The 144,179-nt window shown below is 39.8% G+C and overlaps 3 protein-coding genes across 11 annotated transcripts; 1 reads left to right on the top strand and 2 right to left on the bottom strand.

Annotated features, from left to right (window-relative positions):
- Positions 1–11,634: 11,634 nt before the first annotated feature.
- On the bottom strand, positions 11,635–67,431 carry LOC126936170 (glycine N-acyltransferase-like protein 1). 7 transcript variants are annotated; one of them, XM_050758635.1, is made up of 8 exons: positions 67,142–67,431; positions 30,871–30,987; positions 27,248–27,371; positions 25,938–26,057; positions 25,139–25,246; positions 13,141–13,267; positions 12,683–12,860; positions 11,635–12,427 (listed from the first exon to the last, which is right to left on the bottom strand). In XM_050758635.1, exons 4-8 carry the CDS (start codon positions 26,013–26,015, stop codon positions 12,010–12,012), a joined length of 909 nt encoding a protein of 302 aa, XP_050614592.1. In that variant the 5' UTR covers positions 26,016–26,057; positions 27,248–27,371; positions 30,871–30,987; positions 67,142–67,431; the 3' UTR covers positions 11,635–12,009. The 7 variants fall into 7 exon arrangements, with proteins under 7 accessions (XP_050614592.1, XP_050614589.1, XP_050614587.1 ...); XM_050758632.1 differs by having other exon boundaries at positions 66,900–67,431; XM_050758630.1 differs by lacking the exon at positions 30,871–30,987 and adding an exon at positions 65,889–66,018 and having other exon boundaries at positions 66,900–67,431.
- A 12,476-nt stretch (positions 67,432–79,907) lies between these two features.
- Positions 79,908–96,081, bottom strand: LOC126936169 (glycine N-acyltransferase-like protein 1). Of its 3 annotated transcripts, none has more exons than XM_050758626.1 (7): positions 95,255–96,081; positions 92,524–92,647; positions 89,121–89,240; positions 88,330–88,437; positions 81,412–81,538; positions 80,955–81,132; positions 79,908–80,698 (listed from the first exon to the last, which is right to left on the bottom strand). In XM_050758626.1, the coding sequence occupies exons 3-7, from the start codon at positions 89,196–89,198 to the stop codon at positions 80,281–80,283; spliced, it is 909 nt and encodes a 302-aa protein (XP_050614583.1). In that variant the 5' UTR covers positions 89,199–89,240; positions 92,524–92,647; positions 95,255–96,081; the 3' UTR covers positions 79,908–80,280. The 3 variants fall into 3 exon arrangements, with proteins under 3 accessions (XP_050614583.1, XP_050614584.1, XP_050614585.1); XM_050758627.1 differs by lacking the exon at positions 95,255–96,081 and adding an exon at positions 93,621–94,762; XM_050758628.1 differs by lacking the exons at positions 92,524–92,647; positions 95,255–96,081 and having other exon boundaries at positions 89,218–89,240.
- Positions 96,082–116,995: 20,914 nt separating this feature from the next.
- GLYAT (glycine-N-acyltransferase) lies at positions 116,996–141,137 on the top strand. The gene is made up of 6 exons (XM_050758637.1): positions 116,996–117,173; positions 125,674–125,769; positions 134,938–135,045; positions 137,487–137,613; positions 139,609–139,780; positions 140,202–141,137. Exons 2-6 carry the CDS (start codon positions 125,689–125,691, stop codon positions 140,602–140,604), a joined length of 891 nt encoding a protein of 296 aa, XP_050614594.1. The 5' UTR covers positions 116,996–117,173; positions 125,674–125,688; the 3' UTR covers positions 140,605–141,137.
- Positions 141,138–144,179: the final 3,042 nt, after the last annotated feature.

Here is a 144,179-nt window from a genome sequence, read left to right on the forward strand (position 1 = left end):
CCTGGTTTTCAGGAGGCTCATTACTGAGTGCGGAACTTTTCCCTTAGGATGAAGACTCCACAGTTGGGTATCCCCAAACTGATAATCAAAGAAGTGCTTTGCATGGGGCTTGAGAAAACATCTTACTATTTAATAATAGAACGTCTTACTGTCTAAGAAGCTGAACAGCATGAGATGCCTTCAGTATCGGGTGTTATTTTTGAGAAGTTGGTCAAAGAAGGGGAGAAGATGGTTGATTAAGGGGGGATGGTGACAATTATTTTGTAACTCATAGAAGGACAGATGTTTATGTAAAAGTTGATAGTTTTTGTGGAATAATCATGAGCATGTTTCTGAACTTAACGTAAAATCTAGGGAGAGCCCTAAAATCACTTCTTAAATTACATGGGTCTTGTGGTGTTTGGAAATAGCAAACTTTGGAAGTGTACTTGTAAAAAGAATGTCATACAGAAAAAGAGAAGAGGAAACCTAATGACAGCTTTCTCAAATCGCTGTTATTCTTGTATCTGAAAGCAGTACACGTGACTGGCACCAATATTCATCGGAGAGTAAATCATTGCAGAAGGAGACTTAATCTACTTTTCATTATAGAATCTGGAAGAAAAAAATCTATGAAAAGCAAGAGGTGCTAGAGAATGGTGGTGTCGAAAGTGACTGACATCACTGGAGGTAGAGAATTTGCTCTGGAAAAATGGGCTCCTGAGGGAGGAGCATCTACACATTTCATTAGCATGAAGCACCTGGTTGGCCATATGAAGAAGTCTGGATATTGTTATAAATGTGAAATAAATTATAAATGGAGGATTTGAAGCAAGGGAGTAATACACCCTGACATTTATTTTATTTTTTATTATTATACTTTAAGTTCTAGGGTACATGTGCACAATGTTCACATTTGTTACATATGTATACATGTGCCATGTTGGTGTGCTGCACCCATTAACTCATCATTTGCATTAGGTATATCTCCTAAACCTATCCCTGCCTCCTCCCCCCACCCCACGACAGGCCCCAGTGTGTGATGTTCCCCAACCCGTGTCCAAGAGTTCTCATTGTTCAGTTCCCACCTATGAGTGAAAACATGCGGTGTTTGGTTTTCCGTCCTTGCTATAGTTCGCTCAGAATGATGGTTTCCGGTTTCATCCATGTCCTACAAAGGACATGAACTCATCCTTTTCTATGGCTGCGTAGTATTCCATGGTGTATATGTGCCACATTTTCTTAATCCAGTCTATCATTGATGGACATTTGGGTTGGTTCCAAGTCTTCACTATTGTGAATAATGTCACAATAAACGTATGTGTTCATGTGTCTTTATAGCAGCATGATTTATAATCGTTTGGGTATGTACCCAGTAATGGGATGGCTGGCTCAAATGGGACTTCTAGTTCTAGAACCTTGAGGAATCGCCACACTGTCTTCCAGAATGGTTGAACTAGTTTACAGTCCCACCAACAGTGTAAAAGTGTTCCTGTTTCTCCACATCCTTTCCAGCACCTGTTGTTTCCTGACTTTTTAATGATTGCCATTCTAACAGGTGTGAGATGGTATCTCATTGTGGTTTTGATTTGCATTTCTCTGGTGGCTAGTGATGATGAGCATTTTTTCGTGTTTCTGTTGGCTGCATAAATGTCTTCTTTTGAGAAGTGTCTGTTCATATCCTTTGCCCAATTTTTGTTGGCATTGTTTGATTTTTTTCTTGTAAATTTGTTTAAGTTTTTTGTAGATTCTGGATATTAGCCCTTTGTCAGATAGGTAGATTGTGAAAATTGTCTCCCATTCTGTAGGTTGCCTGTTCACTCTGATAATAGTTTGGTTTCCTGTGCAGAAGCTCTTTAGTTTAATTAGATCCCACTTGTCAATTTTGGCTTTTGTTGCCATTGCTTTTGGTGTTTTAGTCATGAAGTCCTTGCACATGCCTATGTCCTGAATAGAATTGCCTAGGTTTTCTTCTAGGGTTTTTATGGTTTTAGGTCTAACACTTAAGTCTTTAATCCATCTTGAATTAATTTTTGTATAAGATGTAAGGAAGGGATCCAGTTTCAACATTCTACATATGGCTAGCCAGTTTTCCCAGCACCATTCATTAAATAGGGAATCCTTTCCCTATTTCTTGTTTTTGTCAGGTTTGTCAAAGGTCAGATGGTTGAAGATGTGTGGTATTATTTCTGAGGGCTCTGTTCTGTTCCATTGATCCTTGCCAGTACCATGCTGTTTTGGTTACTGCAGCCTTGTAGTATAGTCTGAAATCAGGTAGCATGATGCCTCCAGCTTTGTTCTTTTGGCTTAAGATTGTCTTGGCAATGCAGGCTCTTTTTTGCTGCCATATGAATTTTAAAGTAGCTTTTTTCCAATTCTGTGAAGAAAGTCATTGGTAGCTTGATGGCTATGGCATTGAATCTATAAATTACCTTGGGCAGTTTGGCCATTTTCTCGATATTGCTTCTTCCTATCTCTGAGCATGGAATGTTCTTCCATTTGCTGTGTCCTCTTTTATTTCATTGATCAGTGGTTCATAGTTCTCCTTGAAGAGGTCCTTCACATCCCTTGTAAGCTGCATTCCTAGGTATTTTATTCTCTTTGATGCAATTGTGAATGGGAGTTCACTCATGAGTTGGCTCTCTGTCTGTTATTGATGTATAGGAATGCTTGTAATTATTGCACATTGATTTTGTATCCTGAGACTTTGCTGAAGTTGCTTATCAGCTTAAGGAGATTTTGGGCTGAGACGATGGGGATTTCTCAGTATACAATCATGTCATCTGCAAACAGGGACTTCCCTGTTTGACTTCCTCCTTTCCTGATTGAATACCCTTTATTTCTTTCCCCTGCCTGATTGCCCTGGCCAGAATTTCTAGCACTATGTTGAATAGGAGTGGTGAGAGAGGGCATCCCTGTCTTGTGCCAGATTTTAAGGGGAATGCTTCCTGTTTTTGCATTCAGTATGATATTGGCTGTGGGTTTGTCATAAACAGCTCTTATTATTTTGAGACATGTCCCATCAATACTGAATTTATTGAGAGTTTTTAGCATGAAGGGCTGTTGAATTTTGTGGAAGGTTTTTTCTGCATCTGTTGAGATAATCATGTGGTTTTGTCTCTGGTTCTGTTTAAATGATGGATTACATTTATTGATTTGCATATGTTGAACCAGCCTTGCATCCCATGGAGGAAGCCAACTTGATCGTGGTGGATAAGCTTTTTGATGTGCTGCTGGATTTGGTTCGCCAGTATTTTACTGAAGATTTTTGCATCGATGTTCATCAGGGATATTGGTCTAAATTTCTCTTTTTTTGGTGTGTCTCTGCCAGGCTTTGGTATCAGGATGATGCTGGCCTCATAAAATGAGTTAGGGAGGATTCCCTCTTTTTGTATTGATTGGAATAGTTTCAGAAGGAATGGTGCCAGCTCCTCTTTGTACCCCTGGTAGAATTCGGCTGTGAATTCATCTTGTCTTGGATTTTTTTGTTTGGTAGGCTATTAATTATCTCCTCAATTTCAGAGCCTGCTATTGGTCTATTCAGGGATTCAAATTCTTCCTGGTTTAGTCTTGGGAGGGAGTATGTGTCCAGGAATTTATCCATTTCTTCTATATTTTCTAGTTTATTTGCTTAGAGCTGTTTATAGTATTCTCTGATGGTAGTTTGTATTTCTGTGGGGTCAGTGGTGATATCCCGTTTATCATTTTTTATTGCATTTATTTGATTCTTATCTCTTTTCTTCTTTATTAGTCTGGCTAGCGGTCTATCTATTTTGCTGATCTTTTCAAAAAACTAGCTCCTGGATTCATTGATTTTTTGAAGGATTTTTTGTGTCTCTATCTCCTTCAGTTCTGCTCTGATCTTAGTTGTTTCTTGCCTTCTGCTAGCTTTTGAATGTGTTTGCTCTTGCTTCTCTAGTTCTTAATTGTGATGTTAGGGTGTCGATTTTAGATCTTTCCTGCTTTCTCTTGTGGGTATTTAGTGCTATAAATTTTCCTCTACACAGTGCTTTAAATGTGTCCCAGAGATTCTGGTATGTTGTGTCTTTGTTCTCATTGGTTTCAAAGAACATCTTTATTTCTGCCTTCATTTCATTATGTACCCAGTAGTCATTCAGCAGCAGGTTGTTCAGTTTCCATGTAGTTGAGCAGTTTTGAGTGAGTTTCTTAATCCCGAGTTCTAGTTTGATTGCACTGTGGTCTAAGAGACAGTTTGTTATAATTTCCATTCTTTTACATTTGCTGATGAGTTCTTTACTTCGAACTTTGTGGACAATTTTGGAATAAGTGCGATTTGGTTTGCTTTGGAGTGCTTTACTTCCAACTATGTGGTCAAGGTTGAATGAGTGTGATGTGGTGCTGAGAAGAATGTATATTCTGTTGATTTGGGGTGGAGAGTTCTGTAGATGTCTATTAGGTCTGTTTGGTCCAGAGTTTAGTTCAATTCCTGGATATCCTTGTTAACTTTCTGTCTTGTTGATCTGTCTAATGTTGACAGTGGGGTGTTAACATCTCCCATTATTATTGTGTGGGAGTCCAAGTCTCTTTTTAGGTCTCTAGGGACTTGCTTTGTGAATCTGTGTGCTCCTCTATTGGGTGCATATATATTTAGGATAGTTAGCTCTTCTTGTTGAATTGATCCCTTTACCATTATGTAATGGCCTTCTTTTTCTCTTTTGATCTTTGTTGGATTAAAGTCTGTTTTATCAGAGACTAGAATTGCAACCCCTGCTTTTTTCATTTTCCATTTGCTTGGCAGATCTTCCTCCATGCCTTTGTTTTGAGCCTGTGTGTGTCTCTGCACATGAGATGGGTCTCCTAAATACTGCACTCTGATGGGCCTTGACTCTTTATTCAATTTGCCAGTCTGTGTCTTTAAATTGGGGCATTTAGCCCATTTACATTTAAGGTTAGTATTGTTATGTGTGAATTTGATCCTGTCATTATGGTGTTAGCAGGTTGTTTTGCTCGTTAGTTGATGCAGTTTCTTCCTAGCATGGACAGTCTTTACAATTTGGCACGTTTTGGCAGTGGGTGGTACTGGTTGTTCCTTTCCATGTTTACTGCTTCCTTCAGGAGCTCTTGTAAGGCAGGCCTGGTGGTGGCAAAATCTCTCAGCATTTGCTTGTCTGCAAGGGATTTTTATTTCTCCTTCACTTATGAAGCTTACTTTGGCTATATATGAAATTCTCAGTTGAAAAATCATTTCTTTCAGAATGTTGAATATTGGCCCCCACTCTCTTCTGGCTTGTAGAGTTTCTGCCAAGACATCTGCTGTTAGTCTGATGGGCTTACCTTTGTGTGTAACCCGACCTTTCTCTCTGGCTGCCCTTAACATTTTTTCCTTCATTTCAACTTTGGTAAATCTGACAATTATGTGTCTTGGAGTTGCTCTTGTTGAGGAGTATCTTTGTGGCATTCTCTGCATTTCCTGAATTTGAATGTTGGCCTGCCTTGCTAGGTTGTGGAAGTTCTCCTGGATAATATCCTGAAGAGTGTTTTCCAACTTGGTTCCATTCTCCCCGTCACTTTCAGGTACATCAATCAGAGATAGATTTGGTCTTCTCACATAGCCCCATATTTCTTGGAGGCTTTGTTCATTTCTTTGTGCTGCTTTTTTCTCTAAACTTCTCTTCTTGTTTCATTCATTCATTTGATCTTCAATAACTGATAGTCTTTCTTCCAGTTGATCAAATCAGCTACTGAAGCTTCTGCATGCGTCACATAGTTCTCGTGCCATGGTTTTCAGCTCCATCAGGTCATTTAAGGTCTTCTCTACACTGTTTATTCTAGTTATCCATTCATCTAATCTTTTTTCAAGGATTTTAGCTTCTTTGCGATGGGTTCAAACATCCTCCTTTAGCGCGGAGAAGTTTGTTATTACCGATCATCTGAAGCCTACTTCTGTCAACTCGTCATTCTCCATCTTGCTTTGTTCTGTTGCTGGCGAGGAGCTGCGTTTTTTTGAATGAGAAGAGGTCCTCTCGTTTTTAGAATTTTCAGCTTTTCTGCTCTGGTTTCTCCCCATGTTTGTGGTTTTACCTACCTTTGGTCTTTGATGATGGTGACGTAGAGATGGAATTTTGGTTGGATGTCCTATCTGTTTGTTAGTTTTCCTTCTAACAGTTAGGACCCTCAGCTGCGGGTCTGTTGGAGTTTGCTGGAGGTCCACTTCAGACCCTGTTTGCCTGGGTATCACCAGCAGAGGCTGCAGAACAGCAAAAAGTGCAGAAAAGCAACTGTTGCTGCCTGATCCTTCCTCTGGAAGCTTTGTCTCAGAGGGGAACCCAGCTGTATGAGGTGTCAGTCGGCCCCTACTGGGAGGTGTCTCCCAGTTAGGCTACTTGGGGGTCAGGGACCCACTTGAGGAGGCAGTCTGTCCATTCTCAGATCTCAACTCTGTGCTGGGAGAACCACTACTCTCTTCAAAGCTGTCACACTGGGAAGTTTAAGTCTGCAGAAGTTTCTGCTGTCTTTTCTTCAGCTATGCCTTGCCCCCAGAAGTGGAGTCTACAGAGGCAGGCAGGCCTCCTGGAGCTGCGGTGGGCTCCACCCAGTTTGAGCTTCCCTGCTGCTTTGTTTACCTCCTCAAGCCTCAGCAATGGTGGACGATCCTCCCCCAGCCTCACTGCCACCTTGCAGTTCAATCTCAGATTGCTGTGCTATGTATAATAGTAAAAAATTTGTGTTCAATTATGAGCACTAGAAACAAATACTAGTGAGTGAATAAAAAGTTTTAGTAAGGGATTATGATGGATAAGTCAGTTAATAAGAGAACTTGATGGATAAGCGAATTAATAAGAGTCCATAGTGAAGGCAATTTCCTCTCTTGAAAAACATTATCTTTGGAATATACACAGGATGTACTTTTCAAAAGAAAAAAGTGTATATAGGGGAAACAATTTTCACTCATTCTCAAGACATTCAGTACTTTTCCATAGATAATCTATTGCTATACAAGCATAATAATTCCTTTTCAATATATTTTCCCAGCAATAAAGAAGTTCAGTGTTTGTATTTGTAGTAAGAAGAGTGCTGATCTGGCCTGAAATATAAAGTTTTACTTTAGATATATGTCTCATAAATAGTTTTTAAGAAGTCAGGGAATATGCTTACAAAGGGATTACCAAGGCCCTATAACACATGAGTTTTGGGGCACAGGGAGATCAAGATTTAGAACAAAGTTAGATGTGATCTAGGGCCAAAGTTTAGCACCAGGGTGTGTGTGTGTGTGTGTGTGTGTGTGTGTATGTCTGTTTGTGTGTTGGCTGGGACAGGTGGAAGCCTTTGGAGAATGCCTGTAGGCTGCTAGGGAGGTGCTATTATCTCTAGGCCTTGGTAGGTCCTTACGAAGAGACATGGTTCTGAACGGTTGACATCCCTACAGGTTTTTAAATATTTTTGTTATCCACAGGGATGACCCTGGACATCATTACAGAAATTTAAAAATTTCACCCCTGGTCACACAGGTTATCCTTCTCATGGTGGCATGGCAAAACTTGATTTGCAAGAGTTTCTTTTGTACTGTCCCCAGTGTATCCCTTTAAAAATAGGAGGTCCTCCAGGGTGAGGAATGAAGGAGAAAATATCCCTTCTAACCTATTTTCTCGTCTTCATTCCAAGGACTCTAGAAAGGCACAGCAGGTTTGGTTTTGAAATCGGTGGAATTTTAGTGCTGTCCATTCTCCCAAGTGGATGCATTTAGTGAAGGTAAGAGGAAAGACTGTTTTCTGTATCAAGGGAAGATTCATGTGCAAACCCCAAGACTCAGATGTTAATTGAGAGGAGTTGGTGTCCATAGTTAAGTAGAACTAGCCCAGGTTCATCTGCCTACAAGGGCAACTGTGTGAGGGAAATATGAGGAAACTGGCATAACAGGTGGGGTGGAATCTTCCTGGGAGAAAGAGTAAAGAGGATTCTAGGTGGAGAGGGGATCGATGTGTTGAGCAAACACATGTCTGTCTTCTTATTTCCTATATGAAATCATGGAAAAGACTTTAAAACAAACAATAAATATGTCACAGTAGGAAACCAAAGAGCACTCCTTTGGCCAGAAATAGAAACTATTTAAACAAAAAGAAAAACAAAACAACAGCGATAAAAAACACCTTAGACTTGGAAAACGACAGAAGTTAAAAAATGGAAAGTTGCCTGGATGTGCTTTTATTGTGGCCTCTCTAATGAACCTGTCCCCACTCTATCTCCGTGTCCTTGCTTGTCCTAAGAAGCATGGTGGCAGCCGTGGCATTCAGCATGCTAAAGTGGTCGTTTTTGGCCCGTGGGCTTGAGATGGCAGTGAAGTGGCATCATTTGCCTGGGGAAATGCCAGTGGTTTGTTGTCTCACACTATGGAAATTGAAGATATGGACACAAAAGGAGTGTGTTTAAGAGTGAAAGTTTAATAGGCAAAAGAAAGAAGAGAGAGTTTCCTTGTGCATTAGAAGGGTGTCTGAGCAGGTTTCCGGGTTTGGGGTTAGTTGTGGTTGGTTTTATAGAACAGCTTCAGGAGGCAGTGTCTGATTTACATAGGACTGAGAGGATTGGTTGGAGCAGGTGTGCACTTTATGTGATGCATTAAGAGGCTGGCCATCCCACACTAAACTTTAGTATGTAGATGGGGCCTCTACCTGGCCTGTGCCATGTTGCTTGCACATGTGAAGACAAAGAAAAGGGAATAGGAGGCCGGGTGTGGTAGCTCATACCTGTAATCCTAGCACTTACAGAGAACAAGGACAGTGGATCAAGAGAGGTCAGGAGTTAAAGACCACCCTGGCCAAGATGGTGAACCCCGCCTCTACAAACAAACAAATAAACAAAAATTAGCCGTGCGTGGTGGTGGGCTCTTGTAATCTCAGTTACTCAGGAGGCTGAGGCAGAGAATTGCTTGAACTTGGGAGGCGGAGGTTGAAGTGAGCTGAGAACGTACCACTGCACTCCATCCTGGGCTACAGAGTGAGATTCCAACTAAAACAAAACAAACAAAACAAACAAACAAACAAACAAAAAAGGAAGAGGAAACCTCCATGTTGAGTATGTGTGGCTTCCAAGTATCCCTTTTCTATTTATACGTGCCAACATTTACCTTTGCTTGATTTTTCAGGCTGATTTTTGTTAGAAAAGAAATTATATGGGTGCTGCTTTTTTATTAAAAGAAAAACCATACTGAGGACTCCCTTACCCACACTGACTGCTTAATAATTTCTTTTCAGCCCCTGTATCAGCAGTGCTTGCTCCTGATAGGTGATGATCATGAGGGGGCCAGGAGCCTCTAGACCTAGAGACAAGTGGCCAGCCCTCTCCAGATGGAGTGTTTCCCTCCTCATCACCACCTGCTGGTCAGTTTGACAAACAGATGAACAGAAGTTCTCAAATACACAATAAACAGATAACCCCAACATCACCAGAAATATCAAGTTGGGATGGCATTTTGTCAAATTGTCTTTATTTTTAGTCTGCATCATCTGTTGCTTTCTGAGGGAAGTTTTTTGAGTTCTCCCACTGAGACTGTGGATTTGCATTTTTCTTTTTGTATGTCTGTCAGCTTTTGCCATACATATTTTGTAGTTGCGTTGTGTTGTGAGGCAGATTCATGACCTGTGTTGTGGGAGAATTCTGTATTTATCAGATGTTCATCTTACGTTCTATTTTGCCTAGTATTGATGGTATAACTTTACTTTTCAGTTTCACATTCATTTAGTATATCCTTTTCCTTTCTGTGAACCCTTGTGTGTTGTTTATTTGAGATATGCTTTCTTAGGTACTGACAGTGACCCCCAAATTCATATGTTGAAGACTCAACTCCCAATGCCCTTGGAGGTGGGCCTTTGAGAAGTAATTGGGTTTAGATTAACTTATGAGGGTGGAGCCCCCATGATGGAATTAAGTCTTTCTAAGAAAAGGAAGAGAGTCTGAGCTCTCCTCTGTCTCCATCATGTGAGGACACAAAGAGCTAGCAGCCATCAACAAGCTGAGAGAAGAGGACTCAGAAGGCAACTTACCTCACTAGAGCCTTGTCATATCGCTTCCCAGTTTCCAGAAGAGTGAGAAATCAATTTCTGTTGTGTAAGCCACTCTGTCTATGAAATTTTGTTATGACAGCCAGAGCTGATTAATGCATGCTTCTTGAACTTTGTTTTTAACTCAGTATGAAACTCATATATTTTTATAGGAACATTACTCCATTCTTTTTTAGTGTGTTTATTAATAATTTTGGACTTATTTGTGCCATATTTTAGAACTCCTCTTTCCTCTTTCCCACGCTTACTTGTTGTTTCAATCCAAGTGCATGATAAGGTTTAGGAATCACTATCTTAACAGGACCATGAAGGGCTAGATAAGGGAAGCTGGCTTGCATTCAGGGAAGAGGCAGAGGAGGGAAGCTGCCAACTGGGCTGTGCTAAGATGACCTGAGCCCCAGACCCTGAATGAACATCCTCTTCTGGATACAGGACATGCCAGAGGCATCATTTTGAAATAGGCAAATTTTATTTGCTTTGCGTTCTTTCGTCATCTGTATTAGCTTTTGCCTCCTGAGTGCCAAAATATAGCAGTTTTTATATTACCCAAGTTCCCGAGTTTATTTTTTTTTGTCAGAATTTTCCACCCTTAGAAATCCCAAATGACATGTTTCCTCTCTTTCTCAGACCATACTTTCATTTCAGTCAATGTAACAAATCAGTCAGCTCTTAGAAGTTTAGAAATCTGATTGGATTTATTCATACTAAGCTGTAACATATCTACCACAGCCTTCCAAGATGAATTGGAGTTTTCCAAAAGCTCCATGACCTACAGAATTCTTTAGGTGCTGGAATTACACACTTTTAAATCGCATCAAGTATAAACATTCAATTTTGTGGACATTTATTTTTTATGGAGATATGAGGATAGTTGTTGGTTAATACTGGTAGACTTTACTCCAAAAGCCAATTGTATTAAAATTTCTTTATTTTTTTAAATTCTAGACTATCAGAAAGAATAAAAATGCCATTTTTTTTCTTTTTGCTATAGCTGCAATATTCACAGTAATCCAAGTTCCAATGTCAGGGTGCGAGAGCAGAGCCAAATGAGGCCATGGTTTTTTCATGAAGTGCATTTTTTTTTTTTTTTTTTTAGATCAGGGATTCAGACATTATAATATAAGTGTTCAATTAGAAAGTTATTATGATAGTGCATGGCACGTATCCTTTCCATCATCTGGATTTTTCTGATTTTTTTATCTGGCTCACTCTTACTCACTCTTCAGTCTTCACTTTAGTGGTCACTTCTCCCCAGAATGCTCATGACCCCTTAAGATATTAGTGCTGCAAACACTAAAAGCTGAACTTATAACTGGACTCACAGGCAACACCTTGTCCTGTGCCATGCTTCACTAATGACGAGGAAATGAGAAAGAGTAGGAGAAAGGAGGCAAAACAAATATCATTTCCATAGCAGAGGCCTCAAGGCCAGCCCACTTGATTCTCTGGAGATCCTATTCTGCATAACAATGATGAAAGGTAGCCTAGGAAGCCCATTTGTCTGAGGCTTCACCTTTGATACCTTGCTAGTCACTAAACTAAGAGATGGATTCCATTCTTCAGTGTCGTCATTGCGTCATAAATCCATACATAGAAGTGGTATTTATTTCCAATAAAGTATCAATATAAATTAGGTATATTCTGTTGACAATTTTATTAAAGTTCTTTATTTATCTTCCAGATAGTAGATTCTATCAACCAAGTTTCATAAAGAGTTCTGATTCCCAGAGGTAAGAACTGAGCCTGGCTTTCTAGTTACATGTTTACTGGTAACTCGGTCCTTCCCTACAACACTTAAGCATATTTAAAGACTATACCCTCCCCTGCCTCCAGCCTGGATTGTAAGCTCCTCAAGAGCATGGCTGTGTCTTTTAACATCAAGTCTCCACGTGAGAAAGAGTTCCTGCTGTATCACAAATGTCCAATCGACATTTGTAAGTGAAGAAAGCTATTCTGTGGTGTCTGCTTTAATATTAAGAGATGGCTTGCCCAAATTGCTAAGCAGCTTCATTGTCTAAAATGGAACTAGATTCTGTGGGTAGCAGGTCCATTGGTGCCACTCACAGGAGGCCTCAAAGAAACCTGCCGCCTTCACAGAGCTGCGGGAGCGTGCATTTTCTTCCAGCACAGAGATGTAAAATGGAATATTCTTCTGAAGCAGATACTTCTTGTATCGCACCATCACCTGTGCCATTTTGCCTGTCTTTCGGTATTTTTCCACACTGTAGGCCATTCCTACTTCACAAGAAGGGTCCATGGTTATCCATGCGACTGGGGCCCCCTCTGGTCCCAGCATACAGGCTGCTGGCAGGGCTCCTATGCAGCGCTCGATGTAGCGCAGGCTCCTCTCATTCTTCCCTAGCTTCCAGTTGTCATTTACCAGCCCAGAATAAGATACATCCAGTTGGCCATACTTAAAGTTGGGAGTTTCCCTGTAGAAAACATAAAGAAAGACAAAAGCTTTGACCCCACTCCTGTAATTTCTTGGTGCCATCCCAATCTTGGGATCCCAGGCCCTCTTTTTCTTTAAAGACCCACCAGTGCAAAGTTGCATATTTTGACCTTTGACAACCTTTATTCATCCCTAGGAATGAATTCATCCTCTCTTCATTCCAAAACTGATGTATGTGAATTAGAAAAATGTACAAGGACTAGCAATTATAAATGATTAGCATATGTTTTTGTACCTTTCAAAGTCATCATCTGGGTGGCCTGTCTCAGCCCAGCTTCCAAACTTGCTTTTATTGGAGGCATTGAGCTTCAGAATATCTTCCGTAACCAAGAGGACTGCTGTCGAATGCTCTACCTTCACTGACTTTGAAAATGCAGCCGCTCTTATCCCCTCACCTAAACTTTCTTGAAGACCTGGGAAGAAAGGCAAGAAAACAATCTTGTCAGATATGGAGTTCTCTACTTACACTGCTCCCACCTGATTAATAGCTCAGTGCTTAGTCGTTCTCAGACTTGAGTTTACACCACAATCAGATGGAGTCCTTGTCACACCACAGATTGCTCTACCTCTCCCAGCTCCCAGAGTTTCTATGAATTTACAGTTCTAATGAGCTCTCAGGTGATACTAATGGTATTAGTTGAAGACACAATTTGAGAAGCACTGCTGCTTTCCCATTTCTTCCAGACTCGTTACCTTGGATTTGGAGTCTCTGTTTCCAGTTGATGATCTCACAATTTTTCAAAACTTCTTGTGATTTTTGAGGGTCTTTGGAGAATATACGATATACATTTGTGTATGAATCCATGTCATCAGTCATCTCCTGTATAGGATGGTGAAAGGTCAGATCATTCCCTTGAACTATTTCTTCACCTCTCACTGATTGCAATTATCAGAAAAATGAAAATTCAAAAGAAAATTTTGACACTGGCCCATGATGGCTGCAGTTGGGCACACGGATAATAAAACCTAGACCTATAAGCTACTGCTGACCTCTTACCTGTGTAACTGGAGTTTGTTAAATACTTAACACTGAGAGGTAATAGTTATAAACCTGTTTATTAGATACAGAACAAAGACAGGATGAAATCAGTCACCCTCCATCAGGCCTTAAGATGCCTCACCTTTCTCTCTACCCACTCAACTGCACCCTTAACTTATTTTACATATAGCATCACCAAGTACCCAGCAAATTCAGAAGATTGCAACAATTGCTTCTCTCCCTGCTTCTGTCACCTCCTGGGCCACATGTATCCATCCTTCTGTTATATATATAACCTCCTGTGAGACACATTCTGGGTTGTAGTGAGTCTTTGTTGCTAGGATTAAGTCCTTAAACTTGGATCAGAATAAATGTAACCATGATTTCTCTAAGTTCTAGTGCCTACTGTTTCACTGGACACCTAGAATCTATAGTGTCCTAGAATCTACAGTGTCCAGGGCTTGGGCAAGATATTTTAGTGAATGTAAGCATTAACGAGACATTGCCTTTCCCCAAGGCTACACGATATCAGCCTATTCGAAGAGTGACACTGGCTTTACAGCCAGAAGCCCACAAAGTAGAGTGAAGTAACTGAATTTTTGTTAGCACTCTGGGTAATTTATATGGTGTTAGACTCTTGGGTTTGAAAGAAAGAGACTTGTAATCCCTTTCTGGCAAGCCACAAACTTGATGTGAAGATGAGTATCTGTTTCTCACTGGAGATATAAACAATAAATGTGAGAGTTTTAGCGGTGAGTATATTAATATTATGTTGGAAATTGTATAGTTAAAGAGTAAAAGAGAAAATAGTGTAACTAATTTTAGAAACCTTCAAGAATTTGAGAATGCGTTTATAAATGTAAGTTCCTGAATATGGCCAAAACTAAAACCTAGCAAATTTAAAAGAGTAGATGTTTTAAAAGACCCAATTTTAAAAGAATGACCAAAAACAGCCCAGTAAATATTCAAGGCATTATAAAAAGAATATCAAAGTAAACTAGAAAAAAACAAGTGGAACAATTTATAAAAATGAAAGCTATATATAATGAAATGGAGAACAAGTCATAGTTCAAAGGATATATAAAGCCAAAAGTTTCTTTTTTAAATGGCAAAAAGAGAGATAGAAGATGAGAGAGATAAATTTCTTGTAAGGCTTATAAAGGAGATACGAGAGAGAAAAAAGCGAAAAAAAAAAAGAATAGAGTATGAGACATGAGAACAGAAACAGAGAAAAGAACAAAAGAATTATAATAGAAGATTATATGCTACTCCAGGACAACATATTTACTGATAAAAAAAAAAAATGGATGTTATCCCTCAAAGATAAACTATCAAAATAACCTTCAAAAAATATAAAAAACCTCAACAAACTAATAGGAAAATCAGAAATTATATTAAACATCTACCATTTAAAAAGTGGATAAGGATTATGGCCTGCAGCTCCATCCATGTTGCTACAAAGGACATGTTTTTTTTTCTCTTTTATCGCTGTGTAATATTCCATAGGAATATATGTGCCAGTTTTCTTTATCCAATCTACCATTGATGGGCACCTGGGTTGATTCCATGTCTTTGCTATTGTGAACAGCGCAGCAATGAACATGCAAATGCATGTGTCATTTTGGTGGAATGATTCATTTTCTTTTTGGTGTTTACCTAGTAATGGAATTGCTGGCTCAAATGGTAACTTTGTTTTAAGTTCTCTAAGAAATTTCCAGACTATTTTCCACAGTACAATAATCCTAAGAAAATTAATGCTGGAACAGAAAACCAAATATCACATTTTCTCACCTATAACTGGGAGGTAAGTATTGAGCACACATGGACACACATGTGGGAATAATAGTAGACACTGTGGACCACTAGAAGGTGGAAGGAAAGGTGCTGGGTTAGAAAACTACCTGTTGGGTACTATGCTCACTACCAGCATGATGGTATCTCTTTGTACTCCAAGACCCAATATTCGCAATATTCCCATGTAACAAATCTGCACGTGTACCCCCTATATCGGAAAGGGAAGATGAAATTAAAAAATAAAAAGTAGCCAAAATCAGATTATTTTACGTTTAAATTCTACATAAGTGAAAAACAAACACATAATTTTAATAGTAGATTTTGGTAACAGATGAAAAGATCCTAATGCCAAATCTGGTAAAGAAATAACAAAAAGAGAGCTATTGTCCATATTTCCTTATGAATACAGATGCAAAAATTCTATTTTAGAGTATTATTATTTTGTTATTGATTTTTATTTGCATTCTTGATTTCCAAATATATCACACTATTTTTTAATCCCCTGTTTGTTTACTAATAAAATATTCAGTACTATATCAAAAGAATATGAACATGAACAGTTTGTTTTAGAAAGGCCAGTATGGCTTTGACTGGAAGATCTTTCAGTGTAATAAATTAAAGGAGGAAAAATTACATGACTATATAAATTGCCAAAAAGAAAAGACAAAAATGAAAGAACATAAAATGTACCCTCCATTCTAAATATATGTTCGATGAAAGTAGGAAGAACAGGAAAATGCTCTAAACCTGTAAAGGCAGAATCAAATGTAATTCCAAATGTAAGTTGTTACAGCGATTTCATTAAAATCAGGAATGAGACAAGGAGAGAACTATTATTATTGTTAGTTGGTATTGTTTTCTTAAATTGTACATTATGCAATAAGGCAAGAATCTAAAAACCCATACAAATATTGGCAATGAAGGAGCAAATTACCTTGTTTGTAGATTATAGTATTATGCATTTAGAAAATCCAAGAGACTTTGACATAAAATAAAATCAAATAACACCCTACACAAACAAACAGGAGATTAAAGAATAGTGTGACATATTTGGAAATCAAGAATGCAAATAAAAATCAATAACAAAATAATAATGCTCTAAAATAGAAAAGGAAAAATAATTCAATAGTCTTAACAGATAGTATAAAATACTGAAGGATAATCTTAATGGAAAATCAGGTAGTTGACCACAGGAAAACACTTACATTTTACTAGATGACATAGAACAGAAGCTGAAAAAAGTGAGAAAGAGACAATATATCTAGATGAAAAGATTTATCACAAAAAATATTAATCCCTCCACAATTGCCTAAAAAACTCCTCCAATGCCAATCACAATTGCAATAGTTAGTTGGCATAGGTGGTGGGGAACTGGAAAAATCAGTTTATGTTCATATAGCTCTTAAGTTTATAAGAAATAAGAAAGTAAGAAAAAGATTAGTGAGGGGTGATTTGTTTGATTAGATATTAAAATTTACCACAAAAACAATGAAACAGCATGAGAAAAGACTAGACTCAAACACAGAAATAGATACAAAAATATATAGACATGTTATATGACAAAATAGACATTTATGTTTTAGTAATGGAATGACTTATTTAATAAATAGTACTAACATAATTTGCAAGCCATAAGGAAGACAAATATAAAAGAATGTTAATTCATGCTATTCAAAAATATATTCCAAATAGAATGAAGATCAAAATATCAAAAGTAAAAATTAACTTCCTGTAAGACAAAATAAGAAAACACTTGTATGATCTTGGAGTCGGGAAAAATCTTCCTAATTATTAATAAAATAAATCAAACCTCAGAAGTCATAGTGAAAAATATATTTGATTACATGAAAATTAAAAATTTCTTCATATCAAAATCTCCATCGATAAAATAGACAATAATTCTAAATTGGGCAACAAACTTGTAGCATACACCTTGTGTTAGTATCCCTGGTATCCAAAACACAGAATTTTAAGAGTGACACAAAACTGTGTGTAAACATGGTCAAACAATATAAACAGTTCAGAAGTAAACCCCAAATGACTGATAAATATATGAAAATATAATATGTTGAGAAGGAGGTTCCAAGATGGCCGAATAGGAACAACTCCAGTCTACAGCTCCCAGCATGAGTGATGCAGAAGATGGCTGATTTCTGCATTTCCAACTGAGGTACGGGGCTCATATCACTGGGGCTTGTCAGACAATGGGTGCAGCCCACAGAGCAGGGAGGGGCATTGCCTCACCCAGGAAGTGCAAGAGATTGGGGAATTCCCTTTCCTGGCCAGGGGAAGCCGTGACAGACAGTACCTGGAAAATTGGGACACTCCCACCCTAATACCGTGCTTTTCCAATGGTCTTAGCAAATGGCACACCAGGAGATTGTATCCCATGCCTGGCTCGAAGGGTCCCATGCCCACGAGCCTTGCTCACTGCTAGCACAGCAGTCTGAGATTGAACTGCAAGGTGGCAGCAAGGCTAGGGGAGGGGCGTCTGCCATTGCTGAGGCTTGAGGAGGTAAACAAAGCGGTCGGGAAGTTTGAACTGGGTGGAGCCCACCGCAGCTCAAGGAGGCCTGCCTGCCTCTGTAGACTCCAATTCTGGGGGCAGGGCATAGCTGAAGAAAAGACAGCAGAAACTTCTGCAGACTTAAATGTCGCTGTCTGACAGCTTTGAAGAGAGTAGTGGTTCTCGAAGCAGAGAACTGGAGATCTGAGAATGGACAGACTGCCTCCTCAAGTGGGTCCTTGACTCCCAGGTAGCCTAACTGGGAGACACCTCCCAGTAGGGGCCAACTGACACCTCATATATCTGGGTGCCCCTCTGTGATGAAGCTTCCAGAGGAAGGATCAAGCAGCAACAACATTTGCCATTCTGCAATATTTGCTGTTCTGCAGCCTCTGCTGGTGATACCCAGGCAAACAGTGTCTGGAGTGGACCTCCAACAAACTCCAACAGACCTGCAGCTGAGGGTCCTGTAAGAAGGAAAACTAACAAACAGAAAGAACATCCACACCAAAACCCCATCTGTAAGTCATCATCATCAAAGACCAAAGGCAGATAAAACCACAAAGATGGGGAGAAACCAGAGCAGAAAAGCTGAAAATTCTAAAACTCAGAGCACCTCTTCTCCTCCAGAGAATTGCAGCTCCTCACTAGTAATGGAACAAAGCTGGATGGAGAATGACTTTGACAAGTTGAGAGAAGAAGGCTTCAGACGATTGGTAATAACCAACTTCTCCGAGCTAAAGGAGGATGTTCGAACCTATCACAAAGAAGTTAAAACCTTGGAAAAAGATTAGACCAATGGCTAGCAAAGAGAAGACCTTAAATGACCTGATGGAGCTGAAAACCATGGCGCAAGAACTACATGATGCATGCACAAGCTTCAGTAGCGATTTCATCAAGTGAAAGAAAGGGTATCAGTGATTGAAGGTCAAATGAATGAAATAAAGTGAGAAGAGAAGTTGAGAGAAAAAAGGACACAAAGAAACAAACAAAGCTTCCAAGAAATATGGGACTATGTGAAAGGACAAAATCTACATCAGGTTGGTGTACCTGAAACTGACAGGGAGAAAGGAGCCAGGTTGGAAAACACTCTTCAGGATATTATCCAGGAGAACTTCCCCAACATAGCAAGGCATGCCAATATTCAAATTCAGGAAATACAGAGGATGCCACAAATATACTCCTCGACAAGAGCAACTCCAAGACACATAATTGTCAGATTTACCAAAGTTGAATTGAAGGAAAAAATGTTAAGGGCAGCCAGAGAGAAAGGTTGGGTTACCCACAAAGGGAAGCCCATCAGACTAACAGAGGATCTCTTGGCAGAAACTCTACAAGCCGGAAGAGAGTAGGGGCCAATATTCAACATTCTGAAAGAAAAATATTTTCAACCCAGAATTTCATATCCAGCCAAACTAAGTTTCATAAGTGAAGGATAAATAAAATCCTTTACAGACAAGCAAATGCTGAGAGATTTTGTCACCACCAGGCCTGCCTTACAAGAACTCCTGAAGGAAGCAGTAAACATGGAAAGGAACAACCAGTACCACCCACTGCCAAAACATGCCAAATTGTAAAGACCATCGATGCTAGGAAGAAACTGCATCAACTAACAAGCAAAACAACCTGCTAACACCATAATGACAGGATCAAATTCACACATAACAATATTAACCTTAAATGTAAATGGTTCTAAATGCCCCAATTTAAAGACACAGACTGGCAAATTGGATAGAGTCAAGTCCCATCAGAGTGCTGTATTTAGGAGACCCATCTCACGTGCAGAGACACATAAAGGCTCAAAATAAAGGCATGGAGGAAGATCTGCCAAGCAAATGGAAAACGAAAAAAGCAGGGGTTGCAATTCCAGTCTCTGATAAAACAGACTTTAATCCAACAAAGATCAAAAGAGAAAAAGAAGGCCATTACATAATGGTAAAGGGCTCAATTCAATAAGAAGAGCTAACTATCCTAAATATATATGTACCCAATAGAGGAGCACCCAGATTCACAAAACAAGTCCTCAGAAACCTACAAAGAGACTTTGTAGTCTCCAGCCTGGGCGACAGAGCGAGTCTCTGTCTCAAAAAAAAAAAAAAAAAAAAAAATTATAAAGGGGGTATCACCACCAATCCCACAGAAGTACAAACTACCATCAGAGAATACTATAAACACCTCTACACAAATAATTTAGAAAATCTAGAAGAAATGAATAAATTCCTGGACACACACACCCTCCCAAGACTAAACCAGGAAGAAGTTGAATCTCTGAATAGATGAATAACAGGCTCTGAAATTGAGGCAATAATTAGTAGCTTACCAACCAAAGAAAAGTCCAGAACCAGATGAATTAACACCCAAATTCTATCAGAGGTACAAACAGGAGCTGGTACCATTCCTTCTGAAACTATTCCAGTCAATAGAAAAAGAGGAAATCCTTCCTAACTCATTTTACGAGGCCAGCATCATCCTGATACCAAGCCTGGCAGAGGCACAACAAAAAAAGAGAATTTTAGACCAATATCCCTGATGAACATTGATGCAAACATTCTAAATAAAATACTGGCACACCAAATCCAGCAGCACATCAAAAAGCTTATCCATCACGAACAAATTGGCTTCATCCCTGGGAAACAAGGCTGGTTCAACATATGCAAATCAATAAACGTAATCCATCATCTAAACAGAACCAAAGACAAAAATCACATGATTATCTCAATAGAGGCAGAAAAGGCCTTCCACAAAATTCAACAGCCCTTCATGCTAAAAACTCTCAATAAATTCGGTATTGATGGGACATGTCTCAAAATGATAAGAGCTGTTTACGACAAACCCACAGCCAATATCATACTGAATAGGCAAAAACTGGAAGCATTCCTTTGAAAACTGGCACAAGATAGGGACACCCTCTCTCACCACTCCTGTTCAACACAGTGTTAGGAGAAAGAAATAAACGGTATTCAATTAGGAAAAGAGGAAGTCAACTTGTCCCTGTTTGCAGATGACATGATTGTATATTTAGAAACCCCATCGTCTCAGTCCCAAATCTCCTCAAGCTGATAAGCAACTTCAGCAAATCTCAGGATACAAAATCAATGTGCAAAAATCACAAGCATTCCTATATGCCAATAACAGACAAACAGAGAGTCAAATCATGAGTGAACTCCCATTCAAAATTGCTTCAAAGAGAAGAAAATACCTAGTAATCCAACTTACAAGGGATGTGAAGGACCTCTTCAAGCAGAATTATAAACCACTGCTCAATGAAGTAAAAGAGGACACAAACAAATGGAAGAACATTCCATGCTCATGGATAGGAAGAATCAATATCGTGAAAATGGCCACACTGCCCAAGGTAATTTATAGATTCAATGCCATCCCCATTAAGCTACCAATAACTTTCTTCACAGAATTGGAAAAAAAACTACTTTAAAGTTCATATGGAAACAAAAAGAGCCCGCATTGCCAAGACAATCCTAAGCCAAAAGAACAATACTGGAGGCATCACGCTACCTGACTTCAAACTATACGACAAGGCTACAATAACCAAAACAGCATGGTGCTGGTACCAAAACAGAGATATAGACCAATGGAACAGAACAGAGCCCTCAGAAATAATAACGCACATTTACAACTATCTAATCTTTGACAAACCTGACAAAAACAAGAAATGGGGAAAGGATTCCCTATTTAATAAATGGTGCTGGGAAAATTGGCTAGCCATAAGTAGAAAGCTGAAACTGGATCCCTTCCTTACACCTTATACGAAAATTAATTCAAGATGGATTAAAGACTTAAATGTTAGACCTAAAACCATAAAAACCCTAGAAGAAAACCTGGGCAATACCATTCAGGACATAGCCATGGGCAAGGACTTCATGACTAAAACACCAAAAGCAATGGCAACACAAACCAAAATTGATAAATGGGAACTAATTAAAGTAAAGAACTTCTGCACAGGAAACCAAACTACCATCAGAGTGAACAGGCAACCTACAGAATGGGAGAAAATTTTCACAATCTACCCATCTGACAAAGGGCTAATATCCAGAATCTACAAAAACTTAAACAAATTTACAAGAAAAAATCAAACAACCCCATCAAAAATCGCACAAAGGATATGAACAGACACTTCTCAAAAGAAGACATTTATGCAGCCAACAGACGTGGAAAAAATGCTCATCATCACTAATTGTCAGAGAAATGCAAATCAAAACCACAATGAGATACCATCTCACACCTGTTAGAATGGCAATCATTAAAAGGTCAGGAAATAACAAGTGCTGGAAAGGATGTGGAGAAACAGGAACACTTTTACACTGTTGGTGGGACTGTAAACTAGTTCAACCATTGTGGAAGACAGTGTGGCGATTCCTCAAGGATCTAGAACTAGAAATCCCATTTGACCCAGCCATCCCATCACTGGGTGTAGACCCAAAGGATTGCAAATCATGCTGCTATACAGACACATGCACACGTATGTTTATTGCAGCATTATTCACAATAGCAAAGACTTGGAACCAACCCAAATGTCCATCAATGATAGACTGGATTAAGAAAATGTGGCACATATACACAATGGAATACTATGCAGTCATAAAAAAGGATGAGTTCTTGTCCTTTGTAGGGACATGGATGAAGCTGGAAACCATCATTCTCAGCAAACCATGGCAGGGACAGAAAACCAAACACTTCATGTTCTCACTCATAGGTGGGAATTGAACAATGAGAACACCTGGACACAGGGTGGGGAACATCACACACCGGGGAATATCGTGGGGTGGGCAAAGTGGGGAGGGATAGCATTAGGAGATATATCTGATGTAAATGACGAGTTAAAGGGTGCACCACACCAACATGGCACACGTATACATATGTAACAAACTTGCACATTGTACACATATACCCTTGAACTTAAAGTATAATAACAAAAAGAAAATATAATATGTTGAATCTCACTAGTCAGGAAAATGGAAATTAAATCTACAATAAGTTGCCATTTTCACCCACCAGTGTGGTATATATTAAAAGAGGGATAACATTCAGTGCTGGTGAGAATGTGGGGAAACAATTCTTGTACACATTGCTAACAGAAATTAAATTGTGGAATCCTTTGGAAAGGTAATCTGGCAGTGCCTACTTATGATAAAATAAACTCTAATTTGGCGACATCCCTTTTGGAAATCAATTGTATTTTAAAAGTTTCCAGGATGTAAAGACATGAATACGAGAATATTTATGGAAGCAGTCTTTGTAGTGGCAAAGTACTGTGAACAATTTGAACCCAACAGCAGGAGAATGATTGACTAAATAGCATTGTGTTGACTCTATAGAATACCAGTTATTAAAACAAATACATTGGTGCTGTATTGCTTTATGCAAAAGGATGTCCATAAGTTACAGGGCAAATTAAAAAGTGATGACAGAAGAATTCATCAGTGAGTATCCCTTTGTGTGTTAATATGGGAGAGGAAACTGATTACCCCAAGGCGTAGGAAAGGAGGACGGGAGTGGAAGGGAGCTGAGAGGTTATTAACTTCTCAAAATCATTTGGATTTTTCCACTTTTATAATCAGCATATATTATCTTATGATTAAAAACCAATGAAGAAAAAAATAATTTTTTTCTAGATAAATTCTCCTACATTCCATCTCCTGCATGGAATAAGACTAGGTGAATGTATTTCCAAATGTATTTCCAAACAAATCACAGCATATTTCATTCTTTCAAATTTTTTTGGTCATATATGTGTGCTGTGGAACTTTTGTATCTTAATATTTTTGTTTATTGACTCACTTTGTAAAAACTAGCCTTTTTCAAAGCAATGCATGAAAGTTATGGTTTGATGCTATAGTTATGTTGCTAAAAAGCACATAATAAATACAAAGTCACTGAAGTAAAAAGAACTGTTTGACCTCCTACAGTTATTTAGCATCTCACACTTTGAAGAAACTGGACCATGGAATTTAATAAACTAAGCAGGAAGCCAGGAGATCAAAAGGACATCCCTAGGGAAGGTGTTCGGCTCAGCCTGGTTCCCACCCCGTTTACCCCTTTGTTCCACAAGCTAGGAACACTTCGTCACTTTCTGCCTCCCAATCCTGACCCAGTTTGCAAACTAGTCTTGACCTGGAGTGGCTTATTTGGGGATTCAGCATCTATATCCACATGAAGATGGGCTGGCCATGAGGCTTTTCAGTTCACTAACCAGATGTGCATGAAACACACATACACAAAGGGGAAGTATTTAGGAAAGAAATACACCTAGGTTTGTGTTACTATTTCAGCTTAATCATTTATTCCTTGTATATACTCAGCCAATAGTGGCTAATTATGGTAGATACTATTTACAATTATGTGCTACATACTAAGTCTTTGATGTACAGTGTCTCATTTAAACCTTTTGCAATCCTCTGAAGAACTTCCTCTTATTTTTCCCATGTTAACAAATGATGAAACTCAGAGAAGGGCCTATGGTTATATAGCTAATAAAAGTGACAGAGTCCACTAAACTTGAATTCAGATTGGGCAATGCTTTAACATCAGGAATCCAGCAGCTATGCGACTTTATAAATGACAGTGTCGTTTCCTTATCTCTAAATTTGAGATTTAATGCTCCCCTCATAAGATAGTTCTGATGATGACATTCACTATCAAGAGAAGTGCTTCCACATAGTTGACACACGGTAATTATGAGTCCCTTCCCTGTTTCCTGAGAAGTAACTTTTTTGTTTTTTAAGACAGGATCTCACTCTTTTGCCCAGAATGGAGTACAGTGGTGTGATCTTGGCTCACTGTGTCCTTGATCTTCTGGGGCTTAATCCATCCTCCCACCTCAGCCTCCTTAGTAGCTAGGAGAATAGGCATTCACCACCATGCTCTGCTAATTTTGTTTACTTTTTGTAGAGATGAGGTCTCACTATGTTGCACAGGCTGGTCTCAAACTCTTGGCCTCAAGTGATCCTCCTGACTGGGCCTCCCAAAGTGATGGAATTATAGGTATAATTCACCATGCCTGGCCCTGAGAGATAATTTTTACTGGTAGACTTCTGCTTTGGTTTTTGTTTCTAAGTCACTGTTCTGATATCTCAGACACCCAACCTTCCCTGTAAATTGGCCTCTTTCAGCCCCTGCAGGTGACTCCTGCCACCTCAAAGGGCCCTTAATCTGCGAGTGTCAACCTTGTCTTTTTCCTCCCCTTCCCCCTCCACCCCATTTCCCAGATGAGTCTTATGCTTTACAGGAAGGGTAGGAACACGTGGCACTCATGCAAGGTGCCAAGTACTGAAGAAGTGTTTTAAAATACTCACATTTTCTTTCACCCTATAAAAGCAGCCCTTGTGTCTGAACTGGTCAGTTCCTCAGGCCCTTTGGGCCTGCCTGCCTTTACCAGTCCTTGTCTGTGTGCCTACCTGTTTTTGAGGCCGGGTAATAACCATCTGATACTCAGGCCAGGAGTCCACCAGCACCTCCATGTTGAAGGGGTTCCCGTGATTGATGTGATACACAGAGCCGTACACCTGAAGGAGGGATGGGAAGGACTAGGAGAGGTTGAGATACCCAGAGATGGGGATCTGGATGTGAAGAGTAAGAGAAAAACAAAGGCCAAGGAACACTACTGGAAACAAAGGCCAAGGGACAGTGATGGTGAGATGAGCAGCATCTCCAGGACCATACTGATGGAAGTGAAGTCACCAGCAAGCAGGCAGAACTCACAGGTAGGTGTCCTTGTGATGCCAAAGAGCTACTGTGCACTAGCTGGGCACTTGGTAGTGTTCTTAGCACTTACATTGTATGGATTCATTCAGTGTCCACAACAACTTTAAGAGGTAGGTGCTGATATTATTCCCATTTTATTAATGAAAAGACCAAAGGTAAACGCACAGAAAGCTAAAGAAACAGACACAATGATATCCGACTAAAAAATGGCAACCTTGCAATGCATATTTGTTGAATCTGGCCCCAAACCTATGTTCGTAGCCACCATTTTCTACCGCCACTCCAAATGAGGGACAAAACCTGCAGAGTGGGCCTAGCTGCCTGTTCCCAAGGAGAAGCAGCAGCTCTTAACATGCCTCCTTTGTCCCCAACCCCATCCTGTTTCCCAGCTCCAACCCTCTGCACAAAATCAGGAAGGACCAGAATCATGAGCCTATTTTCTTATCCTCAACACCCCTACTCCCTTACCCCGACCTCCCACTGTTCCTTCACCTTCAGGGACTCAGGAATGCTCCTTGCTAAAGATTCGAATAGGGCCAGCAGCTGCTCGGAATTATCCAGTAGAATCATTTTGTGGGATGCTTCAGTCCTTGAGCCCTCCAAGAAAAAACTCTGACAAGAAGTGAAGGGAAAATGTTAAAGGACCAAATGAATTTAACATTCACTTTACACATCTCCATTCAAGTAACACTCATGATGTAGGTATTGTTAGTATCATCTTCATTTTTAATACACCAAAACTTAGAGAGACTAAATAAACTTCTCAAGTTCTTACAGGGATAAATGCCAGAGTCAGATTTTGAAACCATATACGAATGGCTCCAAAACCCATGCCTTTCTTCCATGGTGGAATGAATTAAAAGTGAATATTCAGAGCTCTGTGAGCTTCCCAAATGCCTGTAGCAGAACAGTCCACCACCGCCACCATCATAACTCTTCCTTGTATTTTGATCATCAGATGCCCGAGGAGTCTTCTTTCTTCTGGAATAGAAAATATCTAAGAACAGTTGTGACTGGAAACCTCAGAGCAGAAGTTGCCAAAGATTTTCTTTAATTCCTTAGGGCCAAATATGTCAGATTTATAACCATTTTGAAATTTGTCCCAGTTTCATTACAAAAATAAGAAAAAAAAATGGAAAAATTTTGAAACGTGTCTGTAAACTTCTGTTGAATTAACATTCAGAAATCTTACAAATATGCCAAAGAGCATAACAGGTGACATCCCATAGTGCCAAAACAGTTCTTAGACAAAAGGGACTTACTGAGAGCCCTCATTTTTAAATGTAGTTCAATGCATTTCTTTTTTTCATTTGGAATGTTCCATTCTAAGTTATCTTTAGTAAGATTTTGCCATTTCTGTAAGGCTTTGCTGCTTCCCAGGCCTAATGTATAAGCCAGAAGGAACTCGGTTTTTCAGAAATTAAGGACACCATTTTTACCCAAAATACTGGCTTTACTCTCAGATTGTTTTGATTAACTTAGCCAATGAATTTTCCTACCTAGGTGCACAAGAAAAATGAAACAAATGGGTAGAACACAAAAATCCCTGTGAATTTTCCAAAGCCAAATTTTATGACTTCTGCAACATTACTGCTTACTACCACTTATTTTCTGACCCAGTCAGCTGTTAGTGGCCTCTAAGTAGATCCAAGCCAGTTAATTCCCAGATCAAATTCATTGCTAGACCCAGTCCATTTTCTGTGGCAACTCCAAACCCAGTTTGGATCACAGATTTGCTGAAGGAAACTCAGAGAGCTTAAAACACAAATGTGTGAAACTCCAAAATGCAAGAGAGAGCTTACCTTTGATTCTCAGCAGCTCTGAGAGATCAATGGACACAAGTGTATCCTGTAGGTACCTTCCGTGTTTACTCAGTGCTCCTGGGGATACTGGAAGCTCCACTTCAGATCCTGCTTCTGACACAATCTGATAAAATAAAAACTTCAGCTGAATTAAATTTAAAGAAGTTTGAGCGATGAACAATTCGTCTATCCAGCAGCCTTCAGAATCACAGCAGATTCACAGAGGTTCCAGCTGTGCCTTGCAGTCAAAACAAATTTATAGAGAAGAAAAGTTAAAGTGACATCCAAGAACCGGAAATGAGTTACAGAAACAGTGAGATTGCTGTCGACTGGGTGTTTGCCTTATTTAAACACTGTTTGAACATCAGCAGTCTATGAGTGGTGATTTAAGGCTGCTGGGATTGGCCAACATTCAAGTATTGTTACAGATGCATGCTCTGAAATTAGGTTTTTAATTTTGTATATTAAGTTAGGTTACACTTCACCCACAAGGACTCAAATGTAGAAGTACAGAGTCCTTCTCAGACCATATTTAGTTTCTTTTAACACTTTGCAGCAAAATTCTTCTGCTGTGCAGAAGCTCTTAAGTGTAATTAGATCCCATTTGTCAATTTTGGCTTTTGTTGCCATTGCTTTTGGTGTTTTAGACATGAAGTCCTTGCCCATGCCTATGTCCTGAATGGTATCACCTAGGTTTTCTTCTAGGGTTTTTATGGTTTTAGGTCTAACATTTAAGTCTTTAATCCATCTTGATTTAATTTTTGTATCAGGTGTAAGGAAGGGATCCAGTTTCAGCTTTCTACTTACGGCTAGCCAATTTTCCCAGCACCATTTATTAAATAGGGAATCCTTTCCCCATTTCTTATTTTTGTCAGGTTTGTCAAAGATCAGATGGTTGTAGATGTGTGGTATTATTTCTGAGGGCTCTGTTCTGTTCCATTGGTCTATATCTCTGTTTTTGTACCAGTACCATGCTGTTTTGGTTACTGTAGCCTTGTAGTATAGTTTGAAGTCAGGTAGCATGATGCCTCCAGCTTTGTTCTTTTGGCTTAGGACTGTCTTGGCAATGTGGGCTGTTTTTTGTTTCCATATGAACTTTAAAGTAGTTTTTTCCAATTCTGTGAAGAAAGTCCCTGATAGCTTAATGGGGATGGCATTGAATCTATAAATTACCTTGGGCAGTATGGCCATTTTCACGATATTGATTCTTCCTATCCATGAACATGGAATGTTCTTCCATTTGTTTGTGTCCTCTTTTATTTCATTGAGCAGTGGTTTATTGTTCTCCTTGAAGAGGTCCTTTACATCCCTTGTAAGTTGGATTCCTAGGTATTTTATTCTCTTTGAAGCTGTTGTGAATGGGAGTTCATTCATGACTTGGCTCTTTGTCTGTTATTGGTGTATAAGAATGCTAGTGACTTTTGCACATTGATTTTGTATCCTGAGACTTTGCCTAAGTTGCTTATCAGCTTAATGAGATTTTGGGCTGAGACAATGGGGTTTTCTAAATATACAATCATGTCATCTGCAAACAGGGACAATTTGACTTCCTCTTTTCCTAATTGAATACCCTTTATTTCTTTATCTTGCCTGATTGTCCTGGTCAGAACTTCCAACACTATGTTGAATAGGAGTGCTGAGAGAGGGCATCCCTGTCTTATGCCAGTTTTCAAGGGGAATACTTCCAGTTTTTGCCCACCATCAGAGTGCACAGGTAACCTACAGAATGGGAGAAAATTTTTGCAATCTATTCATCTGACAAAGGGCTAATATCCAGAACCTACAAAGAACTCAAATAAATTTACAAGTAAAAAACAAACAACCCCATAAAAAGGTGGGCAAAGGACATGAACAGACACTTCTCAAAAGAAGACATTCATGCAGCCAACAGACACATGAAAAAATGCTCATCATCACTAACCATAAGAGAAATGCAAATCAAAACCACAATGAGATACCATCTCGCACCAGTTAGAATGGCAATTATTAAAAAGTCAGGAAACAACAGGTGCTGGAGAGGATGTGGAGAAATAGGAACACTTTTACACTGTTGGTGGGACTGTAAACTAGTTCAACCATTATGGAAGACAGTGTGGTGATTCCTCAAGGATCTAGAGCTAGAAATACCATTTGACCCATCCATCCCATTACTGGGGATATACCCAAAGGATAGTAAATCATGCTTCTGTAAAGACACATGCACACGTATGTTTATTGTGGCACAATTCACAATAGCAAAGACTTGGAACCAACCCAAATGTCCATCAATGACAGACTGGATTAAGAATATGTGGCACATATACACCATGGAATACTATGCAGTCATAAAAAAGGATGAGTTCAATCGCAAGAACAGAAAACCAAACACCACATGTTCTCATTCATAGGTGGGAATTGAACAATGAAAACACTTGGACACAGGAAGGGGAACATCACACACCAGGGCCTTTTGTGGGGTCAGAGGAGGGGAAAGGGATAGCATTAGGAGATATACCTAATGTAAATGATGAGTTAATGGGTGCAGCACAGCAACATGGCACATGTATACATATGTAATAAACCTGCACGTTGTGCACATGTACCCGAGAACTTAAAGTACAATAATAATTTTAAAAAAACACTTTGTAGCAAAATTCATTGAAAGGATTATCTACAAATGCTATCTCCAATCCTCCTCCTAATCTTACGTAACTGGGTTTTTGTTGCTACCATTCTACTGAAACATTTTTAAAAAGCTGTCAGTGATCTCTATGTTATTAAATCTATTGTTATTAAATTATAGCTTCTGTTCTTAATAGATCATTCTTTAATGGACTTTCTTCACTTGGTTTCCAAGATAGCACACTCTCTTCGTTTTCCTTTAACTTCACTGGTTACTTCTTCTTACTCTTTTCTGTGGACCCTTCTTTTCTCCCCAATTTCTTAATTTTGCATCACTTTAGAGTTCAATCATTGGCCCTCATTTGTATCCACACTTACTCCCTGGTAATCACATCTGGTCCCAAGGCTTTAAAATCAATCTACTTGGCAATAACTAATACATTCATATTAGTACTAAATCTCTTTTCCAAACTCAAGACATATGTATCTAATGACCTGTTTGATAAGTCTTGGGTTCCACCCAATAGCCATCTCAAACTCATTATGTCTCAGATTAAACTCCTTATCCACCCTCTCCACTCAGCCTACCTCACCTGTAGTCTTTCTCAATTAAGTTGATGGCAACTCCACCTTTTCACCTCTTCAAATAAAAACTCTTGGAGTTATTCTTAAGCATCTTTTCCCCTCGCACTTTACATCCAATACATTATGACATTCTGCTCATTCTGATTGGGAGAATATTCTTCATGGCCTCTCACATTTCTGCATGTCTTAGGAGCAGAGACATTGACAGCTTTTGCTCCTATCTTTTCAAGGATGTTTGTAAAGAGGACAGCTTGGAAGCTAGAGATATTGCTTTCTTCTGAAACAGAGGGCAGGTTTGCTGCAACACACATCTATTGCATTTGCAACATTAATCTCCCTTCCTGTATTTCCTCTGTAGGACTTACGGAGCAAGGACAACTGACACAATCACATAAATCATTCTGCCTACTGAGGGAGTCATAAAATCTTGCCTTTACCTAGGAGGATTTGTCATCTGCCAGCATTTATGAATCTGTGCCCCCGTAGAGTAAATTTTAGGTGCTTAACAGTTCTTGGTAGTCTTTTCTGGATGGTGAATTTCTTTAGTCTTCTCTCTATGGAAAACCAGAATGTTCCTTTTAAAACAAAAGCCACACTTTGTTATTCCTTGTGCATCTCCTGCTGGCACTCCCAATCTCATTTGGAGAAAGATATATAAAAGCCTTATAACAGCCCTCTAAATTCTCCATGACTTACACTCCAGTCACCCCCCTGACATCCCTCCAGTCGTGTCCCTGACCTCAATCTCTTTGGCTTCTCTGCTTCAGGTACTTTTCTGTCCTTTTTCTTCCGCTTGCATTCTGTTTTCTCATTATACCTATAGAAAACTCTATTACCTTCTTTGAGGTAAGCCACTTGCTTAATGAGGCCTCCTCTAAGCATCCTATTAATAGTTACAACTGTTCCCCTAGTTTCTCTGCAAAGGTCCTGTGCCCCATTGCCATTCTCTGCCCCTTATCTTTTTGTTTTCTTGACAGGGTCTCACTCTGTCACCCAGGCTGGAGTGCAGTGGCTGGATCATGAGTCACTGCAACCTTGACCTTTCAGGCTCAAGCAATCCTCCCACCTCAGTCTCCTGATTAGCTCAGACTACAGGCATGAATCACTGTGCCTGGCTAATTGTTTTATTTTTATGTTATAGAGATCGGGGTCATCTTTGTTTTTCATGCTGGTCTCAAACTCCTGGTTATAGTTTTATAACTTTCTGTGCCGCACTCTGATGCCTCAAAATATCTAGCAGAGACAAACATAAAACCCAGATAAAAATGTATGCTGACAATTCTGAAGACATTTCTATTTTTATTTTACAGTAATTTTAATGCTAGCTTCCTAAAAATTTACTTAAGTAATGTGAATGTAAAAAATACTTTTGACTTATTTACTTAATCTAGGAGTGCTCTTTTATGTATAAGCCAATTTGGTAGTCACAACATATAATGTAATACATGTGCATACACATAAACACATCTAGATGTATATACATACAAAGATCCAATAGCTTTTATCTTGGAACTCTAGCCATGAGATAGCAATACAATCTCACCTGTCTGCAAACATGTTCACATGGCTGAACTTTGTTAGCCTTGGAGGGTAATCCAGTGAAGGTTGTGAACCAAAATTTTAAATTAAAGGAGTTTCTGTGGCAGTTTGATTCTTAAAGGCCAAAACTCCCCATAATCCCAGGACACTGAGGTCAAACAGCACCACATGAGATCATCACATACTAACCTGGCCCGACCCTGCTTAAAATAGCAGCACAAAAGCCCACTTTCCCATTCAACAGCAAACTTCAGATTCCAAACTATACTAGAGCCAAACAGTATCACAGAAGAGTACCAGTTTATCAAATTCTAATTTCTCATGACTGTATCAGACACATGGAAACAATCACTAAAACACAATCCAACTGCTGAAGCATCAAACAAGCCTGAAAAGTCTACAAACTCAAAGAGTTGGGGTGCTTCTTCTCTCCATTGGTTGGGCTCAATCGACCCGAAATGAAAATTCCTTCAGAATTTCTCAAATGGAGAGGAGCTGATCCCACTATCTGGTTCCCACAAATGACACTCACTTGCCTGGACACACACACGATGACAAACAAGCCCCTAAAAGTGTCCATACTGAAATAGTCAGGGTACTTCCCTCTCTTTATCAGTTGGGCTTGTTCAACCTGCAAGTGGAAATTCCTTTAAAAATTTCCCAAACTCAGAGGAGTAGATCCTTCCGCCTGGGCCCACAAAGGACATTCACACATCTGGATGCAGATATCAAATTTCAAAGGCAGTTCTCCCAAGGCAATCAGGAACATGGTTGGGGCCAGCTGCAGCTGTTCCTAGAGAGAGGGCACTAATCACCAGCAAAAATTGGACAAACATATGCCTAGGAGGACTTTGAGACTCCCAGCCCATGGCAGCTGAGCCAAAGTGTTCCTGGTCGGGGAACCAAAATCTGTTACTGAAACACCAGGGGTGTGGTCTAGGTCCTGCTGCTCCCTAACAGAGAACCAATTAATATTACCAATTATTGCCAAGGAAGAAGGCTGAATTGGATGCTGTAGCAGAGGAGATGCAAGCTCAGTCTCAAATCCATCTCCCTGACCAACTAAAATTATGAATTTACATAGCAGGGAAGAAATGTAACAATGTATAGAAAAACAGGAACTCAGGAGGCCTAAGGAAGTAATCATAATTTATGAGAAGCCTGGTGTGCCATTGTCTGAATGGGCTCATCTGGTGAGTTTCAGTTCTTTCATACTTTTTGAGGGACCTAAGGCTCCTTTTACTAAGGATGAAATTCATATAAAACAAATAAAATTTCAAGCTTTAAGACCAGAGGGTCGATTTCTATGTTTATACAAAAAACTATCCATGGGACTACAGGTGAGGTTTCAATTCCAGTGCCAGTGCTAGCTGCAATCTGTCTCAAGTCTGCCTACACTTCTGGCAAACTCTGTCTCAGGACCTTGGCCAGGAGAATAGCTTCCTCTCCCATCTGTGGGCTCCTCTCCCATCTGTAGGGCTGCTGAGATTGCCAAGCTCTTAGAATACTTCAGTTCCAGAGCAGACTCCTTTGCATCAGACTTTCAGACCAGCTCTGGAGTCTCTCTAGAACTCAGCCCGTGCTTATGGTGTGTGTGCAGTGGGATAAGACTGGAACTAGACTCCTATGACTTCCTCCCAGAAACACATGCTATTTGACAGAGTAGTTACTCTGCAGGACTTTAGCAGGGGATTCTCCAAGTCCACTTCTCTGATGTAGCTAATCTGTAGATCACAACTGAAAGGTTTAGCCTTATGTGTCACTGCCTCAGGGCTCTCTGGGCCTAGCTCAGTTCTGATATCAGTCCCATTATACTGATATTAGTCATAATATTACATGTATGACTAATCATACAGTATTAGTCATAAGTGACTTCCCAAAACACTCATGGCAGCTTGGATTCTGGCACAGACATGGGCTCTCTGAATGGAAGCAATGAATTCTGGTTTCACAGGTGCTGAGGTTATGCTACTCCGCTTTGGGCTTTTCAGGCTGTGTGAGAGACCTCTGATTCTAGGTATCTCCAGCTGCCTAGTCCTGAATGTTCTTTCAACTTTTGAGACTCCACAGGTCCTTCAGGGGGTCATGGTGGAGTAGACATCTAGGGGAGTCATTTGGGCATGGAACCAATTTCACAAAGGGTTCCAACTTTGAGATTCCAGCGCTATCACCCAATCATACAGAAACTCAGACAGAATGAAGAGAACACATTCATCATCAATTACACACTGCCAAGAGTCCACCCTGAATTAATGCTTTATAATTCCTGTACTGATCTTGTGAGTAGAACAACACTATTGCATGGCATTTTTGTGGTTGTAAGCATACATTTATAAAATATACACATTTTAAAGCCATTATATTATCAATGGTTTGGTCTATCTTTATTTTTTGGTATACTTCATACTACAAAGAGTGGCAATAAGCTGGCCATCTTTGAACCCCTGGGAGGCCCTGAAACTGTTGCTCATGGCAGGGAATGGGGACTGCATGGCTGAGTGTCTGTGGGAGGCTGGTGGAGCCACTCCCTCTGCATATTCTCACAATGTGTCAAGGGTCTCTGGGATGCTTCGTTCATATTAATGTCCTTAATTAACATTTAGCAATGTGAAACTGGAATACAGCAGCCAACTTAGGAAGACATCTGATAGCTGTTGGCACCTACCCATAGAATCCAAAATCTTCCTAGGGTTTCGGAGGAGACTTCCTTATGCAAGATCTTCTGGAGGACTTTGGAGAGACCTAAAGGTCAAAGAAGCACTCTATCCCAATCTACATTATAATAAGTTCTTTCAACATTACCTTGAGGCAGTGAGTAGAGGCTTGAACATTTCTGTGTGGTAGTACATTCCTGATTTCTGTTCAACAGGGAACTCACCAAGAGACTCTCATACTCTCAAATCCTGGAGAAATTCTCTTTCACCAGAAGTCTTTCTAGGGAAAAAGTCTTCTTTACTGGCTTCTAAGATGACAGGTGGGCACTGGGACCTGGGATCTCCCTGAAATACTTGCCCTATGTCAGAATTCCTAATGAAGTTCCTCCTAATGGTAAAAAGGAGCACCCTAACTCTGAATTCAGGAGCTTTGGTGATTGAGCAGATTCTTCACATCTGGACACTCGGGGAGGGGTTTTTCATCCAGTCAGAAGACCTTGAACTGATGGTGGCTTTAGATGTGGTTGCATCTTTCTGTAGCAAAAGAACAGTGTTTTAACATACTGGTGGCTGGTAGGAAGGCATAGAAGAGCCAAGTAAACACAGGTTCTTTAGGGTCAAAAAGCCTGATAACACCAATTTAAATGGATCCCAGAAAAGAATGAGGGTTTCTGGAGTTTCAAATAAACAACAATCTGCCCTGTAGAAAACCTTGACACCAAAGTAGAATCTTGAAGTTTTTACAGAGGTAGAAATGGGATGTATAGATACTTCATGGAGAGAACAAGTCATGCCAAAATGTTCCGGGTTGGTGATGAGGTTTCCATGCCTCCAGAGATATCAGGAAGTGGTATATGGTTTTAGCTAGATCAGGGAATTGGGAAAGTGTGGGATCCACAGGACATGCTTTCTTGGCTTCGAGCATCCGAGGACATTTTAAAGCTCTAAAGCTCTCTGATGTTTTCTAGTTTTCTTAGAGTCTAACGAAGAGAAAAACAGGAACTTTGGCTATACTACAAAGCAGTAGGGGACTCTCTTTGTTGCTCCTAAATATTTTCCTTCTGACTTTTTCATCTCCTGTTCTCCATTTTTCTACCCCAAATTTAGCTGTCATTATTTGCCTAGTTCCTGCTAATGCATTCTCTAAATCCATGTCCCAAAACTGTGGTTAAGAAAGACACCTGAAGCTTTCTTCCTTCATACTTTGTGACCAAAAAGTTGATCTGAGCTCCTGCCAAACTTGCTGACAGAGAGGAAAATCAGATAGGAGGTTCATTAGAGATTGTCTAGTCTCAAGAAACTAAGTCCTGGAATGTAGACACATGATTGCATAGACGCATGATTGCGTGTGCAAAACAGACCAGAACCCAGACGTTCTAAATCCCAAGCCATTGTTCTTTGTTTTGTAAGATGCTGGTTTCCACTTTGTGATGAATCTTGCTTGTTGTACCTCCAAATATTTCATCATGAGTCTCTTCCTCTTGTGACTTTAGTTGAATTAGTTTACACAAATATTTGATCTGGAAACTGTTCTCTCCCTCTAGCCTGGTACTGGCTTGAATATCTTGAACAACAAGTCCTATTATGTTAAGGGAAAATTTGATTGATTAATCTTCAAGTATGTTTTTTTGTCTTTTTTAGCCCAACATATTATTTCTCTTATTATACTTATCATCAGAAAATCTGGAAGATTCAGCAATCATCAGAAATTTGAAATACAAGTCATACTTCATGGGAGAAATAGGCCAATAGTAGTTTTCCTCCATTGTGTTTGCCTTTCTTTTTTTGTAGAACTACTTTATAGAGGTATGTTTGACATACAAAACGTTGTATGTGTTTAATGTATAAACCTTGATTAAGACAGAGATGAATACATACTCTTGAAACCATCACCACAACTTATGCCGTAAACATATTCATCACTTCCAAAAGTTTTGTCTGCTCTATTTATTATCATTATTGTATGTATATATATGTTTGATAAGATCATTTAACATAAGATCTGCCATCTTTCTTTGCAAATTAGCAAGAGTCCTGTCTATGATGCTGCTGAGGCACTTTGAAAATCACTATTTAGAAATCTGATTGGATGCCGTACAACTAGACATCAGCAAAATGTCAGAATGGGGCTTTCTAGTACTTATCTTCACACAGGAACATCAATTGAAAAAACTATCTGTGCACAAAAATACCTTCACAAGAGCTGAGGATACCAGGTGAAATATTACAGAATATTTGTGTAGCAGAGAAATAAGAAAAGATGAATTGACGAGCAAAAGAAGAACAATTTTACATTACTTATGTCATCCCTCCCACAACACCAGGCATCAGAGCATAGAGAGAGGCAACCTTTGTGTTGAAGAAGTAAAGGGAAGTGGGCACTTAACTTTCCCTTCGACTGAAACACAGCCTGCTTCAGTGAAATACAGCATGCCACTATGGCCCCGAACTCCAGGCTGGTACCTGCAGACTGAGCCAGAGCAAATCCCACAGCCCAGGTTCCAGACTTGCATGGCAGACATGGTTTCTGGATATATCTTAATGCCAGATCTATCCCAGTGCCCTAGGTGTCAGATGGTCCCTGGGACCAGCCCAGCCCCAGTGACTCCTGGCTCCAGACTGCTCCCAGGACCAGGCTGGCCTCCACAACTCCAGGTTTCAGAGCAGCCCCTAGACCAGGATGGCCCCTGCAACTCTAGTCACCAGGACAGTGTCCATAGATCCAACCTCCAGGCTGGCCCCTGTGAATACAGGCTCTTGGACTGCCTAGTGCCAGGCTAGCCCCTGTGGTCACAGACTCCAAGTGCACCCTAGGTTTCAGACAAGCCCAGAACTAGGTTGGCTCACACAAATCCAGGATTCAAGCCCACCCCAGTTCTAGGTTGGCAGCCCTAGCCCTTAGCTACGTGTCTGGCAAGGATCTGCAGACCCAGGCTTCAGGCCTGCCTAGCACTCGGCTAGTTTCTGCCACCCTACTCTCAAGGCCAGTTCCTAAGGTCACATGCTCCAGCAGACCCAGGGTCCAGGCCCATCACAGTTGACTCCACTATTGGGCTTGTGTCCATAGGCCCAGTATCTAGGACTGCTTCTGTGGACCTAGGTTCCAGTCCAGTTCCTCCAGCTCTAGGACCCTAGGCAGCCTTCGTGGACCCAGTCTCCATGCCAGCCCTGAAGACCTAGGTTCTAGACCAGAATTCACACACCCAGCCTCCAGGCCATTCCCCAGCTTCTAGGCCAGCCCCTGTGGCTACAGGCGCCAGTTTAGCAGCTATAATCTCAGGCTCTAGACTGGCCCCACCCCATTCCAGCCCTAGGCCAGTTTCAGGATTCAGGCTGGTTTTTGTGATCCGAGATCCAATAAACTCAAAGCCCAGCTGTGCTCTAGCAAACCCAGCATACAGGCTGAGTTCAGCAGACCCTGACAATAGGCTGGCCATCATGGACCAAGGCTCTAGGACCATCTCTGAGGACTCAGGCTCTAGGTCAGCTCCCATCTACCAAGATCCTAGGCCCATTTCTTCAGATTCAGGCTCTAATCCTGCACCAGTACCAGGCCAGTCACCACAGACTCAGATTCCAGGCTCATCCCAGTAGACCCAGACACTAGGCCCATTCCATAACCTAGCCAGCCCTTGCAGACACAGGCTCCATGCCCACCTCCCAGCCAGGTCAGCCCCTGTAGACATGGGCTTTAGTCCACCCCTATTGGTACAGGCTCTATGCCCGCCCTTATAGACATAGACTTTATGTTCATCCCCACATACCCAATGAAAATATACACCCAGTGGATTCAGGATTCAGGCCCAACTCTACAGACCCAGGAACCAGGCCTACCACCTGTTGACACAGGCACCAGGCCAGCCTGCCTGAAGGCTTCAGCAACAAGTTCACCTGCAGACCACAACAGACACCCTACCAAGAATTGCTGGATGACTGGGAAAGGGTTTTTCCAGACAAAGCCAGTATGCAAAGACTAGAATAACTTCCTTGTATTTCAAATGTGCAGACACAAATGTACAGCCTAAAAATCAAGAACTATAAGAGAAAAATGATACCACCAAAGGAAAAAGAAAAGAATAACCAATAGCTGACCCTAAAAAAATAAAGGTTTATGAACTTTCTGACAATGAATTTAAAATAATTGTCTTTAAAATGCTCAGTGAGCTTCAAGACAGCACAGATAGATGACTAAAAAGAATCAGAAATAATACATGAACAAAATAGAATTCAACAAACAAAAAGAAATCATAAAAAAAGAGACATTCTGGACATAAAGGACACAATGGTTGAACTGAAAATTTCATAGAGTTCTTTGAAAGCAGATTGTATCAAGTAGAATAAAGAATCAATGAACTCAAAGACACATCATTTGAAATTACTGAATCAGAGATACAAAAGGAAAAAAATGAGAAAAAATGAAGAAATCCTATGGCAATTATAGAACATCAGTAAGAGAACCAATGTACACGTCATGTGAGTCCCAGAAAGAGAAGAGAAACAGATAGGGAAAGAAAGCTTATCTGATGAAATAATAACAGAACACTTTCCAAGTCTGGGGAAAGAGAAATATACAGGTATAGGAATGTTGAAGGTGTTTGATAAGATTCAATCCAGTCAAGAGTACAAGATATATTTTAATTAAACTGTCAAAAATCAAAGAAAAGCAAGATTCTGAAAACAAAAGGAGAAAAGAAGCAAATAACATATAAGGGAGTTCCAATAAGGCTAATAGCAGATTTATGAGCAGAAACTTATAGGCTGAGAGCGTGGAATGATATATTCAATGTTCTATAGAAAAAAGTGTCAACCAAAAATACTGTTCCCGGGAAAATCTGTTTTTTGCAAATAATGGAGAGATTAAAATCTTTGCCAGACAAACAAAAATTGAGGGAGTTTATCGTCATCAGAGTTGTCTTACAGGAAATGCTAGAGAACAAATGTTAGGACACAAAGCATGTCATAATAAATTTGAGAAGACTGATATCATATCATTTATCATTCCAGATCACAATGGCATGAAACTAGAAATTAATAACAGGAGAATTTTTAGAAAGTTCACAAATACATGAAAATTAAACAACGTGCTTCTGAACAACAGATGGATTAAAGAGGAAATTAAAATGGAAATTAAAAAATATGTTGAGACCAGCAAAAATGGAAACTCAACATACCAAAACTTGTAAGATGCTTCAAAACATTTACATTGAAAAAGAAGAAATATCTTAAACAACTTAACGTTACACTTCAGGGAACTATAAAAAGTATAAACTAAGCCCAAAGTTAATAGAATGAAGGAAAAAATAAAGATCAGGGCAGTTAAATTCAATAGAAACTATGAAAACATTGGAAAAAAAAGACCCTGAAATTTGGTCTTTTGAAAAGTTAAATAAGATTGACAAACCTTTATCCAGACTAAGGGAAAAAAGAGAAAAAAAGTTAAAAATAAAATCATAAAAAGGAGAGATAATAACTTATATAACAAAAAAAATCAGAAGAGACTATTATGACCAATTATATGCCAACAAATTGGATAATCTAGAATAAATGGGTAAATTCCTAGATACATAAACCCAACCAAGATGAAGAAATGGAAAATCTAAACAGACCAATAATGAGTAAGGAGGTTAAATTAGTAATAAAAAATATTCCATTAAAGAAAAGCCCAGGACCTTATGGCTTCACTGCTGAATTCCACCAAACATTTAAAGAAGAAGTAATGTCAATCCTTCTAACACCCTTCCAAAAGATCGAAGAAGAGGGAATACTTCCAAAATTATTTTATAAGGCAAGCATAATCCTAATACCAAAGATAGAGACACTTCAACAAATGAAAATAATAGGCAATAGCACTGATGAACTTAGGTTCATTAATAAATATCAATACTAACAAACTAATCACAACAGCATGTCAAAAAGATCATTCTCATGATACAGTGGGCTTTAATGTAGGGATGCAAAGACAGTTCAACATACAGATCTATAAATGTGAAATACCACATCAACAGAATAAATAACAAAATCTATACAACACTTTATAGATGCAGAAAAAGCATTTGATAAAGTTCACCATGATTTCATGATTATGAACTCTCAAGAAATGAGGTATAGAAGGAATGTAGCTCATACAATAAAGACCATATATGATAAACCCACAGCTAACATCACACTTAATAGTAAAACATGAAAAACATTTTTCTAAGATTAAGGACAAGACAAGGATGCTCACTCTCACTACTTCTATTCAATGCATTAATGGAAGTTCTAATCAGAGCAATTAGGCAAAAGAAAAAAATTAAAAGCATCCAAATTGGAAAGAAAGTAGCTAAATATGTCCCTGTTTGCATATAAGATGTTCTTATATATAAAAAATCCTAAACACTGCAGCAAACTAGGTTAAAACTACTAAACAAATTCAGTAATGTGGCGAGATACAAAATCAATGTACACAAATCAGTAGTGATTCTATACACTGACAATGAAAGACCTGATAAAGAAAAAAATCCTGTTTGCATAGCCACAAAAAATAAATCCTTAGGAGTAAATATAAATAAGGTACTAAAAGACTTATATAGTGAGAATTATGAAACATATATGAAAAAAGTGAAGAAATACAAATAGATAGTAAAACATTTCTTATTTATAGATTGGGAGAATTAATACTGACAAAATGACAATAATGGCCAAAGTGATTTACAGATTCAAGGCAATTCCTAACTAAATACCAATGACATTCTTCAAAGAAATATAAAACACCAAAAAATGTATATGTAATCACAAAAGATCCTTAAGAACAAAATCAATCATGAGCAACAAGAACAAAGCTGGAGATATCACACTACTTAATTTCAAAATATACTACGAAGCAATAGTAATGAAAACAGGATGGTACTGGCTTAAAAACAGAAACATGGAACAATGGAACAGAATAGAAAGTCCAGAAATAAATCCATGTATTTAAGATGATTAATTTGACAAAGTTGGCAAGCAGACATGAATGGGGAATGAACAGTCTCTTTAATAAATGTTGTTGAAAAAACTGCATATCCACATTCAGAAAATTGAAATTAGACCTTATCTCATACCACATGCAAAAATCAACCCAAAATGGTTTAAAGACTTAAGTGTAAGACCTGAGACTGCAAAACCACTAGAAAAAAACATGGGAAAAAAGCTTCCTGATATGAGGTGGGGCAATGATTTTTGGATAGAATCCCTAAAGCACAGACAACGAAGGCCAAAATAGACAAATGGGATTACATCAAACTAGTTTCTTTTTTTTTTTTTTTTTTTTTTTGAGACTGTCGCCCAGGCTGGAGTGCAGTGGCACGATTTCCGCTCACTGCAAGCTCCACCTCCCGGGTTCATGCCACTCCTGCCTCAGCCTCTCGAGTTGCTGGGGCTACAGGAGCCTGCCACCATGCCTGGCTAATTTTTTTGTATTTTTTTTTTTTTATTAGAGATGGGGTTTCACCATGTCAGCCAGGATGGACTCAATCTCCTGACCTCGTGATCTGCCCGCCTTGGCCTCCCAAAGTGCTGGGATTACAGGAGTGAGCCACCATGCCCAGCCTAGAACAGTTTCTATACAGCAAAGGAAACAATCAACAGGATGACGAGGCAACCTATGGAATGGAAGAAAATCTTTGCAAACCATACATCTGATAAGGGGTTAATGTTTAAAATAAGAAGCTTAATAGCAAGAAAACAAATAATCCAAATTAAAAATGGACAAAGACCCTGAACAGATCTTTCTTTATTTTTCTCTTTCTCTCTCTTTGAGTTGATTTTTTTTTTACTAGTTTATAATAATCTTAAAAACTGTATCAACCCATAAACCACCACAGGTAAGAGGATGAGAGAAATAGAGAATTAATGCTACAGTATGTGGACAGAGTGGGGAATCCCGGTATTCCCTAGGGTAGTGTGGAATGGAGGCAGGGAGTGTGAATAGGAGGCTGTGGCTTGGATCCTTATTGCTGCATGGGGGTTGGATAGCAGAGGAGTCAGGGACTCAAGTTCAGCTAGGAAATAGGGAACATCTCACACCAAAGGCAATGGCAGTTGGGGGCCAGGGGGATGACAGTACATTTTCTACACAGACTACAGAGGTGAGTGAGAGCTTCAGAGACTTGCATCCCTACACGGGAAGAAATTAGTTAGAGGTTGTTTGACTTAAAGCTCCCAAATTGGTATCTGGTTCAATTTCCTAAAATGGCAGCTCACCATTCATGGAGAGGTACTGAGAAGAAAAGTATAGCAAGAATATTTGGTTTGGAGCTCAAGTAAGGGATAAGGGGAGACAGTGGCGCTCTCTAAATCTGACTCAGAAAAGCAAGGATTGAAAGAGGGCCTTGGGTGAAATGGCGGCCAACGCTGTGGGAGAAGACATTGCACCAGAAGTTGTACGTATTCCTGAGGGCTCCGGGACACGGAAGTTCACATTAGGCAGGAAAACAACCGAGAACAATAAATTAAGACTTCATGTTGCTGTCACCTGGCATAATATAAATCAGGTATTTTTTCTCCTTTTTAAATATAATGCAACTCGTCAACACATTAATTTAAAATCTGGTCTTCAGTCACATTGCTTCAGATCACTAGAGAATTCCTGGCTAAAGAGCAGTGGGTGGTAAACAAAACTCAACATTGTAAGAACCATCAGCTCACATTGCCCAGAGACAAGTGGAAAGGGAAGGGCTTATCTAATCCAATAATTTTTTTTAAGCCCAATTCTGCATCTTTAACAGAAGGAGGGTGTAAAAATTTTTAACAAAGCATAATCTAAGTTTAAAGTTACAGAAAAGTGTTAAATTTCTAGGTAACTTATCGCCACTTGGTAATGAGACACATTGGGCATGGAGTGGATAAAGGGGTGCCCTAGGAATAAACACAGGGCAAGAGGGGCTGTTTCCAAAGTAGGCTCATTTCCAGTTGTTAGAATCATGCTCATTAGGTAAAGGAATCACTCAAGAAACTTAAAGCTTTGTGGAGTTTTTTTTCTCCCCTGCTTTCTTCTTTAAACTGAGGGGCTGCATTAGACGGTACTTGTGGAGTCACTCACACACAATGTTACTCAAACCCACACTACATTCACAGACGCATGGCATTAAAATTTATACTGTAGAGCAATATTCTTAGCCAGTGTAGAGAAAACAAGTGCATTTTAACTTTTTTCTTTTTGTGTGTGTTTATAATCCCAAACTCCAGTGTGATCCGTCATTCCCTACCTACCTAATTCCTTGAGTAAGGTATTTTTTTGTTTGTTTTTTTTTTTTTTTTTTTTTTTTGAGGAGGGGGAAAGAGTAGGGAATAGGGCAGCAGGTAAGTCAGGAGAGAGGCAACAGTGAGAAAGGGATCTTGGTTATGCTGAATGGTCACTGTGCTTATCTAGATTTGGAGAGGGGAATCTGGAGTCAGGATGTCAATACAGAAACAGGTTTTAGTGCAAGGAAAAAGTTTTGAAGGAAATTAAAAGTGCTAGTCCAGTGTAAACATGAATGATAAAATAGGAAAATGACCTTATTACAATTTTGGAGAAGCAGCAATAAGACATCAACAACCTGGGGTAGTGGCTCACACGTGAGCCCTGAAAAGGAGGTGAAGTTCATTCTGCAGCACTCGTCGTGTGGGTTCTGGCTCTGGGCTCCACACACTTGGGGCAGCTGAGCCCACTTGCCTCACCACAAGGGGATGGGTGAGATGGATGAGAAGGGGCATCTCCAGGTCTAGGCAGTGGGAGGAGGAGGAGGCTATTCCGGGTGCCAGAATCACCCAGCACAGCACTCTGTGGTGTGCGGACACCCCCTCCCCAGCCGGCTGCAGCTAGCTCCCCACCATCATCCTGAATAGACATTTCTCAAAAGAAGACATATAAATAACTAAGGCGTTTTTATTTTCTAATGCCCAACGTACTCATTATCTAGAAAAGGCAAATTAAAACCAAAATACCACCTCACACTTGTTAGAATTGGTATTATCAAGAAGATGAAAGGTCACAACTGTTGGAGAGAATATGAGGAAATGAGAACCCTTGTGTACTCTTGGTGGCAACATAAACTAGTGCAGCCTTATGCAAAACAGTACAGAGGTTCCTTAAAAAGCTAAAAATAGAGCTATCATATGATCCAGCAATCCCTACTGCATACATTTTTAAAGGAAATGAAATCAGTACAGGCACACCTCATTTTATTGCTCTTCACTTTATCGTACTTCACAGGTATGATAAAGCTTCTATTTACAAATCGAAGGTTTGTGCCAACCCTGCGTGAAGCAAGTCTACTGGCACCATTTTTCCAACAAATGTGCTCCCTTCCTGTCTGAGTTACATTTTGGTCATTCCCATGATATTCAGACTTTTTCTTTGTTATTGTATCTGTTAAGGTGATCTGTGATCAGTGATTTTTGGTGGTGCTATTTTAGCTGTTCTGGAGCACCATAAACTGCACCTGTGTAACACAGCAAACTTAACTGATAACTGTTATGTGTGTTCTGACTGCCTCACCGACTGACCATTTCCAGACTCTCTCCCTCTCCTCCAGCCTCCTTATTCCCTGAGACACAACATTTAAATTACATCAATTATTAACCATACAATGATCTATAAATATTCAAGTGAATGGAAGAGTCACGAGTCTTTTATTTTAAACAAACAGCTAAAAATGATTAAGCATATTGAGGAAGGCAGGTCCAAAACACAGTCCAAAAGCTAGGTCTTTTGCACCAAACAGTTAGCCAAGTTGTGAATGCAAGGAAAAATCTTTGAAGGAGATTAAAAGTGCTAATCCAGTGAACACATAAATGGTAAGAAAGCAAAATAGCCTTATTGCTGTTTTGGAGGAAGTTTTAGTGCTCTGGATAGAAAATTAAACTAGCCACAACATTCATAAACCAAAGTTTAATCCCAATCAAGACTCTAACTGTTTTAAGTTATTTGAAGGCTAAGAGAGGTGAGGAAGCAGCAGAGAAAAAGTTGGAAGCATCAGGTTTAAGGAAAGAAGCCACTTCCCCTTCCTTCCTTCCTTCCTTCCTTCCTTCCTTCCTTCCTTCCTTCCTTCCTTCCTTCCTTCCTCCCTCCCTCCCTCCCTCCCTTCTTTCTTTTCTTTCTTTCTTTCTTTCTTTCTTTCTTTCTTTCTTTCTTTCTTTCTTTCTTTCTTTCTTTCTTTCTTTCTTTCTTTCTTTCTTTCTTTCTTTCCTTCTTTCTTTCTTTTTTTCTTTCTTTCTCCTTTAGACAGAGTTTCACTCTGTTGCTCAGGCTGCAATGCAGTGGTTCAGTGATCAGGGCTCACTGCAAACTCTGCCTCCTGGGCTCAAGTGTTTCTCTTCCCTCTGCCTCCAAAGTAGCTGGGATTACAGGTGCCAACTATCATAACTAGTTGACTTTTTTTGTATTTTTAGTAGAGATGGGGTTTCACCACATTGGTCAGGCTTGTCTCAAGCTCCTGACCTCAGGTGATCCACCAACCTTAGCCTCCCAAAGCTGGGATTATAGGCATGAGCCACCGCGCCTGGCCCATTTTCATAACATAAAAGTGCAAAGGAAAGCAGCAAGTGCTGATGTAGAAACTGTAGCAGGTTATCCAGAAGATCTAGCTAAGATAATTGATGAAGGTGGTTACACCAAACAACAAATTTCCCAGGTAAATGACACAGGTTTCCATTGGAAGAAGATGCCATCAAGGACTTTCACAGCTAGAAAGGGGAAGTCAATGCCCAACTTCAAAGTTGCAAAGGAAACGTTGACTTTCTCATTAGGAGTTTATGCAGCTGGTCAGTTTAAGCTGAAGCCAATATTCTCTTACCATTGCAAAAATCCTGGGGCCCTTAAGGATTCTGCTAAATATGCTTTGCCTATGCTCTATAAATGGAAGAACAAAGACTATATTACAGCACCATCTATTTACAGCATGGTTTACTGAATATTTTAAGCCTACAATTGAGACCCATTACTCAGGAAAAAAAAATTCTTATAAAAATATTACTGCTCATTGACAATGCACCTATTCATTCAAGAGCTCTGATGGAGATGTTAAAGGATATGTATTTTTTTCATGCTTGCTAACATACATTCATTTTGAAGCTCATAGATCAAAGTAATTTCAACATTCCAAGTCTTATTTAAGAAATATATTCTGTAGGGCTACAGCTGCAATACATTGTGATTTCTCTGATGGATTAGGGCAAAGTAAATTGGAAATTTACTTTCTTGGAAGTAAATTGGAAATTTACTTTCTTGGAAGTAAATTGGAAATTTACTTTCTTGGAAGTAAATTGGAAATTTACTTTCTTGGAAGTAAATTGGAAATCTTACTTTCTTGGAAGGATTTTCCATTCCATATGCCATTAAAAACATTCACGATTCATGGGAAGAGATCAAGCTATCAACATCAACAGGAATTTGGAAGAAGGTGATTCCAATCTTTGCAGATAACTTTGAAGCATTCAAGATTTAAATGGAGGAAGTAACTGCAGATGTGGTGGAAATAACAAGAGAACTAAAATTAGAGGTAGAGCCTGAAGATCTGACTGAATTGCTGCATGCAATCTCATGATAAGACCTGAATGGATAAGAAATTATTTCTTATGGATGAGCAAAGAAAGTGGCCTCTTAAGATAGAAACTACTCCTGATGAAGATTCTGTGAACATTGCTGAAATGATACCAAAGGATTTCTAACATTACATCAACCTAGTTGATAAAGCAGTAGCAGGGGTTGAAAAGATTGATTCCGATTTTGAATGAAATTTTACGTGGGTAAAATGCTACCAAACAGCATTACATATTACAGACAAATCTTTTGTGAAAGGAAGAGTCAATCAATGCAGCAAACTTATTTGTTGTCTTATTTTAAGAACTTGCCTTAGCTACCTTAACCTTCAACAAGTCCCACCCTGGTCAGCAGCCATCAACATTGAAATAAGACCTTGCACCAGCCAAAAGATTACGACTCTTTGAAAGCTCAGATTATCCTAAGCATTATTTAACAATAAAGTATTCATAATTAAGATAGGTACTTTTTAAAGACATAATGCAATTTGACACCTAAGAGACTAGAGTATAGTGTGAACGTAACTTTTATATGCACTGGGAAACCATAAACTTTGTGTGACTTGCTTTAATGAAATATTCATTTTATTGCAGTGGTCTGGAACTGAACCCTCAATATCTCTGAGATATGCCTGTATGTTAAACAGATATCTGCACTTCTATGTACATTGTAGAATTATTCACAATAGCCAAGACATAGAATCAACCTAAGTGTCTATTAACAGATTTATAAACATTAAAAAAAATGTGGTACATATGCACCAGAGAATACTATTCAGCTTTTTTTTTTTTTTTTTTTTTTTTTGAGACGGAATCTCGCTCTGTCGCCCAGGCTGAAGTGCAGTGGCGAGATCTCAGCTCACTGCAAGCTCAGCCTCCCGGGTTTATGCCATTCTCCTGCCTCAGCCTCCCGAGTAGCTGGGACTACAGGCGCCCGTCACCTCGCCCGGCTAGGTTTTTTGTATTTTTTAGTAGAGATGGGGTTTCACCGTGTTAGCCAGGATGGTCTCGATCTCCTGACCTCGTGATCCGCCCACCTCGGCCTCCCAAAGTCCTGGGATTACAGGCTTGAGTCACTGCACCTGGCCTATTCAGCTTTTAAAAAGAAGGAAATTCGGTAATTTGGAAGCATATAGATGAACTTGTGTATCTTAAGTAAGATAAACCAGGCATAGAAAGACGAATACTACATTATGTAACTTAAATGTGAAATCTGAAAAAGTTAAATTCACTGAAGCAGAGAGTATAATGGTGGTTACCAGATATTTGAGGAGGTGGTAGGGATTGGGGAGATGGTCACAGGATACAAAATTCCAGTTAAATAGTTGGAGCAGTCCAATAAATCTATTGTACAGCATGGTGACTATATTTCAAAATGCTCTTTTCTGAAAATTGTTATAAGAATACATCTTAAGTTGTCTCACCCAAACATTAAAAGTATATAAAATAGTACATATATGAATGAGCTCTACTGTGCCATTTTACAATGTATATGTATTTTAAAATATCATGTTGTACTCAATAAATATATACAATTTTCATTTGGAAATAGTTAATGATTAAAAAGCATATTCACTAAGAATAAAAGAAGGAAATAGCTTTGTTTCACAGTCCCAACTTTGAAAACCAAAAATTAAATATTCATTTCTTTTTCTCCTGGCCATCTTTTTTTAAAAGGTGTCAGAGCCCACCCAAACATATGATACTGCCAGTTAGTACTACAATCATCCCACAGTATCCTGGAGGAATTGGTTCCGGGATCCCCAATGATACTAAAATCCACTCATACTCAAGTCCTGCAGTTGGCTCTCTGGAACCTGCAGATAGGAAAAGTCAGCCTTCTGTGTACACAGGTTTTGAATCCTGCAAATACTGTATCTTCAATCTGCATTTTGTTGCAGATGTGGAACCTACAGATATGGAGTATTGACTGTATTTATTGAAAAAAATCCAACCATAAGTGAACCAATACAGCTTACACTTGTGTTGTTCAAGAATCAATTGTGTTTTTCAGGATATTTAATAATTATATATATTCATATAATCCCAAATCCTTCAAACAATCTTGGGGTCAGTATAATTGTCTATACTTTAGAGATAAAGGAACTGTTGTTAGATGAATTCATCCAAAGTCACACAGGTGTTTAAATGGCAGTGGTAAAACTATATTTGAATAAATGACTAAATGATTCTTGATTACATGTGCAAATCAAAGGAACATCAAGTAAATGACTATCAAATGTATTGCTATCATAGAGAGATACTTTACTCATTAGCATTGTAGGTTACAAGCGGTTCTCTGGCTGCCTTAGGCAAAAAGGAATTCATTATTGAGGAAAGATCTTAGCTCTCAGCTTGGGAACAGAGAGCAACATAAGGACTATATTGTGTTCCCTCAAAACTCACAGGTTGAAGACTTAACCCCCAATGTGACTGTGTTTGGAGACAGAGCCTTTAGGGAAGTAGTTAACGATTAAAGGAGCCTCTAGATCAACAAGGAAACTGGCAGATAATATGGTCTCAAATAGCAAATGACAATTCAAAGAGAAATATTTGTCTATACATCTCACTTGAGAGCTCTTGTCAAAGGTTCTGGGGCCTTAATCCTGGGTGAGTTATTTTCATGTTGTGTAATTTTGAGCAAGCTATTTTCCCTATCTCTGTTTCTATTTCCTGCTCTATAAAATGTGGATAATAGTAATGATTATCTCATAGAGTTGTTGTGAGGACCAAATGAAACAATATACTAAGAAGTTAGAATGTACCTGGCATACTGTTAATTTCTCAATAAATGTAGGTCATTATTATTCAAAACCTATAGTCAGGCAACTTGAAGACATCATTGAATTTCTCTTAGTTACGTTCTCAGTGTCCTTTAATTGAATGCCCATAGCAGCTTTAAAAGACTTCCCTGGTAAATAACAAATTCTTCTTCCTGAAGCATGAGGGAAAAGTGGAGATGGGGTTGGGCATCTAATAGGCCCTGGTGCAGAATTTGTTATTGAGAAACATACGATCTCACGGGAAGAGAGTTAAGGGAACTGAGTTTAGAAGGAGTGAGCCTATGAAAGTTCTGTCAAAAGTAAGCACATTCATAAATAGAGTTGTTTGGTTTTACAGTAATGAAAATATTATAATACAGACTTCAAGCAAAATAGCTACCGATTTACATATTATTTCCATTCAAAGAATTAAGATTATTGATGCTTCTAGTGGATCAATCCTGATACTTAGATATCAACCTTCTCACTCTTTCTCAATGACCAAATTGTGTAAACTCTGCTTTTGCATTATCTCATATCTATGGATCTCTTCTCATATCAATAGGTTATTATGCTAGCTCAGGTGTCCATCACCTCTTGTGTGTATCCCACTAACAGACGTCCTCCTCCCGACCATGTTTTTCCAGTCCTAACTTTCCAGTGGCTTGCCATCTCCCCTGTGATGATTTAGAAACTTTTTAACATAACTTACAAACATTTTCCCACCTGTCACCCACTTATTTCTGTAGTTCTACAGAAGTGAGGAAGATACATCCAGGAACCATACAATAGTAATTGTGTCCCCCACATGTCTGGAGTTTCTGGCAGTGTCCAAATGTTATGTAATACAGTTCTCTGGAAGAAGGCCAACTCAATTGTCTATATTTTTTTTGGTTCTTTAAAATTATGTTTAATAATTTTTGTGGGTAAGGAGTAGGTGCATATATTGATGCAAAAATCCTCAACAAAATACTAGGAAATCAAATTCAAGAATACATTAGAAAGATTATTCATCATGACCAAGTGCAATGTATCCCTGTGATGCAATGATAGTTCAAAATATGAAAAACAATCCATGTGATACACCGTATCAAAAGAATGAAAGATAAAAAACATATAATGATCTCAATGGATGTGGAAAAAACATTTGATAAGATTCAACAGTCCTTCATAATAAAACCTCTGAACAAACTAGGAAAAGAAGAAACATACCTCAACAGAATAAAAGATATATATGACAGACCCACAGCTAGTATCACACTGAATGGAGAAAAGCTGAAAGCCTTTTTACCAAGATCTGGAACACAACAAGGATGCCCACTTTTACCAGTGTTTGCTAATATTTTTATGAGGATTTTTGCATCAATATTCAACAGAGGTATTGGACTGTAGTTTTCTGTGTTTTGATGTGCCATTGGTTTTGGTATCAGGATAATTCTTGCCTCATAGAATGAGTTTGGAAGTATTCCCTTCTCTTTTTTTTTTTTTTTTTTTACTTTTTCCCATTTTTCTATTGGAATTCTTTACCTTTTTTTTAATATACTTTAAGTTCCGCAATACTTGTGCAGAACGTGCAGGTTTGTTACATAGGTATAAATGAGCCATGGTAGTTTGCTGCACCCATCAACCTGTCATCTACATTAGGTATTTCTCCTAATACTATCCCTCCTCTAGCCCTTCACCCGCTGACACGCCCCAGTGTATGATGTTCCCCTCGCTGTGTTCATTTGTTCTCATGGTTCAACTCCCAATTATGAGTGAGAACATGCGGTGTTTGGTTTTCTGTTTCTGTGTTAGTTTGCTGCCTTCTTCTCTATTTTTCAGAACAGTTTCAGTAGGATTGATATTCTTCTTTAAATGTTGGTAGAATTCAGCAGTGAAGCTATCAGGTCCTGGGCTTTTCCTTACTGAGAGACTTTACTATAGCTTCGATCTCATTACTTGCTCTTGGTCGGTTCAGGTTTTGGATTTCTTCCTGGTTCAATCTTAGTAGGTTATATGTGTCTAGGAATTTGTCCATTTCTTTTAGATTTTCCAATTTATTGGTATATAGGCTGGGCATAGTGGCTCATGCCTGTAATCCTAGCACTTTGGGAGGCCAAGGCAGGTGGATATACGGACCTCAGGAGTTCGAGACCAGCCTCAGCAACACTGTGAAACCCCATCTTTACTAAAATACAAAAAGAAGAAAAAAATCAGCCAGACGTGGCGATGTGTGCCTGTAGTTCCAGCTACTCAGGAGGCTGACGCAGAAGAATTCCCATAACCCGAGAGGTGGAGGTTGCAGTGAGCCGAGATCATGTCACTTCACTCCAGCTTGGGTGACGGAGTGAGACTTTGTCTCTAAAGAAAAATAAAATTCCAATTTATTGGTACATGATTGCTCATGGTAGCCACTAATAATCCTTTGAATTTCTGCGGTATCAGTTATAATGTCTCCTTTTTTATTTCTAAATATATTTTTTGGGGTCTTGTCTCTTTTTCTTAGTCTGGCTCAAAGTTTGTCAATTTTGTTTAAAGTTTCAAAAGACCTTGCTTTTATTTCCTTAATCTGTCATACTTTTTTCCATTTCGATTTCATTTATTTCTGCTATGATGTTTATTATGCCTTTTGCTCTATAAATTTTGGGTTTGGTTTGGTCTTCCTTTTCTAATTCTTTAAGATGCACTGTTAGATAGTTTATTTGAAGTTTTTCTTCTTTCTTGATGTAGGCATTTATAACTATAAACTTTCCTCTTAGTACTATTTTGTTGTGTCTCATAGGTTTTCGTATGTTGTATTTCCATTATCATTTCTTTCAAGAAATTTTTCAATTTACTTCTTAATTCCTGCATTAACTCACTGGTCATTCAGGAGCATATTGTTTAAATTTTATGTATTTATATAGTATATAGTTTATAAAATTCCTCGTTATTAATTTCTTTTGTTTGTTGATTGATTGATTTTTTTGTGATAGAGTCCTGTTCTGTCACTCAGGCTTGAGTGCAGTGGTGTGGTCTCAGCTTACTGCAACCTCCGCCTCCCGGATTCAGGCGATGCTCATGCCTCAGTTTCCCAAGTAGCTGGGATTACAGGTGCGTGACACCATGCATGGCTGATTTTTTTGTATTTTTAGTAGAGACAGGGTCTCACAATGTTTCCAAGGCTGCTCTCTAACTCCTGACCTCAAGTGATCTGCCCAAATCAGCCTCCTAAAGTGCTGGGATTACGGGTGTCAGTGACTATGCCCGACCCTGATTAACTTCTAGTTTCAATCCATTGTGATCAGAGAAGATTCTCAATATTATTTCAATATTTTGAATACTTTGACTTGTTTTGTGACCTAACATATGATCTATCATTGAGAATGATAAATGTTCTGAGGATATGAATGGGTATTTTGAAGCTCTTGGATAAAATGTTCTGTAGATATCTATTAGATTTATTTGGTCTATAGTGCAGAATAAGTCTGATGTTTCTTTGATGATTTTATGTCTGAAAGATCTGTCCAGTGCTGAAAGTGGGGTCTTGAAATCTCCAGCTTTTATTGTATTTGGGTCTATCTCTCTCTTTAGCTCTCTTTTTATATTTCCTTTATATATCTGGGTACTCCAGTTGGGGGTGCATATACATTTAAAATTGTTATATTCTCTTTGTTGTATTCCTAGGAAACATTAGCTAATTATTTTTGCCTGTCTGTACTTTCCATGATTTTAAGTGTCCACATTGTTTGTTACTCATCTTGTCTTTTTTTTTTTTTTTAATACTTTAAGTTCTAGGGTACATGTGCATAACGTACAGGTTTGTTACATATGTATATTTGTGCCATGTTGGTGTGCTGCACCCATCAACTCGTCAGCACCCATCAACTCGTCATTTACATCAGGTATAACTCCCAATGCAATCCCTCCCCCCTTCCCCCTCCCCATGATAGGCCCCAGTGTGTGATGTTCCCCTTCCCGAGTCCAAGTGATCTCATTGTTCAGTTCCCACCTATGAGTGAGAACATGTGGTGTTTGGTTTTCTGTTCTTGTGATAGTTTGCTGAGAATGATGGTTTCCAGCTGCATCCATGTCCCTACAAAGGACACAAACTCATCCTTTTTTATGGCTGCATAGTATTCCATGGTGTATATGTGCCACATTTTCTTAATCCAGTCTGTCACTGATGGACATTTGGGTTGATTCCAAGTCTTTGCTATTGTGAATAGTGCCACAATAAACATACGTGTGCATGTGTCTTTATAGCAGCATGACTTATAATCCTTTGGGTATATACCCAGTAATGGGATGGCTGGGTCATATAGAACTTCTAGTTCTAGATCCTTGAGGAATCGCCATACTGTTTTCCATAATGGTTGAACTAGTTTACAATCCCACCAACAGTGTAAAAGTGTTCCTATTTCTCCACATCCTCTCCAGCTCCTGTTGTTTCCTGACCTTTTAATGATTGGCATTCTAACTGGTGTGAGATGGTATCTCATTGTGGTTTTGATTTTCATTTCTCTGATGGCCAGTGATGATGAGCATTTTTTCACATGTCTGTTGGCTATAAGAATGTCTTCTTTTGAGAAATGTCTGTTCATATCCTTTGCCCACTTTTTGATGGGGTTGTGTGTTTTTTCTTGTAAATTTGTTTGAGTTCTTTGTAGGTTCTGGATATTAGCTCTTTGTGAGATGAGTAGATTGCAAAAATTATCTCCCATTCTGTAGGTTGCCTGTTCACTCTGATGGCAGTTTCTCTTGCTGTGCAGAAGCTCTTTAGTTTAATTAGATCCCATTTGTCAATTTTGGCTTTCGTTGCTGTTGCTTTTGGTGTTTTAGACATGAAGTCCTTGCCCATGCCTATGTCCTGAATGGTATTACCTAGGTTTTCTTCTAGGGTTTTTATGGTTTTAGGTTTAACATTTAAGTCTCTAATCCATCTTGAACTAATTTTCGTATAAGGAGTAAGGAAAGGATCCAGTTTCAGCTTTCTACTTATGGCTAGCCAATTTTCCCAGCACCATTTATTAAATAGGGAATCCTTTCCCCATTTCTTGTTTTTCTCAGGTTTGTCAAAGATCAGATGGCTGTAGATGTGTGGTATTATTTTTGAGGACTCTGTTCTGTTCCATTGGTCTACAGTATGCTCCTTTTAAAACAAAAGCAAGATTTTGTCATTCCTTTGTGCAACTCCTGCAGTAACTCCCAATCTCACTCAGAGAAAGAGATACAAATTCCTTATAACAGCCCTCTAAGTTCTCCATGACTTACACTCCAGTCACCTCCCTGACATCCCTCCAGTCACATCCCTGACCTCACTCTCTTTGGCCTCTCTGCTTCAGGCACTTTGCTGTCCTTTTTCTTCTGCCTGCATTCTGTTTTATCATTAGACATATAGAAAACTCTATTACCTTCTTTAAGTCTTCACCTAAAAGCCACCTGCTCAATGAGGCCTCCTTTGGCCATCCTATCAAAAATTACAGCTCCTTCCCTAGTCTCTCTGCAAAGCTCCTGTGCCCCATTGTCATTATCTGCCTCTTTTTGTTTTTTTGACAGGGTCTCACTCTGTCACTCAGGCTGGAGTGCAGTGGCTGGATCAAGACTCACTGCAGCCTTGACCATTCAGGCTCAAGCAATCCTCCAAACTCGGTCCCCTGAGTAGCTGGGACTACAGGCATGAATCACTGTGCCTGGCTAATGGTTTTCTTTGAATTTTATAGATATTAGGGGGTCTTTGTTTTTCAGACTGGTCTCAAACTCCTGGTTATAGTTTTATAACCTTCTGTGCCAAACTCTGACACCTCAAAATAGCAGAGACAAATATAAAACTCAGACAAAAATGTATGTGAACAATTCTGAAGACATTTCCATTTTTATTTTACAATAATTTTAATGCTAGCTTGTTAAAGATTTACTTCAGTAACATGAACGTGAAAAATACTTTGGATTTATTTACCTAATCTATGAGTGCTCTTTTATGTATAAGCCAATTTGGTAGTTACAAGACATAATGTAATACATTTGGATACACATAAACACATCTAGACATACATACACACAATCGTCCAATAGGTTTTACCTTGGAACTCTAGTTATAGCAATACAAGCTCACCAGTCTGCAAACATGTTTACATGGCTGATCTTTCTTAGCCTTGATAGGTAAACCAGTGAAGGCTGTGAACCAGAATTTTTGGTAAAGCAGTTTCTGTGGCAGTTAATTTTTTTTTTTTTTTTTTTTTTTGAGATGGAGTCTCGCTCTGTCACCCAGGCTGGAGTGCAGTGGCCAGATCTCAGCTCACTGCAAGCTCCGCCTCCCGGGTTTACGCCATTCTCCTGCCTCAGCCTCCCGAGTAGCTGGGACTACAGGCACCCACCATCTCGCCCGGCTAGTTTTTTGTATTTTTTAGTGGAGACGGGGTTTCACCATGTTAGCCAGGATGGTCTCGATCTCCTGACCTCGTGATCCGCCCATCTCGGTCTCCCAAAGTGCTGGGATTACAGGCTTGAGCCACCGCGCCCGGCCCGGCAGTTTAATTTTTAAAGGCAAACCTCCCCAGACCCCAGAGAACACTGGGGTCAAACAGCACCACAGGAGAACATCATATACTAACCTAGACCAACAGCAGTACAAAAGCCTGGATACATGGAATTCCAACCCACTTACCATTCAACAGCAAATAGCAGATTCCAAACCGTACTGAGTCAAACAGTATTACAAAAAATTATCATTTTATCAAATTCTAATTTCCCATTACTATATCAGACACATGCAAACTGTCACTAAAACACAATCCAACTGCTGCAGGATCAAACCTGCCTTAAAAGTGTACAAACTGAAAGTGGTGGGGTGCTTCCTCTCTCCATTGATTGGGCTCAACCAACCTGCAAATGAAAATTCCTTCAGAATTTCTCAAATGGCGAGGAACTGATCCCACTGTCTGGTAACCACAAAAGACACTTGCTTCCCTGGACACACACACAATGACAAGCCTCTAAGAGTGTCTATACTGAAACAGTCACGGTACTTCCCTGTCTTCATCAATTGGGCTTGTTCAACCTGCAAGTGGAAATTCCTTTAAAAGTTTCCCAATTTGAGAGGAGTAAATCCTTCTTTCTGGGCCCACAAAGGATATTCACCTATCTGGATCCAGATATCAAATTTCAAAGACAATTCTTCCAAGGCAATCAGGAACATGTATGGGGTCAGTTGCGGCTGTCCCCAGAGAGAGGGAACTCATCTCTAGCCAAAATTGGATAAGCAGCTGCTTAGGAGGGCTTTGAGACTCCTGGTCCATGGTAGCCAAGCCAAATTGTTCTTGGTCGAGGAACTAAAATCTATTACTGAAACACGAGTGGGGTGGTCTAGGTCTGGCAGCTCACCGCACACAAAACCAATCAATATAACCAATTATTGCCAAGAAAGAAGGCTGAATTGGATGCTGTAGCAGAGGGGATGGGAGTTCTCTCTCAAATCCATCTCTCTGACCAATGAAAATTATGAGTTTACATAGCAGGAAAGAAATGTAACAATCTGCAGAAAAACAGGAACTCAGGAGACCTAAGGAAGCCATGATGATTTATGAGAAGCCTGGTGTCCCATTGTCTGGATGGGATCATCTGGGGGGTTTCAGTTCTTTGATACTATTTGAGGGACCTAGGGGTCCTTTACTAAGGATGAAATTCATACAAAACAAATGGAAGTTTCAAGCTTTAAGATCAGAAGGGTCATTTTCTATGTTTATACAAAAAAACACTATCCATGGGACTACAGGGTAGGTATCAATTCCAGTTCCAGTGCTAGCTCCAATCTGCATCAAGTCTGCCTAGGCTTCTGACAAACTCTGTCTCAGGACCTTGGCCAGAAGAATAGCTTCCTTTCCCATCAGCAGGCTTCTCTCCCATCTGTAAGGCTGCTGAGTTTGTCAGTTTCTTAGACCACTTCAGTTCCAGAGAAGACTCCTTTGCACCAGCCTTTTGGTCCAGCTCTGGAGTCTCTCTAGAGCTCAGCCCATGCTTATGGGGTGTAGTGGGATAAGGCTGGAACTGGACCCCTGTGCCTTTCTCTCAGAAACACATGCTATCTGACACAGTGGTTACTCTGCAAGACTCCAGCAAGGGATTCCCCAAGCCCACTCCTTGTCCGTCTGTGGATCAAAAGTGAAAGGTTTGGCCTTACATGTCTCTGAGTCTGGGCTCTCTGGGCCTAGCTCAGTTCTGGTATCAGTCCCATCATACTCACTATTAGTCATAAGTGACTTCCCAAAACATACATGGTAGATTGGATTCTGGTAGGAACATGGGCTGTCTGAATGGAAGCAATGAATTCTGGTTTCATGGGTGCTGAGTTTATGCTTAGCATTGGGCTTTTCAGGCTGAGAGACCTCTGATTATAGGTCTCTCCACATGACTAGGCTTGAATGTTCTTCCAACCTTTGGGACTCTGTAGGTCCTTCTTGGGGTATTGGTGGTCACCTAGGAGAGCTATTTGGGCATGGCCCCACTTTCAGAAAGAGTCCCAAATTTGAGATTCTAGTGTCATCACCCAATAGTACCGAAACTTAGGCAGAATAAAGAGAACACGTGCACCATAAATTACACACTGCCAAGAGTCCACTCTGAATTTATGCTTTACAATTCCTGTACTGATCTTGTGAGTAGAAAAATAGTATTGCATGACATTTTTGTTGTTATAAACACACATTTATAAAATATAAACATTTTAAAGTTATTATATTATCAATGTTTCGGTCTATGTTTATTTGTTGGTATACTTCATACTACAAAGCGTGGCAATAAGCTGGCCATTTCTGAACCCCGGTGGAGCCCTGAAATTTGCTCATGGCAGGGAATGGGAACTGCAAGGCTGAGTGTCTGTGTGAGCCTGGTGGAGCCCCACCCTCTGTGTACTCTCACAATGTGTCAAGGGTCTCTGCGATGCTTCTTTCATATCAATGTCTTTCATTAATCTTTAGCAGTGTAAAACAAGGATGCAGCAGCCATCTTAGGAAGATATCTGATAGCTGTTGGCACCTATCTATAAAATCTGACGACTTACTAGGAATTCTGAGGAGACTTGCCTTTGCAAGATCTTTTGGAGGATTTTGGAGAGACCTAAGACTCAAAGAAATCATTCTATCCCAATCTAAGTTACAATAAATTCTTTCAAAGTTACCTTGAAGCAGTGACTAGATCCTTGTACATCTCTTCTGTGTGGTAGTACATTCCTGATTTCTGTTCACCAGTGAACTCACCAAGAGACTCTCATACTCTCAAATCTTGGGGAAATTGTTTTTACACCAGAAATCTTTCTAGGGAAACACTTTTCTTTACTGGTTTCTGAGATGACAGGAAGACACTGGAACCTGGGGTTCCCCTGAAACACTTGCTCTATCTTAGAATTCCTAAAGAGGTTCCTTCTGATGGTTCAAAGAAGCACCCTAATGCTAAATTCAGGAGCTTTGGTGATTGAACAGATTCTTCACATCTGGACACTCAGGGAGGGGTTGTTCATCCAGTCAGAGGACCTTGAACTGACGGTGGCTTTAGATGTGGTTGCACCTCTATGTAGCAAAAGAAAGCTGTTTTAACTGACTGGTGGCTGGTGGGAAGGCATAGAAGAGTCAAGTACACACAAGTTCTTTGGGGTCAAAAAGCCTGATAGCACCAATTTAAATGGATCCCAGAAACAGATAAGGGTCTCTGGAGTTTGATATAAAAGACAATCTGCCTCTGTAGAAAAACCTGATCACGAAGTGGCATCCTGAAGCTTTTACAGAGGAAGAAAGTGGATGTTTAGGGACTTCCTGGAGAGAACAAGTCATGCCAAACTGTTCTGGGTTGGTGATGAGGTTTCCATGCCTCCAGAGGTGGTATATGGTTTTAGCTAGATCAGGGAATTGGGAAAGTGTGGGATCCACAGGACATGTTTTCTTGGTTTGGGGTATCCTAGAACATTTTAAAGCTCTCTGATGCCTTCTAGTTATCTTAAACTTTAAAGAAGAGAAAGACAGAAATTTTGGATGTACTAGGAAATGAAAGGGGACTCTCTCTGTTGCTCCTAAATATTTTCTTCCTGATTCTTTCATCTCCTGTTCCCCATTTTTCTACCCCAAATTCAGCTTACATTATTTGCTTAGTTCCTGCTAGTGCATTCTCTAAATCTATGTCCTAACACTGTGGTTAAGAAAGACACCCGAAGCCTTCTTCCTTCATCCTTTGTGATCAAAAAGTTGATCTGAGCACCTGCCTAACTTGTTGAAAGAGAGGAAAATCAGATAGGAGGTTCATTAGTGATTGTCTAGTCTCAGGAAACTAAGTCCTGGAAAGTGGACACACGATTGCATGTGCAAAACTGAGATCACAACCCAAACGTTCTGAATCCCAAGTCATTGTTCTTTGTTTTGTAAAATTCTGGTTTTCACTTTGTGATGAATTTTGCAGATTGTGCCTCCACATATCTCATCATGAGTCTCTTCCTCTTGAGACTTTAGTTGAATTAGTTTATAAAAAGTATTTGATCTGGAAACTTGTCTCTCCTTCTAGCCTGGTACTGGCTTGAATATCTTGAACAACAAGTAATATTATCTTAAGGGAAAATTTGATTAATCCATCTTCAAATATGTATTTTTATTTTTTCTAGGCCAACATATTATTTCTCTTATTATACTTATCATCAGAAAGTCTGGAAGTTCAGTAACGATCAGAAATCTGAAATACAAGTCATACTTCATGGAGAAAGACGCCAATAATATTTTTCCTCTATTGTTTTTATCTGTTTTTTTGTAGAACCGCTTTATTGAGGTATGATTGACATACAAAAAGCTGTATGTGTTTAGTATGTAAATCCTGATGAACATAGAGATGAATACATACAATATACAGATGAATACATACCCATCACTACAACCTATAACGTAAACATATTCATTACCACCAAATTTTTGTCTGCTCTATTATTATTGTGGGTATATATGTGTGTTTGATAAGATCATTTAATATCAGATCTGCCATCTTTCTTTCCAAATTAGTAGGAAAACCGTCTCTGATGCAGCTGAGGCACTTTGAAAATCATTACATAGAAATCTGATTGGATGCCGTAAAACTGGACATCAGCAAAATGTCAGAATGGGATTTTCTATCACTTATCCTCACACAGAAACATCAATTTAAACAACTATCTATGCACAAAAATACCTTCATGAGAATTTAGGAAACCAGGTAAAGGATTACAGAATCTGTGTGTAACAGAGAAATAACAAAAGATGAATTGAAGAGCATAGGAAGAACAATTTTACATTACCTGTGTCACCCCTCCCACAACACCAGGCAGCAGAGCACAGAGAGAGGCACTCTTTGTGTGGAAGAAGAAAAGGGAAGTGGGCACTGAACTTTGCCTTGGACCCCAACACAGAGCCTGATTCAGTGAAATCCAGTAATAGGTATGTTCCTGTGGCCCCAATCTCCAGGCTGGTACCTGCAGACTGTGCCAGACCAGATCCCACAGCTCAGGCTCCAGGCTTGCCTGGTGGACTTGGTTTCTGGGTATATCCTAATGCCAGGTCTACCCCAGTGCCTTAGGTGTCACACTGTCTCTGGGATTAGTCCAGGCCAAGTGACTCCAGGCTCCAGACTACTCCCAGGACCAAGCCGGCCTTCACAACTCCAGGTTTCAGCCCAGTCCAGGACCAGGCTGGCCCCAGTAACTCTAGTCACCAGGCCAATGTCCATATATTCAACATCCAGGCTGGCCCCTGTGGATACAGGCTCTAGGACTGCCTAGTGCCAGGTTAGCCCCTGTGTTCACAGACCCCAAGTCCACCCTAGGACTATACTGGCTCACAGCAATCCAGGATTCAGGCCCAACCCAGTTCCAGGATGGCAGCTATAGCCCTAGTCCTTAGCCAGGTATCTGGCAAGAATCTGCAGACTCAGGCCCCAGGCCTGCCTAGGGCTATGCTTGTTTTTGCCACCCCACTCTCCAGGCCAGTTCCTATGGTCTCATGCTCCAGTAAACCCAGGGTCCAGATCCATCACAGCTGACTCCAGTATTGGGATGGTTCCTACAGACCCAGTATCTAGGACTGCCTCTGTGGACCTAGGTTTCAGTCTAGTTCCTACATCCCTAGTGCCCAGGCCAGGCTTTGTGGCCCTAGTGCCCATGCCGGCTTCTGAAGACCTTAGTTCTAGGCCAGATCTCACACACCCAGCCTCCAGGCCATTCCACAGGTTTTGGCCAGCCCCTGTGGCTACAGGCACCAGTCTAGCACCTATGGTCTCAGGCTCTAAACTGGACCCATCCCACCCCAGCCCTAAGCCAGCTTCAGGTTGCAGGCTGATTTTTGTGACCCAGGATCCAATAAACTCAGGGCTCAGCTGTGCTCTAGCAGACCCAGAGTACAGGCCGAATTCACCTGACTATGATGCCAGGCTGGCCATCATGGACCAAGACTCTATGACCATCTCTGAAGACTCAGGCTCCGGGTCAGCCCCCATCTACCAACATCCCAGGCCCATTTTCCCAGATTCAGGCTACAATCCGGCACCAGTACCAGGACAGTCCCCATGGACTCAGTTTTCAGGCTCTTCCCAGCAGACTCAGACACTAGGCTCATTCTAAAACCTGGCCAGCTCCTGCAGACACAGGCTCAAGGCCCACCTGAGAGCCATGTTAGCCCCTGTGGAGCCAGGATTCAGTCCAGCACCTATTGGTACAGGCTCTTTGCAGCCCTTATAGACATAAACTTCGTGTTCATCCCCACATATCCAATGAAAAGATCCACTCCAGTGGATCCAGGCTTCAGGCCCAACTGTACAGACCCAGGAACCAGGGCACCTGCTGACACAGGCACAAAGCCAGCCTGCCTGAGGACTTCCACAAAAAGTTTACCTACAGACCACAATAGACACCCTACCAAAAGTTGCTGGATGACTGGGAAAGGGTTTTTGCAGAAAAAGCCAGTATGCAAGGACTAGAATAAGTTTCTTGTTTTTCAAATGTGCAGACATGAAGGCACTGCCTAAAAATCAAGATCAAGAACAATCAGGGAAAAATGATACTACCAAAGGGAAAAAAAATCTTAACCAATAGCTCACCCTAAAGAAATAAGGTTTATAAACTGTCTGTCAATGAATTTAAAATAATTGTCTTTAAAATGTCGGTGAGCTACAAGAGAACACAGATAGATGACTAAAAAGAATCAGAAAAATAATACATGAACATAACTTAGAAGGAAATTATTGTGAAGCCTGAAGTATTGTATGTAGTCTACATAAATAGAAGAGTAAGCCTAGAGGGAGTAAAATCAGGAGGCACAGCTGGGCTTAGATCATTTAGTAGGTAGGTGCAATTGAACGAGCTGAGGTTTTAGGAATAGTGAATTCCTTTTTATCTTGGTGCTCTCCCATCAGTTCATGTTTTCAAATATTTATTGCCCAAATGTATCTCCACAGCACTGAACTCTCATCTAAGCTCCAGATATTAATATTGTGTTGTGTCTTTGACATCCACTCTTGGATATGTCAGAGGCATTTCACTCTTAATGCCTTTAAAACCAGAGTCATAAAATTTAATCATGCCCCTCTTCCTGTGTTCCTGAATCTGACAATGGTGTCATTACCCATTTGACTACCCAAGCTAGTATCCTGTGGATACTCCTCAGCTTCTTTATCTCTTATATATTGTGTTTTTAAAAAACTATGAAATATATTCTACATGCAAAAGCAGTTTATGACACCCTATATTTCATATAATAAACATCCGTGTATCTCCTTCCTAACTTAAGAAATCGCACACTACAAATTATTAGAGGCATACAGAGTGTTTCTCCTTCATCTTATCTCCCTTTCTCATTCTCATGGACAACCGCTAAGTCTGAATTTGTTTTAAAATTATTAGTGTCTTACACTTATTTAGTGACATATACATATGTAGTAAAAGTATAAAGAGTACACTGTTTCATTTTGCTTGTTTTGATTTTACATAAACACATCCAGCTGAATGTGTTCTGTGATTTGTACTACTTTTTTGAGGTTCATTCTAGTAGATGAAATTCTCCATCCACTTTTACAGTTAGAGAGAATTCACTGAAGAAATCAAATGCTTATGCACATTTCAGGGTTTTTCTACTAAAAACTGGACAGTTTTGCTATGAATATATTATAATAGATACTGGCATATTATTTTAAAAAATTGTTGTACCACCTTGCATTTCCACCAGTGAGAAATGAGAGTTCTCATTATACTACGTCTTCATCAAAGCTGGGTATTATCCATATCTTAATATTTGTCAATCGTGTGGGTGACAAAGGGCATCTTATAGAGGGTTTCAATAGTAGTTTCCTAATTACTCATGGGATTGAACACTTTTTCATGCTTCAGGCTCTAAAATCATTGTTTATGCCTTTTGCTCATTTTTCTTTTTCTTTCTTTCTTTTTTTTTTTTTTTTGTGATGGAGTCTCCTATGTCACCCACAATACAGTGGCATGATGTCGGCTCACGGCAACCTTGATCTCCCAGGTTCAAGCAATTCTCCTACCTCAGCCTCCTGAGTAACTAAGACTACAGGCACACACCACCACACCTGGCTAATTTTTGTATTTTTTTTTAGTAGAGACAGGGTTTCACCATATTGGACAGGCTGGTCTGGAACTTCTGACCTCCTGATTCGCCAGCCTCTGCCACCCAAAGTGTTCTGTTCATTTTTCTACTGAACTGTTATTCTTTTTAGTATCGATTCTACAAGTATTTTAATATTGTAGACATAAATTCCTTATTCATCACATGTATTAAACATGTATTCTAAGTTTCTTCTTGATTTTTCATTCTCTGTTGTCATACAGAACAGGAGACATTAATTTTCATGTTGTCAAGTTTATTAACCTTTTTCTGTCATTAGAACATCTTTCATAGGATATATTGTTTTTTTTTCTAAAAATTGTAAAGGTTTGCTCTTACCATTCAAGTTCATAATCTGGAATAATTTTTTGTATATAGCTTGAAGTAGGTATCACTTTTTATTTTTTGCATATGGATAATGAACTGTTCCAGCGATGCTGACTGAATTGTTCATTTTTTCTCCACTGATCTGTACTGCCAGTTTTGCCACATAAGATTGTTATGGGTTGAACTGTGTCCCCTCATAATTCATGTTACAGTCCTAAACCCTAGTACCTCAAAATGTGACCTTATTTGGACATACAGTTCTTGTTGATATACTTAGTTAAAGTTAGTAGTAGTATAGGCCCCTAATCCAATATTCCTGATATCCTTAGATAAACTTAGGAGTTTATAGATTTCTGTTTTCTGTAACTAGTAACTTCAAGTATTCTGTTTTTATCAAAGCAGCACAGGAAAGGTCATGAGATGCCTGAGCAGGCCTGGACTGCAGCTATCTAGGCGCCATAGTGAAGGTTATGAGATAAGCCCTTGTAAGGCACTAGAGTAAGCCTAGATAACAGCCATCTGGGCCCCATAACAAGAGTCACATGTAATCCTGAATTATGCACCTGTCACAATATGATTGACTGCCTTTCTTCTGCCTCTGTATCCTTGCTTTCATGCCACTACACTTCACACTGCTGTAAGCTTGTTTCAAGGTAGCCCATCTTAGAACTGTGTATAAAAGTCAGGTGCTGTCTTTGTTCTGGGACCAGTGTTTGGCTGTTAATCTTGTGGGTTTGAATGCACTCAATAAAATCCTCCTGTTTTACCCTGTTGAAAGGGAACAGGAAAACAACTACCCAAAATAAGTAGATGTAACAATTTCTGAGGCATACAGGACTAGGAATAGTTTCAGTTCCCAAAATCAGACTAGAAAACTTCATAATTCATGAAGTGTCAGGGAGAGTACTCAGAAATTATAGCTTCCATAGTGGGATAAAATTAGCCCTAATTCTAGTCTCACCTAACAAATAAATGCAAGCTTTGAAAGTATAAAATTGTTTCCATGTAAAATAACATCGGACTAGAAGAAAGCTCAAGAATAAGCAGATACCTTGAAGGATTCCAGGCCAGTGTCTCAGGGAAGGGCAGCAAGGCAAAGCTAGTTGGACTTCAAGATTTAAGGAGACAAAGCTGAAAGACCAAGGTACAAGAGATCACAGGCAACAGACCTGGCTGGAGACCTGCAGAGAGACAGAACTCAGGATATATGGGGAAGGTTCCCCTAAAGTATTCAACTGTGTACTGATCAGAGTAGTGGCTGAGAAAACTTCCCAAGGCCAGGAAACAACCACCCTAAAACTATTATATTGTAACTATCCTCCAACCCTCTCCCTGTATTCCTTTTAAGGATCCCTGTTTCCTCATTTCTAAATTAAGGAGTTTGGCTCAGATCAAACTTTCATTGTTCCTGTGAATTGGTTCCTCTGAGCTTTTTAAAAAGGACTCCAGATCCCACCCTCACAGACTCTGATTCAGTATGTCGGGGTGTGGCTGTGGAATCTGCACTTTTATCTGCCTCGCCCTACAACCCCCACCTCAAATGCGCACCACGTTGTTTAAACAACTGTCTATGTCACCCCAGCATGACCTAAATTCTTTCCTAATGCCCCAGAACCTACGAAGGTAACCTGTGTTTGCAGCTCTGCTTGCTTACAGAAACAAAAACTGGATGTCAGCAACCACCGCGCTACAAGATGGGAAACGAGCTCAGCAGTGCTACCCTAACCTGAATCCTTGCTAATTACCATCCCTAAATCTCTGCCCCCCGGGGAAAAAGGCACCTTGCTAGGCACATGTAATGCTGAGGGGCAACAGAAAGTATGAGACTGCCACAGTCAACTCTTCCTGGAAAGCCCCACCTCTTTCCAGGAACCCTTGCCCTCAGTCTCCACCTACAAGCCCTAAAAGACCTTAAAAAAGCACCACCTCACTACACCCCACACATCTTGAGCAGGAACTTCCCTTCTCCATTCCTTGATCAGTGAATACAGTTTCTGTTCTGCTTAATTGAACCTGGTCTCATGCTAAGTATGTGAAGGCACCGGGCAGGGAAAGGACCCACCAGTGTCCAGCGACTCTCTTGAGATTCAGGAATACCCAGACAATCTCCAAGTATCTTTTCAGGAGTAAAACTCTTGGCCTTTGACGCTGAGGGGCGGGAAAGGAATTACCACAACGGGCGCGGGACCCAGCTCTCCATCCAAAACCTCCTTGACTTGGGGCTGAGGTCCTTCTGCATACCGGCTTTGCCAGTCATCCCCCTGAGAACTCCAGGTCCAACCCAGGACCAGAAAAAACACTCACAGAACCAGAGTCTGCCCACACAGTGCACGTGGCGGTGCCTGCAGCTCTTGTCGCTCTCAGCTGAACTTTTCTCGCCTGGAAGATCAAGTCCCTGAGCGGGAGGATCCTGGGAATTGACCTTCTCGCTGGCCAATAGACAAAGAGTCTCTGGAGGCTGTTTTCTCTCATTTGATGAAAATGACTCATCTCTCATCCACTTTGGAAGCCAATTAACATCTCTGGAGACAGTGATTGCAGGGATGCTAAGGGGTAAGAGCGCACACCTGCGCCTTGCTCAGGTGGGTCGGAAGGCCGTGTGGAGTCTGCGCACCACCCGCCCACCCTCCCTATTTGTCCGGATGGTCCATCCGGGTCCTAGCGACTCCCGGCGACCCCCCCCCCCCCGCCCCCCGCTCCCCCCCGCCCACACGCACCACTTAGTCCATGGCCAGCTCCCGCGTCCCAGGATAAACTAAGCAATCACTGCCCTGCTGCTTTCGGGTCGTCAGCGTCCCCTGTCTCCGAGTGGAGGCCAAGGAGGAACTGCGCACCGATGTGGGGGTGGGAGGCGCCTGGCGGTTTCGCGCTTTGCCCGCCTTTTGATTGCGCAGGAGTAGCGCGCTGGCGGGAGCCGCAGGGCAAATAGCCCGCCCGGGTGCTTTGGTGTGTGGCACTTGCTGCCATTCTGCCGCTGTAGGGTGAGCGGCGGTGGCGGGACGAGCATCCAGGCGGCATCCGGCGGCAGCAGCAGCAGACACAGCTCCACCCTGAGGACGCAGAAGCCCAGCCTCCAGCCCGACTGCCAGTCCCAGAGCCGGCTGCACCCCCGTCAGCGGGAGCTCTAGAGGGAGTCGGCCTGCTCGGCAAATGATCCAACTTCGCGGAGGGCCTCGCGAACACAGACAACGCCAACCTGGACAAGAAAGCGGCCAGCACTGCTTAGGCGGCTTCCCACGACGCGCTTTGCTGAGTGCGGAAGTTTACCCTTCAGATGAAGATGCCAGAGTTGGGCATCCCCAAAGTGAGGATCAAAGAAATGCTTTGCATGGGGCTTGAGAAAACATCTTACTGTTGAAGAACAGAACATCTTACTAAGAACCTGAATAGGAGATGCCTTCAGTAGTGGGTGTTTGAAAAGTTGGTCAGAGAAGGGGAGAAGATGGTTGATTAAGGGGGGGATGGTGACAATTATTTTATAACTTATAGAACGACAGATATTTATGTAAAAGTTGATAGTTTGGGTGGAATAATCATGAGCATGTTTCTGAACTTAATGTAAAATATCCAGAGACCCCTAAAATCACTGCTTAAATTACACGGGCCTTGTGGTGTTTGGAAAGAGAACACTTTGGAAGTATAATGGTAAAAATAATTTTATACAGAAAAAGAGAAGAGAAAACTTAACCACAGGTTTCTCAAATCGCTGTTATTCTTGAATCATCTGAAAGCAGTACACGTGACTGGCACCAATATATATCAGAGAATAAATCATTGCACAAGGAGACTTGATTTTCTTTTCATTGCAGAATCTGGAGGAAAAAAGCTATGAAAAGCAAGAGGTGGTACAGAATGATGTTGTCGAAATTACCTGACGTCACTGGAGATAATTTGCCCTGGAAAAAGGCGCTCCTTAGGGAGAAGCATCTGCACATTCCATTAGCATAAAGCACCTGGTTGGCCATATGAAGAAGTCCAGATTTTGGTTTAAATGTGAAATTTATTTTAAATGGAGGATTTGAAGCAAGGGATAAGTTATACCCTGACATATTTTTAAAAATCACTCTGGCAGCTGTGCGGGGGACAAACTCTGGGAGGACAAGAAGAGATGTGGAAGGGAGAAGGCAGCTAAGAGTCTGTCCCAGGATTGCAAAGATTTCAGAGCCCCGCCTCAGGTGGTAATGGTGGAGGTGTTAGAAATGGCTGGATTCCACATATATTTTGAAAGGCCAGCACATGGAATTTGCTTATGGATATTCTATAAATAAGAGGAAAAGAGGGCTCAGTGATGATTCCTAGGCTTTTGACTTGAGCAACTAGAAAGATGAAATCTCCATTAACTGTTATGGGGAAGACTGAGGAAGGAGACGCTGTGTATGCCAGGACTGGGGTGTGTGTGTGCGCGTGTATCAGTAATACTACTTTTTTTTTTTTTTTTTATTATACTTTAAGTTGTAGGGTACATGTGCATAACGTGCAGGTTTGTTACATATGTATACTTGTGCCATGTTGCTGTGCTGCATCCATCAACTCGTCATTTACATCAGGTATAACTCCCAATGCAATCCCTCCCCCCTCCCCCCTCAGTAATACTACTTTTGACATGTTGACTTGGAGATGCTAATCCACGCCAACTAAAAAATAAGGAGGGAAGTGGGCATTCAACACATGAGGGTGAATGGCCGGGGAGCCTTAAGAAGGGGCCAGAGGCTGAATCTGGTAGAGAAGAACATAAATCAAAACAAAAGACACATGGAGGGAGAAAGACGGGGAAGCTGGGGCTTATGATGGTAACAATGTTGGCCATTAACTGAGAATTTTTTTTTTTTTTTTTTTTTTTTTTTTTGAGAGACAGTCTTGCTCTATTACCCAGACTGGAGCGCAGGAGGATGATCTCTGTTCCCTGCAACCTCCACCTCCTGGGTTCAAGTGATTCTCATGCCTCAACCTCCTGAGCAGCTAGTATTACAGGTGCCTGCCACTACGCCTGGCTAATTTCTGTATTGTTAGTAGGGATGGGGCTAGGGTCGAAATCCTGACTTCAGGTGCTCTGCCCGCCTCAGCCTCCCAAAGTGCTGGGATTACAGATATGAGCCACCATGCCAGGCCTGAGAAATTGCCGAGAACAGCTCGGACGTGGAGACCCTAACCCAGCAGCGCTAGAGGAATTAAAGACACACACAGAGAAATATAGCGTGTAGGGTGGGAAATCAGGGGTCCCACAGCCTTCAGAGCTGAGAGCCTCGAACAGAGATTTACCCACATATTTAAGGACAGCAAGCCAGTGATAAGCATTGTCTCTATAGATTATAGATTAACTAAAAGTATTCCTTATGGGAAACAAAGGAATGGGCCAAAACAAAGGGATGGGCTCTGGCTAGTTATCTGCAGCAGGAACATGTCCTTAAGGCACCGATGGCTTATGCTCTTGCTTGTGGCTTAGGAATGCCTTTAAGCAGTTTTCCGCCCTGGGTGGACCCGGTGTTCCTTGCCCTCATTCCAGTAAACCCTAAACCTTCAGCATGGGTGTCATGGCCATCACGAACATGTCACAGTGCTGCAGAGATTTTGTTTATGGCCAGTTTGGGGGCCTGTCCCCAACAAGAAACGTAATTAAAGTACAGAGAAAATTAAAAGGGAGAAGAAAGTTCATGGAGAGATTTACAGCAAATGATAAATGCAAAAGTCTGCCTTGTTTCCCAGACCCCTTGTCTCTTAAGTGCCCTGTATTTTACCTCCCAGTGAACCACTCTTGTCCCTTTGTAATGGCGCTCCAAGCAGCACTGCCACAAACCCAATTCCAGAGCTTCCCTGGCCCTTGAGCCTAGGAATAGCCATGCTTCTAATTCCTCTTTATTCGCTCATCACTGGAGTAGCAACTGAACCACACGACTGGAATAAGTAACATAATGTCATTTTTGGTAGCAATCTTCCATTTCTTCCTTATATATAAAATAGACCCTCATGGAGAAAGTAACTGCCTAGAGCTATGGGTTCAGAGAGTAGAGCTCCAGCTTTGCTTTTCTCTTTGCAGCTGTGCTCTGAGAGATTTGATGCAATCCCACTGCAGTTTGACATGAGTGACAGAGTAGGGATGCTCAGGGAATCTGTTGAGCCACCAAGGAAGCCTCACTTCCAGCTAGTACTTATATGGGGCTGTGGAAGTTGTCTCACATTCCTGGGGACAGAGTGTTTGCCCTGAAAAGGAATATTCCCTTGGCACAAAGCATCTTGTTGGCTGGATGTTATTATAAATGTGACAAGAATACTTCTGGCCAAGTAACGGGTGGTTGGGACATTTTGTATTTCTCAAACCCATAAAGAAGGAAAGGTCTCTTACATGGTCAGGAGAGGTGGGAATGGATCAAGCACTAAGGTCAGGTCTGGTGAAGTTAGGGAATAAGGCCAGCATTTATGGAAAGTGATTTCTCCAGGAACCCCTAAAAGATGCTCCTGAACTCTAACAGTAGGCTGATGTCTGTATTTAGAGTTGCAAACAACATGTTCTGGGAATACAGAGGAAGGCACCATGGCCTCTAACTTGAGAGCATATCACAGAGAAAGATTTGTATTTGGACTTGATGAATGAAAGATGAGTAGGAGTTTGATAGAAGAGAAGAGAACCATCTGGATGTACAATGGCAGAAGTGGCAGGAAGGGCTAAGGAGAATTGGCTTCTGGGGATGGGTTAGAGATAAGGGACTGGGCATCAAATTGTGGAGCCTGCAATGCGGTATGTAAAAGCTTAGATGGGATGCTCTTTTTCTCTCCTCCCATGGGTTCATAGTGGGCTCATCTCACTCACTCTTGCTACCAAGCTGCCTGATTTCACAGAGAGCTGGAGTGGGGTCTCTAACCCTCCAGCAACCGCTTAGGAGCCAGCCTTGAAGCCCTGGCAGCCAATACTTTCCATATAGACCCTGTTGCCCATCCTATCTTAGGAGGACAACGCACTCATGAGGAAGGAAACATCCACCTTCAGACTCCAGAGGCTCCAAGGAGCCTCTCTCTGTCTTCAAGAAAAGAAATATTCACTGAGCTGCGGGTGCAGGTGGACATGGTTTGGGACCAATGTGTGGCTGGGTGGCTTCACTTCCATCCTCATACAGTGATACTGAGAGATGAATGGGGTAGGGCAATCAAGATTCAGTTCAACCTCTACTTCCAGTCGGACGGTGCTTGGTAGTTGACTCATTTTGATCCGTTTGATATTCGCAGCCACCCGCTGGGGTAGGTGTGATTGTTGCTCCTATTTCACAGATTAGGACTGTGAAAGTTTGCTAGAGGTCAGAGGACTAGTTGGGGGAGGGAATGGTTGTCAGTTAGGATTTTAAGCTTAGAGTCTCACGTTTTCTTAGGATGTTGCAGAGAGACGTTGGGTGAATTCCTTTTCCTCTTGGGGGGGTGGTCTTCATTCCCTACTTGTAAGCTAAAGAGTTCTGCCAGTTTGTGATTCTCTGTACTTTAACATTCAAACGTATCACTTGGATAGGTTTTTAAAAATGGGGATTCTGGGTACCCCCAATATATTTAAGTTCTCCAGGGTGGGGTTGAGATTCAGCTTCGCTGAGCTCCATCTGTAGAGATTCTGTTTTGATAGCGTTGGTTGGACTGTGGCTCGGTAATTCACATTTCTCAGAAGTGAGGCCAGTAGGCTGGTCAACCGCCCTGCCTGCCTCTCTGTGACCCCTTCCGGGCGTCCGCGCTGCTTCTGTACTTGCATCTTGTGGAAATGAGATTGGCGCAGGCAGCCCCCTTTTAGCACCGCCCCGGGCACGGGAGCCAAGCCCTTAAAAACCGTGCCCAGCCCTAGGTTTGCAGGTACTCAGGGCAGGGGAAGGCGCTTTTATGCGTTTGGTATATTCCCGAGTCCGGCCAGCAGATGGCGAGAGAAAACCAGCCTACCAGAATAGCAAGGGGCAAGGAGGCGAGGAAGAAAAGCGGCGAGTGAAGATTGACGTTCATTAAAACCAATGGTAGCTTCCGTTCTCCGACTCCCAGGCTCACCTTAATGGTTGACATCCATTAAGGCCAATGGTAGCTTCAGTTCTCAGACTCCCAAGCTTCCCATTCTCTTAGGAGGCTGCGTTTATGGCGCTAAATGGAGGGATGGGCGTAGGGACATGTGCTGGAGCATGTGCTCGCTAAGATACACCTGTTAGTCCAAGGTTGCTGCTGCTCGTAGTGGCTCAACGCTCTTTGACAATTAACTTTCCTCTCAGTTTACTAAGGCTGCCTCACCTGTCTCTAGGCAAACCTACTCCCCATCACGCTGGGTTTTTGGAGTTTTTAAAAGCGTCGCGGGGTAAAGCCAGCATTGCACTTTTCGTTTTCTTAGCAGATAAGTGTTTCTGGCGCTAACAGCGGGGAGCTGCCAGGCAGGAGTAAGGGTGAAGAGACAATAGGGTGAGAGATAACAGGTGTAAAGGCATTGGGCTTTGCACCTTTTATAGGTTTCTCTCAATTATCTTTTTATTTAATTCATTTTCTGTTTCACAGATTATGAAACCTCAACTAAGTTGCCCAAGGACAGCCCTTGAGTAATTTTAACTTCTGTCAGACGCCAAAGCCTAAGGACTTCTGTTTTACAGAGGCTGCGTGAAATCTACCCTTGCCTATCAGGAGCTCACTGCCATAGGCAAGAGTAATCTATGAGCTTTAATTTTACATACCTAAGTTTTAACGATTTGAACATCAACTATATACATATCTCTATAGATATATAGATATATATATATAGTATTGTAAATAACATTAAATAATTAAATAGCAGGCGCACTTAATTTCTTATTTTTTAGATGAAGATGAATCTAAATGATGGTTCAAGTATGTTCTTTGTTCACCCTAGTGGATCATCTTGGGTGCTTCCTCAGACCGGAACCCTAACCCCCGGTATGTGCTTGACTCTCTTCCTTCGTTCTCCAGCGCTCTGTCAAACGCCATGCTTTTAGGGAGGCCTGTTCTGACCCCTTCCTGTTTCCTCTCCCTTTTTTCTGCTCCTATCTGAAGTCTCTTTTCCTGTTTATTTGTTCTTTCTTCCTCCATCATCTTCTGTTCCTGTATCATGTGTTGTTTTTCATATACTACATCTCAGTACGTAGCAAATACGTTTACTGTTTTTTTTTTTTCAATTTTTTGTTTAGTTTCTGTCTCCCTGCTCCAGAATGTAAGCTTCAAGAGGGGCAGTGAAGAGTTCTTAACACCCCTCACTGACTGAGAAACGGTTGGGGATGGAGGGAGAGAGCTTTGCCCAGCACGTCCTGAAATCCCCTGAGGTGGGGTTGGGAGTGGAGGGATTGGGAAATGTCCATCCATTTTATGAACTTGAAGTTGGGTTAAACACTATTATCTTCTGTGACGTTTGTTGTTAATCTCAACCTGAAACCCTCATTACTAGTCATCCACTTCTTACTAACTTTGTGACCTTGAATGAAGGGTCAGGGTTCCCTTCTTTCTCTGCACCTCAGTTTCCTTATGTATTAAGAGGAAAAACTTAAATTTGGTGACCCTAAAATGTGGGGTCATAGGGCATCCGTCAGTTCCCTGAGGGTAAAAGAAAAATATTTGTGGATTTATAAAACTTCAGAAGTTATATTCTTGTGAGGGTCAAAGAAAGGTATTTGTGTATTTGAGAGTCTTCAGCAATCATATTAGTAGCATAATTACATGCAGAAAATATTGGAGAAAGAATTTTAACTAATCAAATAGGAACAGAGATCTCAGATAGGAGCAGATAAAAAGGAGACGAAACAATGGTGAGCCAAAAAAAATCGGACAAATTTTATGTAGAGAGTTAACTCTGAATGGACAATGATAGACTCTCCAGGAATGTGTAATAAAAGTTTTAAAGAAGAATTCTTTAAATAGAAGCGACACACTACAAGGAAAATTTTATGACATCTGGAACTAAAACACCCAGGGATTGGTCTCAGGGGGATGAGGGGTAGAGAAATAAAAGCATTTGTCTCATTTAGCACACTAAGTGTGTGATTGGGAGGAGGGAGCAAAACAGCGAAATGAATCTATTGGAAGATGTCATCTTATTGAGGTACAGGAGAAAATGCTGGTGCTTTGTTTTATGTAGTAGTAAAGAAATTTGTGTTCAATTATGAGCAATAGAAACAAATACTAGTGATTGAATAAAAAGTAAATAAGGGAATACAATGGATAAGTCAGTAAATAAGAGAACTTGGTGGATAAGTGAATTAATAAGAGTCCACAGTAGAGGCAATTTCCCCAGTTATAAAACATTATCTTTTGAATATACACAGGATATACTTTTCAAAAGAAAAAAAATGTATATAGGGGAAACAATTTTCACTCATTCTCTGGACACTCAGTACTTTTCCAGAGATAATTTATTGCTATACAAGCATAATAATTCCTTTTCAATATATTTTCCCAGCAACTAAGAAGTTCAGTGTTTGTAATTCTAATAAAAAGAGTGCTGATCTGGGCTGAAATGAAAAGTTTTACCTTAGATATATGTCTCATAAGTAGCTTTGATGAACTCAGGGAATATCCTTAAAAAGCGATTATCAAGACTCTACAACACATGAGTTTGAAGGCACAGGGAGATTAAGATGTAGAATACCTTAGGTGAGATCTAGGGCCAAAGAATAGCAGGAGGGTGTGTGTGTGTGTGTGTGTGTGTGTGTGTGTGTGTGTGTGTGTGTGTGTGTTTGTGTGTTGGTTGGGGCAGATGGGAGCCTTTGGAGATTGCCTGTAGGCTGCCAGTGTGGTGCTATGATCTCTAAGCCCTGGTAGGTCCTTGCGAAGAGACATGGTTCTGAAAGGTTGGCACAGGTATAGGTTTTTTAATATTTTTGTTATCCATAGGGGTGACCCTGAACACCATTACAAAAATTTAAAAATTTCACCCCTGGGCACACAGGTTACCCTTCTCGTGGTGGCATGGCAAGGCTTGATTTCCAAGAGTTTCTTTTGGACTGTCCCCAATTTTTCCCTTTAAAAATAGGAGGTCCTTCACATTGACAAAGGAAGGAGGAAATTATCCCTTCCAACCTACTTTCTCATCTTCATTCCAAGATCTCTAGAAAGGCACAGCACGTTTGGTTTTTGAAATCTGTGGAATTTTAGTGCTGTCCATTCTCCCAAGTGGATGCCTTTAGTGAAGGTAAGAGGAAAGACTGTTTGCTGCATCAAGGGAAGATTCATATGCACATCCCAAGACTCAGATGTTATTTCAGAGGAGCTGGTGTCCATAGTAAAGTAGAATCGCCCCAGGTTCATCTGCCTACAGGGGTAACCATTTGAGGCAAATATGAGAGAACTGGCAGAATAGGAGGGGTGGAATCTTCCTGGGAGAAAGTAAAAAGAATTTTAGGTGGAGAGGGGATCAAGGTGTGAACCAAACACATGTCTTTTAAGTTCCTGTAGGAAATGTTGGAAAGGACTTTAGAAGAAACGATAAATATGTCATAGCTGGAAAACCATGAGAAGTCTTTGATAGAAACTGTTAAAAACAACAAAAAGAACAACAACAAACACACAAAAATAAACACCTTTAAGTTCGAAAATGACAGAAGTTAAGAAGTGGAAAGTTGCCTGGGACATGCTTTTATTGCGGCTTCTCTGATAAACCATTCCCAACTCCATCTTCTTATCTTTGCTTGTCCTAAGCAGCATGGTAGCCGCCGTGGCACTCATCAGGCTAAAGTGGTCATTTTCGGCACTTGTGCTAGAGATGGCAGTGACGCAGAATCATTTGGGTAAATGCCAGAGGTTTTTTGTCTCACAATATGGAAATTGAAGATGTAGACACAAAAGGAGTGGGTTTAAGAGTGGAAGGTTAATAGGCAAAAGAAAGAAGAGAGAGTTCCCTATGCATTGGAAAGGTGCCTGAGCGGGTTTCTAGGTTTTGGGTGAGTTACGGTAAGTTTTATAGATGAGCTTGATGAGGCAGTGTCTGATTTACATAGGGCTCAGATTGGTTGGACCAGGTGTGCCATTTATGTGATGCATGAAGAGGCTGGCCATCCCACCCTAATCTTTTATTATGCAGATGGGGTCTCTACCTGGCCAGCGCCATGTCGCCTGAACACTTGAAGACAAAGAAAAGGGAAGAGGAGGCAAGGCACGGTAGCTCACTCCTGTAATGACAGGACTTTCGGAGGGCGATAAGGGTGGATCACGAGGTCAGGAGTTCAAGACTAGCTTGGCCAAGGTGGTGAAACTTCGTCTCCACAAAAAAAAAAATACAAAAAAAATTAACCGGGCCTGTTGGTGGGCGCCTGAAATCCCAGTTACTCAGGAGGCTGAGGCAGAGAGTTGCTTGAACCTGGGAGGCGGAGGTTGCAGTGAGCCGACATCGCGCCACGCCACTCCACTCCAGCATGGGCAACAGAGCGAGACACCGTCTTAAAAAAAAAAAAAAAAAAAAAAAAAAAAAAGGAAGAGGAAGCCTCAATGTTGAATATGCCCGGCTTCCAAGTATCCCTTTTCTATTGGCATAGGTGCTGGCAGTCAACTGTGCCTTGTGCAAGCTTTTAGCTTGCTTATCTATGCATGCAGCTTGATTTTTCAGGCTGATTATTGTTGGAAAAAAAAAGAAAATTAGATGGGGGCTGCTTTTATATTAAAAGGAAAACCTTACCGAGGACTCCCTTACCCACACTAACTGCTAAATAATTTATGTTTTTAGCTCCTGTATCAGCAATGCTTGCCCCTGACAGATGATGATCGTGGGGGACCAGGAGCCTCTAGACTTAGAGACAAGTTGCCTGCACTCACCGGATGGAGTTTTTTCCCTCCCCAGCACCCCCTGCTGGTCAGTTTGACAAACAGATGAACAGAAGTTCTCAAATACACAATAAGCAGATAAGCCCAGTATCACCAAAATATGAAGTCGTAATGGCATTTTGTCAAATTTTCTTTGTTGTCTGCATCATCTGTTGCTTTCTGAGGGAAGTATTTTGAGTTCTCCTACTGAGACTGTGGATTTGCCTATTTCTTTTTGTATGTCTGTCTGCTTTTGCTATATATATTTTGTAGTTGTGTGTGAGAAAGATTCATGACCTATCTTGTGGGAGAATTCTGTATTTAGCAGATTTTCATCTTAAGTTATATTTTGCCTAGTATTGATGTCATTACTTTGCTTTTTCAGTTTCAAATTCATTTAGTACATCTTTTTCCTTTCTTTTAACCCTTGTGTTTTTATTTCAGATGTGCTTTATTATGTACTGACAGTGAGCCCCAAATTCATATGTTGAAGTCCCAACTCCCAAAGTATTTGGAGGTAGGCCTTTCAGAAGTAATTGAGTTTAGATGATGTCATGAGGGTGGAGCCCCAATGATGAAATTAAGTCATTCTAAGGAAAGGAAGAGAGTCTGAGCCCTGCTCTACACCATGTGAGGGCACAGAGAGATAGCAGCCATCAACAAGCTGAAAGAAGAGGACTGAGAATGAAACCTACCTCACCAGAACCTTGTCATATCCCTTCCCAGTTTCCAAAAGAGTGAGAAATCAATTTCTGTTGTGTAAGCCATTCAGTCTATGAAATTCTGTTATGGCAGCCAGAGCAGATTAATGCATGCTTCTTGGACTTTATTTTTAATTCAATATGAAAAACATATGTTTTAATTAAAAAATTACCCCATTCATTTGTATTGTGTTTACTGATAATTTTGAACTTATTTGTGCCATAGTTAAGAAATCCTCCTTCTTCTTTCCCATGCTTTCTTGTTTTTTTAATCCAAGTGCATGATAAGGTTTAGGAATCACTATCTTAACAGGACCATGACGGGCTAGATAAGAGAAGCTGGCTTGCATTCAGGGAAGGGGCAGAGGAGGGAAGCTGCCAGCTGGGCTGTGCTAAGATGACCTGAGCCCCAGATCCTGCTGGATGAACATCCTCTTCTAGATACAGGACCTGCCCAAGGCACCATTTTGAAATAGGCAAATTTTATTTGCTTTGTCTTCTTTCGTCATCTGTATTAGCTTTTGCTTCTTGAGTGAAAAATATAGCTGTTTTCATATTACCCCAAGTTCCCGAGTTTATTTTTTATGTAAGAATCCCAAATGGTACATTTCCTCTCTTTCTCAGACCATGCTTTCATTTCAGTCAATGTAACAAATCAGCCTGGTCTTAGGTGTTTAGAAATCTGATTGGATTGATTCACACTAACCTGTAACATATGTACCACAGCCTTCTAAGATGAAGTTTTTTTAAAAAGCTCCATGACCTACACAATTCTTTAATTGCTGGAATTGTGCACTTTAAAATCACATCAAATATAAACATTCAATTTTGTGGAGGTTTTCTTTTTTATGGAGGGATGAGAATAGGTGTTTGTTAATACTGGCAGACTTTACTCCCAAAGCCAATTCTATTAACATATCTTTTCTGTTTTAAATCTAGACTATCAGAAAGAATGAAAATGCTTTTTTTTTTTTTTTTTTTTTTTTTTGCTATAGCTGCAGTGTTCACAGTAATCCAAGTTCCAATGGCAGTGTGGCAGAGTGGAACCAAAAGAGACCAAGTTTTGATCATGAAGTGTAATTTTTTTTTAAGATCAGGGATTCAGAATTGTAATATCAGTGTTCAATTAGGAAGTTCTTATGATAGCGCATGGCACGTGTCCTTTCCATCATCTGCATTTTCTGCTTTTTTTGTCTGGCTCACTCCTACTCACTCTGCAATCCTCACCTTAGTGGTCACTGCTCCCCGGAATGCCCCGACCCCTTATGATAGCAGTGCTGCAAACACCAAAGAATGAACTTATAACCAGACTCACAGGCAACACCTTGCCCTGTGCCACGCTTCAATCATGATGAGGATATGAGAAAGAGTAGGAGAAAGGAGACACAACAAATGTCGTTTCCCTAGCAGAGGGCCCAAGGCCAGCCCACTTGATTCTCTGGTTTCTTTTTCTGCATAACAATGATGAAAGATAGCCTGGGAAAGCTGTTCCTCTCAGGCTTCACCTTTGATACATTTCTACTCACCGAACTAAGAGACAGATTCCGTTCTTTAGTGTACCATTGCCTCATAAATCCATACATAGCAGGGCTATTCATTTCCAATAAAGTATCCATATAGATTAGGTATATTCTATTGACGATTTTATTAAAATCCTTCATATATCTTCCAGATAGTAGATTCTATTAACCAAGTTTCATAAAGAGTTCTGATTCCCAGAGGTAAGAACTGAGCCTGGCTTTCTAGTGACATGTTTACTGGTAACCCCGTCCTTCCCTACAACGCTTAAGCATAAAGACTATACCCTCCCCTGCCTCCAGCCTGGACTGTGAGCTCCTCAAGAGGACGGCTGTGTCTTTTAACATCAAGGCTCCATGTGAGAAGAGTTCCTGCCATATCATAAATGCACAATGTGCGTTTGTAAGTGAAGAAAGCTATTCTGTGGTGTCTGCTTTAATATTAAGAGATGGCTTGCCAGAGGTTACTAAGCAGCTTCATTGTCTAAAATGGAACTAGATTCTGTGGATAGCAAATCCATTGGTGCCACTCACAGGAGGCCTCAAAGAAACCTAACTGCCGCACAAATCTGCGGGAGCGTTCATTTTCTTCCCGCACAGAGAGGTAAAATGGAATATTCTTCTGATGCAGATATTTCATGTATCGCACCATCACTCGTGCCATGTTGCCTGTCCTTCGGTATTTTTCCATGCTGTAGGCCATTCCTACTTCACAAGAAGGGTCCATGGTTACCCATGAGACTGGGACTCCCTCTGGGCCGAGCATACAGGCTGCTGGCAGGTCTTGTATGCAGCGCTTGATGAAACGCAGGCTCCTCTCATTCCCCCCTCGCTTCCAGTTGTCATTTACCAGCCCAGAATAAGAGACAGCCAGCTGGGCATACTTAAAGTTGGGAGTTAAACTGTAGAAAACAAAAAGAAAGATAACAACTTTCATCCTCACCCCTGTAATTTCTGGGTGTCATCCCAATCTAGAGATGCCAGGCCCTCTTCTTGTTTAAAGACACACCATTGCAAAGTTGCATATTTTGACCTTTGACAACCTTTATTCATCCGAAGGAATGAATTCATCCTCTCTTCTTTCCAAACCTGATTTCTGTGAATTACAAAAATGTATAAGGACTAGCAATTATAAATGATTAGCATATGTTTTTGTACCTTTCAAAGTCATCATCTGGGTGGCCTGTCTCAGCACAGCTTCCAAACTTGCTTTCATTGGAGGCATTGAGCTTCAGAATATCTTCCGTAACCAAGAGGACTGCTGTCGAATGCTCTACCTTCACTGACTTTGAAAATGCAGCCGCTCTTATGCCCTCACCTAAACTTTCCTGAAGACCTGGGAAGAAAGGCAAGAAAGCAATCTTGTCAGACATGGAGTTCTCTACTTACACTGCTCTCACCTGATTAATAGCTCAGTGCTTAGTAGTTCTCAGACTTGAGTTTACACTACAATCAGATGGAGTCCTTGTCACACCACAGATTGCTCTACGTCTCCCAGCTCCCAGAGTTTCTATGAATTTACATTTCTAATGAGCTCTCAGGTGATGCTAATGCTGTTAGTTGAACACTCAATTTGAGAAGCACTGCTGGTTGCCCATTTCTTCAGACTTGTTACCTTGGATTTGGAATCTCTGTTTCCAGTTGATGATCTCACAATTTTTCAAAACTTCTTGTGATTTTTGAGGCTCTTTGGAGAACATATGATACACGTTTGTGTATGAGTCCATGTCGTCAGTCATCTCCTGTATAGGACGGTGTAAGTTCAGGTCATTTCCTTGAACTTTTTCTTCACCTCTCACTGATTGCAATTCAGAAAAATGAAAATTCAAAAGAAAATTTTAACAGTGGCCCATGATGGCTGCAGTTGGGCACACGGATAATAAAACCTAGGCCTATAAGCTACTACTGACCTCTTACCTGTGTAACCGGAAATATTTAAACACTGACAAGTATTGGTGATAAACCTCCTTATCACATACAGAACAAAGACAGGACAAAATCACTCTCCAGCAGGCCTTAAGATGCCTCACCTTTCTCCCTACCCGCTCAACTACACACTACCTTATTTTATATATGGCATCACCGAGCACCCAACAGAATAAAAAAAATGCAACAATTGCTTCTCTTACCACCTGTGCCAAATGGATACTCCTGTTATATATGCTGTGCCCCCACATAACCTCCTGTGGGACACGTTCTGGGTTGTACTGAGTCTGTGTTGTTAGAATTAAGTCCTTAAACTTGACCCTAAATAAATTTAACTGTGATTTCTCTAAGTTTTAGTGTCTACTGTTTCACTAGACACCTAGAATCTATAGTGTCCTAGAACTACAGTGTCCAGGGCTTGAGCAAGATACTTTAGTGAATATAAACATTAATGGAACATTGCCTTTTCCCAAGGCTACAGGATATCAGCCTATTCAAAGAGTGACACTGGCTTTACATCAAGAAGTCCACCAAATAGAATGAAGTAACTGAATTTTTGGTAGCTCTCTGGGTAATTTATGTGGTGTTAGACTCAAGGGTTTGAAAGAAAGAGACTTGTGGTCCCACTCTGGCTAGCCACAAACTTCATTTGAAGACGAGGATCTGTTTCTCAGGGAAAATATAAACAATAAGTGTGAGAGTTTTAGCAGTGAATGTATTAACATTATGTTGGAAATTGTATTGTTAAAGAGTGAAAGAGAAAATAGTGTAACTAATTTAAAGAAACCATCAAGAATCTGAGAGTGCTTTTATAAATGCAAGTTCCTGAATATGGCCAAAACCAACACTTCAGTGAATTTAAAAGAGTAGATGTTTTAAAAGACCTGATTTTCAAAGAATGACCAAAAACAGCTAAGTAAATATTCAAGGAATTATATAAAAGAACATCCAAGTAAATTAGAAAATAACAAACAGAAGAATTTATAAAAATGAAAGCTATAAATAATGAAATGGAGAACAAGACATAGTGCAAAGGATATATATGTCAAAAGTTCATTTTTAAATGGCAAAAAGAAAGAAGAAAGAGAGAGAGAAACTTCTGGTAAGGCATTTATTAAAAGAAATACAAAAGAAATAGAAAAAAGAAAAAAATAGACTATAAGCTATGAGAATAGAAACAGAAGAAACAGAGAAAAGAACAAAAGACTTCTAATAGAAGATTACATACTACCCCAGGGCAACATATTTACTGATAAAAGAAATGGATGTTATCCTTCAAGAATAAGCTATCAAAATTGACTTTCATAAAAATAGAAATCCTCAACAAACTAATAGAAAATATCAAAAATTAAATTAAACATCTACCTTTTAAAAAGTAGACAAGAGTTACAGCCTCCAGTGCCATCCATGTTGCTACAAAGGACATGAATTTATTCTCTTCTATTGCTGTGTAGTATTCCATAAAAATATATGTACCAAGTTTTTTTCATACAATCTACCTTTGATGAGCACCTGGGTTGATTCCATGTCTTTGCTATTGTGAACAGCGTAGCAATGAACATACAAGTGCATGTGTCATGTTGGTAGGATGATTCATTTTCTTTTGGGTATTTACCCAGTAAAGGTGTTGCTGGGTCGAATGGCAACTCTGTTTCAAGTTCTCTAAGAAATTTCCAGACTGCTTTCCACAGTGCAATAATTCTAAGCATATTATTGCTGTAACAGAAAATCAAATATCACATGCTCTCATTCATAACTGGGAGCTAAGCATTGATCATACAGGGACATAAATGTAGGAACAATAGCACTGTGGACTACTAGAAGGTGAAGGAAAAGGGGCTGAGTTAGAAAACTGCCTATTGGGTACTATGCTTAATATCAGGGTGATGGGATCTGTCAGTATTCTAAGACTCAGCATCATGCATTATTCCCATGTAACAAATCTGCACATGTATCCCCTGTATCTAAAAAGAATGTTGAAATTAAAAAATAAAATGTAGCCAAAATCAGATTATTTTACATTTAAGTTCTACATAAGTCAAAAACAAACACATGATTTTAATAGTAGACTTTGGTAACAGATGAAAAGATCCTAATGCCAAATCTGGCAAGGAAATAACAAAAAGAGAGTTATGACCATATTCTCTAAAAAATTAGGAAGAAAATATTCAATAGCATATACAAAAGAATGTGAACATGAGCAGTTGGTTTTAGAAAGGCCAGAATGGCTTTAATTGGAAGATCTTTTAGTGTAATAAATTAAAGGAGAAAAAATTACATGAGTGCATATATTGCCAAATAGAAAAGACAAAAATTAAATAACATAAAATTTACCCTCCACTCTAAATACAAGTTCTATGAAAGTAGGAACAACAGAAAAATGCTCTAAACCTGTAAATACAGAATCAAATGTAATTCCAAATGTAAGCTTTTATAGCTATTTCATTAAAATCAGGAATGAGACAAGTATAGAAATACTATTATTGTTAGTTGGAATTGTTTTCTTAGGTTGTATATTATGCAATAAGGCAAGAAACTAAAAACCCATACAAATATTGGCAAAGAAGTAGCAAATTACTTTGTTTGTAGATCAGAGTATTACACATTTAGAAAATCCAAGAGACTTCGACAAAAAAACAAAACAAATAATGCCCCACACAAACAGGGTTTTAAAGAATAGTGTGACATATTTGGAAATCAAGAATACAAAAACAAAGAAATAACAAAATAATAATGCTCAGAAATATAACAGGAAAAATAATTTGATAATCTTAACAAATAGTATAAAATACCTAAGGGTAAACTTAGTGGAAAAATCACTTAGTTTTCCACTGGAAAACACTAACATTTTACCAGATGGCATAGAACACAAACTGAAAAAAGTGACAAAAGACCATATTTCCTGATGAAAAAATTTAGTATCACGAAATTATTAATCCTTCCAAAATTGTCGAAAAATGCTCCTCCAATACCAATCACAATTGCAATAGTTATTTGGGGTAGTTGGCGGGGAACTGGAAAAATTAGTTTATGTTCATATAGCTATTAAGTTTATAAGAAATAGGAAAGCAAAAAAAGACTGGTGAAGGGTGATTTGCTTTATTAGGTATTAAAATTTATCCAAAAAACAATGAAATAGCATGAGAAAAGACTAGAAAAAATACAGAAACAGATACAAAAATATATAACATGTTATACAACAAAACAGACATTCATGTTTCAGGAGGGAATGACTTATTTAATAAATAGTACTAACATAATCAGCCAGCCAGAAGGAAGATTAATATAAAAGAATGTTAATTCATGCTATTCAAAAATATATTCCAAATAGAATGAAGTTTGCAATGTCAAAAGTAAAAATTAACTCACTGCAAGACAAAATAAGAAAGTATTTGCATGATCTTGGAGTAGGAAAAATCTTCCTAATTATTAACTTAAAAAACCCAAAACCTCAGAAGTCATGCTGAAAAAGATAATATATTTGATTACATGAAAATAAAAAATTTTTTTTTTTTTTTTTCTTTTTTTTTTCTTTGAGACGGAGTCTCGCTGTGTCTCCCAGACTGGAGTGCAGTGGCGCGATCTTGGCTCACTGCAAGCTCCACCTCCCAGGTTCACGCCATTCTCCTGCCTCAGCCTCCCGAGTAGCTGGGACTACAGGTGCCTGCCATCACGCCCAGCTAATTTTTTGTATTTTTAGTAGAGACGGGGTTTCACTGTGTTAGCCAGGATGGGCTTGATCTCCTGACCTCATGATCCACCTGCCTCGGCCTCCCAAAGTGCTGGGATTACAGGCATGAGCTACCACGCTCGGCCAAAAATAAAAAATTTCTTATAGTCAATTCTAAATTGGGCAACAAATTTGTAGCATATACCTTTTTTTAGTATCCCTAGTATCTAAAACACCTACAAAATTTTAAGAATGACACAAAACCCCCGTGTAAAAATGGTCAAAGAATATAAACAAGTAAAGAGTAAATACCAAATGACTGACCAAATGAAATAATACCAAATGAAAATATAATTTGTTCAATATCACTAGTTAGGGAAATGCAAATTAAATCTACAATAAGATGCCATTTTTCACTCACTAGTTTGGGATACATAAAAAGAGGGATGACATTCAGTGCTGGTGAGAATGTGAGGAAACAATTCTTCCACACATTGCTAATAAAAATAAAATTCTGGAATCCTTTGGGAAGGTAATCTGGCATTGCCTGCTTAGAATAAGATAAACTCTAACTTGGAGATATCCCTTTTGGAAATCAATTGTATTGAGAAAAATTTCCAGGATGTAAAGATATGTATATGAAGATGTTTATTGAAGCTTGTTTGTAGTGGCAAAGAAGTATGAACAATTTGAACCCAAAAGCATGAGAATGATTGACTAAATACCATTGCATTGACTGTATGAAATGCCACAGTTGTTAAAACGAATATGTTAGTGCTGTATTAATTCACCCAAAGTGATGTCCATATGTTAAAGACAAATTAAAAAGTGATGACAAAAGAGATCATCAGTGAATAGCCCTCTGTGTATTAATATGGGCAAGGACACTGATTACACCAAGGGGTAGGAAAGGAGAAGAGGACAGAAGGGGAGGTGAGAGGTTATTAACTTTTTAAAATCATGTGGGATTTTTCTACTTGTATAATCAGCATAGATTTTCTTTGTGATTAAAAACCGGCAATGAAAAAATTAATTTTTTTCTAGATAAATTCTCCTGCATCCCACCCTGAAAAGCTATTATTCAAAATCAGATTGACTTTCAATACTGAAAGAAACGTGGCATGCTATGGAATCAGACTAGGTGAATGTATTTCCAAGTAAATTGCAGCATATTTCATTCTTTCCTTTTTTTTTTTTTTTTTGGTCATATATGTGTGATGTGGATCTTTTATATTTTCATATTTTTGTTCATTGACTCATTTTATAAATCTATCTTTATTCAAAGCAACGCATATGTGAAGTTATGACTTGATGCTATTGGTGCATTGCTAAAATACATATAATAACTACAAAGTTACTGAAGTAAAAAGAACTATTTGGCTTCCTACAGTTATTTAGGTTATTTAGCATATCACACTTTGAAGAAACTGGACCATGGATTAAATAAACTAAACATTAATCTTTGATCCCAAATTGTCAGGAAGCCAGGAGATCAAAAGAACATCCCTAAGGAAGGTGTTAGGCTCAGCCTCCCATCCCCTTTACCCCTTTGTTCCTCAAGCTAGGGTCACTTTGTCACTTTCTGCATCCCAATCCTGACCCAGTTTGCAAACTAGTCTTGCCCTGGTGTGGCTTATTATTATTTGGGGCCCCAGGGTTTATGCCCACATGAAGCTGGGCTGGCAATAAGGCTTCAGTTCACTAACCAGATGTGTATGAAACACACATACACAAAGGGGAAGTATTTAGGAAAAAAATACACCTAGGTTTGTATTATTATTTCAGCTCAATCATTTATTCCTTGCGTGTCCTCACTAAACCTAGGTGTATTTTTACCAATAACAGCTAATTATGGTAAACACTATTTACATTTATGTGCCATGTACTAAGTGTTTGACATACAGTATCTCATTTAAACCTTGTGTAATCCTCTGAAGAAGGTCCTCTTATTTTCCCCATTTTAACAGATAATGAAACTCAGAGAAGGGCCTATGGTTATATAGCGAGTAAAAGTGGCAGAGTCCGCTGAACTTGAATTCAGATCGGGCAATGCCTTAACATCAGGAATCCAGCAGTTGCATAACTTAATATTTCTCAGTGTCGTTTCCTTATCTCTAAATTGGAGATATTAATGCTCACTTCATAAGATTGTTCTGATGATAACATTCACTAACAAAAGATGTGCATTCACATAGTTGACACACAGTAATTATGAGCCCCTTCCCTGGCTCCTAAGAAGTAACTTTTTAAAAACCAAACAAAAACAACAGGGTCTCACTCTATTACCCAGGCTTCAGTACAGTAGTGTGATCTTGGCTCACTGCAGCCTCCACCTTCTGGGGCTCAAGCCATCCTCCCACCTCAGCCTCCTGAGTAGCTAGAAGTATAAACATGCACCACATGCCCTGCTAATTTTGTTTATTTTCTGTAGAGATGAGGTCTCACTATGCTGCACAGGCTGGTCTCAAACTCCTGGGCTTAAGTGATACTCTTGCCTTGGCCTCCCAAAGTGCTGGGATTACAGGTAGAAAACACCATGCCTGGCCCTGAGAGGTAATTTTACCGGTAGACTTCTGCTTTGGTTTTTGTTTCTAAGTCACTGTTCTGATATCTCAGACACCCAACCTTCCCTGTAAATTGGCCTCTTTTCAGCCCCTGCAGGTGACCCCTGCCACCTCAAAGGGCCCTTAATCTGTGAATGTCAGCCTTCTCCTTTTCCTCACCTCCACCCTCCACCCCCTTTCCCAGAAGAGTCTTAGGCTTTACAGAAAGGGTGGGAACACGTGGCACTTATGCAAGGTGCCAAGTACTGAAGGAGTGTTTTAAAATACTCATTTTTCCTTTCACCCTATAAAAGCAGCCCTGGTGTCTGAACTGGTCAGTTCCTCAGGTCCTCTGGACCTGCCTGGATCCACCAGTCCCTGTCTGTGTGCCTACCTGTTTTTGAGGCCGGATAATAACCATCTGATATTCGGGCCAGGTGTCCACCAACACCTCCATGTTGAAGGGGTTCCCGTGATTGATGTGATACACAGAGCCGTAAACCTGAAGGAGGAATGAAAGGGACTAGGCGAGGTGGAGATCCCCAGAGATGGGGATCTGGATGTGAAGAGGAAGAGAAAAATGGAGGTTAAGAGAAGGTACTGGGACCACATCAGTGATGGTGAGATGAGCAGCATCTCCAGGACCATATTGATGGATGTGAAGATACCAGCAAGCAGGCAGAACTCACAGGCAGGTGTCCTTGTGATACCAAAGAGCTACTGTGCACTAGCTGGGCACTTGGCAATGCTCTTAGCACTTATATTGTACAGATTTATTCAGTGCCCACAGCAACTTTAAGAGGTAGGTGCTAATCGTATTCCTATTTCATTGAAGAAAAGACCAAACATAAAGTCAGAGAAAGGGAAAGAAACATCCACAAAGCCATACGACTAGAAAATGGCAGCCTTGGAATGCGTATCCATTCGGACTGGCTCCAAACCATGTTCGTAGCAACCATTCTCCACCGCCTCTCCAATGAGCGACAAAGCCTGCTGAGCGGGCCTAGCTGCCTCTTCCCGAAGAGAAGCAGCAGCTCTTGATATGCCTCTTGTGCCCCCAACCCCATCCTGTTTCCCAGCTCGAACCCTTTGCAAAAAGTCAGGAAGGACCAGAATCACAAGCTTGCTATTTTCTCATCCTCAACACCCCTACTCCCATACCCTGACCTCCCACGGTTCCCTCACCTTCAGGGACTCAGGGATGCTCCTGGCCAAGGATTTGTATAGGGCCAGTAGCTTATGGGAGTTATTCAGTAGGATCATTCTGTGGGATGCTTCAGACCTTGAGACCTTCAAGAAGAAACTCTGAAAAGATAAGAAGTGACCGGAACATGTTAAGAAACCAAATGAATTTAAAATGCACTTTATACATCTCCATTCAAGTAACATTCATGATGTACGTACTGTTAGTATCATCTTCATTCTGAATACACCAAAGCTCAGAGAGACTAAGTAAATTTCTCAAGTTCTTACAGAGATAAATGCCAAAGTCGGATTTTGAAACCATATATGAATGGCTCTGAAACCCAGGCCCTTCCTCCCTGGTGGAATGAATTAAAAGTGAATATTTAGAGTTCTGTGAGCTTCCCAAATGCATGTAGCAGACACATCACCACCATCACAACTTTTTTCCCATATTTTGGTCATCAGATGCTTGAGAATTCTTCTTTCATCCAGAATAGAAAATATCAGCCCTCTAAGAACAAGTATGACTAAAAAACTTCGAGCAGGAGTTGGCACAGATTTTCTTTAGTTTCTCAGGGCCAAATATTTCAGACCTATGGCCATTTTGGAACTTGTCCCAGTTTCATTACAAAAATTTAAAAAAGATAGAAAAATTTTGACACATATCTGTAAACTTCTGTTGAAAGGTCATTCAGAATTCTCAGAAATGTGCCAGTAATTTACCAATAACTTGGAGAAGGTTCTCATCACAACTGATACGTTCAAAGCTTAGGCTGCTTTCAAATTTTAGTTCTGTCTCCTACTTCTTTGTTAAGTTGCTTAACCAATCAGAATCTCAATGTGTTTTCTCAACACTTTGGAAATGGAAATTAGAATGCATGTTTTCCAGAGGATTGAGATTACACAATGCAATACATATAAAATGCATAGTATTATACCTGGAATAAAGTAAGAACAATATTTAACATGTTGGTTTTTTTAATTGACTTTATATTAATCAACATGTCACATAGAGATTCAGCAATTATATCAAATAATATAACAATAATTAAAAATGTAAAGAACTTATGACAAGCTTAATGAATGTAAGAGAAGAAACCCATGGATCAGATATTTGAAACAATCATTTGCAAATTAGTTAATACACATGTTTGAAATTTTTTATCCATGAAGGTTAAATAGTTAACAAATATGTGTTAAGTAATAGGCAAGGTGGAACATATTTTGTCTTGTCTGGGGTCAAAGGCCTCAAAGTTAAACTATGTTCTGTAGCTAGATGAAGCAATGTTTAAACAAAGGCATCCTTGTGCAAGATCTCAGAATTTCGGAATGTTTGAATACTCAAGGAACTTTTAGTAAATAAAACTGGATCTCTGGCATAAGCCTATCCCCTGTCTGACTCTGCTGTTCTTGTAGCTGTCAAAAAACACTGGTTTTTTTTCCATCTCCAAGCGATTTCTTTGCTCCGTTTCTCACCTGATTTAACTAAAATTGCCCATACCTATGTGTTTCACTATTGTGTTCTCCTTTGAGCTTTTGGTCAAGATTTTAAAGTTTTAACTCAAGATCTACCATGCTATATCACTCCCTGCAAAAAAAACTTGTGTTCCGTTTGCCCCAGGAACACTATAGCCTGGGCTGATACATGAGAACAATCCCCACACCTATCAGCTGCCACATCTTTGTCCAAAATACCTCTCCTATCCATTCCCTGCTCCATCCCCTTGCAATGACCTTAGTTGAGGGCCTCCTCCACCTCATACTTAATATTGCTCTTATGACCCCACCCTGGCCTCAGCTTCTAACATGTACCCAAATAAAAGTGTTCTCTACCTGTATTCCTACCATTAACATTTCTTTTCTAAATCAGAAAGCTGCTAAAAAACTGGAGAGACCCCTCCCCACCTTCTTTAAAAAATTGTTGTAAAGTATACATAACAGAGAACTTAACCATTTAACCATTTTAAAGCATAGAATGCAGCAGCATTATGTACATTCATAATGCTTATCCATTTCCAGAATGTTTTTGTCATCCTAAATGGCAACTATACCCATTAAACCACAATTACTCATTCCCTGTCTCCCTAGTCCCTGGCTCCTATATATCCTATGATATTGGTCCATCTGGGTCTGGCTTATTTCACTTAGCATAATGTTTTCAAGGTTCACCTATGTTGTATTATGTATCAGAATTCCATTCCTTAACTAAAATAATTTTTCATAATATATGGAAAATAAGTTTAATGTCCACTAAAGAGAAATTATAAATTTATGAATGGCAGTTATTAAATATGAGTAGCACACAGTCAGTGGTCACTGTGAAGACTATAAAAAAGCAATTATAATGAATAATGAGTAAAAAAATCAAACTTTTACACATGTACCCATATTATGTTTGCATGTGGACAAGGACTTGAAGGGAATAAATAAACATGAAAATTGTTTTTGGGTGGTAAAAGTATGTGTGATTTATTTCTTATTTAAGAATTTTATTTTGTACCATTGACATGTTTTCATTTTTAGGCTAAATTGAAAAAAACATGGAAGGCACTTGAACCAATAGTTAAAGATGAGAATTATGGAAACAGAATAAACGCTATATATTTTTGTCTTTTTTCCCCACAGTCCCATCAGCTATCAAGTGTCTTTTTTTTGTAGGGAGAAGGAAAAAGCTCCCCAGGTCCCATGATTCTGTACGTGCCTCATCCTGTCACCCACAGCGGTCAACAAAGAGTGCAAGGCAGATTATTCCAAAGAGAATAGCAGTTGACATCCCATAGTGCCAAAACTGTTTTTAGTCAAAAGGTACTTTCCTGAGAGCTCTCATTTTTAAATGAACTTGGCATTGTTTAAATGCATTGGCATTGCCGTTCATTTGGAATGTTCCACTCTAAGTTATCTTTAGTAACATTTTGCCATTTCTGTAAGACTTAGCTGCCTCCCAGTCCTAATGTATAAGCCAGAAGGAACTCAGCTTTCCAGAAATTAAGGATCCAATTTTTACCTAAAATATTGGCTTTACTCTTTGGTTCTCTTGATAAGCCAATGAATTTTTTCCTACCTAGGCGCACAAAAAAAAAAAAAAAAAAAAAAAAAAAAGAAAGAAAGAAAGAAAGAAAGAAACAAAGGGGTAGAACACAAATATCCCTGTGAATTTTCAAAAGCCAAATTTTATAACTCCTGCAACGTTACTGCTTAATATCAGTTCCTTTCTGACCCAGTGAGATGTAAGAGGTCTCTAACTGGATCCAAGTCCATCAATTCCAAGATCAAATCTGTTCCCAGACCCAGTCTATTTCCTGTTACGACTCCAAACCCAGTTTGGATCAGAAATTTGCTCCAAGCAACTCAAAGAGCTCAAAACACAAATGCGTGAACCTCCAAAATGCGAGAGGGAGCTTACGTATTATCCTCAGTCTCTCTGAGAGATCAGTGGACGCAATTGGATCCTGCAGGTACTTTCTGTGTTCACTTAGTGCTCCTGGGGATACTAGAGGCTCCACTTCAGATCCTGCTTCTGACACCATCTGATAAAATAAAAACTTCAGCTGAATTAAATTTAAAGGAGTTTAATTAAGCAATAAACAATCTGTGAATCTGGTAGCCTTCAGAATCACAACAGATTCACAGAGGCTCCGGGGGTGCCTCGTGGTCAAAACAAATTTATAGACAAAAAAAGGTAAAGTGAAGTACAAGAACCGGAAATGAGGTATAGAAACAGTGAGATTGGTTACAACTGGGGGTTTTGGGGGTTTGCCTTATTTGAACACAGTTTGAACATTCAGCAGTCTATGAGTGATTGAAGTATGGCTGCTGGGATTGGCCAACACTCAAGTATTGTTACAGGTGTACACTACTAAATAAAGTTTTCAATTTTGTCTGACTATTAAAGTAAGTAACAGTTCACCCACAGGACTCAAATGTAGAAGTACAGAGTCCTTCTCAGGCCATAATTAGTTTAACACTTTGTGGCAAAATTTATTGAAAGGATTATCTACACATGCTATCTCTAATACCCCTCCTAATCTTATGTAATTGGGTTTTTGCTGCTACCATTCTACTGAAACACTTTTTAATGCCGTCAGTGATCTCTATGTTATTAAATCCAATGGTCAATTATTGCTTCTCATCTTAATAGATCATCCTTTAATGAACTTCTGTCACTTGGTTTCCAAGACAACACACTCTCGGTTTTCCTTTAACTTTACTAAAGGTTACTTCTTCTCAGTCTCCTCGGTGGACCCTTATATTCTCCCCAATTTCTTAATTTTGGATCACTTCAAAGTTCCTGGTGATCCCATCTGGTCTCATGGCTTTAAAATAAATGTACCTGCCAATGACTAATACATTTAAATTATTACTCAAACTTTTTTCCAAACTCAAGACATATGTATCTAATGGCCTGTTTGACATTTCTTGGATTCCATCCAATAGCCATCTCAGACTCATTATGTCTCAGATCGAACTCCTTATCCATCCTCTCCACCCAGCCTACTTCACCTGTAGTCTTTCTCAACTTAGTTGATGGCAACTCCATTTTTTCCCCTGTTCAAATAAAAATTTTTGGAGTTATTCTTAAGTATCTTTTCCACTCCCACTGTACATCCAATTCATTATGACATCCTGCTAATTCTGGTTGGGAGAAAATTGTTCATGACCTCTCACATTTCTGTATGTCTTATGAGCAGAGACATCGATAGCCTTCACTCCTATCTTTTCAAGGATGTTTGTAAAGACGACATCTTGGAAGCTAGATATATTGCTTTCTTCTGAAGCAGAGGGCAGGTCTGCTTACTGATGAGGATAAGAAAGATAATGTCTCCCTCTGGAGCAAAGTTCAGACAGGTTTGCTTGCAGTTCATTATAAAACATCCAGGTTCCCTAAATTCAGGGTTGCTTGGCCGCAACACACATCTGTTGCATTTGCAACTTTAAACTGCCTTTCTATATTTCCTCTGCAGGACTTGTGGAGCAAGGATGACTGACACAAACACAAAAATCATTCTCCCTGTTGAGTGAGTCATAAAACCCTGTCTTTGACCTAAGAAGCTTGTGTCATCTGCCAGCATTCATGAAACTTTGCCCCAAGTAGGGTTAACTTTTATATGCTTCACAGTTCTTAGCAGTCTTTTCTGGATGGAGAATGTCTTTAGTCTTCCATCAATAACAAACCTGGATGCCCCTTTTAAAACAAAAGCCAGATTTTGTCATTCCTTTGTGCAACTCCTGCAGTAACTCTCAATCTCATTTAGAGAAAGAGATACAAATTGCTTATAACAGTTCTCTAAGTTAGAGTCCAGTTACCTCCCGGATATCTGTCCAGTCAGGTCCTAGACCTCACTCTTTTGGCCTCTCTGCTTCAGGCACTTGGCTGTCCTTTTTCTTCTGCCTGTATTCTGTTTTCTCACTAGACGTATAGAAGACTCTAATACCTTTTTTAAGTCTTCACCTAAAAGCCACCTGCTCAATAAGGCCTCCTTTGGCCATCCTATTAAAAATTACAACTCCTCCCCTAGTCACTCTGCAATGTTTATGTGCCCCATTGTTATTCTCTGTCTCTATTTGTTTTTTTGAAGGGTCTCGCTCTTTCACCTAGGTTGGAGTGCAGTGGCAGGATCAAGACACACTGCAGCCTTGATCTTTCAGGCTCAAGCAATCCTCCAACCTCAGTCTCTTGCATAGCTGGGACTACAAGTATGAATCACTGTGCTTGGTTAATTTTTTATTTTTATTTTATAGAGATGGGGGGAGCGGGTCTTTGTTTCCCAGGTTCATCTCAAACTCCGGTTACAATTTTATAAACTTCTGTGTCAAACTCTGATACCTCAAAATACCTAGCAGAGACAAATGTAAAACCCAGACGAAAATGTATGCTGACAATTATGATGACATTTCTATTTTTATTTTACAAGATTTTAATACTAGCTTGCTAAAGATTTACTTAACATGAACATGAAAAATACTTTGGACTTATTTACTTTATCTATGAGCATTCTTTTATTTATAAGCCAATTGGATAGTCACAACATTTAAAGTAATACAAATGCCTACACATAAACACATCTAGACATACATACACAAAAAGATCCAATAGCGTTTACCTTGGAAGTCTAGCTATTGAAATACAAACTCACCAGTCTGCAAACTTCACATGGCTGAACTTTGTTAGCCTTGATCAATAATCCAGTGAAGGCTGTGAACCAAAATTTTCGGTAAAACAGTTTCCGTGGCAGTTTAATTTTTAAAGTCCAAACCTCTCCAGACTCCAAAGAACACTGGGGTCAAACAGCACCACAGGAGAACATCACATATTAACTTGGCCCAACAGCAGCACAAAAGCCTGGATACATGGAAATCGAACCCACTTTCCCACTCAAGAGCAAATACCAGATTCCAAACTATACTGGGGTCAAACAGTGTTATAAAAGAGTGTCAGTTTATTAAATTCTAATTTCCCATGACTACATCAGACACATGCAAACAGTCACTAAAACAATCCAACTGCTGCAGGATCAAACAAGCCCCAAAAGTCTACAAACTGAACGAGTTGGGGTGATTCCTCTCTCCATTGGTTGGGTTCAATCAATCTGCAAATGAAAATTCCTTCAGAATTTCTCCAAAGGAGAGGAGCTGATCCCACTCTCTGGTAACCACAAAAGATACTCAATTGCCTGGACACACACACAATGACAAACAAGCTCCCAGGAGTGTCCATACTGGAACAATCAGGGTACTTCCCTCTTTTCATCAGTTGGGCTTGTTCAACCTGCAAATGGAAATTCCTTTAAAAATTTCCCAAATTGAGAGGAGCAGAGCCTTCTTTCTGGGTCCACAAAAGACAGTCACCTATCTGGATGCAGATGTCAAATTTCAAAAGCAGTTCTTCCAAGGTAATCAAGAACATGGTTGAGGCCAGCTGCGGCTGGCCCCAAAGAGAGAGAACTCATCTCCAGTCAAAATTGGGTAAGCAGCTGCTTAGGAGGGCTTTGGGACTCCAGGCCCATGGCTGCCAATCCAAAGGGTTCCGGGTCGGGGAACAAAAATCCATTACTAAACACCAGGGGTGTGGTCTAGGTCCTGCTGTTCACTGCACAGAAAACCAATCAATATCACCAATTATTGCCAAGGAGGAAGGCCGAATTGGATGCTGTAGCATAGGAGATGCAAGCTCAGTCTCAAATCCATCTGCCTGACCAACTAAATTATGAGTTTACATAGCAGGGAAGAAATGTAACAATGTGTAGAAAAACAGGAACTCAGTAGACCTAAGGAAGCAATCATGATTTATGAGAAGCCTGGGGTCCATTGTGTGGATGGGCTCATCTGGTGAGTTTCAGTTCTTTGATACTTTTTGAGGTACCTAGGGGTCCTTTACTAAGAATGAAATTAATATAAAACAAATGAAAGTTTCAAGCTTTAAGACCAGAGGGCCAATTTCTATGTTTATACAAAAATCTATCTATGGGACTACAAGGGAGGTTTCAATTCCAGCGCCAGTGCTAGCTGCAATCTGCCTCCAGTCCGCCTATGTTTCTGACAAACTCTGTATCAGGACTTTGGCCAGGAGAATAGCTTCCTCTACCATCTGTGGGCTCCTCTCCCATCTGTAGGGTTTGCTGAGCTTGTTGAGCTTCTTCGACCACTTCAGTTCCCAAGGCGACTTCTTTGCATCAGCCTTTCAGACCAGCTCTGGAGTGTCTCTAAAAGTCAGCCTGTGCCTATGGGATGCAATGGGGTAAGGCTGGAACTAGACCCCTATGCTTTCCTCCCAGAAACACATGCCATCTGACAGAGTGGTTACTCTGCAGGACTCCAGCAGGGGATTCGCCAAGTCCACTTCTCTGAAGTATCTAGTCTGTGGTTCAAAATCGTGGTCTTAGGCTCTACACTGGCCCTACCCTACCCCAGTCCTAGGCCAGCTTCAGGCTTCAAGCTGGTTTTTGTGTCCCAGGATCCAATAAGCTCAGGGCCCAGCTGTGCAAACCCAGTGTACAGGCTGAGTTCAGTAGATCCTGATGTGTCCGGAATTGTTGGGCTCTTGGTCTCACCGACTTCAAGAATGAAGCCACGGACTCTCACAGTGAGCGTTACAGTTCTTAAAGATGGTGTGTCTGGAGTTTGTTCCTTCTGGTGGGTTCGTGGTCTTGCTGTCAGGAGTGAAGCTGCAGACCTTCATTGTGAGTGTTACCCCCCTTATAGGCAACGCGTCTGGAGTTGTTTGTTCTCCCCGGTGGGTTAGTGGTCTTGCTGGCTTCAGGAGTGAAGCTGCAGATCTTCCTGGTGAGTGTTACAGCTCATAAAGGCAGCGTGGACCCAAATAATGACCAGCAGCAAGATTTACGGCAAAGAGCAAAAGAACAACACTCCCGCAGTGTGTAACGGGACCCTAGGGTTGCCGCTGGCTGGCTCAAGCAGTCTGCTTTTATTCCCTTATCTGGTCCCACCCACATCCTGCTGATTGGTCCATTTTACAGAGAGCTGATTGGTCCGCTTTACAGAGAGCTTATTGGTCTGTTTTGACAGAGTGCTGATTGGTGCATTTACAATCCTTGAGCTAGACATAAAAGTTTTCCAAGTACCCACTAGGTTAGCTAGATACAGAGTGCTGATTGGTGCACATACAATCCTCCAGCTAGACATAAAAGTTCTCCAAGTCCCCATCCAGTTCAGGAGCCCAGCTGCCTTCACCCAGTGGATCCTGCAGCGGGGCTGCAGGCAGAGTTGCCTGCTAGTCCCAAGCCGTGTCTGCACTCCTCAGCCCTTGGGCTGTCCATGGGACCAGGCGCCATGGAGCAGGGGGTGGCGCCCTGTCCGGGAGGCTGAGGCTGCTCAGGAGCCCACCACAGGGCGGGGAGCTCGGACATGGCGGGCTGCAGGTCCCAAGCCATGCCCCGCGGGGAGGCAGCTAAGGCCCCGTGAGAATTTGAGTGCAGCCCCGGCTGGTGGGCACTGCTGGGGCCGGGCAACCTCCGCAGCTGCTGGCCTGGGTGCTAAGCCCCTCACTACCCTGGGCCGGCAGCGCTGGCTGGCCACTCCGTGTGCGGGGCCCACCGAGCCCCAGGTCGCCCCCCATCGGAACTCACGCTGGCCTCAGAGTGCAGCCCCGGTTCCCATCCGCCCCTCTCCTTCCACACTTCCCCGCAAGCAGAGGGAGGAGGCTCTGGCCTCAGCCAGTCCAGAGAGGGGCTCTGGCGGGCTGAAGGGCTCCTCAAGCGCTGCCAGAGTGGACGCCGAGGCCGGAGGCTGAGGAGGCGCTGTGAGTGAGGGCTGCTAGCACATTGTCACCTCTCACTGATGCTAGGCTGGACATCATGGACCAAGGCTCTAGGACCATCTTTGAAGACTCAGGCTCTAGGTAAGCCTCCATCTACCAAGATCCTAGGTCCATTTCTCCATATTCAGGCTCTAATCCTGCACCAGTACCAGGCCAGTCCCCATGGACTCAGATTCCATGTTTATCCCAGTAGACCCAGACACTAGGCCCGTTCCAGAACCTAGCCAGTGCCTGCAGACAGAGGCTCAATGCCCACATCAGAGCCATGTCAGCCCCTGTGGACCCACACTTCAGTCCAGCCCCTATTGGTACAGGCTCTATGCCTGCCTTGTAGACATGGGCTTTATGTTCATGCCTGCATACCCAGTGAAAATATCCACCCCAGTGGATCCAGGATTTAGGCCCAACTCTACAGACCCAGGAACCAGGCCTACCACCTGCTGACACAATCACCAGGCTAGGCTGCCTGAAGACTTCAGCAATAAGTTCACCTGCAGACCACAACAGAAACCCTGCCAAGAATTGCTGGATGACTGGGAAAGGGTTTTTCCAGACAAAGCCAGTATACAAAGACTAGAATAACTTTGCTATTTATCAAATGTACAGATACCCTGAATAGATCTTTCTCTCTCTCTCTCTGTTTTTTTTTTCTTTTTACTAGTTTATAATAATCTTAAAAACTCTATCACACCCATAAACCACCACAGGTAAGAGGATAAGAGAGATAGGGAATGAATGCTACAGTATGTGGACAGAGTGGGGAATCCCGGTATTCCCTAGGGTAGTGTGGAATGAAGGCAGGGAGTGTGAATAGGAGGCTGTGGCTTGGATCCTTATTGCTGGATGGGGGTTGGCTAGCAGAGGAGAGATGGACTCAAGTTGAACTAGGAAATAGGGAACATCTCACACCAAAGGCAATGGCAGTTGGGGGCCAGGGGGATGACAGTACATTTTCTACACAGACTACAGGTGTGAGTGAGAGCTTCAGAGACTTGCACCCCTTCACAGGAAGAAATGGGTTAGAGGTTTTTGACTTAAAAGCTCCCAAATTGGTATCTGACCCAATTTCCTAAAATGGCAGCTCACCATTCAGGCAGAGGTACTGAAAAGAAAAGTATAGCAAGAATATCTGGTTTGGAGATCAAGTAAGGGATAAGGGGAGACAGTGGTGCTCTCTAAATCTGATTCAGAAAAGCAAGGATTGAAAGAGGGTCTTGGGTGAAATGGTGGCCAACACTTTGGGAGAAGACATCGCACCAGAAGCTGTAGGCATTCCTGAGGGCTCAGGTACACGGGAGTTCACATTAGGTGGGAAAAGAACCAAGAACAATAAATTAGGACTTCATGTTGCTGTCACCTGGCATAATATAAATCAAGTAATTTTTCTCCTTTTAAAATATAAGGCAACTTGTCAACACATAATTTAAAAATTGGTCTTCAGCCACATTGCTTCAGATTACCAGAGAATTCCTGGCTAAAGAGCAGTGGATACTAAACAAAACTCAACATCTTAAGAACCATCAGCTCACATTGCCCAGAGACAAGTGGAAAGGGAAGGGCTTATCTGATCCAATAATTTTTTTATAAAAAGCCCAATTCTGCATTTTTAACAGAAGAACGGTGTAAAAATTTATAACAAAGCCTAATCTAAGTTTAAAGTTACAGAAAAGTGTTAAATTCTAGCTAACTTATCATCACTTGGGAATGAGACCATTGGGTATGGAGTGGATGAAGGGGTGCCCTAAGAATCAACACGGGGAAAGAGGGGCTGTTTCCAAAGCAGGCTCATCTCCAGCTCTTAGAACCATGCTCATTAGGAAAAGGAAGCACTCAAGGAACTGAAAGCTTTGTGGAATATTTTCCCCCGCTTTCTTCTTTAAACTGAGGGGCTGCACTTGAAGGTACTTGTGGAGTCACTCACATTCAATGCTATTCAAACCCAAACTACATTCACACAGACACATGACATTAAAATTCATACTGTAGAGCAATATTCTTAGCCGCTGTAGAGAAAACAAGTGCATTTTAACTTTTTTCTTTATGTGTGTGTTTTTAAGCCCAAACTCCAAAGTGATCCGTCATTCCTTTCCTACCTAATTCCTTGAGTAAGGTATTTTTTGTTTGTTTTGCTTGTTTTTTGTTTTTTTGTGTTTTTTTTTGTTTTTTTGTTTTGTTTTGTTTTGTTTTTTAAATAAGGGCAGCAGATAAGTCAGGAGAGAGGCAACAGTGAGAAAGGGATTTTGGTTATGCTGAATGGTCACTGTGCTTATCTAGATTTGGAAAAGGGAGTCTGGAGTCAGGATGTAAATACAAAGACAGATTTTAGTGCAAGGAAAAAACTTGGAAGGAAATTAGAAGTGCTAGTCCAGTGAAAACATGAATGATGAAAGAGCAAAATGGCCTTATTACTGTTTGGAGAAATAGCAATAAGACATCAACACAACCTGGGGTAGTGGCTCACGCGTGCGCCCTGGAAAGGAAGTGAAGTTCACTCCGCAGCACTCCTGGTAAGGGTTTCAGCTCTGGGCTACGCAAACATGGAGCAGCTCAGCCCACTCGCCCGGCCACAGGGGGATGAGTGAGAAGGATGAGAAAAGGCTTCCCCAGGTCTAGGCAGTGGGAAGAGGAGGAGGCTGTTCCAGGTCCCAGAATTCACCCAGGGAAGCTCTTTGTGGTGCGTGGACACCCCCTCCCCAGCCGGCTGCCGCTAGCTCCCCACCGCCATCATGAATAGACATTTATCAAAAGAAGACATAAAAATAACTAATGGGGTTTTTGTTGTTGTTGTTAATGCTCAACAGTACTCATTATCAAGAAAAAGCAAATTAAAATCACAATATCACCTCACACCTTTTAAAATTGCTATTATCAAGAAGATGAAAGATAACAACTGTTAGGATGTGAGGAAATGAGAATCCTTGTGTACTGTTGGTGGGAATGTAAACTAGTGCAGCCTTATGCAAAACAATATAGAGGTTCCTCAAAAAGTTAAAAAAAGAGCTATCATATGATCCAGCTATCCCTACTGCATACATGTTTAAAGGAAATGAAATCAGTACAGGCACACCTCATTTTATTGCACTTCACTTTATCGTGCTTCACAGGTACTGTAGTTTTACAAATATAAAAGGTTTGTGTCAACCCTGCATGAAGCAAGTCTACTGGCACCATTTTTCCAACAAATGTGCTCCCTTCCTGTCTGTGTTACCATTTGGTCATTCCCACAATATTCAGACTTTCTCTGTATTATTGTGTCTGTTAAGGTGATCTGTGATCAGTGATTTTTGGTGGTGCTATTTTAGCTGTTCTGGAGCACCACAAACTGCACCCATACAAGACAGCAAACTTAATTGATAACTGTTGTGTGTTCTGACTGTATCACTGACTGACTGTTCCCAGTCTCTCTCCCTCTCCTCCAGCCTCCTATTCCCTGAGACACAACAACATTTAAATTATGCCAATTATAAACCATATAATGATCTATAAGTATTCATGTGAAGGGAAGAGTCATGAGTCTTTCATTTTAAGCAAAAAGTGAAAAATGATTAAGCATAGTGAGGAAGGCAGGTCAAAATCCAAGATAGTCTAAAAGCTAGGTCTTTTGCACCAAACAGTTAGCCAGGTTGTGAATGCAAGGAAAAATCTTTGAAGGAAATTAAAAGTGCTAATCCAGTGAACGTTTAAATGATAAGAAAGCAAAATAGCCTTACTGCTGTTTGGAGCAAGTTTTAGTGCTCTGGATAGAAAATTAAACTAGCCACAACATTCATAAACCAAACTTCAGTCCTGAACAAGACTCTAACTCTTTTAAGTTATTTGAAGGCTAAGAGAGGTGAGGAAGCTGCAGAAAAAAAGTTGGAAGCTAGCTGAGGTTGGTTCATGAGGTTTAAGGAAAGAAGCCATTTTCTTTTTCTTTTTCTTTCTTTTTTTTTTTTTTTTTTTTGTCTTTTAGACAGAGTTTCACTCTGTTGCTCAGGCTGGAATGCAGTCGTGCGGTGATCAGGGCTCACTCCAACCTCTGCCTCCTGGGCTCAAGCGATTCTCCTCCTCAGCCTCCTAAGTAGCTGGGATTACAGGCACCCTCTACCACACCTGGCTGATTTCTTTCTTTTCTCTTCTCCCTTCTTTTCTCCCTCCCTCCCTCCCTCCCTCCTTTCCTTCCTTCCCTTCCTTCCTTCCTTCCTTCCTTCCTTCCTTCCGTCCGTCCGTCCGTCCGTCCCTCCCTCCCTCCCTCCTTCCCTCCCTCCTTCCTTTTGTATTTTTAGTATAGACGGGGTTTTACCACATGGGTCAGGCTGGTCTCAAACTCCTGATCTCACGTGATCCACCAACCTCAGCCTCCCAAAGTGCTGGAATTACAGGCATGAGCCACCACACCCCGCCCATTTTTATAACATAAAAGTCCAAAGGAAAGCAGCAAGTGCTGATGTAGAAGTTGTAGCAGGTTATCCAGAAGATCTACCTAAGATAATTGATGAAGGTGGCTACACCAAACAACAAATTCCCCATGTAGATGACACAGGTTTCTATTGGAAGAAGATGCCATCAAGGACTTTCACAGCTAGAAAGGGGAAGTCAACGCCTAACTTCAAAACTGCAAAGGACAGGCTGACTTTCTCATTAGGAGTTTATGCAGCTGGTGACTTTAAGTTGAAGCCAATGCTCACTTACCATTCCAAAAATCCTGGGGCCCTCAAGAAATATGCTAAATATACTTTCCCTATTCTCTATAAATGGAAGAACAAAGCCTAGATTACAGCACCATCTATTTACAGAATTGTTTACTGAATATTTTAAGCCTACAATTGAGACTTACTGCTCAGGAAAAAAATATTCTTATAAAAATATTACTGCTCATTCACAATACACCTATTCATTCAAGAGCTGTGATGGCAAGGACATTAATTTTTTTTTCATGCTTGCTCACATACATCCACTCTGCAGCTCATAGATCAAGGAGTAATTTCAACTTTCCAAGTCTTATTATTTATACATTCTCTAAGGCTATAGCTGCAATACATTGTGATTTCTCTGATGGATCAGGGCAAAGTAAATTGAAAATCTCTTGGAAGGATTTTCCATTCCATATACCATTAAAAACATTCATGATTCATGGGAGGAGATCAAGCTATCAACACCAACAGGAATTTGGAAGAATTTGATTCCAATCCTTGTGGGTAACTTTGAAGCATTCAAGATTTAAATGGAGGAAGTAACTGCAGATGTGGTGGAAATGACAAAAGAACTAAAATTAGAAGAAGAGCCTGAAGACCTGGCTGAATTGCTACAATCTCATGATAAAACCTGAATGAATAAGAAATTGCTTCTTATGGATGAGCAAAGAAAGTGACCTCTTAAAATAGAAACTACTCCTGGTGAATATTCTGTGAACATTGCTGAAATGATAACAAGGGATTTCTAATGTTATGTAAACCTATTTGATAAAGCAGTAGCAAGGGTTAAAGGGACTGATTCAAATTTTGAATGAAGTTTTACTGTGGGTAAAATGCTACCAAACAGCATTACATACTATAGACAAATCTTTTCTGAAAGTGTAGCAGGACGAGCCACAGACAAAACTCCTCAGACTCCAAGTTAAAGAAGGAAGGGGTTTATTCGACCGAGAACATCGGCAAGACTCCTGTCTCAAGAGCCGAGCTCCCCAAGTGGGCAATTCCTGTCCCTTTTAAGGGCTCACAACTCTAAGGGGGTCTGCATGAGAGGGTCATGATTGAGCAAGCAAGGGGTACGTGACTGGGGGCTGCATGCACCGGTAATCAGATCAGAACAGAACAGGACAGGGATTTTCACAGTGCTTTCCCATACAATGTCTGGAATCTATAGATAACATAACCAGTTATGTCAGGGGTCGATCTTTTATTATTATTATTATTATACTTTAAGTTCTAGGGTACATGTGCATAACGTGCATGTTTGTTACATATGTATACTTGTGCCATGTTGGTGTGCTGCACCCATCAACTCGTCAGCACCCATCAACTCGTCATTTACATCAGGTATAACTCCCAATGCAATCCCTCCCTCCCCCCTCCCCATGATAGGCCCCGGTGTGTGATGTTCCCCTTCCCGAGTCCAAGTGATCTCATTGTTCAGTTCCCACCTATGAGTGAGAACATGCGGTGTTTGGTTTTCTGTTCTTGTGATAGTTTGCTAAGAATGATGGTTTCCAGCTGCATCCATGTCCCTACAAAGGACACAAACTCATCCTTTTTTATGGCTGCATAGTATTCCATGGTGTATATGTGCCACATTTTCTTAATCCAATCTGTCACTGATGGACATTTGGGTTGACTCCAAGTCTTTGCTATTGTGAATAGTGCCGCAATAAACATACGTGTGCATGTGTCTTTATAGCAGCATGATTTATAATCCTTTGGGTATATACCCAGTAATGGGATGGCTGGGTCATATGGTACATCGAGTTCTAGATCTTTGAGGAATCGCCATACTGTTTTCCATAATGGTTGAACTAGTTTACAATCCCACCAACAGTGTAAAAGTGTTCCTATTTCTCCACATCCTCTCCAGCACCTGTTGTTTCCTGACTTTTTAATGATCGCCATTCTAACTGGTGTGAGATGGTATCTCATTGTGGTTTTGATTTGCATTTCTCTGATTGCCAGTGATGATGAGCATTTTTTCATGTGTCTGTTGGCTGTAAGAATGTCTTCTTTTGAGAAATGTCTGTTCATATCCTTTGCCCACTTTTTGATGGGGTTGTTTGTTTTTTTCTTGTAAATTTGTTTGAGTTCTTTGTAGGTTCTGGATATTAGCCCTTTGTCAGATGAGTAGATTGCAAAAATTTTCTCCCATTCTGTAGGTTGCCTGTTCACTCTGATGGTAGTTTCTTTTGCTATGCAGAAGCTCTTTAGTTTAATTAGATCCCATTTGTCAATTTTGGCTTTTGCTGCCATTGCTTTTGGTGTTTTAGACATGAAGTCCTTGCCCATGCCTATGTCCTGAATGGTACTACCTAGGTTTTCCTCTAGGATTTTTATGGTATTAGGTCTAACATTTAAGTCTCTAATCCATCTTGAATTAATTTTCGTATAAGGAGTAAGGAAAGGATCCAGTTTCAGCTTTCTACTTATGGCTAGCCAATTTTCCCAGCACCATTTATTAAATAGGGAATCCTTTCCCCATTTCTTGTTTCTCTCAGGTTTGTCAAAGATCAGATGGCTGTAGATGTGTGGTATTATTTCTGAGGACTCTGTTCTGTTCCATTGGTCTATATCTCTGTTTTGGTACCAGTACCATGCTGTTTTGGTTACTGTAGCCTTGTAGTATAGTTTGAAGTCAGGTAGCATGATGCCTCCAGCTTTGTTCTTTTGACTTAGGATTGTCTTGGAGATGCAGGCTCTTTTTTGGTTACATATGAACTTTAAAGCAGTTTTTTCCAATTCTGTGAAGAAAGTCATTGGTAGCTTGATGGGGATGGCATTGAATCTATAAATAACCTTGGGCAGTATGGCCATTTTCACGATATTGATTCTTCCTATCCATGAGCATGGTATGTTCTTCCATTTGTTTGTGTCCTCTTTTATTTCACTGAGCAGTGGTTTGTAGTTCTCCTTGAAGAGGTCCTTTACATCCCTTGTAAGTTGGATTCCTAGATATTTTATTCTGTTTGAAGCGATTGTGAATGGAAGTTCATTCATGATTTGGCTCTCTATTTGTCTGTTACTGGTGTATAAGAATGCTTGTGATTTTTGCACATTAATTTTGTATCCTGAGACTTTGCTGAAGTTGCTTATCAGCTTAAGGAGATTTTGGGCTGAGACAATGGGGTTTTCTAAATATACAATCACGTCATCTGCAAACAGGGACAATTTGACTTCTTCTTTTCCTAACTGAATACCCTTGATTTCTTTCTCTTGCCTGATTGCCCTAGCCAGAACTTCCAACACTATGTTGAATAGGAGTGGTGAGAGAGGGCATCCCTGTCTTGTGCCAGTTTTCAAAGGGAATTTTTCCAGTTTTTGCCCATTCAGTATGATATTGGCTGTGGGTTTGTCATAAATAGCTCTTATTATTTTGAGGTACGTTCCATCAATACCGAATTTATTGAGCGTTTTTAGCATGAAGGGCTGTTGAATTTTGTCAAAAGCCTTTTCTGCATCTATTGAGATAATCATGTGGTTCTTGTCTTTGGTTCTGTTTATATGCTGGATTATGTTTATTGATTTGCGAATGTTGAACCAGCCTTGCATCCCAGGGATGAAGCCCACTTGATCATGGTGGATAAGCTTTTTGATGTGCTGCTGAATCCGGTTTGCCAGTATTTTATTGAGGATTTTTGCATCGATGTTCATCAGGGATATTGGTCTAAAATTCTCCTTTTTTGCTGTGTCTCTGCCAGGCTTTGGTATCAGGATGATGTTGGCCTCATAAAATGAATTAGGGAGGATTCCCTCTTTTTCTATTGATTGGAATAGTTTCAGAAGGAATGGTACCAGCTCCTCCTTGTACCTCTGGTAGAATTCAGCTGTGAATCCATCTGGTCCTGGACTTTTTTTGGTTGGTAGGCTATTAATTATTGCCTCAATTTCAGAGCCTGTTATTGGTCTATTCAGGGATTCAACTTCTTCCTGGTTTAGTCTTGGAAGAGTGTAAGTGTCCAGGAAATTATCCATTTCTTCTAGATTTTCTAGTTTATTTGCGTAGAGGTGTTTATAGTATTCTCCGATGGTAGTTTGTATTTCTGTGGGGTCGGTGGTGATATCCCCTTTATCATTTTTTATTGAGTCTATTTGATTCTTCTCTCTTTTCTTCTTTATTAGTCTTGCTAGCAGTCTATCTATTTTGTTGATCTTTTCAAAAAACCAACTCCTGGATTCATTGATTTTTTGGAGGGTTTTTTTGTGTCTCTATCTCCTTCAGTTCTGCTCTGATCTTAGTTATTTCGTGCCTTCTGCTAGCTTTTGAATGTGTTTGCTCTTGCTTCTCTAGTTCTTTTAATTGTGATGTTAGAGTGTCAATTTTAGATCTTTCCTGCTTTCTCTTGTGGGCATTTAGTGCTATAAATTTCCCTCTACACACTGCTTTAAATGTGTCCCAGAGATTCTGATATGTTGTATCTTTGTTCTCATTGGTTTCAAAGAACATCTTTATTTCTGCCTTCATTTCGTTATGTACCCAGTAGTCATTCAGGAGCAGGTTGTTCAGTTTCCATGTAGTTGAGCGGTTTTGATTGAGTTTCTTAGTCCCGAGCCAATGCTACCTTAAAATTACTTTAAAACAAAAAGGGGGAGATGGGCGAGATTCCCCAAAGCATCAAATTCTGAAAGCCCTTTTTACTTTAAATTTTCTCAACCATTAGCGCCAATTACAGCAGTCTGCAGCGGTGAAACATTTTCAACAGCCTTTAGAAAAGCCGCAAAACAGTAATCTGTGGGTGTATTATCCTTCATTACAAGGGAAATATTTAAAAGGAAAAGTTTTACAATGGGGCCGAGGCTATGCTCTTGTCCATACAGGTGCCGGAGATGAGTGGTTTCCACCTCCACGGTTGAAACAGTGCCATGGCGAAGAGGAGCTGATCTGAAGAGTTCCTGAAGGAATTCCAGGAGCTAAATCTGAGTGCTCAGAGAACATTCACCTTCGGAACTCGACGTGCGGAGCCCCGGACATGGGCACAACTGAAAAAGTTAACTCAAGAAGCTGAAGGGGTTGTTCAACAAGCTGGGCAGCTCAAAACCCCACTGACTTTATTCCTGGCTATGCTGGCCATAGTAAATTGTCAGGTAACAGCTGGAGAATTTACATACTGGGCTTATATTCCTTTTCCACCCTTATATCAAGGTGTGGCCTGGGGAGACAGAGAAGTCCCAGTATTTACTAATGATACTGCTTGGATGCCATAGCATTTTTAAAACCAGGATCCTGAATTAGACACTGGCACAGTAAATAGTTCATATCAATTTGGGGTTGAAGGGTTACCTATATATCTTGGGGGTAGTCCATATTGTCTGCATCTTTCTCATGAGGCATGGATGTCGCATGCACATTCAGCAGACATGGCCATGTGCCCCAGCTAGAAGGGAAGTGGGACAGGAAGCTGCCATTTACCAGTCCTTCCCATGTGCATCTGCAGCCATTGGGGTTGGGTAGAACGCTCCCAATATTGTAAAAGATAGATGCCATTAAAGTCCTGAAAAAAAGAGAAAGAAAATGCCTAGAAAAGACTAGGTTGCACTGAGGCCAACATTCCTGAACCCTGAGAGTGACGGGTTGGGGTCGGGGCAGTTTCTCCTGCCCTCAGAAAAAGTCTGATGACAAGAAAGCTCAGAAAACAAAGTGAAAGAGATTTTTGGGTTTGCATTTTTTTCACCCTTCTGATGTGTTCCTGTACTGGCCACAAAAATGTTGCAGGATTTTTGCTCATTTGTTCAGCTAAAATCAAGTTCCTGTCTCATGACTAGGAAAAATTAGGCATGTGGACACATTGAAAGGTGAGGAGGGTAGAATTTATTAAGTGAAAGGAAAGCTCTCAGCAAAGAGAGGGGTCCTGTATGCAGGTTTCCACCTCACAAATTGAATACCAGGCTACCACACACCAGCTGAAGGAGCCAGGTTCCTCCTCTGCATAAGGTGTGAATTTCTGATGGCTCCACCCCATTCCCCCACTGCATGTGGACCTCCTGTCCTTTGTGGGAATGTTCAGGCAAGACCCTGTGCAGGTTCCCTTATCTGCACAAAAACATCTTGTGTAAATACTTCTGGGGCAGGTTGGAGATTCTCTGTGCAACCCTCCTTATCTGCCTAGGCATTTGTCTGCCTCCTGCCTCTATCACTATCCTGGAGATCACGGAGTTTCTTTAAAACTGCTCTTTTGAATTCTTGGTCAAAGAGTTCACAAATCACTGTTTTTCTTAGAGTCAGTCACTGGATTTTTGCTCTGCCCTTTTGGGAAAGTCATGATTCCTTGTTTGCTGTCATTTATTGTGGCTGTAAGTCTATGTCTTTGCATTGAATGATTAGTAATTTGTTAGTTTTTCTCTATCTACTTTGGTTTGGTTTTTATTGAATATATTTGTTTAGAGAATCTCCACTACTAGGTCTCTGCCTCCTTTTCAACTCTACATAGTGCCTTAAGTCCAGGTTTACCTCAGCCTTAAAATTAATAACTGGCCCAAGCACTGCCTGTCCCAAATAGAAGACCTTCCAAAGGGATTATCTGGCAGTATGGGAAGGCTGGCTAGGCCTTCGCTCTCAGGAGACTTGTGGAAAAAAGCTCCTACAGCCACTCTGATTTGGCACCTCCTTTGGCTGAGTTACAGGTCAGAGTTTCCAGGGCCAGACAACCCCTGTTCATCTCTGCCTGTCCTCATGGATATTTCTCCCTTAAGGAAGTTATGGTGCCACTTGTTGGTTAAAACCAAGGACATGTCTGCTGCCAGGGAATCCAAGAAGGACATGTCTGCTGCCAGGGAATCCAAGAAGCTGGTTTACCATCTCAGTTTTAATCTTTCCAGTGTTGAAACCATGAGTTGGTAGGAGATTTTCTGCATGCCTGGCAGAATGGTGGGGACGGGCATTGTAGATGTGCAAGTCTGATTTTCCTAGCATCTTCTCAAAGTTTTTCTACTTCTCTGTTGCCCCAGGAACGGTCTCATCCTCATACTTGAGCTCTAGGTTGTTGCTAGTGTAGTTCCTGGTGCTGTATATTTGTGTGTGCGTGTGTGTGTAGGGTAGAGAAGTCAGCTTGCCTCTACATTGCAATTTTGGAACTAGGAGTTTTCAGAAGTTCTCCATTTTCTTATTAATCTTCTGTCTGGATGTTCTATTTATTATTGATAGTGGGATATTGAAATCCCCCATTATTATTGTTTAGCTATTTATTTCTCCCTTTAGTTCTGTCAGTGTTTACTTCACATATTTGGGTGTTATGACATTGGGTACCCATGGGGTTGGGGACACAGGCATCCTATTCTGCTATCTTGCTAACTCTGACTGTTACTAAGATTTTCCTTTTATCTCTGGCTTTTAGAAATAATTAAACATGCCAATTAAAGCATATTTCTAGGTTTGTGTTTATTCTGATGAAGATTTGTTGATATCTTGGGATCTGTATGTTGATATTAATTAAATAATTTCATGTGTTGCTAGGGGTCTATTATTATTTTATTTAGAATTCTCGAATATTAGAACAGGAATTAAACTATCAGACATTTGTAAATTTCCTTGACCTAAACTACTACCTTTAGCTCTATGGCGCTTCATTACTCTCTTTCACAAAGTCACATAGTATCAACCTATTAGTTAGTCGCCAGAAACCAATTTATCTAGAAATATCTTTAACCATACTTAATTCCCATGACATAAACTGATGTAAGATAACTAGTCCAATATACTCAGCCCCAACATCAACAGGTATGAGATGGATTTTCTTGTTAACCATTTATTTAGCCCTGACATCACCTGAAACCAGGTGGAAAATGCATTAGAAAAAGACTGCCCTTGAGCTTTGATGGAAGTGGCCTTATCAGGGTAATTTTTTCTGTAAGTATGGCTGTTAAACTGCAATTAAATAATCCCTAAATACATGTTTCTCAACTAAAATGACATTATCCTCAATGAAAAATAATTGGAAAGTTACATCAACTAGAAATCTTAATATAAGGTTCTCCACAGAATCTCTGAAAGAGGATAGTTCATAGAAATTTATGTAGACCCAAGATTTCCAACAACAGAAAGACACCTTCATTGAAACTGACAGATTTCACCCAGAACCAGATGATCCCAGTTGTGCAGAACCACTGATTGTCACACTCTCCTTTGTATACTTTGTTGTTGCTTTTTTTTTAATTTTTGAGTTTTTTAAACTTTTTACTGATTTGAAGTCATACAATTTTCATTTTTTGTACTATGTTACACATACCAATATTAATAACCTCAATATGACCAGAGTATAATTTAGACATTCCAAACTATTGCAAATACAGCCAATTTAGAAAATTATTCAATAGGACAACAATGGGAAAAAACAATTAATGGCCATACTTGCCATTAATGTTTCTAAAATAAATTTTGATTAAGAATATTCTAATCAAAAATTGCCCTAATATAACTAGAGATAAACATCTAGGGTATTTTGCTACAACTCTATTTATGCAAATTACATGACTCGACCTCATCATATGAATCACTTCAACCTCAATAGAAATTTTTCCTTTTATCAGTTTTTCATGATATTTTCTTTTAGAGATACTGTAAGTCAAATAATGAAGAAACTCACACATATGAACCATTAATAATTTTTAAAAAAATAAACAGAAGTGAAATATATTAAGCATACAAAAACCCTGAGAATGAAATAATGGCTGTTATGGACTGAATATTTGTTTTTCTTAAAATTTATATGTTATAATCCTAAACCCCAATAAGTTGGTATAAGGAGGTGGGACTTCTAGGAGGTAATTAGGTCATGAAGGTGGAGTCCTTGTGAATGGAATTAGTGGACTTATTAAAGAGACCCCAGAGGTCTCTCTCTCTCATTCTTTCTGCCAAGGGAGAACACATCAAGAGGATGGCAGTCTATGAACCAGGAAGCAAGCCCTTACCAGACACTCAATATTTTGGCCTTTTGATTTTCAGCTTTTCAGTTTCCAGAACTATGAGAAACAAAAGTTTGCTGTCTAAGCCACCCAGTTTATAGTATTTTTGTGATAGCAGCCTGAACAGACTATGACAATAGTATATTACACTAACCTTACCAACAATGTACCTTTTGTAACCAATATAAGTACATGAAATGTCCTTGTGCTAGAAAATGAGATACAAATATTCCTGGGATATAACAGAGTGTTTGTCATATCAAAACCCAGAGAACATGATCTTGCAGCTCCACTGAAGTTGATTAGTCTCTTGTGAAGCATCTGAGATCTTCTTTACGATCATGGGACTCTGGCTCTTCTGTGCCAATCATGGATAATGACTACTTGTCCTCTGAGCATCTCAGACCATTCTGAGGTTTGGCTGTTCAATATCCTTAATAGATTTTTTTTCTCCTTACAAAGAACCGGAAGTGAAAAACCTTTAGGTATGCAGTATACCTAGCAGAATGGATTCATGATAAAGAATGATCCTACACATAGAAAGCGTCCATGTAGGATGGTCATGCAATTTTATCCTTTAATTTAGTTCACAAAATAAATAACTGAGACCATGACCCATCTTACCCATCAGAATAATCAGTGTAAATTATATAGTCCAACCAGTTATGAGTAATTGAACAATATTTTCTAATCGTTGCTAACCCTTCATGTCATACCTGGATTAATGGCACAAGTAAGATGGAAGAATGCATATCTCAATTAAGAAAATACAGCCTTAATACTGTTTCCTCCTAGGATTTAAAAGCTGGAAAAAGCATTGTTTTCACCCTAATGATAAGACAAGGCTAGACAAACTACAAAAACCACACATATTCTGAAACTCTTTAGGGATATGAAGGTACAGGGTAACCAAGTTTCTAAATTAAAAAAAAAAAAGGCAGGAATTTCTGAGGTAAGAAAGGATACATGTACTTTCTCAACTGTGGTAGAGTACAAGAAGAAGGTGGCTTCCATGCAATTTAATTTAAAAAATTAGTTAAAATTTTATTCAATTGCTGAAAGCCAAATCTTAGCTACCATGACAATACAGAACTTCTAGGAGCCTCAGACACAAGAGCAATTCCACCTACTCATGTGTTTTTGCATGGACCTTCCCCCAGGTGCCAACGTTAAATATTAGAGACAAGCAGAAAACCAGAAAGTGCCTCCCTTGGTTCTGGAGGGGATGTCATGAGGAAAAGACATGAAGTCCAACTCCTGCCTGGATTCTCTTCTCCTATAAAGTAAAACCCTTAATCTGCTGGTGAATGGGCCACAAACCCTGCCACTTTCAAGGCACAAGTAAACACCCAGTATTGTTAGAGATGGGTAAAATAAATAAAGGTTTTCTACCTCTATAGGGGCAGGAAATTGTCCTCAGCTCAGGATCCTATTCTAACATTAGTAAGTGTATGCTACCGCTGGGGGTATGGTAGTGTCTTAGACCATTTGCATTGCTATTAAGGAGTGCTGGAGGCTGGATAATTTAGGAATAAAAGATATTTATTTGTCTCATGGTTATGCAGGCTGTACAAGAAGTATGGTGTGAGCACCTTTTTTCTGGTGAGGGCATCAGTCTACTTCCACACATGGCATAAGGTGAAAGGGAACTGGTGTGTGCAGAGATCACATGGGAGTGAGGAAGCAAGAGAGAGAGGGGGGAGGTGCCAGGCTCTTTTCAACAATCAGTTCTGTGGGAACTAATAGAGTGAGAACTCACCTGTTACCACAAAAATGGCACCAAGCCATTCATGAAGGATCAGCTCCACGATCAAACACCTCCCACCAGACCCCACCTCCAACACTGGGGATCAGATTTCAATGTGAGATTTGGAGGGAACAAACAAAGTGTATCTAATCCATAGTATTCCTCTTCTGGCCTCCCAAGTCAAATGTCCTTTTCACATTGCAAAATATAATCATTCCATCCCAATAGTTTCCAAAAGTCCTAACTTGTTCCAGAACCAACTCTAAAGTCTAAAGATCTAAAGTCTTATCTGAGATTCAAAGCAAGCTATTTCCATTTGTGAACTTTTGAAACAAAAAACAAATTATTTAGTTCAAGAGGCAATGGTTATACAAGCATTGTGTAAATGGGTAAATAACACACTATTATGTGATATCTGCCATAGAGACAAGGCTGAGATTGGTTTTCAATGGGATGAGAAATAGGGATGCTTAGAAAGACCCACCTCAAGCATATAGGGCCTGTTTAACCAGGACAAGAGAGAATTTTCCCTTCTTTCACACCACCAGCCTGAAAAGCACTAAGTAATATGCTTCTCTTTTAGTTACTAAGTTGTAGTCACTTCCTTCAACAAGTCTTCAAAAAATAATGTGTTTTGGGATTGTTGTTATTTTCACAGTTTAGAATTCTTTCTCTCCAGTGTAAGAGGGGTACAACTTTTGAACGTTTTGAAGTAAGTCTGGTGGGGTTTTCTCATCTCTTGAAACTTCCACGTTGATTATCGGCCCATACAACAGAAGTTCTTTTTTTACACTCCAAAATCAGCTCCTGAGAAGATGGAGGTGATATGCTTCAATTCCTTTGATCAGTTATCAAGTTATGTGTTAGTATTTGGCTATGTGGCTATATGTTTATTTTTTATTTTTACAGACAGGGTCTTGCTATGTTGCCCAGCCTGGTCTCAAACTCCCAGGCTCAAGCAATCCTTCTGCCTACTATACTGAGTAGCTGGGACTAACAGGCATGTCCCACCGTACCATGCCTGGTTCATTTGACTATATTTTAATATAGTGTTATCAGGTATAATTTCTGAGTGACAGATGTTCCAGATGGAGGCAAACTTTATCCGACACTGTGGTGCAAGTATGTGTGCACTAATATATAGAATAAACCAGTCTAAAAAGTCCAAAATTGATTTTTGGCATGTAATGAATTAAGGGAGTTATTAAGAGTCTTTTTGCAAGGGGCAGTGGGGCAGTGTACATATATTTCTGCAATAGAAATTTTTCTCTCCATTGTGTCGTGAGTCTTATGAAAACTGACTTGACCTAGAACCTTAAGGAAAAAATATTTACTAAGTATTTCATGCACACATGTGTATATGCATAATGCACTGCATTAGATAATTCTTTATTAAATAAAGCATTTCTATGTGCTTACCATGTATTGGGAAGTTGTCTAAGCAATTATAACTATACATATCTAAATTAAGAAAAGACAGTCTTAGTTCTGATTCTACTTAGGATTTATAAAGCTGGAAAAAGCATTGCTCCCACACTAGTGATGAGAAAAATCTGAATAAACTACAAAATCATTCATGTTCTGAAATTCATTAGGGATCTGAGGGCATGTATAATCAAGTATCCTGAATTCCAATTAAGTATAGGCCCTGCTTAGGTAAGAAAGGACACAGGAGGATGACTTAATTTTTCTTCAAGACCCTATGAAGATTCCTAAGGGGAATTATTTAATTACCTTTATTGATATAGAAATGGAGGCAAGAAAAGGTGAAATCATTTGATCAAGGTCACACAATAGGTAAATCATACAGTCAAGATGTCAGCCTGTTAGTTTGGAGCAGTCATCCTTGCTGCAAGCCACTCTGCTATGCTACCTCTGTCATCATTGCTAGCACTTCAATTCAGACCCTGGAGGAAAACCACTTAGAATACTAAGACTGATGCTGGAGCTCCCGAACTTTTTCCCTTGTATCTGATCCCAAAGTGTGTGAGGTTTATGTCTGTTATCACATATAACATAGTAAGAATAAGAACCCCAGAGTCAAAGAAAAGCAAGAAAAATCCTTGGTTACCTAGTACAACACACTTTTTACAGCTAGGGCAACAGCCCAGGGAGGTTAAGAGACTCTGGTCAAAGATTTGAGGGTGAGAGACACCATTGAATCCTAGTCTATTGCCTGACTGTGTGAGTGTAGGAGCTAAAGGAGACAGAATAGGAGGGGTCTGGTTTCTGGGCTTGGGATAAAGGAGTGTTTTGTTGCAGTTAGATATATCCTTTGTGAGACATGAACCCTACTGGAGTCAAGAGATCCACTGGGTTCATAAATGATAGAACTATCTCAGTGGCCTTGAAGAAAGAGTAATGGAAGACTATAATGACTTCAACCCCAGGAGAAAAGATGGAGAATTAATGTTCTAAGAGTGGCAGGGCTCCTAGACAGTACAGAGAAAAATACGTGCAAACTTGCTCTGTGCTGATCCATTGAGTGAAGAAACACACACGATTTTCGTCCCTCTATCTCAACCTAGCCTCTTGTGTCCCTGCTCCTCTGATTAGCGTGTATGTTCCTCCCTCTACAATAAAGATATTGACTAACCTGGGAATGAGGTGATGAGAACAAGGACCTGGAGAGTGTCAAACTCCCCATGTTGGCTGTTTTACACAGTGGAGTTGATACTCAAATTATCTTTGCTATGAACCCTCCCTTGTTTTCTGAGCAAGTGGAAAGTATAGTAGTGAGGACTTCAGAGTGAAAAAGCTCTGGGCTTAACATCTAACCAGTTCAACCATGCTGAGCTCAATGTCCTTCTCTGTAAGACTAAGAAGTGCCCACATTGAATCATTGTCAGAATGTTTTGCTGCAGCTTCAAAATGGGCATGGGAGGGGACACAGCTTGTCTTTCAAAACGAAGATTCTAACAGCTTTCATCACTTCATGCAAGTAATTTGCTGTTTTATTGCATTCTGCAAATCAGACCTCATTCATATCTTTCCCACTGCCTTACTTCAATTACAGATACTTGAATGGGAAAGAGGTGAGGATAGTGCCTACATAATCTGACCCTCCTTCCAGTATCTGGCCTTTTGGTTTCACACAGCTTTGGTTTTCATAGTAATTCCATGACCTGTGAGGACAAAAAGCATTGTATGTTTTAAAAAGAGAAGCTCAGGGGCATACAGCCAGCTTCTCAACCACGCAGAGCCAATTCCTTCACCATGGGCCTTTGAGGTGCAGGGCTGAATTCCACTAGAATTGACACCAGATTTTTTTTGCCAGCCTAGTACAAGGTCCACATTACAAACCAAAGCTCAGAAATTTCTGGAGGAGGTGTATCAAAACTTACTCTGCGAGACTCTGCTGAACCGACTGCATCAGGGAGAAATTTCATCTCCCAGAAGGGTGCGTGCGGCTCATCATTTCTTCCTGGAAACATCTGCAGAGACTTGCTTTTCAGGTAAGGACTCATTACAAAGTATCAGGTACATAGGATGAACAAGTCTAGAGAGCTTATGTACAGCATGAGAACTATAGTTAATAGAACTGCATTGTATATGGGATTCAGGCTACATGAGTGGAGTTATAGCTGCTCTTGCCACAAAAACAACAACAAAAAATAAGTAACTATGTGAGGTAATAGATATATCAATTTGCTTCACAATGGTAACATTTTCACTACCTATATGCTCTCATAACATCATATTACATACCTTAAATATCCACAATAAAATTTATTTTTAATGTAATTATTGCTTTGTGACACCTCTTTCACTGAAGTGAGTCAAATTAAAGTGCGCATATTGTGCTATGTTCAGAATACGCAGGCAACTATGCTCAAGGAAAAGGAGTAACTTCCATTTAAGAAACACATATCTGACACCTATTTTGTATACGGCAGTTTGCTAGCTACCATGAAAATCCTTAGAAGTTTGTGCTCTGAACTACTAAATGAATAAAGAAAGATTTGAGAGCTTCTTGGAAGCAGGTGGATGAATAGAATACTGAGTGTGTGGAGACACTGGAAACATTACTGTATTTAATCCTGGTCACATTATAAGGGAGGCAGTGTTTTCCTTACACTACTGATAAGAAGGTTGCTGCCCTGAAAGTGAGAGAGGAAATAAGTAGATCAATAAGACAAGAATACAGATAAGATTTATTGTTTATTTAAATTATACAGAAAACAAATTTTACTTTAAAGATTTAATCTACAATCGTACTACCACCATTTACTTATTTATTCCTATTTGCCTTTGTTCTCTCTTAAATTTGAACTTTATGTGTTGTATGTGAACTGTTTTGTGTCCTATATTTTCTCATTTTGTTTGAACACTCTCCCATGTATCTATAAGTATTATATATTATGTCTGTATGCATTATGTTAATGCCTTAGGGTTGCATCACTCTGTTGGATCATCTTCTATGCTATCTTCCCCTATTGAGGCAGATAGAGATTTTGTTCAGGACTTGCTTATGTTTGTGTGACTTTATAAAATTCTGTTTAGAGTTTCTGTTTTGTTTTGTATTTAGAGACACTCTGTTACCCAGACTGGAGTGCAGTGTTATGAACATAACTCATTGTAACATTGAAATTGCTGTGGGCTCAACTGAGTCCAGGGTTGGATTCCACTGGAACTGACATCAGAATTTTTTGCCAACTTAGTACAAAGTCTGCATTACAAGCTACAACTCAGAAATGTCTGGAAGAGTTGTACCAAAACTCACCCTGTGAGACTGCGGTCAGATTATGTAGGCAATACTCTCTTACTCTCCTTCCCATTCAAGTACCTGCAGTAAAAGCAAGGTAGTGGGAAAGATCTGAATGAGGTCTGATTTGCAGAACACATTTTTTTTCCTACTTACACAAAACAGCAAATTACTTCCATGGAGTGATGAAAGCTGTTAGAATCTTCCCACCTTAGCCTCCTGAGTAGCTAAGGGCTACAGGTGTGTGCCACCATACCCAACTAATTTTTATTTTTGTAGAGATTGTGGTCTTGCTGTGTTGACCAGGCTGGTCTCAAACTTTTGCCCTCAATTAATCCTCCCTCCTTGGCCTCTGAAAGTGCTAGGATTACAGGTATAAGCCACCATGCTCAGCCTAGAGTTGTTTTCTTCTTTTTAAATTGTTTTCTTTGGATGAATTTCCACTTCTGTAATAACTGAACCAGGATCAAAGGTTCTGGAGTTTACAACCAGGGATGCTACTCATTGCCCAGTGCTGCCAGCTGCAGTGATTGTGTCAGATTTCCTGGAAGAACCTCAGCCTCAGTAGCCTTCAGTTTACCCCAACCAAGTATGAGAGCCACACTTGGTTGGTAGTTTGTAAGTACATCCTTAGAGAGTGGTTCCAAACTTCACTCTTCAGAAAATACTGTAATATCACACCCCACAGACTTGACATTAAACCCTATTTTAACTCTACTTTATAACTTCCTTATGAGTTGCCTCTAGAGAAAAGACAAGATTAGCCTTTAGGAATGTTATACTTTTATCATCCTAAGACCCTTAGATGTGAGATACGGTCCGGAGTTTTCTTCAAGATATAATGTAGTACAAAATAGTTGGAAACTTTTCTCATTTCCAGGATATATTATGCATTTAATACGTATATGTTTATTGAATGAATATATTAATGTCTCTATACTTTTGGAAAGTGGAGTGATTAGACAGACAAATTAATACAAGCATTTCATGTATTCAATCATTTGTTACTTACATATTGAAGGCCTACTATGTGCCAAATACTGTGATAAGAATTACTGATAAGAGAATAATATGAGCTTCCTGCCTCAGAAGAATTTAACATCTAGAAAAGAAAATGAAATTTGACTTTAAAACATCATATTGAACAGCATAAATATATACGATATTTGTCAATTGAAAGAAGACAACTTTAACCCAAATAACAAGTTATATAATTGAAATATGCATAAACACTTATGAGAGTACAGAAAAGGGAGTGACTTATTCAGCCAGACATAAGAGACAGTGAAAAGAGCACTAAGGATAATAGGCTGTACAGGTAAACTTGAAGGGTTAAGTGGAAGCTTAATGTAGAAGGCAGAGCTGAAGTAGGAAATTTCAAACTGAGAATAAATGTAGAAAGACCAGAGGAGCTAAGCAGACACTGTGTTGAAGAAATGCACTGTGGTCCTATGTGGTGGACAGTAGCAACAGAAAAGGCTAGAAGGGTAGACTAGAGTCAGACGGTAAAGGGAGAATCCATGGGCTAAGGTATTAAGGTCGTTTCTTTTTATATATGCTCAGATTGGTAATTAGCCAGACTCCAGGGACTTTTCTTTTCTTTCTTTTCTTTTCTTCTCTCCTTCCTTCCTTTTTTCTTTCTTGTTTTCTCTTTCTTTCCTTTTTTTCTTTTTCTTTCTTGCTCTCTCTTTGTCTCTCTCATCTGTTTACTCTCTCAGTGAAGCTCCACATTGGCCTCCTTAAGCTCCAAAACCTCAGTAAGCTCAATCAGTGAGAGTCCTTGTGCTCTGATTAGATTCCATCTCCTAAACTTCAACCTGAAAACTGCCATCAGGTAATAAGCTGGTGCAATTCTAGCAATCACCTTTTCTGTTTTCCTTTTCTCAGAGATCATAGTTCTTTCTGCATGTCCTGATGTTCAACATATGAAAATTGTTATTGTTTTAGGTGGACAGGTAAATTCAAGTTCTGTTGTCCTCTCTTGGCTGGAAGCAATGCTACTGGTAGTGAATTCTTACGGGTCTGCAGCAACCTCAATTCTCTCCTTAGAAGAAAGAATTCAACTGAGGCACATAAGGTGGAAGGAGAGACTAAGGCAATTTTTAGAGTCAGAGTGAACGTTTTTTAAAAAGCTTTAGCTGGGCGCGGTGGCTCATGCCTGTAACCCCAGCACTTTGTGAGGCCGAGGTGGGCGGATAGCGAGGTCAGGGGTTCGAGATCAGCCTGACAAACATGGTGACACCCCATCTCTACTAAAATACAAAAATTAGCTGGGTGTGGTGTTGCGTGCCTGTAATCCCAGCTACTCAGGAGTCTGAGGCAGGAAAATTGCTTGAACCTGGGAGGTGGAGGTTGCAGTGAGCCAAGATTGCACCACTGCACTCCAGTATGCGTGACAGAGTGAGACTCCATCTCAAAAAAAAAAAAAAAAAAAAAAAAAGCTTTAGAGCAAGAAGGAAAAGAACTAAAGTGCACTTGGAAGAGGGCAAAGTGGGTGACCTGACAGATCAGGTGAGTAGTTTGAACTTTTGCCTTGGGGTTTTATATGTTGACATATTTCTGGGCTCTTATGTCCATTCTCCCCTGATTCTTCCCATGTGGTGGGTTGTCCACATGTGCAGTGGCCTGCTAGCACTTGCGAGGTGAGCATGTGCAGTGTGTTTACTGGAATTGTATGCGTGCTCACTTAAGGTGTTCTTCCCTTACCAATCCAATGTCCCTAGAAGGTCACATACAAATTAAACTTCACCATTTTATCCCTGAATGCACATGCTTGAGTCCACTCGCCCAACTCCTGAGATCTTATCAGGAAGCTGCTGATCACCAGTTTTAGGTTCTCTGTCTATTGAGAGACTACCTTTGGCTGGCACTAGCTGTAACCAATTATTATTTTAGAAAGTCAGTTAACAACCACCTGATCATCATCTGATGGTTGCCTGACATTTCTTGGGGTGAGTGGAGCCCTCATGACTTGGATACATTATGCTGCTAACATACTTTGGTGCTGCATGACTTGGATATGTTCACCAGTGGTAAGACACCTCTACACCTCGCCTTCTTCGGAATGAGACATTTAACCCCTGTACGTAATTGTCTTCTCCCTTTTCACTCTCCTGCTTACCAACCAATCCCAGGAACAATTCCTGTCAGCCACAAGTGGCTCTGCTCCCCGTGATTGATCTCTCGGTTCACCCTGATAGGTGGCTCGTGGGAGTGGGAAGGACCTTTGGGCCTGCACTGAGTAGAAGTAAGGAACTAATGGACCTCCTGAACAGGAGGTTTGTGAGAGTGATAGGGCTAAAGCCTAAAAGTGCAATGCCTGGGATTTCCTCTGCTTTTTCAACTAAAAATGACTCTTTCACAGGAAGCTGCACCCTCTATCTCCTGTTTTCTCTGTGTGATCTGAAATTATCTTGCACACCTACCAAACTGTCTGGCTTGAAGACAAGTCTGCCTCTTCTTTTACTTCACATGCCACGTGACTTCTTAAACACACACTTCCTGTTATTCATGCACCCATGGCTCTTACTGCATTTGTGCAGCAGCAAAGGTATGAGCTCTCTTGCAGATCTCCCCTGAAATTTATACATGTTTTTATCCTACAAGCTCGGATGACCTCCAACCCGCTCCCTATCTGTTGGCACATTGCCACAAAAAAAAAAAAAAAGACACTAATTGAAACCCCAGCTCTGCCAGTGCCTTATGACTTAACATATGCTTTTTGTTCCTGTTACAACCCAGAGCTAAGTTTTTCTGGTGTTTTTGAAACAGTTTGCCCTCCTGCATAGGGCTGACACTTTAAGGATCTCACCTATTTCCTTTTTTTTTTTTTTTTTTTTTAAGTCAGCGCCTCTTTAGGGGAGGGGAAATTCTTCCTTTATCGTTTGCAAGTTCTTGCCCTAAGTCGCAAGTCCTCCAGAGGTTCCTCCTTTATGTTGAGGGCAACTAAATATTGCCCTCTCAAATCCAAGGGTTGCTGTTTCTGTAAGCCTATGAAAGCTTTTCATGAGTGTTCTTCTTGCTTCCTCCTACTTCCTCCTGTAGTCTCCATTTCTCTAATCACTCCTACTCTCTTCTCAATATGCATCAAGACCTTCAAGGTCATATTTAAAGGGAGGGAAGTCCAGCCCTCTTATGGCAGTTAACTGAAAAGCAGGCTTCTCTTCTACTTAAGGAACATACAAAATGAGAATCTGAGAAAAGAGATAATCATTTTTATTTTTTGCTTGAATGCTTTGAGCAAGAATCACTATAAAGTCATGGAGACAAGGATATAGGCCAGCCCAGCAGGTGCAAGAGACCCATAGGACAGAGATGAAGGTTGGTCCCAGGCTAACAGATTACTATTAGAACAGAGATAAAGATAAGGTTAGAGGTACAGGGTAACACCAGTTCATTCCAGAATCCCAAGGATGAACAGGAGGCCTACTGTTCACTCCAGTATCTCCTGTGTTCTCAAGTGGGCAATCGTAATGAGATAGGACCAAGGGTAAGGGTACATGGTAAGACCAGTTAATCCAGAACCTTAAGGATGATGGGGATGCCCCTTTCAGGATAACAGGAAAGTAAGAAGGGACACATTCTTTTCCTTTTTCTTTGCTTTTTCTCCTCTGTTTTCTCTTCATAGATGGGTAATCATATCCCCATAAAACAGGTTATGACACGCAGGTATATACCCGCAAACTAGGAAAAGTCTGAGTCCCCAAAACCTTAAAACAAAACAAAACAAAAAAACTAGTTTTTCTTTGTAATACTTGGCCTAAAAATGAAATGAGAGAAAATTACAAAAGTCAATCTTGGAACCCAGTGCCCTTATGCAGGAAATTCTCAAATTAGCCTTCTCAGTCTTTTATAACCAAGAACAGAGTAAGGAGGACAGGGCTAAGAAAAAGGAGAAATGCAGGGACCAGAGGCAAGGATATTGTCCTCTCAATATTCAAGAGTCACCCTTCTACAGGGGACCCCTAGGCTGCCCATCTGTGAGACATGACAGAATCGAAATCCTGCCCCTGTCCCCCTTGAACCTGGCTGGATACTACTGCCCTGATGGCTAGCAAGAGGCCAAATCCACAGGCCAACCACTGCTACTGCTCTGTCAGCAGGAAGCAGTTACAGAAGACTGACTTTTGTCTATTTTCCCCAAAGAATTGGGGTCTTGAACTCATGGTGGGGGAAATGTTACACAAGGTAGCTAGTCAGGCATACGTAGGGCAGGAGAAGGCTCCGCGCCCCATACCCAGATATGCCAGGTAACCATCAGGTGATGGTCCAGTGGTTGTTAACTGTCTCTTTAAAATAATAATTGGTCACAGCCAGTGCCAGCCAAAGTCAGTCTCCAAATACATAGAAAAAACCTGAAAATGGTGATCTGCAGCTTCCTGACAAGACCTCAGGGGCTGGGCAAGTCGGCTTAAGCATGTGGATTCAGAGGCAAAATGGCAGAGTTTTACTGACATATGACCTTCTAGAGACATTCAACTGGTAAGGGAGAATGCCTCAAATTAGCATGCATACAACTCCATGCTCACACTACACATGCTCACCTCTTACATGCTAGCAGGCCGTTGCACATGTGCACAGCCCACCCCCATGGGAAAAATCAGGGGAGAATGGACACAAGACCCCAGTAGTATGCCTACATATAAAACCCAGTCAAAAGGTCCAACTGCACACTTGATCTCTCAGGTCGTCCACTTGGCCCCCTTCCAAATGCACTTTACTTCTTTTCCTTCCTGCTCTCATGCGTTTTAATAAACATTTACTCCTGCTCCAAAACTTGCCTTGGTCTCTCTTTCTGCCTTCTGCCCCTCGGTCAAATTCTTTCTGTTGAGGAGATAAGAATTGAGGTTGCTGCAGACCTGTACAGATGCACTACCAGTAACAGCAACAGTCTTTTCACTGATGTTCTAAAATCACGAGGTTACCTAATTATAGAATCTCGCACCAGACCAGTTTTAATGCAACACCCTCTCATAGCCCTACCTTCACTTAGAATTTACTTTGCTCTCTTCCAAATATCACAGTTCTAAAACAGAACACAGTGACACAGCATCTTTCTTCATTTTTCAGGTAGTTGTGATGTTCTGGAATATCTAGGTAATCCCAATTTGACGCAGCTAGTCAAATATGTAAAAATGCTATTTTTATATTACCTAGTAATTTCTACAAAATGTACCACAGATCCTAGTTGAAGGCTTAGAGATGGAATTAGCTTCAAAGTGTGAGGCTTGGTGAGAGTACAAGTTTTGAATATGACCCAGTAATAATTTTTGAAAGGTTAATTGTTTATATTTAGACCATGTCAGAATGCCCTTTATTAAAATGCCTGTATAAAAACATCATGCAATATATAGGACTTTGGTTGAAGTGGAGAGAAAGAAGAAAAGGAAGAGGAGGAAAAGAGGAGTGGTGGTAGTAATGGAATAAATAACAAATGTTCAGTGCTTACTGTAAGACTGACACTCTACTAAGCACATTGCAGGTATTCATTCCTTTAATCCTCACAAAAATTCTGATATAGTGCTATTATCTCATCTACCTTTGAGGAAACCAAAGTACAGAGAGACTAAATAACTTTCCCAGGTTTACACAACTCATTCTCAGAGGAGTCAGGAGAATCACTGATAGCAACTACAATTCAAAAGATATTATGTGTATTTAAAAATGTGCATTTTAACCTAAAATGAAACTAATGGCTGGAATTCATCAAAGGGTAAGAAAAAAGACCTGAATAACTCAGAGAAAGATCCTTGAGTTTTCCACCAGTCTCATCTTCTCTTGGATTTGCTGAGGACCGCAGTTAAAAGGCACTAAAGGAAAACCTGGTCATTAATACAGAACTTGCTACTCTTTTTCTTTTTTTTTTTTTTTTTTTGAGACGGAGTCTGGCTCTGTCACCCAGGCTGCAGTGCAGTGGCCGGATCTCAGCTCACTGCAAGCTCCGCCTCCCGGGTTCACACCATTCTCCTGCCTCAGCCTCCCGACTAGCTGGTACTACAGGCGCCCGCCACCTCGCCCGGCTAGTTTTTTTTTTTTTTTTTTTTTTTTTTTTTTTTTTAGTAGAGACGGGGTTTCACCGTGATAGCCAGGATGGTCTCGATCTCCTGACCTCGTGATCCGCCCGTCTCGGCCTCCCAAAGTGCTGGGATTACAGGCTTGAGCCACCGCGCCCAGCCCAGAACTTGCTACTCTTGTTTCAGAATCTCCTCTAGCTCTTCTCACTCCTGTATGTTTCTTGGTTGTCTTTCTAGGCTAAGGTATCCTCCATGATGTTACCATTACAAGGTGCCCAGATGCTGCAGATGCTGGAGAAATCCTTGAGGAAGAGCCTCCCAGCATCCTTAAAGGTGATAATGGAAAATTCTGAGAGGAGTAAAGAAGACAAACTTGCTGTGAAAGAGGAGGGAAAGGGATTGACATTTATGATGCACCTATTTTGAGCCAGGCACATTTCATGTTTTCTCTCATTTAGTTTGCCTTACCTCTCTACAAGATGTTTACTATCATGTCCATGTTGCTGATAAGAAAATGAAGACTCAGTTAATTAATTTTCTCAGTATACCACAAATACTGAGTTGCAATGCTATGATATGAACATAGTTATGCCTTAGTCTAAACACTACCTCTTGCTCTGTGCTGACTCAAAAAATTACTTCCTTGCTCCTTTCCAAGAAGCATTTTATAATAACACTTGAAATTTGCCCAGAGTTCTACAAAATTGGCTGAGGCTGCATATTAATGTTTAACTTGTTTATTACAAAAGGACACTTGCCAGTGAGAGGTTAACCAGAATGAGTCTTCTTTTAAATTAATAACAGATGAATTTATATTTTAATGTATTTCCCAATTGCTCTGAATTTAACGCATGTTGAGTTACTTTAGGGCTAGCGTCCAGTATCTCTCTTAACCTGGTATTAATAATTAGAGGTCTCAGAATTAAATAAAACATATATATATGTTTTATATATGTTTTACATATATATCTTATATATGTTTTACATATATTTATATATATGTTTTACATATATTTTTATATATATGTTTTACATATATATATTTTTTATATATATGTAAATGCCTACATCCAGAACTATGCAAGAGCAGTTCCAATGACAGAGTCAGATTCTTGTCTGTATATATATGTATATATATATTTAGCAACCAAATGGATATGGCTCACTCCAATGGAACTCCAGTACAATTGTTCATGTGTATGTGTGTGTGTATCTCTTTAGTGGACAATTATTTTTACATTTGTATTGTTTTGGAAGACATTCCTATATAGTGCATACATTTCAGATAAATACATTCAAATTACCCATTCCCTAAATGATTTGCTATTCCCTTCTTTCAGTATAAAGGAGAAAATATTAGCATTCTTTTATTTGTGATTATATAGTTTTATTTTCATTCATTAGAGATGAATTAATGAGACAATAAGCTTTATTCTTTATTTATTAACAACACAATATGGCTTCAAATAAACTAATCCAAATCTAAAGTTACCCACCTTTCAGCTCCTACTAACATTAATCAAAATTACCTAATATTTAAGTGCCTTCACACGACAATCTTTAAGATCCAAACAACTCCCAGAGAGACAGAACATTTTTCTTGGATGGCATATTAGTTAGACACTGTATGTATACTTATTTGAGGTATTTTTATGATTAGTGGTTACTTTTAAAAATTCTCTAGGCTAAACATTTTTTTCAATACTCTGTGATGTAGAATTTTCTGCCTTAAATTTCTCCTTATTCCTTGTGTTAAGTGGATCCTAAACATTTTGAGAAAACTCTAGATGTTTCCCAGTGATTCCTTCTTGGAGCCCCTCTGTGGTGAGATAAGGAAACCCTCATGACTCCTCCCTTTCATGAGGAAATAGCATTCCTCCTCTTTGGTTGCATACTAAAAGACATACATTTTCCCCTAATGGAACTCTAAAATTTTTTATACCACTTGCTTTTGATGGGGGTGTATAACCTAGAATTCACTATTACTCAACAATTAATTGAGGCCTACTTAAGAAAATGTCCATCCATTCTTCTGAGTGTTAGATATAAAATGCATAAAGATGTCCACTACAACTGATTCAACTGATAACAGCTGCCTCACTATGTTCTGTTCACTAGTGTGAAAGGAAAATATCTTCGGCCACCAAAATCACTAAAGAAAACTCAAGCTGGAAACTGCTTAGGGCAAACTTGCCTCCCATTCTATTTATTCAAAGTTGCTAAGATAGATGTATATCTGATTGCCTCTCTGGAAAGGCTAATCAGAAACTCAAAAGAATGAACTGTTTGTGTCTCACATATCTGTGACCTGAAAGCTTTCTCCCTGCTTCAAGTCTTCCTGCCATTGCTTCAAAATGTCCCTTGTTTCAATATGTCTCACCTTTCCAAACTGAATCAATGTACTTCTTACGTGTATTGATTGAGGTCTCATATCTCCCTAAAATATATAAAACCAAGTTGTGCCTTGACCTCCTTGGGCACATGTCATCAGGACTTCCTGAGGCTGTGTCAGGGGCACATCCTCAACCTTGGCAAAATAAACTTTCCAAATTAACTGAGACCTGTTACTGATTTTCAGGGTTCAGATTTTGGTAACCATGGGGAAGATTCTGAGTGGAGATGCCCTGACCTTTGACAAATCTCCTATCGGTCCTTGGTACCAGCATGGCTACCTTTATGGCTCAAACTAATAGGACAATTTGCTGAGGTCTGCAAGCACCCCCTCCAGAGAATCCCTGATCTCCCCTGATCTGGTAAAATTATAAAGTTTATTTATTCCTAATTAGATGGGGAGGAAGGTCTCTATGAAGAGGAACCTCTACTTTACTTTTTACACAACTAAAGTTAGCATTTAACAACTACCTAGTGTTAATTTCTGCTTACACTTACAGTGCTCAGAAATCATATAATTTGTGTGATCATTGTTAGTTTTGCTTAACATTTTTGTTCTTTGCATTTTTCTTGGTCAAATCGAAAGGAGAACCCTAAATTATGAGGAACAAGACCTCTGATGTGGGAGGAAAATGGCTAGCAAAAGAAAAAAAAAAGATTTTGAATTTTAACTATTAAAGCAGCTTTATTTATATTATAAGGCCACCTTTTTGCCAGCCAGACCAAACTGAAAGAGCAATGGCTATACTTCTGAAGAAGCAGCATTTTGTCTTAACTGAAATATTGTAATAAGATTTAAAAAAAAAAATTTAAGGAGCTCAATTGTTAAAAGTCAGCTTAATTAAAAAGCTGACATCCAAGATGTATGTGTGTATGTGTTCATGTGTGCATGTTTGTATTTGGAAGGCCTTCATGTTTTTATTTTTTGTTTATATTTCTCTCCTAAGACCTTGTCTATTTTTGTGTAAAAGTTTTTTTTTTTTTTTTTTTTTTTTTGCTTCTCAGTTGACTGAATTCTGTTTTCACCTGATTTTTTTAAAACTAAAATAGTTATTGCAACAAAGGCTACTTGGGTATTTAAGAAAAAAATGAAGTTTAATTTTATTTTTAATTTAGCTAAAAGAAAAATAAAAACAACTTCTTCTAGCATCACCAGACTTTTTCTCTCTGAACCTTATGATGTAAATTTTACTATTTGATTTTCACCTGAGTTGTTTCCTTTAATGTGCAAATTTAAGGCTGTTTATCTGACAGCTTCCTAGGGTTTTGAAACAGGTTGCCAAGAATCTGAAATTCGAAGATAGAAAAAAAAAGGGGGGGGCGGAGGTCTTCATAAATCTATAAAATGTACTTCCATCAGCATGTCTAATTCATCTTTATATGTATTTATGTGTTGTGTACAAAATATTTCACTACTGAAAATATATAAAAGAGCTCTAATTAATCAACTTAAAGAAAAAATAAAAGTGCTTAAATTAGATACTAAAAGAGAAAAGACTAGTCAAATGCTTTTTCAAGTTTATGTAACTTAAATAAAAATCTTTAATAAATAAGCTACCTTTAAAATTTTTGGTAAAGTAATAGTAGAAATGTCTTAAGAATTCCCAGCATAAATTTTGTTTGCATTTATTAATCAAGCAAATTTCATACTTATCTCTGCCAAATACTGTAAGGTGTCAATGTTTGGCATAGAGGTTACATAACTATGAACCCAGACCCAAACAGGATTATCATTGCTTGCATAATTTTTAATAAATAAGACATTGATATGGGTTTAATGAAAATAGCTGCATCTTTAATTTAGTAAGATTACCGTAACTTCTAATCCTGTGGGTTTAGGCAGTCTGGTCCACAGTCAATAAGGAGGTTTGTTTGGGGAAAAGACTGTTATTCTCTTTGTTTCAAAGCTAAACTATAAACCAAGTTTCTCCCAAAGTTAATTAGGCCTACATCCAGGAATGAATGAGGACAGCTTGGAGGTTAAAAGATGGAGTCAATTAGGTCAAATCTGTTTTCACTGTCTCAGTTATGATTTTGCAATGGTAGTTTTATAACTTTAAATCATGAATATCACAGTTTTCATAAATAATCCAGGAAAGTAATTAAAATAACTGGGGTAACGTAATGGGATAAATATTTGTAAGCAAACTGTCATAATTTAGCATATGAAATTATATTAAATTAAATAATAGACATTTCCTTAGTTGGGTATCTTCCCATAAAAGTATATTGTAGGAAAATATTCTTGCTAAAAAACAAACAAAAAAAAGTGCCTTTTTTTTTTTTTTTTTTTTTTAAAGAGGTGAACAAGTTTTTTCCAATTCAAAGGTTATTTAAAGTTTATATATAAAACAAAGTAAAAGGGACTAGGACTAAAAAAAGATATAAAAAAGCTATTTTTAAAAGAAGGTTTTTTTAGGTAAAAAAAAGCTTAAAGAGAGATAATTTTATGTAAGACAGAATCTTGTGTGGTAAATTTAATCCTAAAATAAAATAAGTAGTTGTTTAAAAAGGAGGGATGTTCAGGACAAACCAGAAAGTCCAAGCATGTCATGAATAATCAGTGTAAGTCACAATAAGAGGATTTATGTATTTAAAAAGTTTATATAATCAGGCCGGGCGCGGTGGCTCAAGCCTGTAATCCCAGCACTTTGGGAGGCCGAGACGGGCAGATCACGAGGTCAGGAGATTGAGACCATCCTGGCTAACACAGTGAAACCCCGTCTCTACTAAAAAATACAAAAAACTAGCCAGGCGAGGTGGCAGGCGCCTGTAGTCCCAGCTACTCGGGAGGCTGAGGCAGGAGAATGGTGTGAACCTGGGAGGCGGAGCTTGCAGTGAGCTGAGATCTGGCCACTGCACTCCAGCCTGGGCGACAAAGCGAGACTCTGTCTCAAAAAAAAAAAAAATAGTTTATATAATCAAGTTGTCATATTATTAAGTTTTCATTTGCTTAGAAAAAAAGTGAGATAAGATTTTTTAAATTAAGATTATTACATCCACGTATCTCCCTGTATATGCTTTTAAAGTCCTTGTAACATTGAATCACAGAATTTTAACTCCTGTGTCTATAAAGAATACCAAGTCCTGCTAAATTTAAAACACTGATAGCAATTAAAGCCTCATCTTCAGGCCCTGTAGAAAATGCCAATCAAAATAAACTGCATTCCTGAGACACTGGGCAATAAATTAAAGCTATTCAATTCCTCAAGGCCCAGGGACTATTGTGGAGGAGTTGGGCATGTAAGAGTATAATGGCTGATTTTGAAAGACAAAATAAGTTTATATATAAGTTTAGTTTCTGTATAAATTAATCATTAATGTCAAGGAACATTGATGAAAAACCAGTATATGGACCCCTGTGTCAGATTAACAAGGTTTTCTTGAAGCATTAACTGACTTCTTAATAAAGGTTATAAGAGGTTCAAGGAAGTTACATTTTATAATCCAGATTAAATTTTATAGACTGTTTACAGATTTTGAAAAACAAATGTAATTGGCTTCATGCTGTTTTCATTAGGGCATCTTATTAAGAAAATTAAATTTCTTCTCTCAAAACATGAAGGTTTTCACTGTTTTTTGAAGTCTTTGACTTTCACTTTGGTTAAATAAATGACTTTACAATGACCTGTAATCCTATTTTGTAATTTCAAGTGTTTTAAACTTATATTTGACAAACTTTCCAAAATTGAATTATAAATTATGTCTTTTTCTGACCCAATTCTTTAAGATAGTAGGTTCCCCTAAGTCCAAAAATGACACAATTTGGCTTATTTGGTATAAAAATTATACAGACGGCATTGCCAAATATGAAATGGTGTTTGGTCTTCTTTGGGCTGTATTTGTACAAATATGTTATTGGTATGTGTTCCAAAATTATGGGAAACTCCTGTAATTATAATATAATTTAGTATACATTATCAGTAACAATCATATTGTGTGCCACAGGGGTAACAAATTTTCTTGTCAGTTGTGTCTTTTGATTATGGCTGCCTTAAACCTTTTTTTATCCATGGAAAATGGTTGTCTTGTTTTGGTGCTCTTTAGAAGGTAGTTTTATAATCAGCTATAAAACTCCAACAGGTGCTCTTAAATGCAGGTTTCTGATAACTTTGGAGATTGCAACATCAGAATAGAGAAAAAACGTTCAGGACTCATAGAGAGATAAAATGTTAATGAGTATCAAACAAAATAGGAATTAACTACATGGACTGAACCCATCTTTTTAACATTTTATTTAAAATGTTTGCTGATCCTTTGTTTATCAGAGTCTTAAAACTTTTCTTTTGAGCTATTGACAGCTTTTAACAATTTAGTATACTCCTATGAACAAACTTTGGAGCATATTTGTTTCTCTCTACCAGATTTCTCCAGAATTTGGAAATTGTGAGTATTCTTAACTTATGGCAATACATTTATTTGCATAAGTGCAATAAGAATCTGTTTTCATTTCTAACAGGAAACAATTGGAGAAATTGGTTATTTTATGAAGGCTTTAACTGCTTTCCTTTAAGAAATCAAACTTGACTTATGGAGTTGATAAAGCCCTTGAGAAAAAAATGGTCTTATATATAGCGTACGCAGTCCCTGTACAGAGTTTCTGAGTGTGGTAAGTAAGGAATGTCACTTTCTGACAGGCACAGAAGCCCCAGGTTTAATGTGGAACCTTAAGAGGAGAGGAAATTCATTCAACTCATAGGTATTTGATGGCACAAATTCATGGCTAGGCTTTGCTTTAAAAAAGTCTGATCTGAGATTCCTCCTATGGAACAAATTTTCATCAAAGCCAATTTAAAAACCTATATAAAAATAATTATTCTTGCTGCACTGTACACAAATAATTAGGCCAAGTATAATAAAGCAAACTAGTCCTACCATAATTTGTTTTTAGTAAAAACGGGAAACTGGAGAGAGAAAAAAATCTATATTTCAAAACTATAGTACACCTGTTGTTAGATTCTAGTTTTGCCTAATGTTATTTTTCAATTTTTATTATTTTCTACAATTTGAAGTGAATTCTATTTTTCTTGGCTACACGTCTTCAAAATAATGTTTTAAATTTATTTTTCTTCTTTTTTTTTCATTTGTCCTAATTTGAAGTCACTGAAAACTAAGATGTGCTTTCTTAAAACCCTGCAAACTGAAGCCAAACAACTTAAACTTCAGAAAAAAATAACAGCAACCTATTTACATACATAAGCCACTTTCAAAGCTGCCTATTAATGTATGAATTTTAGAGTAATGTGGCCTATATCTATTTTTCCAGGATTGTTCTTTTGTTTGTTGTTGTTTCACTGCTGTTTTCTCTTCACAGGACATGAGACTTCACAATCTGCTAAAAATGAGCTTTTGGGACCTACCCATCTAGAAATAAACTGTCCTAGCCATAAGACATTAAATGAAACCTGAGACCAGAGGCTCATTTTATTGTAAAATGCTTTCTCCAAAAGACTTTACAAAAAAAGGGTGGGGGTATATGAAAGGAAAATATCTTGGGCCCCCCAACCCCTAAAGAAAACTCAACCTGGAAACTGCTTAGGGCAAACTTGTCTCCCATTCCATTCAAAGTTACTAAGATAGATGCATATCTGATTGCCTCCTTTGGAAGGGCTAATCAGGAACTCAAAAGAATGCAACATTTGTGTCTCACCTATCTGTGACCTGAAAGCTTCTTCCCCGTTTCAAGTATTCGTGTCCTTGCTTCAAGATGTCCCACTTTTCCAAACTGAACCAGTGTATTTCTTATATATAATGATTGAGGTATCATACCTCCCTAAAATGTATAAAACCAAGCTGTGCCCCAGTCACCTTGGGCATGTGTCATCAGGACTTCCCAAAGCTGTTTCATGGGTGTGTACTCAATCTTGGCAAAATAAACTTTCTAAATTAACTGAGACTTGTCTTACATTGTCTGGGTTCACACTAGGATTGGGGTTCAGTAGGACTACAAAGGAGTTTTAATAAATTAGGCCACAACAATAAGAAAAAAATAACAGTTTCACACATTTTCATATTTTGCAATGGATAATATTGTAGTGTAAATACATTTTAACAGGCCCCAGGTACAAATGTGTAAAAATGTAACCATTATATTTTGCCAAAACTGTACTAAATTTCTATATTAAGCCTCCACCCATAGCTGAAAACAGAATTAATTCAGATAAACTCAGACTTAGTCAATTTAGAAATTTTTTCACCTTCATTCTCTAGTCTGACATCAGTATTTCATGTGGGATAGGGGGCAGCAGGAGGGAAATATACTGGTATAGTTCTATCATCTATCCTTGATGGAAAGCATTCAAGTGCACAGCACCTTTTTGGTATATTTCCATGCTGGTATCAGCTGAAGCTTCATGTTCACAATGGTCATGAGATCTATGCTGACATCTACTACTGCATACCACAACCCCCAAATCATAAGGACACTTACTGTCTGTGGGGTTTACTCTCACTTATTCTCACGTCCTACCCTCTCTTGCACCCCTCTCTCTCATTAGTTGGTCCAACAGGGCAGGGGTGGGGATCTAAAACTGGATCCAGGCTAGGGTTCCCCAAGCTTATTCTCTTGAGCAATAGGCTATAGTCTCTGCTGACTGATGAGAATTCAGTTAAGCTCTCCAGAGAGTTATATGGAAACAATGCTAAAGAGTTTTAAACATGTATATAGCCTTTAAACCAACAATTAATCTTCTGGATATTTTAAGAAAATGTTAGGTACGCATGCAAAGATTCCTGTGAAAGAACATTCTATAAAGAATTATTTATTTAAGTGAAAAGTTGAAAACAGTATGTTTGTGAATAGAGAAATAGGTACACAATATGTTCAGTGATGAAAAATAGTAAATATCAGTAATTTTATTATTAAACAAAAATATGTTTAATCTAAAGGATCTGGTGGACAAGTGGCTTGATTTTAATACAGTGGTTGTCTGCCCTGTGTACAGACAAAAAAATAGCACACAGAGACTGTTTGACCTAGATTCTCCATTTGGCTACTTTGTATCATAAAATGTCATGATTTTATAGAAATAATTATTGTCCTAATCAAGCAAGAAACTTTGCTGTCTTTTTCTAATAAACCAACCCTCTCAATTTCTTGGGATCCCGCAGGTTTATGGAACCGTCTTTCACATAAATCATGGAAATCCGTTTAATCTGAAGGCTGTGGTGGACAAGTGGCCTGATTTTAATACAGTGGTTGTCTGCCCTCAGGAGCAGGTAAGGTTTCATGTATGAATATTCTTCTACATTTATATTAGCTGTGTGCCTATTACATTCTTAGCAATATGGTAGAGCCAGGGCATACAGAAGTAAATCATAGTGATAGTCAACAAGTCCCCATCCTCAAGAAGCTCAGAGTCTGGAAGACAAGATAGATCAACAGATAAATTAAAATTCAGTGTGAACTATACAAGAACAGAAGATAAACAGGATACAGAAATAGGCCAAGTAAAACCTGATTAAATTATGGAAGTCAAAGGTGGGGCTACCAGATAAATTCAATAGACTTCTTGGTGGAGATGTCATCTGAACTGGATTTTGTAGGAAAAATATGTTTTCTGTCAGGATTACAAGGAAAAGTGGACATTCTAACCAGAGAAAACAACAAGGGCACAGATATGAAGTTGTAAAAAAGGGCAGTGAGTTAGAGTGACAATATATTGTATTAGTCCGTTCTCATGCTACTAATAAAGGTATATCAGAGACAGGGTAATTTATAAAGGAAAGAGATTTAATTGACTCACAGTACAGCATATCTGGGAAGGCCTCAGGAAACTTACAGTCCTGACAGAAGGGGAAGCAAACACGACCTTCTTCACATGGTGGCAGGAGAAAGAATGACAGCTGAGAAAATGGTGAAGCCCCTTATAAAACCATCAGATCTCATGAAAACTTACTATCACAAAGACAGGGTGGGGGAAACCACCCCCATGATTCAATTATCTCCATCTGGTCCCTCCAATTACACGTGGGGATTATAAGAACTATAATTAAAGTTGAGATTTGGGTGGGGACACAGCCAAACCCTATCAACTACGAAAAGCAAAACCATAATGCTATAACTTCTATACACATTTGAGGAAACACTTAAAAATTATTGAAACTAAACAATTAACACATTTCAAGATGAAAATGCATAAGCTTATTTCAAAACATCAGAAAACACAAATATACTTTTAATACTAATCAAGTTATTTAAAAATCACTTTGTTGTGGGAACACTTAAAATTACTCTCTTAGCAATTTTAAAGAATACAATACATTAACTATAGTTACCGAGTTGTACAATATATCTCTTGAACTTATTCCTCCTATTATAACTATTACAACTGAAGTTTCATATCTTTTGACTAACAATTTCCCAATTCCTTTACTTTACCCCACCTTACCTGCTGATAACTACCATTCTACTCTCTACTTCTATGAGTTCAACTTTTTTACATTCTACATACAAAGGAGATCATGAGGTGCCTGCCTTTCTGTGTTTGGCTTATTTCACTTAGTATAATGTCCTCCAGGTTCAACATATGTGAAGCAATACATATGCTAATTACCCTGATTTAGCCATTTCAAAGTGTATACATATTTCAATACAACATATTGTTCATAAATATATACATTTTTATTTGCCAATCAAAATTTAAAAATAAACAGTATATGAAATGAATAAATTTATGGTATGAAAACTAAACCAAAATAAAATTATTTGATATTTTAAATGTAGACTTAAGCAACAAAATGTGTCAGTGGTATCATTGCTGACTTGTTTTTTGTGCAACATTTTTCAACTTTTTAAAAAGTTTTTAAATTCCATAATAGTTGTGGTAATATTTTCATCCGCCTTCTTCCTGTAAATAATTGTACCTGTCATTTACTAATTTGAGGAGCTCTTTCTGAGTAAGTGGATTGTTTGTTTCTCTGAAACTGCAATTGGTTTAACCGTTATATTTTTCAAAGAAGACATTTTGAATTGGTTTTTAATCTTCTTTGGTATTAATATCAAGATTCATACTGCCATGGTCATAGTTTGTGTATTCTGCAAGTATTTGAACTGTAGTAAAATTTATTCTTTCAACATAAGCTTTCCCTTGTCAATTGCCTCTCTCTTCTTCCTGTTGAGGATGATGGTGGTAAGACGAATGTTTTCTAAATGGTTATGTCTTTTATTTGAAATTTTAACGTGTTATATGGATAATGAATAGTATTGTTCTGGAATTTTCCAATATAAATTGAATAGCTGAATCTTTGATCTTTATCTCATTATTTAAATAATTCAGAAATAATTATATGCATATAAACCCACAGTTAAAGGAAATAAGTTCTAATGTTTGACATAGGGTGACTATAGTTAACAGCAATGTATTGTATATTTCAAAGTAGATTGAAGGAGGACTTGAAATGTTCTCAACACATGGAAATAATAAATATTCTGGGTGATGAAAACTGTGACTTGATCATTAAACATTCTATTCACATAACAGAATATTACACATACCCCGTAAATTTTTACAAATATTATGTATCAATAAAAAAGAAGTAATTGTGATGCACCAATAAAACTACCAATATTTTATTACTTAGAAATATCACAGTATAAAATTATATGTAATCATAAAATATAAGGATGTGTTTTATTTCCTTTTTCCTAATGATAACAGGATATGACAGATGACCTTGATCACTATACCAATACTTACCAAATCTACTCCAAAGACCTCCAAAACTGTCAGGAATTCCTTGGATCACCAGAACTCATCAATTGGAAACAGCATTTACAGATTCAAAGTAAGTAAGAGGAATGGGATGTGTGCTGACTCACTTATGTGTCCTGAGCAAGTTTTCATGTGACTTATACCTCCTTCCTCCAAGCTCCAGACTCCCAGCCTGCTGTCAATTTTGTTACTGTGTGGTAACTATACCTGTAAATGGTGGTGAACAGTGTGGGAAACCCTAAAATTTGCAAAGAATGGGCTTCATAAAGGGAACCATAGTATAATTCCTTGGTACCAAGGATTTATGACATATTTTGCAGCTGTATCCAGACCTTTTAGGGTGATTGGATGCTGAAGAAGAGCCCTCCATCTGGCCTTCTATTCTGGTAATAAAAATGACAGCTTGTTGGGCCATAGAATACTTCCCAGGTCACCAAGAACAACTGTCATGGTTCCAACTATGCTCTCTGGACATTCCCTAGGATGGCATTTGACTGTTACTTGCAGTGTAATCTTAGTTAAGTGATTTAACCCCTCTGAGATTATGTTCGTCATATATAAAAATGAGGATAATAATGTTACCTAACACACAAGGCACTGAAAAGATTCAATGAAGGTGACTAGGAAATGCTTAGCACAATACTTGGACATGTTAGTAACGTTTACTGCATGGCAAACCTAATAATTCTGTGAATCAACCATTTGGGCTGAACTTTGCAAGGCAGTTCTTCCACTGGTCTCATCTGGATTTACTTGTGTAGCTATAGTCGATGGGTGGACCACGGCTGATTGCTCTTACGTGGCCTCACTCACATGCCTGAATGAGAGTTCTGTTGTCAGTTCATGACAGCTGGTGACTGTGGTGATAGCATGATGGCAGCATGTATCTTTAGCAGACTGGCCCAGGCCTATCTTAATGGTATTGGTCTTAATGTAATTGGTCTTAACCAGGAGCAAAAACAAAGGGAAAGCCCCAATGGGGCAGGCACTTTTAAGCCTCTCCTTGCATTAAATTTGCTCTTTCTATCGATGAAAGTCAGTCAATGTGGCCAAGGTAAGTTGCAGTGGAGGAGGGGACTATCCTGGGGAATAGATACCAGGAGATATGGGCAAATCGTGGGTCATTGCCTCATATTATTACACTAGGAATGTAGCTTAGTAGATGTTAGCTACCATTTTTTAAATTTATCTAGTAGGATTATCAGAACTACACAATTACACAGCCCAAAAAATGTGGTTCCAGTGCAGATACTGCTGTTAATAACACAATCGTAATTGAATCCATCCCTAAGCATGTTTTCACTTAGGTAAAACAGAAAAAATTACACAAATCCTTACTGTTTGAAATGCTTGTTCCCTGGTGCTGTAAAGAAATAGCACTTGCACATAAATTTAATTTCCTCAGCAAGGTCATTTTTACTTTCTGCAGAAAGGGTACACTCACCAGCAATTTTGCCATGAGAGTACACTGAACAAAGGAGACAGGGTTATTTATAATCTGACATGTCCACCCTACTGCTGTGTCTGGTTTCCATTGGCTGGAATGGGACCTCACATTCTGTATTTGTCCCAATTGGCTAGCAACTTAAAACCTTTTAAAAGAGGTAAAGGTAGAGGAGAACGAAGGAAGCAGAAAGTAACCTGTGGAATGCTGAGAAAGGTAAAAACATCTCCAAATAAGGAAGAGGAACAGGCTATGACCTAATGCTTGCTTGGACCAGTATAAGCATGCCAGGGTAAATATTTAGGCTAAACTGTGGGAGCTAAGAACACAAAGTACATTGATTTCTTTATTATCTTCTGGCAGATATCTAAGAATGCTAGCACAGGTCTTTGAATAAAGTTTGCTTCTAAGAGAAGTTACTATTTATTCTTAGATGGGGAGGGAAGTCTTTTTGAAGAGGAATCTTCACTTTTTACATTACTATGTGACATGGGTCATAGTGGTAGCACCAAGCCCAGAACCAAGATTTTATGATACTAAATCCCAGACACTTCTTACTCCACTGCAGAACTTCACTCTAGAATATACCTAAGCCATTACATCTCTGTTTATCCTACCGTCTAGGTTCACAGCCTAGCCTGAATGAGACTATACAAAATCTTGCAGCCATTAAGTCCTTCAAAGTCAAACACACACAATGCATTCTCTATATGGCATCCGAAACAGCCAAGGAACTGGCTCCTTTCCTGCTGGAATCAAAGACATTATCTCCCAGTGGTGGCAAACCCAAGGCCATGTAAGTTTGATAAAATCCACTGTATACCACTCACAGCTCTCAAGCAACCTCCCAACTTCTCTCCCTGCATTCACTCTGGCCTTCCTACAATCAATGTTGTACAAAGAAATCAGAATTATATTTTTAAAAAATTTAACTCAGAACATGTTTCTCCCCTGCTTAAAAGACTCCACCATCTCCCTTCTCATCTAGAATAAATCAGGTCTCTGGCTACCACTTGGACCTTTATTGCCCTTCCTGCTTTCTTTCTCCAACAACTCTGACCTTCACTCTGTTCCTCTTTCATCACAAGCTCATCTATATTCCAGGACTTCACATTTGTTATTTCTTCTGTCTACTCTATCTCTCAAGACAATAGAGGTCACAGCAAATACAAACCTTTATACTAATGGATTTTGTTTTCTTCTTGGACCCTCCATAGCAACCAAGAGATGTTTAAACTCTCATCCATGGATGTTAACTATGCTCACTTGGTGAATAAATTCTGGTATTTTGGTGGTAATGAGAGGAGCCAGAGATTCATTGAGCGCTGCATTCAGACCTTTCCCACCAGCTGTCTCTTGGGGCCTGAGGGAACCCCTGTGTGCTGGAATCTAATGGACCACACTGGAGAGATGAGAATGGCAGGCACCTTGCCTGAATACCGGTTCCAGGGTCTTGTGACTTATGTCATCTATCACCACGCCCAGAATTTGGCCAAACTTGGCTTTCCTGTCTATTCTCATGTAGACTACAGCAATGAAGCTATGCAAAAAATGAGTTACCAACTGCAACATGTTCCCATTCCCAGAAGCTGGAACCAGTGGAACTGTGTGCCTCTGTGATGCCAATCCTGAACATAAGACAGTGTTTGGCAGGTCTGGGCATGTAATTGGAGGAGTGGATGGTGGATGAAAAGAAAGAATAAATTGTAATCAGCAATAAAGGAGTGGGCACTGTTTGGGCTCTGGGGAAGCAGTGTGATGTTCAACAAGATCGCCATGGTCCCTGCATTCACAGGTTTCTCAGTGGGAAGGAGGCCCAGGTCCTCTTACATTTAACCTATGCAATTTAGCTCCCCACATTTCCAGGACCTCTATGACACTTCATCAGATGCATATTGCTCCAAATTATTTCTCCTGGAATCCCTGGTTCCTCGGTTGCAAGACCCTTGCCAGTTTTTCTGGGAGCTAGGAAAAGGTGAATAGTATTTTCTGAGCACTGTTATTTATTTCTTTCCCTTTCTAAAGTCTTTCCCTTGTGATCAACAAGTGGACTCTCCTTAATAGGTCTTTAGAGATTATCCTCTCCTGTTATTGCTACTTTATAGGTACATTAAATATACTAGACACAAATATATATGGGATATTAGGCTAAATACAGTATACATGATATAGCAGGGAATGTTACTAGAAGAAATACCAACTGATGATATCCTATCCTCTCCCAGCTCCTATTATAGGAAAAAAGATCCAATGTTATTTCTAAGGATGAGCTTCCAAAACCCACCACAACTCTTAAATAATAAAGAAAGTTTTGTGTTTGATTGTATACAATTTTTATTGTATTTGTTCAAGCTAAGTGGTTCATCATGGTAAGAGCATGAAAGGAATGAGTGTATGAAAAGGGGAAGGTGGGAGCACCTTGACCCAGGGATGTGATTGTTTATTGAGGAGAGATAGGAATTGAAGGGAGAGAAGACAGCATGAATACCTGCTTGTCCAATTAACCTCAGCACATTACTAATCTTAGTTTGTTCCTGCTGTAACAAAATACCTGAGACTGGGTAATTTATAAATAACAGTGTCTGAAATTATGTATTTAAAATAATCATAAAATAATTAAAAATTTATTTATCACAGTTCTGGAGGCAGGAAGTCTAAAAGCATGGTGCCAGCAGATTTGGTGTCTGGTGAGAATCCAGTCCCTGCTTCCAAAGTGGCATATTATTGCTGTGTTCTTTGTAGGGGATGAACACTGTGTCCTCACATGGCAGAAAGACAGAAGAGCAAAAAGGAGCCCAGCTAATTTCCTCCAGTCCTTTTTCCTTCAGTCACAAATCGCATCCATAAGGGTGGAAGTCCTTGTGGCCTAATTACTTCTTAAAGACTCTATCTCTTAATACTGTTGCATTGAGGATTAAGTTTCAACATGAATTTTGGAGGAAACACAAACATTCCGATTATAGCATTACTTCAAAATGCCTGAACTCTATAAAGTTTAGATAATTGTCTCATACAAGAGTCTGTTGAGGGTGAACAGGAGAGATAATCTTTCAGGTTGCAACAGGTTAGGACAGTTTTCTTTTTCTTTTTCTTTTTGAGACACAGTTTTGTGCTGTCACCCAGGCTGCAGTGCAGTGGCATGATCTTGGCTCACTGCAGCTTCTATCTCTCAGGTTCCAGCAATTCTCCTGTTTCAGCCTCCCAGGTAGCTGGGATTACAGGCATGTGCTACTGCACCCAGCTATTTTTTTGTATTTTTAGTAGAGATGAGATTTAACCATGTTGGTCAGTCTGGTCTAGAACTCCTGTGAAAGGGGAACAATAAAAGTTAATCTCCTACAGATTGTGTTTGCTCCAGGCTTTCAGCATTGTGCTTGCACTGAATACAAGCAAGCAGCTCCAGCTTCTCAGGGCTGCACTCTGGCCACTTGAGCCAGGCAGTCACCTACCTGCTCTTACATTGCATACCTGTGTCTAAGTACTTATTTCATCCATCGGTTGGCCAGGGTATGCAGGACAGACCCAGCAAGTGGTGCCTCATGTGAGGAACACTGCAATGGACACAATGGAACCCTAAAAAATGTAAGTGAAGTGACTGTGCAGTAAGTAATTGGTGCCCCCTGGGGATTTCCAAGTTCAAGGGGATTTTCAAGCTAGGGTTCTATCATGGGACAACAGTTATCAGCTCAACAGCAACAGCATATAAAAATATTGAAACAGCTGCTTAAAGCTACTGGAGCCTCGGTCTTGGAGGCTCAATTAAGGGACCTAATTCAAACTGTTGTTTTCCATAACCCATGGTTCCCAGAAGAAGGCACACTAGACAGAGCTCTGAGAACAAGTGGGAAGAAATCTTAAACGACATCATGCACAAGGGCAATGGGTCCCAGTAACATCTTTAACCACTCTACATAGAAAAGCCTAAAAAGGGAAGGGAGGAAGAAACATCATCTACCTTACCACCTCCTCCTCCTCCCTCAGCCCTGCCATTACCAGGTAAAGGTGCCACAGAGGAGACAAAGATTTTCCCTGAGCCCCCTCCCCCAATGAATTGGAAAAAAGACAAGGAATACACTACAATTATGGGACCGTGTCTTAGACAAGTGGAATTAGAAGGGGAGCTCTTGGCCTGCCCAGTAATACAAGATCGATGAGGCAATCACGTACATGAACCAATTACTTTCAACACTTACAAAGAAATAAGAAAAAGCATTAGAGAAAATGGAGCTGTTAGCCCATTTACAAAAAGATTAATTTAGGCCATAGCAGATAACTTCCATATGACCCCATGGCACTGGTCAGTGCTAGCTAAAACAACTTTAGAGGCAAGTTAACACCTTCTCTGGAGGGCAGAATATGATGAGTTGTACAAAAAACAAGCCAACCAGAATCAATTGGCCGGGCAAAACATAACAGCTGCTATGTTCCAGGGGAGGGGTCCCTATGTCAATGTACAACAACAATTAAATTTTATCCCCCAAGCCTATGCACAAGTGTCCTTATGCACCTGCAGGGCTTGTGACCAAATTCCTGAAGGTGAAGTTCAACAGGGATCTTTTGTAAATGTTCAACAAGGGCCTCAGGAGTCATTTGCTGAATTTATCAATTGGTTAACACAGGCAATTAAGAGACAAATTAGTCATTTCCAGGCTGCTGGTATCTTATTGTTGCAGTTGGCTTATGAAAATACTAACGTAGACTGCCAGCAGGCAATCAGAGGAAAGGCAGCCTATACGAGCGTGTCCGTTGGTGGGGACTAAAACACACAAAGCCAGAATATTGGCTATGGCATTAAAGCCTCCTAAAGTGAAAAAGGAGAAAAGCCCAAATTGTTTTCTATGTGGAGAGCCAGGTCATATGAAGTGGGAATGCCCCAATAGTAAACACCAAAGTAACTCTAGAAAAGAATTCCCTTTATATGCCCGATGTAAAAAGGGGGAAAAATTGGGCAAATCAATGCAAGTCCAATTTTGATAAAAATGTCAACCCCCTAAGTAATCAGGCAGGAAACTTCATGAGGGGTCGGCCCCAGGCCCCATTCCAAACTGGAGCAATGCCAGTGGCTTTCCTTGGTCATATGGAAAGCCCACAGTCCTCCCTCTCCGAGCAGCTTCCTCTGGAAGCACAGGACTGGACTTACTCTGCCCCAACAAATTACTGCTAAAAGAAGGAGAAGACCCTAGAAAGGTTGCAAC

This window comes from Macaca thibetana, chromosome 14 (genome assembly GCF_024542745.1).
Source record: "Macaca thibetana thibetana isolate TM-01 chromosome 14, ASM2454274v1, whole genome shotgun sequence".
NCBI lineage: Eukaryota > Metazoa > Chordata > Mammalia > Primates > Cercopithecidae > Macaca > Macaca thibetana.

Bases quoted from the DNA above. Each gene is read 5' to 3' on its own strand.
- LOC126936170 (XM_050758636.1), bottom strand. From the start codon at position 67,327: ATGAGTCATTTTCATCAAATGAGAGAAAACAGCCTCCAGAGACTCTTT. The intron at 13,268-25,138 runs GTAGGCACACAG...CATCCTATACAG, and splicing joins TTACCCGGCCTCAAAAACAG to GAGATGACTGATGACATGGA. The intron at 12,861-13,140 runs GTAACGAGTCTG...CTTTCTTCCCAG, and splicing joins ACAGAGACTCCAAATCCAAG to GTCTTCAAGAAAGTTTAGGT.
- LOC126936169 (XM_050758626.1), bottom strand. From the start codon at position 89,198: ATGATCCTACTGAATAACTCCCATAAGCTACTGGCCCTATACAAATCC. The intron at 88,438-89,120 runs GTGAGGGAACCG...TTCCTCCTTCAG, and splicing joins GCATCCCTGAGTCCCTGAAG to GTTTACGGCTCTGTGTATCA. The intron at 81,133-81,411 runs GTAACAAGTCTG...CTTTCTTCCCAG, and splicing joins ACAGAGATTCCAAATCCAAG to GTCTTCAGGAAAGTTTAGGT.
- GLYAT (XM_050758637.1), top strand. From the start codon at position 125,689: ATGATGTTACCATTACAAGGTGCCCAGATGCTGCAGATGCTGGAGAAA. The intron at 125,770-134,937 runs GTGATAATGGAA...GGGATCCCGCAG, and splicing joins GCCTCCCAGCATCCTTAAAG to GTTTATGGAACCGTCTTTCA. The intron at 137,614-139,608 runs GTAAGTAAGAGG...CCTACCGTCTAG, and splicing joins ACAGCATTTACAGATTCAAA to GTTCACAGCCTAGCCTGAAT.